This window comes from Peromyscus leucopus, chromosome 5, assembly GCF_004664715.2.
Source record: "Peromyscus leucopus breed LL Stock chromosome 5, UCI_PerLeu_2.1, whole genome shotgun sequence".
Taxonomy (NCBI): Eukaryota; Metazoa; Chordata; class Mammalia; order Rodentia; family Cricetidae; genus Peromyscus; species Peromyscus leucopus.
Genome location: NC_051067.1, coordinates 9,390,713 through 9,507,680, shown reverse-complemented (window position 1 = coordinate 9,507,680; position 116,968 = coordinate 9,390,713). Strand labels below are relative to the sequence as shown.

Sequence of the window (116,968 nt, the reverse complement as noted above, 5' to 3'; positions counted from 1 at the left end):
TTTGACTAGTTTATACCACCAGGTATGAATTCTGATGTGTGGCGCGGGCCTCAAATCCAACCCCAAAGCAACTGATCCTCCCCACAGCCTTCCTGCTACTTTTACACCAGTGGGACCATGCCTGGCTGGGGTCTCTCTCTCTCTCTCTCTCTCTCTCTCTCTCTCTCTCTCTCTCTCTCTCTCTCTCTCTCTCTTCCTCTCTCTCTCTCTCTCTCTTTGAGTCAAGGTCTCATTATGCAGCCCTGGCTTGCCTTGAGCCTGCTCTGTAGACCAGGCTGCCTCAGACTCACAGAGATCTACCTGCTTCTGCCTCCTGAATGGTTTTTTTTAATTATCTTTTTAAAGTTTTGTGTATATGTGTGAAGGTGCCTGCAGAGACCAGAGGTGAAAATCCAGATGCATAGGAACTGGAGTTACAGGAGAATGTGAACTGTCAGATGTGGGTGCTGAGAACTGAACTCAGGTCCCGAAAGAGTAGCATGTGCTCTTAATTACCATCTCTCCAGCCCCAGTGGGAAAAAATGACTATAGGAATCAACTGTTACTGTTGATGTCTTTTCCTCCCCAGAAGCCTGAACAGCACTTACTATCACATGAAAGCTCTATGCCGTGAATGTAACTACTAGCTCAATGAATAAATGAAGCATGCCTTCACCCAAAAGGTTTCTTATGTCCTTTCTCAGTCAGTTTCAACCTACCTCAGCCCATTCCCAGGACACTAGTGATCTCCTTTCTGTTACTAGAGATGCTTTCTCTATCAACTCTGTGGAATATTCCTTTACACTGTGTGAGTATATGTCACTGGGGTTGGTTTAATAAAGTAGCTGACTGGCCTATAGCTAGGCAGGATAAGGTTAGGTGGGAGAGCCAGACTGAGAGAATGCTGGGAAGAAGAAGGGAGAGGAGTCTCAGAGTTGCCAGGTAGATACAGAGGGAAGCAAAATGGACATGGTGCGTTGAAAGAAGGTAGTGCCATGTGGCAGAGGATAAAAAAGAAATATGGGTTAATTTAAAATGTAAGAGTTAGCTAGTAACAATCCTGAGCTATTGGCCTAGCATTTATTATTAATAAATAGTCTCTGAGTGGTTATTTGGAAGCAGCTGTTGGGACACAGAAAAACTCTACCTACAGAACTCATCTGTGCTATTTTTATTTTATTTATTTATTTAGGTTTTTCGAGACAGAGTTTCTCTGTGTAGCTTTGGTGCCTGTCCTGGATCTTGCTCTGTAGACTGGACTGGCCTCAAACTTACAGAGCTCCGCCTTGCTTTGCCTCCCCAGTGCTGGGATTAAAGACTTGTGCCACCACCACCCGGCTGAAAAAAAAATGTTTTTAAAGATTTTTTTTTTAATGTATGTGGATTGGTATTTTGCCTGTATGTGTGTGTGAGGGTGCCAGAACTGGAGTAACAGAAAGTTGTGAACTCCGTGTGGTTGCTGGGAATTGAACTCAGGACCTCTGGAAGAGCAGTCAGTGCTCTTAACTGCTGAGCCATCTCTCCAGCCCCTAAATAATTTTTTTTTAAGATTTATTTATTTATTATGTGTACAGTGTTCTGCCTGCATATATGCCTGCATGCCAGAAGAGGGCATCAGATCTTCATTATAGATGGTTGTGAGCCACCACGTAATTGCTGGGAATTGAACTCAGGACCTCTGGAAAAGCAGCCAGTGCTCTTAACCTCTGAACCATCTCTCCAGCCCCTAAATAAAAAAATTTTAAAAGGCATTATTTAGCTGGGCAGTGGTGGTGCATGCCTTTAATTCCAGCACTCGGGAGGCAGAGACAGGTGGATCTCTGAGTTCGAGGCCAGCCTGGTCTACACATAGAGTTCCAGGACAAGCTCCAAAGCTACACAGAGAAACCCTGTCTTGAAAAACCAGGGGGAAAAAAAGCAAAAAAGCATTATTTATTTATGTGTGTGCATTTGTGTGTGTGTGTGTGTGTGTGTGTGTATGTGTGTGTGTGTATGTTTTCACATGTGTATGAAGAGACCAGAAGAGGCCAGTGTTTTCTATCACCCTCTATCTATTCCTTTGAAACATGCTTACTCACTGAACCTGAGATATGTACAAGTCTTCACCTCTTTCTTGATCACTTTTTGCTACTGTGATAAAATACTCAGAAAACAACTTACAAAGACTGAAGATTGCTTTTGGTCCATGACTCCATTGCTTTGGGGCCTCTGCCCAGTGAGGTCAGCATCATGGCAGAGTGTGTGATGAAGGTCACTTCACGGTGGGCAGGAGGCAGAAGGACAGAGAGGAACAGTCTCCATTACCTACCTTTTCTATCCAAACCAGTGTGCTGCTCACCATGAGATCTTGTTTGACTTGAACACATGGCAGTCCCCTGCTTCGGGATTCTGTGCACCACTCTGCCTGACTTCTTGGTTGATTTCTATGTGCTGGACCATCCTTGAATTCCAGGAATAAATCCCACCTGTTTCTGGTATACAATCCTTTTGTTGTACTGCTAAATTTGGTTAGTTGGTGTTTTTTGTGGAAGATTTTTTTTCATGTTGATTTTATTTATTTATTTTTGTGTTTTGAGGCCCAGATCTCACTTTGTAGCCATGGTTGGCCTGGAACTTGCTAGATAGACCAAGCTGGCCTTGAACTCATAAAGATCTGCTTACCTCCATTTCCTGAGTGCCAGGATTAGAGGCATATACCACTATACCCAGCTCACATTGATTTTAATAAGGGATATTGGTTTAGAGTTTTATTTTCTCTTTTAAAATTACTTTATTTCCTGTTGAATTGATTAGTTGGTTGAAAAAAGGCCTTACTGGGTAGCTCTGACGGGTCTCAAATTCACAGAGATCGGCCTGCCTCTGCCCCCTGAGTGCTGGGATTAAAGGCGTGCGCCACCACTGCCCAGCTCCCCCCTGGTTACCACGTGGAAAGGACACAGTCACGACAGAACCCAGTATTAGTCTTAGAGCTTTATTAGGAGGAGGGGGAGACAAGAGAACCAGGCCTGGGGATGAAAGCCGTGCAGAGGGAGGGGAGATGGGCGGGGAGAGAGCAGAACAGAGAGAGGGGGTGGGGTTTGAGTCACGGCTCTTTAAGGGGCAGACATAAGCCACAGAGCCATGCCACGCATGCGCAGATTGTGCAGCCACACCACCAGCGCACCTGATAACAGGAGACCCTTTGCTTAACTCCTGAACTGCGCATGTGCAGTCATGCAGCTGGAGTGAGGGCAGACTTTTAACACCCCCCCCCCAAAAAAAAGATTTTAATGGCCACTTTTTCTCCCAAAAGATAAATACAAATGAGGTGGGCATAGAAGTATATAGCTATAATTCCAGCAGCAGGAACAAGGGCAGTATGGGAACAAATTGAAGACCAGCCTGGACTACATGGTGTGACCTTGTCTTAAAAACAAAACAAAGAAAATGTACAAATGGCCAGCAGTCACATGAAGAGAAGCCCAGCATCATTAGTCATTACAGAAATGCAAATCAAAACCTCAATTAGATACCACTTCACACACTTTCAATAGCACACACTTTTTTTTTTTTTTAAAGGGAAAAGTGTTAACAAGGACACAGTAAACTTGGATCCACTACAGACTGTAGAATGTAAAAATGCAGCTGGTGTTTCTTCAAAAATGTTAAAAATAGAATTACCAGATGACCTAGCAATTTCAATCCTGAGTATATCAAAACAACTATTCAAAACAAAATTAAATACAAATATCCACAGCAGGGCTGTTAATGATAGTCAACATGAGCAAGGCACAGGGGCATGCACCTCTACAGCCAGCACTGGGAGGTCTGAGGCAACAGGGTCAGGAGTTTAAAGCTGGGCTGGTTAATAACAATAAAGACCCTGTTGTCTCAGAGAAGAAAAAAACAAAACACAACAAAGTAATCCAAATATGAAAATAATCCAAATGTTATTAACTTTTTAATGGGTGAAAACTGATCCCATCATATAGGACAATACTATTCAGTCATAAAAACTATGACATATGCTTTGACATAGTTGAACTTTGAAAACATAATGGTAAGTGTAAGAAGCTGCACAAAGCCAGCACATTGCATTATTCCACTTACATCAGATATCCAGGATAGGCAAATTCGTAGAGACAAAGTGTAGGTTACTGTTTCCTAGTGGCTAAGGAAGCAGGAAATGGTGGATAAAAGGTTTACATCCAGGGTGACCAGACAGTAGGATTCCAATTTGCTTGCTGTTGCTCTGACAAACACCATGGCCAAAAGCAACTTAGAGGAGGAAAAGGTTTGTTTCAGCTCACAGACTACAATCCGTGATTGAGGGAAGTCGAGGCAAGAACTCAAGAGGGATGAGGAGCAGCGTTGCTGGTTGGCTTTCTTACACAGCTCAGGATTACCCACAGTGCACTGTGCCCTCCCACTTCGGTTAACTACAGAGACAGTTTTCTCTGGACATACGTGTTAGGAGCCTCAAGAAGTCACATAAAAGGCCACTAGACCTGGCAATCAGCAGGAGCATTTATTCACTACACCAGCATACGTGCGGTCGTTCATCTGTACAAAACAGTGGCGACCCTGAGAGGAGCGTGCAGGCTCCTTTTAAGCACAGCTCGGGGAGTTTCAGGGACAGTGAGGTCATCTTAAATGTAGTTGGTTAAGCAAGCATCAGTTACATTAGTATATTTCTGATTGGCTGAGGTTTTATCTTTGGGCATGTTTGTACAAGCTTGGGCAAGTCCTGACGTGACCTGGAAGGGGGGCTGTAGGACTTGTCCTTGAGACACTCTGGGGCTGACTGCGGCCTTGTTTGTGTTCTCTCCCTTGGCCCTGAATGTGATTTGTTGATAAATGGCCCTTTGTTGGGAGAAATACCTATTTGCCTCTCTCTGAGAACCAACACCTAAATTCAGTTGTAAAAGTGGGAAGGTTTAACCCCTTCAATACCCACAGGCCAATCTGATCTGGGCTGTCCCTAAGTTGAGACTCTCTTTTCAAGTGACTCTAGGTTGTGTCAAATTGACAATTGAAACTAAGTAGGTCAGTAGAGACGGCTGGATATCAGTTTGCTAAATGTCATGGAAGAGTAGAGGATAAAATGGGCAAAATGGCCTGGAACTTGAGACCATCTTCTCGCCTTGTCTCCATGGAGCACATCAAACAGTACAGACTGCCGGAGGCTATGACAGAACAACAGACACCATCAAAGGGTCAGAAAAGTTGGAGATTATTCTCACAGCCCAAACCTGGAAAATGACTGGATTACAGAGATCTAAATAAGGCAGTGTCCTATGTGTCGGCTCCACTTCCCTGTGTCACCGTGCCCAGCATTGCTCACTTGACACAGACAACTCATGGGGATGAGATATTTCTAAGCCTGATTAGACATTCCTGGTGCATTGTTTTCGTATTCCTTTATATTGTTTTTTTTTTTTTTCTCTGTGTTGCTCTGGCTATCCTGGAACTAGCTCTGTAGACCAGGCTGACCTCAAACTCAGAGATCTGCTTGCCTCTGCCTCCTGAGTGCTGGGATTAAAGATGTGTGCCACTGCTGGGCGGTGGTGGTGCACGCCTGTAGTCCCAGCACTCGGGAGGCGGAGCCAGGAGGATCTCTGTGAGTTCGAGGCCAGCCTGGGCTACCAAGTGAGTCCCAGGAAAGGCGCAAAGCTAAACAGAGAAACCCTGTCTCGAAACCCCCCCCCAAAAAAAAAAAAGATGTGTGCCACCACTGCTGGGCTTTTTTTTTTTTTAATAGATTTTATTATTTTTTTTTATTTTTCAGATATATGAGTATTTGCCTGAAAGTATGTATGAGTCTGGTGCCCACAGAGGCCAGAAGAGGGTACTAGATACCCTGGAAGTGGAATTCCAGATGACTGTGAGCCATCATGCAGGTGCCAGGAACGAAATTCAGGTTCTCTCTAAGAGCAATAAAGTGCTTTTAACTATTGAACCTCTTAATATCTGCTGAGCTCCTGGATCCCAGGACCAGTTTGCATTCACTGGGAACAGTCACCAGTGGACCTAAGTGCTCCTCTAAAATTACCTCCACAGTTTCTCTGTTTGTCACGGATGGTGGCTCAGGACCATGTTTTCTTATCCTGTTCACTTCTATAAAGAGATTTCATTACAGAATTGACAATGTTAACTTCTGTTTCACAGGTTTAGAAAAGCTTCTAAAAGACACTGGTGTGCCTAAAGGAATGTAGGGAAAGGGCAAGCACAGCTGTAAAATTCTTGAGAATATTATGGTCTGGTAAGAAGTGTATGATACCCAACAATTTTGGTATCATAGTTGAAAACATTGTACAAAAGTTTGTGCCTGTAAATCTAAAGGAGCTACTGGTATCCTTGGGGATCCCTTGGATAGAGGATTTTTTTTACCCTGCCTAGTCCAAGTCTCCCTTTCTCCATATAACTTGATAAAGACTATTGTGTGAACTGAGACAAAAAGGCTCGAGGGTTTTTCTTCCTTGTAGAACAGGCTAAATGACTAGTGTCCTATCACCCCAGTGTTGCCTGTATGTTAGAAGTCACCTGAAGCAGACTGGAGAGATGGCTCAGTGGTTAAGGGCACTAGCTGCCCTTCCAGAGGTCCTGAGTTCAATTTCAAGCAACCACATAGTGGCTCACAACCATCTGTAATGGTATCTGGTGCCCTCTTCTGGCGTGCAGGCAGAACACTGTATACATAATAAATAAACCTTTAAGAAAAAAAAAAAAAAAAAAAAAAAAAAAAAAAAAAAAAAAAAAAGAGTCACCTGAGGCTCTGAAGGCCATAGCTGACAGCTATGGCAGAAATAACCTGAGCAAACGATTCCAATAGAATTTTGGTCTCAGGTATGGATCGGGCAAACACCAGAGCAGCAATTTCTGCCTGTAAGTGAAGCATTACTTGCTGTGGGATGTCTTTCTGTATGCTGTGAGTATGTATTGCTCTCATTGGATGATAAATAAAGCTGTTTTGGCCAATGGCAAGGCAGAGTAAGTTTAGGCAGTACATTCAAACTGAAGATGGAGGGGAAGAAGGTTGGAGTCAGGGGAGATGCCAGTGAGCCACCTAAGAAGCAAGATATGAAAGCTACCAGCTACATGGCAATACATAGATTAATAAAAATGGGTTCATTTAAGATATAAGAACTAGTTAATAATAAGTCTGAACCATAGACCAAACAGCTTGTAATTAATTAATTAATGACTAGCTATCTGGGAACAGGAAGGCAGGATAGATTCGTTTACCTACATTTGGCACCCGACAAGGGGCACGTACATCCACATAAAGCCTAAAAATACTTTAAAAGAGAAAAAAAAAAGGTTTCTACACCCACAAAAACTGGATTCAAGTGCAGCTTCTTGGTAGCTGCATTTTTTTTCAACTAGGCTCTATTTGCTGGCAGCACAGAGATGTGAAGGTCCTTTAAAAGACGACTTCCTGGTTCTTAGTGGCGGCACGGATGGCTCTTTTGAGAGGTCCTGCCATGGAGCACTTAGAGGGGTTTCGTGGGCAGCATGCTACAAGCTGCCTGATGGCCGTGGACCGCTGCTTCCCAGAGCTGGGAAGATCAGCATGGCGCCCAGAGTTGGTGATGAACGTACCTCCACCATGTCGAAAAGCCAAACGAGGCAGAACCCGCAGCCGAAGCTGCCACTTTGATCCTAGCCATGCCACTTAGCAATTTATTTTTTATTTTTTTTTTTTTTGCCACTTAGCAGTTTAAAACAATGGTAAAAAAAAAAAAAGGACTACAGACATGTACTCAATAAAGACAAATTCAGACATAATAAAGACAAAAAAATCTCTAAATGGTTCACAATATATTTAAAAAATATACATAGACTTGGAAGAGAGAAGAGAAAGGATATAGATAGTCTAGATAGTCAAAAATAAAATAAAGTCTTAAAAGAAAAAAATAAAATAATATATAAAAAATAAGCCACATAAAGATGAAAAATACACAGAGTCTGGATTATGTATAGTATTATGTTTTCTTTGAGTTTTTTGACTGTTAATATGCTAACTACAGAGAGACATTTGATTATGAGGGCTACTAAGTTAAACCAACATATATATTTTAAAGGTATCTTGACTTAAAAATGTGGGTCTAAGGATATGTTGCTTTGGAAAAGAGGCTCTGCTTTTGTTTCCACAGGAAGCAAAGAGGTTATGGATTCATTCCAGCTTAAGATGGATCAGATTTGATCAAGGGAGACCTCTTTAACCTTGACAGATGGTATCTATCAACAAAGGTTATAGCTGGTCTTCCCAGGACTTGACCATTATTTCATATTTCCTCAGGATCCCCATAGATTACCAGCGCCCCCAATCAGCAGGAAGTAGTATGGAAAACTATGCCGAAATTCCCAAAATATTGTTTATGAATGTTTGTTTTAATTTAAAGGGGGTTGGTTATAAATAATTAATAGTCATAGTCAATCTTTTTCTAAAAAGGAAAGGGGGGTATGATATAGAAATGATGGAAAAAATGTAGATTATTGGGTTTACTTTAATCCAAAAAACAATTGTTGGTCTCAAAATACTTTACATCGGTGTGGATTTTGGCTTATTAATACAAGTCAATTTTTTATTATACTATATGTATGTTTCTGCTCTTGTTTGGGGTTTTATGTTTCTGCAGCTCATTTGAAATTGTAATGTATAATTAAGAAACATAGATTAGGGCTGGAGAGATGGCTCAGAGGTTAAGAGCACTGCTTGTTCTTCTAGAGGTCCTGAGTTCAATTCCCAGCAACCACATGGTGGCTCACAACCATCTGTTATGAGATCTGGTGCCCTCTTCTGGTCTGCGGGTGTACATGCACACAGAACACTATACATAAAATAAATAAATCTTAAAAAAAAAAAGAAACATAGATTAATAATTAGTCATCTGTGATAATCAAACTTATAGTCATGTTAGTTAAGTTTTCTATACATAGATATATTTCAATTAGGTAGGTAATCTTCAAACACTTCAAAGACCTACAGAATATGGATTTTTTTTTTTTTTTTTTTTTTTTGGTTTTTCGAGACAGGGTTTCTCTGCGTAGCTTTGCGCCTTTCCAGGAGCTCACTTGGTAGCCCAGGCTGGCCTCGAACTCACAGCGATCCACCTGGCTCTGCCTCCCGAGTGCTGGGACTAAAGGCGTGCGCCGCCGCCACCACCACCCGGCAGAATATGTAATTTAAATTTTTTTAAGAACTTAGACTTTTCTCAACAGTGAGACATGTCTGCTCCTGATAGCACCAATTACTTCAAAGAGGATGATAGGCATCAAAGAAACTCCATAGGAGATTGCTTTCATTATGGCAAGATTAGCCATTTGGGCAAGAAACGGCTTTTGCCTTGACTGCTTGACTGTATGCTATATAAACTGAACATGCAGGATCCACAGGAAAATGACTGCTGAACTTTGTCAAAACATGGTGCGACGATCCTTCAGGGTTCCTGCTTCACAGAAGAAACTGCCAGATGTTTTGCATGACACAGAGGAAAGTGACTGATGAACTTTGTCAAAATAGGCAGGACAGTTCTTGAAATTTCCTGCTACACTAAAAAGTCTGCCATATGCTCTAGGCCTATAGGCTGAAGATAGATGCCCCAATGTAGCAGAGGAACTTTGAGTGACTGTCCAGGCAGTCAGGTGTCTCTGTCATTTCTGAAATTTTGGAAGTTGCTTGCAATGCACTTCCTGTTTGCTCAGGTAATATATCTTTCTAGGGTCTTTGATGGAGTTGAAGACTAGATAGTTATAGTTTTCCTTAGTCATGATAAAAGGTAAATTAGATATGAAACTTTATACTCACCAAGATAGGATAGATGATAGGATATTTTCTTAAATTTTGCCAAATAGACATTGTAACTGTAATTCTTGCTTGATAACTGTTTTGTTATATGTAATTTTACTGTATTAAAGTTAAACCTTGGCCAGGCAGTGGTGTATGCCTTTAATCCCAGCACTCGAGAGGCAGAGGCAGGCAGATCTCTGTGAGTTCGAGGCCAGCCTGGTCTACAGAGCAAGATCCAGGATAGGCACCAAAACTATACACAGAGAAACCCTGTCTCAAAAAAAACCAAGATAAATAAATAAATAAGTTTAAAACCTTCCTTTCTGATTAGACAGAAAACAGGAAATGCTGTGGGATGTCTTTCTGTATGCTGTGAATATGTGTTGTTCTCATTGGTTGATTAAAAAAAAAAGCTCTTTTGGCCAATGGTAAGGCAGAATAAGTTTAGGCAATACATTCAAACTGAAGACGGAGAGGTAAAAAAGCAGAGTCAGGGGAGATGCCAGTGAGCCACCCAAGAAGCAAGATATGAAAGTACCAGTAAGACACTGGCCATGTGGTAATGCATAGATTAACAAAAAAATGAGTTAATTTAAGATGTAAGAACTAGCTAATAATAAGGCTGAGCTATAGACCAAACAGTTAGTAATTAATATTAAGCCTCTGACTAGTTATTCAGGTCAGGCAGGTGAAGAGATTCTTTTGTCTACAATTCCTAAGATGGACTCCATCATCTGCTCCACTTCAGTAACCATAGCAACAGCTTATGTGATTGAGGGTTGGGATGAAGGCTTATGACAAAGTCTCTTTATGGTGTGGCACAGGATCAGCCCCTACAAAGGTGGCGTGTGTAGTTACAGCAACATGGTACGGTATCTGCCACCCTACTCACCAATGCCATTTCAGATGCCTTCCGATTTAAGCCTGGTCACAGTCCTGAGTGACAGGTATAATATCAGAAAGATAAATGGTGTTCAGAAAAAGCCTGAAGTAGATCTGACCTGTCCAGATGGATTTAAGCTGGTTTCTGGAGCTAGGGAAAAATTTTAAACATGTTAAGAAGCAGCCATAAGCCGGGTGGTGGTGGCGCACGCCTTTAGTCCCAGCACTCGGGAGGCAGAGCCAGGCGGATCTCTGTGAGTTCGAGGCCAGCCTGGGCTACCAAGTGAGTTCCAGGAAAGGCGCAAAGCTACACAGAGAAACCCTGTCTGGAAAAACCAAAAAAAAAAAAAAAAAAAAAAAGAAGAAGAAGAAGCAGCCATAAGAAAACTGGTGACCATTGTAGTGTTTAGTGCTCTGCTTATATTGGTTAGTGTTGATGAGAGAGACAGAGAGATTGCAACATGTTTTTAAGCTTCATCAGAGACAGACTATTTAAGGCACCTGTTTCCTTTACTAGTTTAGCATCCAGGAAACACAGGTGATCAATTGTTGAGAGCATTTAACGGTAATGGATGGTTATATTAAAGTCTGTTTTTGTAGAACCCAGACACTTTTGGGTCTGGGGGTGTAAATACCTTTTAGCTGTTACAGTTTCTTACTTGATGATCCCTGGACTCCAGTTCTGTGGTGATCCAAAGCAGACATTAGCTGAGCAGTTAATTAGAGGAGGGAACTGGGAAGAGAAAAGCTTGTGGTGCATGAGAACTTATTTCTTTGGAATTAGGGACAAGGCAGAGAGCAGGGCCCTCCCTGTCTGTGGGCAGGAGGAGGAGAAGCAGTCCTGACAGGTCTGGAGTGAGGCACATGGAGGGAGCAATGAAATGAAAGCTCCTATCTCAACTGGAAAATCTTTCCCCATTAAGTAACACTGAAAGTACAATTAAATCTGGTGAAGTGGGTAAAGCTGTCCTCCCTACCCCGACAATAGGGAAATGAGGAGAGGTGAGACCCCAAAACTCCCAGGACTGGTTTAGTGGCTCCAGTGTCCAGAAGGAAAGAAATGGATCACTTCCATGCTGCATTCTGGGTTTCCTGCGAATGAGCCTGTAGATGTAACAGTCTTATTAAATAAGAAGCACAGAGCCAAATGCAGAGTTAAAAGCCCAAGAGGTCAGAGCAGTAGCTAAGAGCAGAGAAACCCTTTCTTACCCCTCACTGCCACTGCTGTCCTTCCCCTCCAAAAGAGACCTACTTCCTGTGTATCTGTCTTTTTATTGACTTTCTGTTCTGCCTTCTCATTGGTTGTAAACCGAACCACATGACCTCCTTGTCACTACCTGTCTATACAGACCTCTAGGTCTCTATGGTTGGTATTGAGATTAAAGGCACGTGTCTCCATGCTGGTTGTATCCTTGAACACACAGAGATCTGCCTATCATGTGATCGGGATGAAAGGCGCACGCCACCACTGCCCAGCTTCTGCTATGACTTGCTATTAGCTCTGGCCCCCAGGCAACTTTATTTATTAACATACAAATAAAATCACATTTCAGTACAAATACAATATCATCATATGAGCCTGTGGCCAAGCCTAGTTCTGCTGGTGGTCTTTGTCTGTCCCCCTGTTTCTTGGTGCCTGGGTGCAGTCAGCTGACTGGTTGTCTTTCTAGGTGGCACTTTGAACAAAGCTTAATTGATAGCCTGGCAGGGCACACACTAGCCCACGTAGCCTTTTTTCTTTTCACACTTTAAACAGGGACCCAGGGACTTTTGGGAGCCAGTCGGACAGCGTGTGCCAGCACTTGGCAATTCTGTTCTCAGTCTTTTTCATCTTTCCCCTGGTACTCCTTAAATGCCACAGCTGAAACTTCTGCCTGTGGGGTCAGGAGCTTTGCTCTCCAGATGCTTAAGTTTTAGCCCTATGTCGGGGAGGTCTGGGGGACAAGAGATGGATTTTACTCCGTGTCTTGATTTTTTTTTTTAATGTCTGCTGGCTTGAGGACAGCTTTAGGAAGACCCACCAGGAGGCAGGGTATGAACTGATCATAAACTTATTTGCATGTATCCTAGCCCTCTTTCAGACCGGTCTGTGCCTCTCACGGCAGCTTAAGAATCAGTGGGAGGAGTTAAGGGGAATTAAAGCCCACCCAATGCCAGAGAGCAGAAAGCAGAAGTCAGATAGGCAGAAGTGGTTACACATGGCAGGGAAAGAATCAGAAATGGAGAGGGGGTGGGAGTGAGGTTCAGAGCTTCGGTAGAAAGATTAGGGATAAGGTAACTCTTTTCATTTGCCTGTTCACTGGCAGAAGATAGATAATTCTGGTGAAGCCGTTATGTGGCCAAATTTACTGGTATCTGCCCCTACGTCCCATGGCTGCAGCACTGACAGAGAAAAATAAGAAATTAAAATAACAAATGGGATCCCAGGCTCCTGTCTCAAGTGTCCTTGAGAATAGGCAGTCTGCAAATCGGCATTAACAGCACAGGATACCTGATCCATCCTCACAATAAGGGTAAGGGCTGGGGCATATGTACCCGGAAGACCCCCCCCCCCACCCAGGAGCCGGACAGCACCCTATACTTTGTCAAGATAGATTGTGCTGTGGTACGCAGCTGAGGACCTCCTCAGGGGTCCAGGGCAAGAAATATAGCTCAGGCTTCAGCTGCAGGAAACTGCAGGGGACTCAAGTGTGGTGGTGGGAGATGTGGTGGGAAAAAAACTTAGCGGCCAGGGTAGTCGCAAGTCCTTGGTTAGGTTTCTGACAACCTCAGCCCTGGATGCTGAGTGTGTGGAATTTCCTATCCAAGTCCACGGCACCAATGAAGGATAAATGGCACTGGTTGTGGCGCTGGTTACCACGTGGAAAGGTCATGGTCAGACAGAACCCAGTGGTAGTTTTGAGAGCTTTATTAGGAGGGAAAAGGGGTGGGGGAGAGAGAGGGGAGCCAGGCCTGGGGAGCAGAGCAGAGAGAGGGGGTGGGGTCTACGTCTGGCTGTTTTAAGGTGCAGATTGCATGACTACATAGTCACCAGTGCCCCCTGATAAGACGCAAGACCCCGAGCTGCGCATGTACAGGATCCTAACAATACTTACAGGTAAAGGTGAGCAAACTGAGGTTCAGAGGAATTAACTAACTGGCCATAGTCACAGTCAATTGATGATTACATCAACAGTGCGCTTTCTCTCTCTCTCTCTCTCTCTCTCTCTCTCTCTCTCTCTCTCTCTCTCTGTATGTGTATGTGTGTATGGTTTTTTTAAAAAATTTTTTATTATCAGCTTGATACAGTAGTGAAATATTTCAGTGAAGCTTGCCCACTGATTGAGTAAAAGCAAAACTTATTATAAGCCACAGTCATCCTAGGGTCCCCCCTGCTATGTAGCCTCCCTGGTTCTGTGGGTTGCAGTCTGATTGTCCTTTGCTTTATATCTAGTATCCATTTATGAGTGAGTACATTCCATGTTTGTCCTTCTGGGTTTGGGTTACCTCACTCAGGATGATATTTTCTAGTTCTATCCATTTGCCTGCAAATTTCATGCTTTCATTGTTTTTCTCTGCTGAGTAGTACTCCATTGTGTATATGTACCACATTTTCTTAATCCATTCTTCCGTTGATGGGCATCTAGGTTGTTTCCAGGCTCTGGCTATTACGAATAATGCTGCTATGAACATAGTTGAGCATGTATCTTTGTGGTATGATTGAGCACTCCTTGGGTATATGCCCAAGCGTGGTATGGCTGGGTCTTGAGGTAGATCGATTCCCAATTTTCTGAGAAGCCGCCATACTGATTTCCACAATGGTTGTACATGTTTGCACTCCCACCATCAGTGGAGGAGTGTTCCCTTTGCTCCACATCCTCTACAACATAGACTGTCACTAGTGTTTTTGATCATAGCCATTCTGACAGGTGTAAGGTGGTATCTCAGAGTCGTTTTGATTTGCATTTCTCTGATGATTAAGAATGTTGAGCTGGCAGCTATGTTCATAGCAGCACTATTTGTAATAGCCAGAACCTGGAAACAACCTAGATGCCCATCAACGGAAGAATGGATGAAAAAAATGTGGTACATATACACAATGGAGTACTACTCAGCAGAGAAAAACAATGAAAGCATGAAATTTGCAGGCAAATGGATGGAACTAGAAAAAATCATCCTGAGTGAGGTAACCCAAACCCAGAAAGACAGTCATGGTATGTACTCACTCATAGGTGGATTCTAGATATAAAATAAAGAACAATCAGACCACAATCCATAGAACCATAGAGGCTATATATATAGCATGGAGGTCCCTAGGACGACTGTGGCTTATAATAAATTTCAGTTTTACTCAATTATTGAAAAAAAATTGCCAAGCGAATGGAAACACATGAACTATGAACCAAAGGCTGAGGGGCCCCCAGCTGGATCAGGCCCTCTGAATAGGTGAGACAGTTGATTGGCTTGATCAGTTTGGGAGGCAACTAGGCAGTGGGACCAAGTCCTGTGCTCATTGCATGAGTTGGCTGTTTGAAACCTGGGGCTTATGCAGGGACTCTTGGCTCAGTCTGGGAGGAAGGGACTGGACCTGCCTGGACTGAGTCTACCAGGTTGATCGCAGTCCTCGGGGGAGGACTTGTCCTGGAGGAGGTGGGAATGGAGGGTAGGCTGGGGGTAAGGGAAGGGAGTGGGAGGGGGGAGAATAGGGGAACCCATGGCTGATATGTAGAACTGAATGGTATTGTAAAATTATATATATATATATATATATATATATAAAGAATGTTGAGTCGGGCCGTGGTGGCGCACGCCTTTAGTCCCAGCACTCGGGAGGCAGAGCCAGGTGGATCTCTGTGAGTTCGAGGCCAGCCTGGGCTACCAAGTGAGTTCCAGGAAAGGCGCAAAGCTACACAGAGAAACCCTGTCTCGAAAAAAAAACAAACAAAAAAAAGAATGTTGAGCATTTCCTTAAATGTCTTTCAGACATTTGAGATTCTTCTTTTGAGAATTCTCTGTTTAGCTCTTTAGCCCATTTTTTAATTGGACTGTTCAGTATTTTGATGTCTAGTTTCTTGGGTTCTTTATATACTTTGGAGATCAGTCCTGTCAGATGTGGGGTTTGTGAAGATCTTTTCCCATTCTGTAGGCTGTCTTTTTTGTCTTAGTGACCATGTTTTTTTTACCCTACAAAAGCTTCTCAGTTTCAAGAGGTCCCATTTATTGTTGTTCTCATTGTCTGTGCTACTGGTATTATATTTAGAAGTGATCTCCTGTGCCAATGCGTTCAAGAGTACTTCCTACTTTCTCTTCTATCAAGTTCAATGTAACTGGATTTATGTTGAGGTCTTTGATCCACTTGAACTTGAGTTTTGTGCATGGTGACAGATATGGATCTATCTGTAATCTTTTACATATTGACATCCAGTTTTATGCCAGCACCATTTGTTAAAGTTACTTTCTTTTTTCCATTGTATAGTTTTGGCTTCTTTGTCAAAAATCAGGTGTTCATATGTGTGTGGATTAATGTCAGTGTCTTCATTTCGATTCCATTGGTCTGTATGTAATTTTTTATGCCAGTGCCAAGCTGTTTTTATTACTATAGCTCTATAGTAGAGCTTGAGCTCAGGGACGGTGATGCCTCCAGTGGTTGCTTTATTATACAGGATTCTTTTAGGTATCCTGGGTTTTTTGTTTTTCCATATGAAGTTGAGTATTTTTCTTTCCAAGCCTGTGAAGAATTGTGTTGGGATTTTGATGGGGATTACATTGAATCTATAGATTGCTTTTGGTAAGATTGCCATTTTTTTAATTAATTAATTTATTTATTAGTTTTTTCTTTTTTTAGGTTTTTTTTTTTTTTTTTCAAGACAGGGTTTCTCTGTGTAGCTTTGTGCCTTTCCTGGAACTCGCTTTGGAGACCAGGCTGGCCTCAAACTCACAGAGATCCGCCTGCCTCTGCCTCCCTAGTGCTGGGATTAAAGGCGTGCACCGCCGTGCCCGGCAAGATTGCCATTTTTACTATGTTAATCCTACCTGTCCATGAACATGGGAGATCCTTCCATTTTCTGATATCTTCTTTAATTTCTTTCTTTAGAGATTTAAAGTTCTTATCAAACAGGTCCTTCACTTGTTTAGTTAGTATTATCCCAAGGTATTTTATATTATTTGTGCCTATTGTGAAGGGTAATGTTTCTCTGATTTCTTTCTTATCCCTTTTATCATTTATGTATAGGAGGGCTACTGATTTTTTTTAGTTGATCTTGTATCCTGCCAGTTTAATGAAGGAGTTTATCAGCTGTAGGAGTTCCCTGGTAGAATTTCCAATTTTGTGGAGTACAGGTTTTTGAAGTATGACCTGATGATTCTCTGGATTTCCTCGTTGTCTGTTGTTATGTCTCCCTTTTCATTTCTGATTTTGTTAATTTGGATTCTCTCTCTTTGCCTTTTGGTTAATTTGGATAGGGGTTTGTCTATCTTGTTGATTTTTTTTAAAGAACCAATACTTGGTTTCATTGATTCTTTGTATTTTTGTTTGTTTGTTTGTTTCTATTTCATTGACTTCAGCCTTCAATTTCATTATTTCCTGGCATCTATTCCTCCTGGGTGAGTTTGTTTCTTTTTGTTCTAGAGCTTTCAGGTGTGCTGTTAAGTCATTGGTATGAGATTTCTCCAACTTCTTTATGTGTAGTGCTATGAATTTTCCTCTTAGCACTGCTTTCATAGTGTCCCATAAGTTTGAGTATGTTGTACTTTCATTTTCATTGAATTCTAGGAAATCTTTAATTTCTTTATTTCTTCCTTGACCCATTAGTGATTCAGTTGGGCATTATTCAGTTTCCATGAGATTGTAGCCTTTCTATAGTTTTTGTTGTTGTTGAAATCTACCTTTAAGGCATGTGGTCTGATAAGATACAAGAGGTTATTCCAATGTTTTTGTATCTGTTGAGATTTCCTTTGTGACCGAGCATATGGTCAATTTTTGAGAAGGCTCTATAGGGTGCTGAGAAGAAGGTATATTCTTTTGTGTTAGGGTGGAATGTTGTGTAGATATCTTTTTTTTTTTTTTTTGGTTTTTCGAGACAAGATTTCTCTATGTAGCTTTGTGCCTTTCCTGGAGCTCACTTGGTAGCCCAGGCTGGCCTCGAACTCACAGAGATCCGCCTGGCTCTGCCTCCCAAGTGCTGGGACTAAAGGCGTGCGCCACCACCACCGCCCGGCCTTTAATTTTTTTAATTTTTTTTTTAAATCTTTATTTATTATGTATACAGTGTTCTGTCTGCATGTGTCCCTGCAGGCCAGAAGAGGGCACCAGATGTTGATGTAACCAACCGTCTTATTAAATAAGAAACACAGAAACAATGTAAAAGAGAAAGCCAAGAGGTCAGAGCTCAGAGCTAAAATCTCACCCTTCCTCCTGCTGTGTCCCAGCTTCCCGAAAGAGAGCTATTTCCTTGTGTGTCACTCGTTTCAAAGTCATTCTGCCTTCTCATTGGTTGTAAACCCAAACACGTGACTGCCTCAACACTGTCTGTATGTACAGCCCTCTAGGTCTTAAAGGCGTATGTCTCCAATGCTGGCTGTATCCCTGAACACACAGAGATCTATGGGATTAAAGGCGTGTGCCACCACCGCCATGCTCTTTCTATGGCTATAAGAGCTCTGACTCCCGGGCAACTTTATTTATTAACATACAATCAAAATCACATTTCAGTACAATTAGAATACTACCACAACCAGACATCATTACAGATGGTTGTGAGCCACCATGTGGTTGCTGGGAATTGAACTCAGGACCTTTGGAAGAACAGTCTGTGCTCTTAACCACTGAGCCATCTCTCCAGCCCCCCGTGTAGATATCTTTTAAGTCCATTTGAGTTATAACATCTGTTAGGTCCTTTATTTCTGTGTTAAGTTTCAGTCTGGTAGATCTGTCTTTTGGTGAGAGTGGTGTGTTAAAATCTCCCGCTACTAGTGTGTGGGGTTTGATGTGTGATTTAAGCTTTCTTTGACTGACGAATTTATTTTCTCTATTGTGTCTTCAGTGTCAGAGATTCTCTGTTCCATCTCTTGCATTTGGTTGGTTATGCTTGCATCTGTAGTTCCTGTACGTTTAGTGAAAATTTCTGTTTCCAGCATTCCCTCAGTTTGTGTTTTCTTTATTGTCTCAATTTCAATTTTCAAATCTTGAACTGTTTCCTTCATCTGTTTAGTTATATTTCCTCTTTAAGGGAGTTTTTCATTTCCTCTTTAAGGGCCTCTATCATCTTCTTAAAGTCATTTTATGATTGATTTCTTCTGTTTCTTCTGTCTTGGTATGTTCAGGTCTTGCAGGTGTAGAATCACTAGGTTCTGATGTTGTCATCTAGGTTTTTATGTTGTTGCCTGTATTTTTGCACTGGCGTCTACTCATCTCTTCCTCCACTCAGTGTAGGCGGTGTTCGTGTCTGAGAGTGCCTCTCTTGTTCTAATTGATAGTCTTGGTTCACTAGGAGTTCTTGGTCGAATTTGTGCTGTTGGGCTCTGCTTCTCCGGGAGCAGCTTAGTCCAATCAGTGTTAGTGGGTTATGTCTCAGGGGCAGTTGTTCCCAGTTGGTGTAGGGTGGGCTTATGGCTCCAGCGGTTGTTGGGTTTTTTTGTTGTTGTTTTGTTTTTTGGTGGGGAAGCAGAGAAAGTTAGCCATCTGGTCCCTGGGACTCCGATGGCTACTGCCTAGGGGCTAGAGACCTGGTCTGCCGGTCTGGAGATGGGGGCTTACCTGTTTCCTGTCAGTGTAGAGTGGGCTTATGATTCTGGTGATCTGGTTAGGTGGCTGGGTGGCGCCTTCTTTTGTGTTCTCAGGTCGTGTTTTGCTCACTTGCCAACTCCTCAGCTGATCTTGTTTCCTCAGACTGCAGACTGTAGGCTTCTGAAACCTCTCCCAAATGGATCTCAGCTGAGCACGTTGTTCAGTAGGGCAATCTCGCGAACACCTCTAAGTTGTTTGGTTTCGCAGGTTTGGCAGCTGGGCCCTGGGTTGGCCTCATGCAGAATATTCGGGTCCGTTGTGGTCGCATCCCATTGAAACGGCTCCTTCCCCGAGTGCTGTGTGTATGGTTTTTTGAGACAGAGTATCTCTACATAGCCCTGGCTCTTCTGGAACTCACTGTATAGATCAGGCTGGCTTCAAACTTACACAGATCCTCCTGCCTCTGCCTCTGGAGTCCTGGGATTAAAGGCATTCACCACCACACCTACTGACATCAGTATTTTTACTCAAATCTTCTTGAAGAGCAGGAGATAGATTTTGTGATTTACACAAAGTAGAACTCAGCCTTCAAACCTAGTTGTTCTATCAGTCCTGATAGCCTTCTCAGAAGCCTAAGGATCTTCAACATATAGCGGATAAAAACTATTGCCAACATGGTGTCTTAGTTAGGGTTTTTATTGCTCTGAAGACACACCATGACCACAGCAACTCTTATAAAGGAAAACATTTAATTAGGGCTGTCTTACAGTTCAGAGGTTTAGTCCATTATCAGCATAGCGAGAAGCATGACATCATGCAGGCAGACAGGTACTGGAGAAGGAGCTGAGAGTTCTACATCTTGATCTACAGGTAGCAGGGAAAAGACTGACTTGTGTGGTGGGTAGCCATTCCAGCTTTGATCTGGAAGTTCCAATCCCATTGAGGCTTTGGTAACTGTCACCCCTTCAAGGCGGGGCCAAGGGAGGACCCTGAAGACCCGAGATCCGGATGTGCTAGCTCTCTTGGTTCCTGGACCCTGGATGCTGGAGGTAGACCGAGCAGAGTTCTCCAGAGAACACCATTGGACTGCACCATACCTTTTCCAGAACCTGTAAACTATCCCTTCATTTGTAAGTTACCCCACAAAATAAACCTCCCTTTTAACTACGTGGAGTGCCCTTAATAATTTCACCAATAGAATTTAGCTTCTGAGACCTCAAAGCCTGTCCTCACAGTGACACACTTCCTCCAGCCACACCTACAACAAGGCCACATCTCCTAATAGTGCCATTCTCTATGAGCCTATGGGGACCATTGTTATTCAAACTATCACATATTTCACCATGTACTGTATGCGGTAATCAAATTGCTGTGTTCTCAACTGATAAAAAATATCATATGTTCTAGCTATTCAAAAAATGAGAATTTATCTTGGATTTCCATGTCTTTATGGGACAGAATTTGTTCTTCATCAGGAACCAAATAAAAGAGGTTGAAGAGGTGGCTCAGCAGTTAAGAATGTGTATTGCACCAGGCAGTGGTGGTACATGTCTTTAATCCCAGCATTTGGGAGGCAGAGGCAGGCAGTTCTCAGTAAGTTTGAGGCCAGCCTGGAAAGCAAGTTCCAGGACTGTCTCACAGAGAAACCTTGACTCGGAAAAAAAAAAAGAAGGAATGAGAGAGAGAGAGAGAGAAAGAGAGAGAGAGAGAGAGAGAGAGAGAGAGAGAGAGAAAATCTGTATTGCAGAGCATCTAGCTTTAATTCTCAGCACCAATATGGTGGTTTACAACCATCCATTACTCCATTTCCAGAGAATCCAATGCCTTCTTCTGACTTCCAAGAACACCAGGTATGACTATAGTATACATACATTTACACAGGCAAAACACCCATACAGATAAAATAAATAAGTAAAAAACTGATAGGACAAATTTAAGAAATAAAAATAAAAAAGGAGGGCTGGAGAGATGGCTCAGCAGTTAAGAGTACTGTCTGGTCTTCCAGAGGACCTAGGTTTGATTCCCAGCATTCAAGTATGGGCATGCAATCTCTGTGCCTCAATTCCAGGGCATCTGATACCCTCTTCTGGCCTCTGAGGGCACCAGACATGAAAGTGATGCACCCACATACATGCAGGCAAAACACCCACACACATAAAACAAAATAAATTTTAAAAAATTACAAGACATTGGCAAACCTTATTACTAGAGAAATAAATACAAATTAAATTCCCTGAGATAATTGTTAGTCACACGTCTTGGCATGGTATAGGCATAAGACTAGGACCCAGGCCAGGCAGTGGTGGTGCATGCCTTTAATTCTAGCACCTGGGAGGCAAGGGCAGGCAGATTTCAGTGAATCTGAGACCAGCCTGGTCTACAGAGTAAGCTCCAGGACAGCCAGGACTATACAGAGAAACCCTGTCTTGAAAAAAAATTTAAAAAAAGACTGGGATCCAGGACATAACACTACACACACACACACACACACACACACACACACGCACGCACGCACGCACGCACGCACGCACTCGAGCACACACAAATACTTCCAGAGAGTTGATGAAATCCATTTAATTTTCTATTTATCTGTGTGTTTTTTGAGGACAATAGCTATGTGCCATTTATCTTTGATGACATCTGTCCTCAAAGCAAACATTGAGTAAGTATTTATTGGATGAATTCCTAATATCTATAGAAGAATATAATTAACAAATGTATATTGGTTACTTTCTTGTTGCTGTGGTAAAATACCATGCCCAAGGCAACTTACAGAAGGAAGAGTGTGAATTGACTTATGGTTCCAGAGGGATAGGAGTCCATCGTGGCAGGGAGATGTAGCCCCAAGCAGCAGGCCAGAGGGCATCAGATCCCCTGAAATTGGACTTTTGGAGTTTATGAGTTGTCTGGTGTAGACTCTGGGGACCAAACGCAGGTCCTCTGCAAGGCAGCACATGCTCTCAACTACTGAGCCGTCTCTGCGACCCTTCTCCCTCACTTTTTTGGAGCAGGCTGGCCGGGCTATGTCCCAAATTTGAGATAATTTGCTTAGGCTATTTGGACAATGAGTTCCAGGGACCTGTTTGTCTTCTGCCCTTCAGAACTGTATTAGAGATCAACACTGCAGGGCCTGACTTTTTTCTTTCTTTTCTTCCTCCCCTCCTTCTGCTTCTTCTTGAGACAGGGTTTCTCTGTGCAGCCCTGTCTGTCCTGGAACTTACTCTGTAGACCATACTGGCTTCGAAGTCATACAGACTGTTGCCTCTGTCTCCCAAGTGCTGGGAATAAGGGCATAAGCCACTACCACTGGCTGGCAGGGCTTGACTTTATGTGAGTGTTAGGGATCTGTACTCAGGCCCTGGTGCTAGCCTGGCAGACAATTAACCAACTGAGCCGTATTCCCACATATATATGTAAATGTACTTTGATTATCTCATTATCCTTTCTTAACCCCTTCCTCACCCCATTTTGCCCATCATCCTTGCTAATCCTTTTTCTTTCAGCTTCAGATTCTACATATGACCGAAATCACGGGATACTTTGTGAACATGGCTTACTTCACTTAACATGATGGTCTCTAGTCACATCCATCTCCTTGCAAACAACATAAGTGCATTCTTCTTTATAGCTGAATAAAATTCCATTGTACATATATAGAATTTTGCTTTGTTTTCTTCATACAGGGTTTCTCTGTGCATCTCTGAAACTTGCTCTGTAGACCAGGTAGGCCTGGAACTCAGGGTTCTACCTGCCTCTGCCAATCGAATACTAGGATTAAAGGTGTTAGCCACCATGCTCAGCTATATATAGAATTTTTGTTATCCATTCATCTATTAGTTCACACTTAGGCTGATTCCATAATTTATTGTGCATCAGTAAATATATGAATATGGGATTTTTTTGGGTTTTTTTTGTTTTTTGTTTTTTGAGACAGGGTTTCCCTGTGTTACAGTCTTAGCTGTCCTGGAAGTCTCTCTGTAGACCAGGATGCCCTCTAACTTACTGAGATCCACTTGCCTCTGTCTCCCAGGTGATGGAATTAAAGGCATGTGCCACCGCTGCCCAGCCAGAATATGGGTATTTCTATAGTAAACTAACTTTGATTCCTGAAGGTTTATATCAGAACTGGTGTGGCTAGATTACGTAGTTTTTTTTTCCTTTTTTAAAAAATTTATTTATTAAATTTAATTTTACATATCAGCCACGGATTCCCTTGTTCTCCCCCCTCCCACCTCACCCCCCACCCCACCTTCCCCCCAGCCCACTCCCCATTCCCATCTCCTCCAGGGCAAAGACTCCCCCGAGGATTGAGTTCAACCTGGTAGATTCAGTCCAGGCAGGTCCAGTCCCCTCCTCCCAGGCAGAGCCAAGTGTCCCTGTATAAGCCCCAGGTTCCAAACTGCCAGTTCATGCACTGAGGACAGGACCCGGTCCCACTGTCTGGATGCCTCCCAAGCAGATCAAGCTAATCAACTGTCTTATTTATCCAGAGGGCCTGATCCAGATGGGGGCTCCTCAGCTATTGGTTCATAGTTGATGTGTTTCCTTTCGTTTGTATATTTGTCCCTGTGCTTTTTCCAACCTTGGTCTCAACAATACTCGCTCATACAAACCCTCCTCTTTCTCACCAATTGGACTCCTGGAGCTCCACCTGGGGCCTGACCGTGGATCTCTGCATCCGGTTCCCTCAGTCATTGGATGGGGTTTCTAGCATGACAATTAGGATGTTTGGCCAGGTGGCCTTCGAATACTTCAGAGATCTATTCAGAGGGCCTGATCCAGTTGGGGGCCCCTCAGCCTTTGGTTCATAGTTCATGTGTTTCCATTCATTTGGCTATTTGTCCCTGTGCTTTTTTGTTTTTTTGTTTTTTTTTTTAAAGATTTATTTATTTATTACACATATAGTGTTCTGTCTACATGCCAGAAGAGGGCACCAGATCTCACTAGAGATGGTTGTGAGCCACCATGTGGTTGCTGGGGATTGAACTCGGCACCTCTGGAAGAACAGCCAGTGCCCAGCCCCCCCCCCCTTTTAAGATTTATTTATTTATTTATTACGTGTAGTATTCTGTTTGTATGTATACATGTAGGCCAGAAGAGGGCACCAGATTTCATTACAGATGGTTGTGAGCCACCATGTGGTTGCTGGGAATTGAACTCAGGACCTCTGGAAGAACAGCCAGTGCTCTTAACTGCTGAGCCATCTCTCCAGCCCCCTGGGTAGTAGTTCTAATTTTAATTTTGAGGGGAATCTTTATACTGATCCCCCCCCCTTTTTTTTTTCCGAGACAGGGTTTCTCTGTGTAGTTTTGGTGCCTGTCCTGGATCTTGCTCTGTAGACCAGGCGGGCCTGGAACTCACAGAGATCCCGGTGGCTCTGCCTCCCAAGTGCTGGGATTAAAGGCGTTTGCCGCCGCCGCCGCCGCCGCGCCACCACCACCACCACCACCACCACCACCACCACCACCTGGCTATACTGATTTCTGGCTATACTGATTTCCATAGCGAATGGGTTATAATAATTTACATTCCCATCAGCAGAATTTCATTCCTCCCTAGTGTGACTACTATTTTAAATTCCACAGGTGGCCCACATATTTTTATTGGACAGTATTAATCTAGAAGGCTCTAAAGATTAGAAAAAATGGGAATAGAGGGGGGGTGTTGTTTGTTTGGTTTTGTTGTTTTGATACAGGGTCTCATTATGTAGCCCAGGCTAGCCTTGAATTCAAGATCCTTCTGCCTTAGCCTCTCAAATGCTGGAGTTATGAGAGCGTGCCTCTTTGGCCCAGGGAAAGGCAGGGGAGGCCTAAGGGGGCTGTAAATTAATTGCATTTAAGAAAAAGTAACACAGAGTCCAGGTGGTTGCTCCAGGATGTCTGTCATTTGCAGTGTCAAATACACTTAAAGTCGAGTCTCCTGGACCCAGACCAAGAATCTACCTTTGGTCCGTCAAAGGGATGAAGGGCGAGTGGTCTGATCCTGGGCTTGAGGCTGCCACCCGGGTGCAGAGCTCTGAGGGCCCGGGAGCACCATTAACCCGATTACAAGCACTCCTACCAAGTGGAAGCAAAGCCTCCCCAGTTCCCCTTCCAAGGTAGCCTGCTTTAGAAAAAGGATTAAGCGTCAAACTGGTGCTATCTCGTCAAAACAATAGTTTCCTGAGAAATCTTCAAGAATATCGGAAATGGTTGGAAAATGTTTAAGTAGCAGCCAGATTGCGGGACTTTTCGCCGCTACTGGAATTCTATTGAGACCCTTTGGGCTCTGACATCTTTCCAGCCATCTTCTATCTTTGACAGATTCACTACCTCGGCAGTTTCCGGAATTGCTCGGCATAGACTCGAGAATGTCGCTCTCTGGCGGCGAGGTTCGGAAGGGGGTAGGGGAGGTAGCGCGCGCAGACGCAGTTGAGTGCCCGCGGCGGTTCGGACCGGATGTGGTTGCACCTGAGATCACTTCCGGCGGGTGACGGTGCGGACGGGTCAGGAGCGTAGAGGCGGCGGCAAAATGGCGGCGCCTGAGGAGCAGGATCTAACTCAGGAGCAGACCGAGAAGCTGCTGCAGTTTCAGGTAGCAGCGAGTTCTCGGTGCAGCAAAGGCCGCCGCGGGATGGGGAGTGGGGCCCTAGAGGAGCGCAGGATCATCCTCAGGTTGGGGTTGGGCCCATTTTCAGACCGGCAGGCGGCCCCCTCCCCCCCGACGCCAACTGCCCGGATTTCCCCGGCCCCCAACCTCTGTCGGTACCCAGCCTTCCAGCCACTGCTGCCAGCCGGGCTCGACCACAGTGGGTCAGCTGCCTTAGTTTCCCTTGGCGGCGCGGGTCCGCAATCCTTGCCAACCTGGTTAACCCGCCAGACCCTCTCCGCCCATCGACTGTTGATGTGCTAGAGATCCTAAGTCCCCATCGCAGAGTTGGCGTCAGCTCGCGGGTCTGGACCGCCGACCACCGTCCAGTGCTATTCACAGACGTTTGCTGAGGGGCTCTCGTTACTAGGGCTTGTGTTGAGGGCTGTAGTAGGGAAGGACGCACCTACACACAGACCTGGCACTGCCCTAGAAATGTGGGCGGACGCCACATGCGGAAAATAATGCAACATTAAGTACCATCGATGGCGTCTGACTGGATTTGTTACCTTCGGCTTTCTCCTGAACTGCTGATTATGCTTGAGGAGGGTGGCAACTTGCAGGACTCGGCCTCCTATTAGTGGATGTTAAACAAAATAAAGGGGGCGGGGGGGGGGGGGCTGTAAACACTTAACCGAGGTGGAGGAGACCACTGTGGTGGTAACCATGGCATTATTAGCCAACTGCCTTAGTTCTTAAATGCATGACTTCAAAAAATGTCTGTTCCCTTGAGGATGTTTTGGAGGTAAACTACAGTTTGTGGATGTTACAAGGTATTAAAAAGACTTTGTAAACAGTAAAATGTGCCTGAACAGTTGCTGCTGTCAATGAACATTTAACTTCAGGTAGAACTAAAGTTAATAGAACTCGTTTCCTTATAGGAAATGTGCTAACTATTCATTTTGAGCAGTTTTTTTTTTAATGAAAAATCTTAGTGACAGACACTGCTAGACTACCGCCCGCTAAATATTTGTGATGTTGTGAGGCCATCACTAATGTTTAGCATGGTACCTTGTTTAACACACAGCCCTATGGCATTCGTACTGTGACAATCCATGTCTCATACATGGAAATGGATTATTAAGAAGTAGCACCAGTGGGTGTGGCCCGAGACTGTAATCTCTGGGTACAGGAGGTGGAGGCAGGGGGATTCCGAGTTTGAGGCCAGCCTTTTCCAAACAAGGAACAAACAGCTTGCTTAGGGCACACAGCTAATAAATGGTGGTGTCACATAAGCACAGTCTTCTCTGGGCCTTTGGTGGGCTTTGGTATCTCCGCTATACGGTCTGTGTTAGAGTATATAGTAAAGAGTGGGCTGTAACTGCTGTGTGTGTGTGTGTGTGTGTGTGTTTAAGCAGTGTGCTGGGCGTGTATAAATGGTAAAATACTATCATAGACTTAGTTGCTATTTGAGTGGAGTTTATAATAGAGAAATTAATGACACCAGATTAGAAATAGAGAAAGAAGAGACAGCCTTCAGTTCTTTGTAGACCACTACTTTCAGGGTTTTATTTAACTTGCACAGACTACACTTGACAACTCTTAGGGTAAGCCTCTTGTGAAATGAGGTATGAGTTGTAAATTGTGGTGACTTAGAAGTACATGTGTGAATATATGGCAATGTTTGTGAGACAAAGTGCTTAAGGAATTCCTGGTCTTCAGTGGACATCGTCAGAAGAGAGGTGGCTAGCAGCTTAATAATAGCGTAGTAAGATGAATTAAGGTCATGTCAGGATTTATGAAGTTGAATTTATTAAGAAAATGCATTTTGTAGTTTTGTGTTCTGTAAGCAAGTGTGGATCAGATTTACCATCTCAGACTGTTGCTAAATATTGCTTGACATTATAACCTTAAACTAATGTCAAGCATTATAACCTTAAACTAATTTAGAAGACTGTAAAGGGTTAACTGCCATTCTATTACTGAAGAAAACAGGTATGAGAGGTCAGATAATGCAAAACAGTGCCTTGCATATATCTAGAAATCCACATTCACAAGTATCATGTTCATATCCTAATGTTGAATCCAGGGTACATAACATGAATACTAGGAGTGCCTAGAAAGCTCTCTGGGGCGTGTGTCTGTATGTGTCTGTATGTCTTTGTCTTTGCTGTTGGAGTTTAGGGAAGGAGTAAACTTACTGATGTTGAAGGGGAAGGAAGAATGGCTTAGAAGTTAATATTTGTTACCTACTATGCCTTATGGTGATGTATAACCGTTATGCTTAATCCACACAGTTACCTCATAACACAAATGGTGTTCTGCCTTCTATCGTTATCTGGTAAAGAAACAGGTTTGTTGATTTATTTGCTCAGGTAGTGGAATTCCAGAGGCTCTAGCTCTGGACTGAACAGCCGAGCTCTTAGTGCAGTGCTTTTCAGTTTTGAAGGAGGAATCGAATTTCAGCAGGTGGTGGGCAGGAGGATGTTTGAAGCTGAGAAAATGGGCTTCTCACATGGAGATGGGCAAGTGTGGCTGTGTCGGGAGGGAAAAGGTGACTGACGGAGAGCCAGACTTTGAAGACCTAGCAGTGCAGTGCTCTCAAGTCTGTGGTGGAGGCAGTCATGAGAGTGTTTTAACCAGGGAGCAACAACACTAGGTTTGGGGTTTGCTTCTCTAGCAACAGGGGTCATGTGCTTAGAATCTCCACAGGTATCAGACTAGACCAGGGTGGAACTGCTGACGGCTAGTTCTCGTGTGTCCACATTTCACAGATCACCATTGAGCAGGTGTGGTGGTTCATACCTGTAGTCCCAGTGCTAGCACTTGAGAGGCTAAGAGGATTTCTACAGGCTGGGCAGTGGTGGCACACACCTTCAGTCCCAGCACTGGGGAGGCAGAGGCAAGGGAATCTCTGAGGCCAGCCTGGTCTACAGAGCTAGTTCCAGGACAGTCAGGGATACACAGAAAAACCCTGTCTTGAAAAGCCAAAAGGAAAAAAAAAAAAAGAGAGAGAGCATTACTGTAGGCCAGCCTATGAGTGAATTTCAGGTTACCATTCAAGGTGAGGTCTCAAAGAGCTTAAATAAATGAATTAGTAAAAATTAAAGCATTTCAGGAAATCTGAGATTTCTTATGTTTCTTTTTGTGACATATGACTGGGTTAGATCTTTCTCTCTCTCTCTCTCTCTCTCTCTCTCTCTCTCTCTCTCACTCTCTCTCTCTCTCTCTCTCTCTCACTCTCTCTCTCTCTCTTTCTTTTGTTTTGAGACAGGTTCTCTGTGTAGCTCTGGCTGTCCTGGTACTATGTAGACCAGGCTGGCCTCAAACTCGGAGATCCTGGTGCCTCTGCCTCCTGAGTGCTGGCGTTAAAGGTGTGGGCCACCTTGCCTAGTCAATGTATCTTGATTATATTCATCCCCACTTCTTTCCTCAACCAGATATCTCCCAACACATTCCCTTCCCACCTTGATGTCTTTTTGGTAATGGACTAAGTTCATTATTGCTGCCTGCTGTCCTGTTGACCTGTCCAAGCTTGATTTTGTGTAGGTGGGTTGAAGTGAGTTCATGAGTGCAAGGGCCGTGTCCTGTCTAGACAACAGCACTCTTCAGCTCTTCACAGTCTTTCTGTTCCTTCTGCAGTGTTCCCTGAGCCTGGTGGGAGGAAGGGAGTTGATAGGAATGTCCTATTTAGAGTTGAGCACTCAATAGTCAACTATTCTCACCCCTTTGACAGTTATGGGTCTCTGTATTAACTGCTGCCCATTTCAGAAAGAAGCTTCCCTGGCCAAGGCTGAGAGTAGCACTAATCTATGGATATAAACGTAAACATTTAGAAGGCAGTTGGACAGCATGCCATTCAGCAGAACAACAGTACTAAATTCCCTGCTAGAGCCAATGATCTGAACCGGGCTTTGACCAATCTTATAGTTCCAGGCATGACTTTACTCGTGTGGAGTAGGTCTCAAATCTAGTTAGGAAGTAGTTGGTTACCTTTAAACAGTCAAGCCTCTATTGCATCAGTGGTCATACCTGGCCTGGCAAATTGGTATTGTAGCACATAAAGTTCAGCACTGAGTTAAGACCACCCCCAGTGACCTGCATAGCATCTTCTGACACCGTGGAAGCCAGTAAGCCATTGGCTAGCCAGTAAGGAGGGTGTTTTCTAACCAAGTTCCAGTTTTATTTCTCTGTGTCCTTTACTCAAAGTGTGCTGTGGATTCAGCAATAGGATCTTACTGTTGCTGGAGAGCTTCTCTCCAGCTTCCACCAAGCCCCGCAGTCCCACAATCCACGTATAAAATAATCACACAGACGCTTATAATACTTATAAACTGTATGGCCGTGGCAGGCTTCTTGCTAACTGTTCTTATATCTTAAATTAACCCATTTTTATAAATCTATACCTTGCCACGTGGCTGGTGGCTTACTGGCGTCTTTACATGCTGCTTGTCCTGGCGGTGGCTGCAGTGTCTCTCCTCCTTCTTCCTGTTTCCCCAATTCTCCTCTCTCCTTGTCCCGCCTATACTTCCTGCCTGGTCACTGGCCATCAGTGTTTTATTTATATAGAGTGATATCCACAGCATCTTACCATCTAGTTATAATGGGCAACAAAAAACTACCTGCAACTCCAGTTCCAGGGGTCTGGCGCCTCTGCTGTGCGCTGCCTGATGTGGTTGCTGGGAACTGAATTTTGGGTCTCTGCAAGAGAGGAACCATCTCTTCTGTTCCCCTCCCCCTTTAATTTTATTTTTTTAGTTTGCTTACAAACTAGTGAGTTTCTATAAGGGTTTTTCATGCATCCTTAGTTTTGTTTAACCCACCTTCACCCTGTTTTCTTCCTTTTGGGGCAGGTCTCACAATATAGTCCAGATGATCTTTGAACTCAAAATTCTCCTGCCTCTGCCTGCAATGAGCTGATATTCTAGGCATGCACCACCACATTTGACTTGTTTGGTTGGTTGGTTTTTTGTTTTCTTTTATTTTGGTTTTCGTTTTTTCAAGACAGGGTTTCTCTGTGTTGCCCTGGCTGTCCTGGAACTCACTCTGTAGACCAGTCTGGCCTCGAACTCGGAAAGATCCACCTGCCTCTGTCTCCCTGCGTGCTGGGATTAAAGGCATGAACCTTTTGTTTTTGAGACTGGGTCTCACTATATAGCCCTGTCTGGCACCCAAGCTGACCTTGAACTTGGAGCCATCTGTCTGCCTCTGCCTCCCAAACTTGACTTACTGTTACTTAAACAAACAAACAACAACAACAAAAAAAAAACCCCTACCAAACAATGTATAGAATATCCCAGACAATATGTCATCAAATAAACATTGGGATTGTTGTGTATCTTTATGTACTTTTTCCTTCTATATGTACAAATGCTTAATTTAGAAGACCTCTTACCTTAATCTTCATGTCACTGAGTATAAGAGATAGCCTCTATTTTCTAAGATCTAGTTTTTATCTATTTTTTAAGAATTTTTTTTAGATCTTTTTAAATTTTTCTTTATGTGTTTGAGTGTTTTGCTCACATGTATGTCTGAATCGTGTGTTTTGGAACTGGAGTGATAGATAATTGTGGATGCTTCGAATCAAGTCCGGGTCTTCTGCAAGAACAAGTGCTCCTAACAGCTAAGCCACTGGTGGACTTTATTTATTTATTTATTTATTTTCTTCTATTTGTGTGCCTGTATGTGTCTGGGCACTTTTACTTTTGCATATGTGTGTGGGTGTGCGTGTGGAGGTCTGAGACTGATACTGGGAATCATGGTCAGTTGCTCTACCTTACCATTGTTGCAGGTCTCAGTGAAACCCAGAGCTCGATCATGAGGCTGGTCTTGCTAGCTTGCTTGCTCTGGGAGTCCTCGTCCCTGCTTTCCGGGGCTAGGATTACACGTGGCCTCTGTCCACCTGGCGTTTACATGGGTTTCTGAGGGCCCAGACCTCACTTGTGCTGCAGTACTTCAACTGTGACACTGTCTCCCAAGCTCAAGTGTGGGTTTTTTTTTAAAGATTTATTTATTATGCATACAATGTTCTGCCTGCATATGTCCCTGCAGGCCAGAAGAGGGTACCAGATCTCATTACAGATGGCTGTGAGCCACCATGTGGTTGCTGGGAATTGAACTCAGGACCTCTAGAAGAGCAACCAGTGCTCTTAACCTCTGAGCCATCTCTCCAGCCCATCAAGTGTGGGTTTTAAAATGTGCTCCCTTACTTCTCTTTTGTAGCCTTAATGTTATTTATGCCGTGATACGTAATAGAGATCACAGGATAACTTTTTCTCCTACCCTTACATGGGTTTCAGGGGTTAAACATCAGGCTTATGTGGCAGGAACCTTAGCCACTGAACTACATGTAGCCCACTCCTTGAATTGTGCTGTTGACAAGAGTCAACATTTATATTTGCTCTGAACCACTGTGTACTGATGTTTGTCATAGAAATTTAATTAAATATTATATGAATGAGTAAAATACTTACAAAAACTGTTTTGCTTCTATGAAATTAGCTTAAATACTTTGGAAAGGTTCTAAGGGGATAAGTTATTGGGGAAAATTGGTATTCAGTTAGTCTTAGATAAGCTAACTAAATGACTTGAAGAAAGTACCTGAGATAAGGGATTATACACTTCTTGATTGGCAGATGTTTAAGGTTGCATTCTCCTTAAAATAAATACAATATGCTTTTGCTACAAAAATCCAAGTATTCCAGTGGGCTTGTTCCTGTGCATCAGAAGATTGCTGCCTGGATGTGTGTGCTTGTTAAGGTGAAGTACAACAATGTATGGGATGTTTGATTCTGTCAGTAGGCTTTCAGTTAATTGACTGGTTATAGTTCCCATTCTCATTGGGCAAAAGAATCTCTTTCTCTTACAGGGACATGTGTGTGCTGTGAAAGGCAGCAGTGTGTAAATGCTTGCTTGTGAAGACTGATTCTGGAATAAGGCTGCCTGGATTCGATTCTGCCTTCTCCAGTTACTAACTTTCAGCTCTGGGCAAGTTATCATTTAATTTGTCTCTGTGGCATAGTTTCTTTGTGGACTAATAATATTATCCATCTCACAAGGTTGCTTTGATGTTTAAATGTTAATATAGCTGAAGTATTGGCAAATATTAAATATCCAAATGTTAAGCATTATTTTTAATTAATCAATTTGAGACAATGTCTCCCCATGTTACAGAGTAAATGACTAACCTGGAACTTGCTATGTATACCAGGCTGGCCTGGACTTACGAGGAGCCACCTGCTACTACCTACCAGTGCAGTGTGTACCACCATGACGTTTATGGACAAATATGTTTTCTTTATTTTTTCTTTGTTTGGTCACCACAAATAATGCTGCAGTGTATATCCTTATACATAGAGACTTATCCCATTTTCAGTAAACTCAGCTATGGTTGTAGGCACTGGATACAGTAGTCTACTCAGCACAGGTCTTACACTGGTGAAACTCCCTTTCTAGTAGGGAGAGACAGGCTGAAGTCAGCAGATGAAACATGATGGTCATTGGGTGTTTAGCACGTTGAGAAGGTCGGGAATTTAGAGGAAGGGCTTTCATTTAAGGGAATTCCTCACTTGGATAAAAGTTTCTAGATAGTGAAGGGCTTTGTAGTTATTATGTGATGAGAACTGTGATTTGACCCCAGAAATGAATAGCTTTATCTCTGTCCAGAGGTGAGTGGAGGAGTTATAGGCAAGTGACCATTAGTATCTGATGTGAATTGGTTTCAAGAGTTCCCGCTGATACCAAATTCTAAAGATGCTCAGATTCCTTATATAAAATGTTTGTGTTTGTATATAATCTAAATATATCTTCCTGTATGCTTTATAATATAATAATAAATGTTACAGAAATAGTTGTATTGTTAAAGAAATAATGAGCCAAAAATGTTTACATGTACATGTTTGGTATATTTTTTCTTTTTTTGTGGGGGGGGGGGGCGCAGGGTTAGGGGTTAGCCAGTGCCTCACATCTGATTACACCTTGAGATTTAAAAGTGGCCAGGTGGTGGTGGTGCACGCCTTTAATTCCAGCACTCAGGAGACCGAGCCAGACGGATCTCTGTGAATTCGAGGCCAGCCTGGTCTATAGCGTGAGATCCAGGACAGGCACCAAAACGACATAGAGAAACTCTGTCTCGAAAAAACAAAACAAAACTGTAATCTGATATTGCTTGAACATTATTGAATTTATTTTGACCAAGGTTCCAAATAAACAAATAAGTTCTGTTGTTGGTTAATTGAGGTTTGACCTGGAAGTCTAGCTCTGTTCCCGAACTCTCCTGTCACCGGCACCACCTTTTTGGCTCCTATTAATTTGTTTTAAACTGCTGACAAGTAGGGTCGTTAGAAATAACTATGTGGCAGGTTTGGGTTTTGGTGCTTTGGGTGGGTTTTTTTCCTCCCACCAGGGAGCCAGGGGCTTCCACTCTGTCGGGCAAGTGCTCCTACTAGTAAAGTTCCTTATCACCTCTTCCTGAAGGTAGACTCATAAGGAGAGAAGAGAATAACAAAGATGACAGTTGTCTCCTTTCCTCATCCACAGGGCAGAGAAAATGTGGGAGGAAGGCTCCAAGGAGCGGGTGTCCTCAGGGAAAAGGAAAGTTTCAGGTAGACCAGGAAAGTGAAGGATGTTGCCACTCTAGAGGCTGAGAATCCACCTCGTATTGGTACATTTTGTTCTCCTAGGACAGAAGACCCAAGATGGGTAATTTATAAGGAACAAAGATTTGTTTCTTCCAGTCCTAGGGGCTGAGAAGTCCAAGTTTGAAAGATCTGTACTGTCAAGAGCCTGTGCATTTCGACACTCTATGGCATACCGTGGAAGGATAAGAGAACATGAAAGAAACACACACACACACCCATAATCTCAGTTCTTGGGAGGTGAAGGTAAGAAGATGAGTTCAAGGCCAGCCTCTTGTGCTAAGCAAGTTCAAGGGCTGGGCTCCTTAAGACCTAGTCAGCTTTGAAGATGTTGGAGATGGCAGTACTGTGGGACATCTGCCAAGGTAGCTGCAGGAAGAGGGGGGCTGGCCCGAGAGAGGCCAGGCCCAAATGAGGAGCCATGTGTGTTGCAGCTGCAGAACTAGAGAGGTGGGTATGTCCAGGCCTGTTGGAGCCCAGACCAAGAGACCTAGATCCTAGACATAGAGATGTAGGATTTGTTTGGATCTTGCTTTGGCTTAATAATTCTTTCTTGTGGCTCCATTTTTCCCTTTTTGAATGAACTTTTTTTTTCTGTGCCATTGTATATTGGAAATACAACTTTTTGGTTTTTCGAGACAGGGTTTCTCTGTAGCTTTGCGCCTTTCCTGGAACTCACTTGGTAGACCAGGCTGGCCTCGAACTCACAGAGATCCGCCTGGCAATGCCTCCCGAGTGCTGGGACTAAAGGCGTGCGCCACCACCGCCCGGCCCAACTTTTCTTTTTTTATTGTAGGGTGACTCACAGTTAAGAGATTGTCTGGGGACTGGAGAGATGGCTCAGTGACGTAAGAGCACTGCCTGCTCTTCCAGAAGACCCAGGTTCAGTTCCCAGCACCCACAGGACAGCTCACAGCTGTCTGTAACTCCAGTTCCAGGGGACCTGACACCCTCAAACAGACATATGTGTAGGCAAAACACCAATGCACACAATATAAAAATAAATAAATTTAAAAAAAGAGAGAGATTGCCTGGTGTCTCACAATAGAATTTGGATTCTTGTTTTTTGAACAGTGTTAAAACTGTTAAGATTTGGAGGAGATTTTTTTGTTTGTGGGTTTTTTGTTGTTGTTGTTGTTGTTGTTTTGGTTTGCTTTGCTTTGCTTTTTTTGTTTTTGTTTTTGTTTTGTTTTTCAAGACAGGTTTTCTCTGTGTAAAAGCCCTGGCTTTCCTGAAATTCACTTTGTAGATCAGGCTAACCTTAAGACTCACAGAGGTCCACCTGTGTCTGCCCCCTGACTGCTGGGATTAAAGGTGTACACCACCACTCCCAGCTGAGATGGAAGGCTTTTACAGCTGAGTTAAATTCATTATGTAATTAAAAAAATATTTTAGTTATATGGGTATTTTGCTTGCATGTATGTCTGTATACCATGTGTGTACCTGGTGCCCTTGGAGGACTGAAGAGGGCATTAGCTTCTCTGGAAACTGGAATTACAGATGATTGAGAGCTGCCATGTGGGTGCTGGGAATGGGGCTCAGGTCCTCTGCAAGAGCAGTCAGTGCTTTTAACTACTGAGCTGTCTCTCCAGCCTCCTGAGTATATTTTGCATTAGAGGTGAACATGAAACTTAAGTGGAATGTTATTATTTAAAGTGATGTGTTTGCATGGATTTGTGGGTCTCACTGTTTATTAGCAGTTTAACTAGATTTGGGATCACCTAGGAAACAACCTCCAAAGTGTGTCTGAGGCTGTTTCTAACTGAGAAGGAAAGGCTCATAGGATGGGTCCCAGGCTGAATGAAAAGAGAGAGGAAGCCAGCTGTGCATCAGTTGGTCTTTCTTTTGACTGCAGATGCAGTGTGACTTCTTTGCCATGATGGACTGTGTCCCCTCAAACCGTTAGCAACATTCACCTCCTCCCTAGTTTTTGTCTGGTGTTGGTCACAGCAACAAGAAGGCAAATAACACAAATGTGTACCTGATGTTTTTCACATGCATAGAATTAAAGCCAGTTTTAGGATTGAAAGTATTCATTTTTAAATGTTAATGTTTTGGATCTGGAGAGATAGCTTAGTGGTTAAGAACACTGGTGCCTTCCAGAGGATCTGGATTTAATTTCCAGCTCCCATAAGGTACCTTACAACCATCTGTAACCCTAGTCCCTAGGGACTTGAAACCCTCTTATTGCCTTTGTGGGCACTGCATAGACATGGTGCACAGGCAGGCATGCAGGCAAAACACCGTATACTTAAAAAATAAAGATTAAATTTTTCCCCACATTGTTTTTTTTTTCCCTCCCGCTTAAAATTCAAAAGCTTATTTTGAAACATATAGAAGCATATTTTTACAGAAGGGGAGGTTGAAAGTAGGGAAAGCTGGCTCTGGGAATACTTTTGATTCTGAGCAGAAGACTCATTTTAAGGCTGGGTGGTGGCGGGTGCATACCTTTAATCCCAGCGCTCCAGAGGCAGAGGCAGGTGGATCTCTGTGAGTTAGAGGCCAGCCTGGTCTACAGAGTGAGGTCCAGGACAGGCACCAAAAGTACACAGAGAAACCCTGTCACGGAAAACCAAAAAAAAGACACACCTTTAGAGGACTGTGGCCAAGGTCACAGTGCTTCTGCTCTTCATTTTGGTGAACTACCTCCAATGAAAGGACACCAGAGTAGGAATTAAGGGAAACACGATTTCACTTGACTTTTCCCAAAGTTTACTGTAGTGCTTGACATTTTAAGCAAGTTCAGGTTCATCTCCCAACACTTTACAAATGCCTTTATGATACACCTTGTCATCATTGTTGAACTGCTGAGATGATCCAAAACTCTGAGCCTAAAAAGGATGCCTACCATTACCAGTCTAGTGAGTGGTGAAGTGATGGGAAGAGTTGAGGACTCCAGCGTCCCCAACTTTCTCAACGAGCTCAACTTATTCCAACTAGTTTTAAGAGTGGTGTAGATTTATTTCTGGAAACATGCGTGCATGCATGTGTGTGAGCGTGTGAGCGAGGTATACATGCTAAGCAAACACTGATGAGCAATATTCCTAGTATTCATTTAGTATTTTTTTTATTGTTTTTATTTTATGCTTATTGATGTTTTGCCTGCATGTATGTCTGTGTGAGGGTGTCAGAAGCCCTGGAACCAGAGTTACAGACAGGTGTGAGCTGCCATGTAGGTGCTGGGAATTGAACCTGGGTCCTCTGGAAGAGCAGACAGTGCTCTCAGCTGCTGAGCCATCTCTTCAACCCCCTCATGTAACATTTTTAAGGAGATTCAAATATTTGTCTGTGAAACTTTTAGATACAATGAAATACAAAATATTTAAGAAGCCACTACGAATACATATACTTGTCTCTTGATTGACATTTGACATTTGACTTAACATCTAAAGGGCTAACCGGGGATTTCCAATCTGATTCTTAGAAAAAGAAACAAACAAACAAACAAACAAACAAACAAAAAGAACTTCAAGGACTGTTAATGGTGGTTTTTTTTTTTTTTGGCTTTTTTTTATTTTATTTTTTATTTTGAGATACAGTCTCACTGTATTACCATAGCTGGTCTATAATTCAAAAAATCTGCCTGCCTGTCTCCTGAGCTCTGAGATTAAAGGTGTGTGCCATCATGACTGGCTAATAGTGTTCTTCTTAAAAAAAGATTTTTCAGCTGGACTGTAGTGGCAAAAGCCTTTAGTCCCAGCACTGAGGAGACAGAGGTAGGCAGATCTCTGAGTTTAAGGCCAGCCTGGTCTATAGAGCAAGTTCCAGGACAGCCAGAGTTACACAGAGAAACCCTGTCTCTGAAAAAAAAAAAAAAACTAAAACAAAACCAAAGAAGTGTGGTGGTGGTGGTGGATTTTCCCTATGTAAAGCTGTAGGTTAAATTTTCTTTCTTTTTAAAAACAGGACCTTTCAAATTTCAAAGCGTTTTAAAATACTTTATTTCTGAAGCCAAGATGGGCTAGTCTCTGTGAGTTTGAGGCCAGTCTGGTCTACAAAGGGAGCTCTAAGCCAGCCAAAGTCACCTGGAGAGAGAAGCTGTAAGCCTGCAGCATTTTTTCCTTAATATTTTAAACCTATTTTATGTGTGTGAATGTTTTGACTGAATGTTTGTGTGAGCCATATGTGTGCCTTGTGCCTGCATAGATCAGAAGAAAGCATTGAATTCTCTGGAACGGAAGTTCTGATTGTTGCCATCTACCATGTAGCTTTGCACCTGTCCTGGAACTCACTCTGTAGCCCAGGCTGTTCTTGAACTCATGGAGATCCACCTGCCTCTGCTTCCCGAGTGCTAGGATTAAAGGCGTGCGCCGCCGCCGCCGCCGCCGCCGCCGCCGCCGCCACCGCCACCACCACCCGGCTAAGAACAGGTGTTCTTAACCGCTGAGCCAACTGTCCAGCCCCACATTTTCTAGTCTTAGTTGATTGCAAACCATTTGGTAATTGAGTAAAATTATATGAACATATTTGTTGATTCTGAGCATAAAAGAAGAAAAATTTCTTTCTTTTGTTTCTCTCTCTCTCTCTCTCCTCTTTCTTTATCTCTTTTTCTTTCTTTTTCTTCAAGGTTTCTTTTGTAGCCCTGGCTGTCCTAGAACTTGTTCTATAGAACAAGCTGGCCTTGAACTCAGGGATCCACCTCCCTCTACCTGTGCTGAGATTAAAGGCATGCACCACCGCTGTCCAGCTAAATTATCGTATTTTCAATAAACATTCAGATTTTATGAATTAAGAATTGGGAGCTTGTTTTCAAACATGAGTATCAAATAATGGGAGGCGTTGTTGCTTAAGAGAACCTGGACTTTGGAAGTTTTTCTGCTTTCACTGTTAGCGAGGATTACTGGCCAGGCAGTGTAACCTTTGGATACTTGGCTTTCCTTTTTGGTTGTTTGGTTGGTTTTTGTTTTTGAGACAGGGTTTCTCTGTGAAACGGTCCTGGCTATCCTAAAACTCACTCTGTAGACCAGCCTGGCCTCGAACTCACAGAGTTCAGCCTGTCTCTGCCTCCTGAGTGCTGGGATTAAAGGTGTGTGCCACTACCGCCCAGCGGCTTTCTTGTTGTTAAAAATGAGGGTTTTTACACACATAGTTGCTTATTACCCAGTGTAGGTGTTTAGTAGGTGGGAACTGATGAGAACTAAATGTAAATAGTGAAGGTCTCTAAGAGCTTTAGTTGGAGCTCAAAGCCTAGTAGTCATCACTTTCTGAATGGACTTTAAATTCCAATTTTCTCCTGAGTAAGCAAACCTGCCCTCCCTGTCTGGTGGGAAGGAGAAAACAAAGGTTACCATTTGTTTTGTTTTGTTTTGTTTTAATTGTTATTGTTTGTTTTGTTTGCCAAGTTTTACTCTGGGAATAACTTAAAATATAAACCTCAGCAAGCTAATTGGAGCATAGAGCACTTGGGTGTCTACTGAGTGTGTTATTACAAACACTTGAGATGTGGAAAGTGAGACACTTCGGAAAGGCAGGTGAGTATGCCCTGGTTTCCCAATCCATATCCAAATAGTTCATTATGACACCTGGTTAGATTGTTACACACCCAGCCTATTGTGATTTCCTCCTTGAGTTATTCTCTCCTAAGAGCTAGATCAGCAATCATAATAATTCAGTATTTGTTTTTCAAGTGATCAGCATCCCTTTAACTTCTGAGTAGATGGAAGTTAGAACAGGGTTAGATGGAAGAAAGTACTTCACACACTCTCCTAATGTCCCTCCCTCTACATAGTACTTGCGATCAATTGGAACTCCAGGATATTTTGGTTCCCAACAATAAATATTGCCCACCTTTCTCTGATGGTGTCATCACTTATACTTTTGTGTAAATTACTGTATCTGAAGCATCTCCTAAATCATGGGGAGGTCAATTCATGGCAGGGAATTCTGTCTGAGAAGTGGAGGAGTAAGACAGACTGAGATGGGCCTGCCTGAGGGTGTGTGGCAGCAGTTTCCAACATTTGCCTTGTGGCAGGAGGCTAGAGGGAAAAGGAGCCTTAGGTGAATTTACCCTTTGTTCCGATTGCTCCTGTTCTTCCCATGTTGTCTCAAGTCCCATCTGATGTCAGTGGGTCTGCATGTAAGCCAACCAGTTCACTGACTTCATACGCAGATCTTAACTCACGGTGGGTGTGGCCTGATGGTAATATTCTTCTCACGGAATCACTCAACATATTGAAGATAGCCAAAATAGTTTCTGACACAGTCGAAACAAAACTAATAAAAATGATGCGTAAGGAACGAGGAAGCAGTCTGGCAGTGGTGGTGCATGCCTTTAATCCTAGCACCCCGTTTCAAAACATCAAAACCAGACTAACAAAGAAATTGAGTGGCCCCCACAGGCATGCGCACGCACGTGTGTGTACACAAACACACGCGCGCGCCTGCCTACATGTAAGCAGAGAGAATGAGAATAGGGGAATAGGGGGAAAAGCTGTCAGTAGAATAAGAGTCATTAATTTTCTTTCTGTTATTTTTTGGTTTTGTTTGGTTTTGGTGTTTGTTTGTTTGTTTGTTTGTGGCAGGATTTCTCTGTCTCTAGTCCTGGCTGTCCTGGAATTCAGATCTGCTTGCCTCTGCCCTCTGCCTCCACTGCCGCTGCCACCAGACAAAGTCACTCATTCCCTAGTGTATGATAAGGCATGACACTGGCCAGCAGGGCTAAGGATATGCTGAGCCTATGTGAGACCCTGGATTCAACCCCTTAACACTCTAAAAAAATTGATTTAAAAAACAAAAAGGATAGGCTGGGCTGGAGCAATGGTTCGGTGGTTAAGGCACTGGCTTCTCTTCCAGAGAATCTGAGTTTGGTTCCTCGCACCCATGTTGGGAAATTCACAGCCATTTGTAACCTCCTTCCAGGGAATTGGACACCCTCTTCTGTCCATCACACAAATAGCATATATATATACAGATAAACATGCACAGAAGCAAAAATCTTTTTTTAAAAGACAAAATTATGATCTGTTGACTTCAAATAAATTTACTGTGAAAAGAACTGAATCTCAGGTTATTGAGTCTAACGTTACTTATTTCTGTTTTACTTCTGTGGTGGTTCATTTTGACTGTCAACTTGATGAGATTTAGAATCACCGTGGAAACAAATTTCTGGGCTTGTCTGTGAGGGTTTATCTAGATTAGGTAAATTGAGGTGGGAAAGCCTGCCCTGAAAGTGAGCAGCACCATTTCATGAGCTGGGGTCCTGGGCTGGATACAGAGGAGCATAAGTGAGCATAAGTGCTCACCCTCTTTGCTTCCTGGTAGTGCGTGCCATGTGGCCAGCTGCTTGACAGTCCTGCTCCGTGCACTTCCCCTGCCATGATGGACTGCACCATGGAGTCGTGCGACACGTGTATCTCTCCTTCCTTAGGTTGCATGATAGCTAAACATGTTTCTGCTGAGACAGCACATGTGGCATCGAAGCCAGTGGGGTCTGTTCTAGGAAACTCCCCTCCCCCGTGGCACTGGAAAAGACATGTTGACACTAGATGGGAATAAGGTCGCTTTTGACTTTCACTGGCAACCAGCTGGACAGTGTAACTGAGGTTGTTTTTATGACAGCTTTATACTGGCTTTGGCAGTGTCTTTCAAGGTATTAAAATGTGCATATTCCTAAGGGGAAACAAGTGAAAAAGCTCATCAAGGTCTGGTTCTCAACCTTCCTAATGCTGCAGCCCTTTAATACGGTTCTTTGTGTTGTGGGGACCCCCAACCATCAAGTTATTTTTGTTGCTACTTCATAACTGTGATTTTGCTACTGTTAGGAATTGCAATGTAAATATTGTGTTTTCTGATGGTCTTAAGCAACTCTTTGTGAAAGGATCATTCGACCCCCCAAAGGGGTCCTTGACCCATAGGTTAAGAGCTGATGTTGAAGATGTTTGTGACCAGGTCTCACAGTGTAGCTAAAGTTGTCCTGGAATTCTCCCAGTAGCCTAGACTGGCCCTGAATTTGCCCAGAGAGAATACTGAATACTGTTTTGTTGTTGTTGTTTGGTTTGGTTTGTTTGTTTGGTTTTTTTTTTCCTCCCTGAAACAGGTCTCAGTGTCCTGGAACTTGCTCTGTAGACCAGCCTGGCATTGAATTCACAGAAATCCACCTGCCTTTGCCTCTCAAGTGCTGAGATCAAAGGTGTGCACCACTATACTACCTTCAGAGAATCTGACTAAACTGCTTAGAGTGGGAGGTCTGGGCATATGTAGATTATTTTAAGTCTTCTTAAGTGTTGGGAGTGAGGTTCAGTGGTATGGCCTTGTTTCTTGAGTTCATTCCCCATCATAATACAAAAAGTGCTTTTTTTTTTTTTTTTTTTAAACGTGTGTTGGTGTTTTGCCTGCATGCATGTCTGTGTGAGGGTGTCAGATCCCCTGGAACTGGAGTTACAGACAGTTGTGAGCTGCCATGTGGGTGCTGGGAATTGAACCCGGGTCTTCTGGAAAACCAGCCAATGCTCTTAACCTCTGAACCATCTCTTCAGCCCCTCAAAAAGTGATTCTTAGAGGTAGGTAATACTGAGAAACACTGTCCTTCGATGACCCTGCTCTGCCTGCTTCTGTTTGCCAGCTTGAAAGCTCATCTTAGGATGGTTCAGGGTCTTGTGCATGCTAAGGTAGTACTCTACCACTGACCTACATTGCCTACCTTTTACTTTTAAAATAACTTTTCATTTTAGAATACATTTAGATTTACACGAAATTACACTGATAATACATAAAATTCCCATGTTCCCTACGCTCAGTGTTTCCTGTTTAACAGTCTTAATGTATTCATCACAGTTAACTATAATGACATATTTTTTGAAATACCTCATTTGAGCCTGTCATGGTTGCATGCCTTTAATCCCAGCACTTGGGAGGCAGAGACAGGCGCATCTCTGAGTTCCAGGACAGCCAGGACTACACAGAGAAACCCTGTCTCAAAAAGAAAAAAAAATTTTTCATTAAAGATTATTTTTATTTTAATTATAGATGCACATGAGCGTAGGTGTCCACAGAGGGCAGAGGCATTGAATCTCCCTAAAGCTGTAGTTACATGGGGATTGCCACCTTTTCGGGTGCTGGGACTGAACTGAGATCCTCAGCAAGAGCAGTACATACTTCTTTTTGTTTGTTTTCTTTTTGTTTTTGTTTCCCAAGACAGGGTTTCTCCGTGTAGCTTTGGAGCCTGTCCTGGATCTCGCTCTGTAGACCAGGCTGGCCTCAAACTCACAGAGATCCTCCTACCTCTGCCTCCCGAGTGCTGGGATTAAAGGCGTGCAGCCGCCACCGCCACCGCCACCGCCACCGCCACCACCCGGCAAAAAGAAAACATACTTCTTAACCATTGAACCATTGCTTCTGCCCAAGGAAAAAATATGTGTTTTAAGATTTTGTGTGTGTGTGTGTGTGTGTGTGTGGCGGGGGTGGGGGAAGGAGAGAGGCTCTTGTTCGATATCCCAGGCTGTCCTCAGATATAACTTCCTAGGCCAGTAACACTGGTTTGCAGTATTTCAGATTGGGATGGAGAGACGACTCAGTTGGTTATAGCGCCTGCTGCATAAGCAGGAGGGTCTGAGTTCAGACTCGACTCCATGTTAAAAGCCAGAGGGTGATGGCAGACTCCTGTAACCGCAGCACTAGAGCCTTGCAGTCTGTGCGTGTCAGGTCCATTGAGATTTGTCTTACAAAGTGAAGGTTAAAAAGGGAAGAAATGAAAATTTGGAGTTTTGTTTATTACGTTTGGAAAGGGGACTGGAGAGGTGACTCAGAGGTTCAAAGCACTGTCTGCTTTCCCAGAGGACCCAAGTTAGATTCCCAGCACTCACGTGATGGCTCCAGTTCTAGGGGGATCCTTCACCCTTTGCTGGCCTCCAAGGGCACAGCTGCACATGGATTGCACAAAATACAGGCAAAACACTCATACACACAAAAATAATTGTTAGAAAAAAATCTGGAGAGATTATCTAATCCAGATTAAACATTGTACATAAAGGAAACTAAATTACAGAAGTAAAATCTTGTCCTTGAGTACAGAGTACACAATCAAGACAAGAAACTTTGTTTTGACTTAACAGTCTGGTTGAGATAAATCACTGTCTCTGTGGTTGCCAGCATTAGGAATTCTGGACAGTAGAGAGTACCTTAACTCATCTTCGTATAATACCCTGAAGTAAGCATTTGTTGAGTGAAAGGTCTCTGAATGGAGGGAGGGATGTGGCTTTTGTACTGTGTTGAATGGCCCAGCACTGTCTGATTTTCAAGCATGGATATGCATATGAACTGTTAGGTTTGATGCGATTGGACACCCGAGGGAGGTAGTGAGAAAGGAACCTAGAAAGCCAGTTATACTACTGTAGAGAGGCTCTGTGTGCTCCGCGGTCCAGGTTTGCATAGGCTCTAGGGGTTAGCCTCAGCTCCTTGTATGTGCAAGGCAAGCACATGACTAAATGAGCTACCTCAGCTGCGTCTCCTGTGGCCAACAGTGACCCTTCTTCCTGCACCCCCAGTTGCTAATCCCTGCATGTGTTGCCATACCTGGTTTATGCAGTGCAGGAAATGGAACCCAGGGCTCTGTGCATGCTAAACTAGACAAGCACTCTGCCAACTCAGTCCCAGTCCCATAGTGACCTTGTGCTTCCCCTTCCTTTCAGGATCTGACTGGCATAGAATCCATGGAGCAGTGTCGCCTTGCTTTGGAGCAGCATAACTGGAATATGGAGGTATGGGCACCCACCTACCACACTCACAGCGAAGTCCCGCTGCACAGCGCCTCTCCCATTATGTTATATCAGAATTATGGCTTCTTTGTGTTTAAAATACACGCGTAGAGGTATAGAAACTATGAAAATAAAGAATCCCATTCATGTAGTGCCTCTGTCCTTACCCTTCCTAGGAACAGGTGTTCTCACCACCATGCCTGTGGTGTTCATTACACTGCAGTGTTAGCCGCTTTGAGGTAGAATTCGACTAGCAGGGAAACCCCAGGACAACAGAATTCTCATTTTGGGTTTGTTAATTGCTCTGAGCATAAAACTTACATAGATTTTTTTTTTTTTTTTTTTTTTGAGATAGGGTTTTGTTTTGTTTTTGTAGCCCTGGCTGTCCTAGAACTCGCCCTGTAGACTAGGCTGACCTAGAATTCAGAGATCTGCCTGCCTCTGCTTCCTGAGTGCTGGGAGTAAAGGCATGCACCACCCCACCCCCAACTTTATGTTTAGATTCTTGATGCTAGACTGTGATAGTGCACACCTTTAATCCCAGCACTTAGGAGGCAGAGGCAGACAGATCTCTGTGAGTTCTAGGCCAGCCTGGTCTCCCTGAACAAGTTTCAGGATGGCCAGGGCTACACAGAGAAACCTTGGCAAAAAAAAGAGTAGATTCTCAATGGATATCTGCTGACCACTTCTAGCATATTAGCAGCTTATATATGCTGGCTGAAAGAGATCCTCTCTCAAAGAGGGTGGAAGGCATCTGTGGAAATACACAGAGGTCATCACCTGACCTCTGGCATGAGTATGTGTGTACACAAAATTAAAAGTTTTATTTTTTTCTATGGCATAATTCAGTTTATCCTTTCCATATTAGTCTTTCATTTTACTTCATTTTAGGTGTCTGGGTCTCTAATAATTTTCTGTTGACATCATAAATCTATGAGTATATTTTAAATTAAATATTTCAAATAAAAATAAATATACTTGGGGGAAGGGTAATAAACTAGGCATGGTAACACCTACATGTCAACCCTTGGGAAGCTAAGGAAGAAGATCAGGAGGGGAAGCCCTGTGTGAAGTACATAGCAAAGCCTGTCTCAGAAGGAGGAAGAAGAAAGTAGGGCAGTCCTGTGCCTCCCTTTCAGCTCCTAACTCTGATGTGTTTTATGTAATACAGTTTCAAATTTCTGCTCATCAGATGTGGGTAAAACAGCTTGTCTGTGAGTTGCTTGCATGTCCTCTCTTGCTCCCCATTTCCTTCTTTCTTGGGGTAAATTGCTGTTGACAGGTATGTGTTTACCAAAGATTGAATATTTTGTGAGCTAAAGATTTATATTTTTTTGTTTTGTTTTTGGTTTTTCGAGACAGGGTTTCTCTATGTAGCTTTGGAGCCTGTCCTGGAACTCACTCTGTAGACCAGGCTGGCCTCAAACTCACAGAGATTCACCTGCCTCTGCCTCCCGGGTGCTGGGATGAAAGGCGTGTGCTCTCACTGCCTGGCTATATCCATGTTTTTTATTCCTTCATATTTGATGAGATTACTTTGCATAGCTTAAATGTGACTGGAAAGGTTTATTTCCCAATGGTATTGTCTTGTCTTTTTCCAATTACAGAAACAAAATATGCCTATAAAAGTTTAAACACAAAATTCTTACACTTTGTAGAGAAACCTGGGGACCAACCTCAGAAGGTGCAGCTTGGCAGCGAGCTCTTCTACCTGTTGGCTTAGTTAGTTTCTACTGCTGTGATAAAAAGACCATGAGCCGCCTTTAATCCCAGCACTCGGGAGGCAGAGCCAGGCGGATCTCTGTGAGTTCGAGGCCAGCCTGGGCTACCAAGTGAGTTCCAGGAAAAGGCGCAAAGCTACACAGAGAAACCCTGTCTCGAAAAACCAAAAAAAAAAAAAAAAAAAAAGACCATGAGCAAAGTTTATTTCACTTACAGTCAGTGCCACATCACAGTCCATCACTGAGGGACGTCAGACCAAGAACTCAAGGCAGAAGCTGAAGTAGAGTCTGAAGGAGTGCTGCTTACTGGCTTGTTCCTCATACTTGCTCAGCCTGCTGTCCTGTATTATCCAGGACCACCTGCCCTGGGGTGGCATCACCCATAGTGAGTTGGGCCCACTCATATCAATCATTAGTCAAGAAAATGCACCACAGACTTGCCTACCAGTCTCATGGAGGCATCTTCTCTGTAGAGGTTCCCTCTTCCCAGATGAACCTAGCTTGTGCCAAGTTGACAAAAAGCTAATTAAGATACCCACTGAGCCAGCTTGCCAGACCTGAAAGATTATTCTTTGCCCACTGAGTATGATTTGACTGCCTGGAATTAATCAAACCATAAAGGTTAAGTCCACCTCTCAAGTTTAGAAGACACATAGCCCTCCCAAAGACCACTCTTTCTTCTGATACCAACTGTGAGTTCAATGGATTCCAAAATGATCCTCAGGCTTAATTCACTAGAAACACACTGAATTCACTTAGTTCAATAGAAACACACCGAAAACTGTTCTATAGTCCTAATAGTTTTTGATAGGATACTAATGTAGGTTAAAAACCAGCTAAGAGACTTCAAACAGGATTTCAAAGGCTTCCCACATAGGAAATTTGTATATCCATCTTCTGTGGAGTCAGGATGCATTACCTTCCTTATACAGATAGGTGACAGTATGCATAAGCTACTGACAGCCAGAGACATATACTTTTTTTTTTTTTTTTTTTTTTTTTTCTGGAGCTGGTGACCGAACCCAGGGCCTTGCGCTTGCTAGGCAAGCGCTCTACCACTGAGCTAAATCCCCAACCCCCAGAGATATACACCTTAATGAAATGTCCAGAGTGGGTTTTGGTTTTTCAGGTTGTTGTTGTTGGTCTTCATTATCTAGGCATAATTGATTTGATTGGCTGCCCATATGGTTGAATGCAATCTCCAAGTTGACAGACACCCAGTTATCCAAAGTCCCCACCCTAAATCATATGGCTGGTCTTTCTGACACTACCACATTTTCTCCTCAGACTATTTATTAGGTGGTGGAGCAATCCCAGTAATAATAACAAAAGAGGTACTCCCATCAGGTAGAATAGGTAATTGAGGAGAAGCCAGACATCTCTTTGGGTATGGCCAATTTTGTCACAAAACAGGGACAGAAAACTATTTTCAGAGACAGAATTTAGAGAATGAAGGGGTTTTTTTGTTGTTGTTGTTGTTTTTGTTTTTTTAAACCTGAATATTCAGATTTTTTTTTTCTTGGTGAATTTGTTTTGTTTTGTTCTGTTTTTGAGACAGAATCTCTAGCCAAGGCTTGACTCAGACTTCCTATATAGCTCAAAATGACCACCAACTTTTGATCCTCCCTTCCCCACCTCCTGAATTCTGGGACTAAAGCAATGGTTTATGCCTCATACATGCTAACGCTCATCAACTGAGCCACATCCCAAGCCCTGAATATTCAGATTAAGTTGACCTTCCCTTCAAATTCCTCCCACTTTGAAGAATTTCTCACTTTTTTTTTTTTTTAAACAAATCTGTTTCTTTGCTAAAAAAAAAAAAAAAAAGAAAAGAAAGAAAAAGAAAATTCAGGGCAGGAGAGATGGCTCAGCTGTTAACAGCACACTGGCTGTTCTTCCAGAGGACCCAGGTTCAGTTCCCAGCACCCACGTGAAAGCTTACAACTGTCTGTAACTCCAGTTCCAGTGGAATTACACCAATGTACAAAAAATAAAGTTAAAAAAAATTTTCAGAGTAATTCTAAGCATTAAGTTTCCTTCAATTTTGCACATAAAGAATCTAAGGCTTGTGTTTTGTTGATACTCATGGAAGAGCCACCCTTTCCTGGATGGAGACTGAAGCAGAGGGGCTGGGGGATACACACTGGGAGGGGAGAATGGGAGGAGGCAGGCTGTGGCCGGGATGTAAAATAAATAGTTGAATTTTAAAGAACAAAGAGAAAGAATCTACGACTCGTAAGTTAGTCTCCTTCCGGGCTGTGGGGCTCTATTCAGACTCTACTGTCTTTGCCAGAACTGCCTGTCAGATCCTGATGGCCAGTCCTGCCCACTGCACAGCCCTGGAGGTGCTGTCCTGCTGCATTCTGGGGACTGCCTTTCCTGGGTTGTGTGGTAAAGCACGTTGTACTTCAGCCATTCTGAATAACACATATTAGTAATAGTGTGCTTACTGTGTAAATGTGGCTTCAAGACAAGTTGCCGATTCCACCGTGTGAGATTTCCCATTGCCCCATAGCATAGCAGGAGAAAGGTCCCTTGACATGTACTCATCAAGTGGCCTTCGTGTAGTGTTGACCTTGTTTTGAGACACCAAACAGTAGTTTCCCCTTGGGTGGATTTGAGTGTCACTGAAGTTCTGCGTTCTGTTTTCCTTCTCAGGCTGCAGTCCAGGACAGACTGAATGAGCAAGAGGGTGTACCGAGTGTTTTCAATCCACCTCCGTCCCGACCCCTACAGGTTAATACAGCTGATCACAGGATCTACAGCTATGTTGTCTCAAGACCACAACCAAGGGCAAGTTTTGTAGCTAGAATATCCCCCTTTTTAATGATTATACCCATTTGGTTTTGTTATCTTCGTGTGATAGAGCAAAAGAAATGTTGGCAGTATAAACTTGTTAGGTATGGGCCCTTGGAAGACTTAATGGGTTTATCAGTTTCCCTGGATCTTTTAATGAATTGCTATAGGAACTATTTTTCTGTTCTTTACTGAGAAAGTATTTTCTGTACCTTGTTTTGAGCAACTTGCTTTTGAAATGTCTGCTGCAGGCTGAATAGAGCTGCTTCGAGCATATGTCTGTGCCCACATGCTTGCAGGAGCCCATGGAAGCCTGAAGAGGCACCGCATCCTTGGGGACTGGAAATGGGCTGTTGTGAGCCACCATGTGGGTGCTGGGAACCAAACCTGGGTCCTTTGTAAGAGCAGTAAGTGCTCTTACCACTGAGCCATCTCTTCAGCCCCCCCTGTGTGTGTGGGGGGGGGCGGTTTGTTTGGAGACATGATTTTACTCTGTAGCCCAGACTGGCTGTCAACTCAGTCTAGCCCAGGCTGGACCGGAAATCACCATATAGCCTGGGCTGGACAGGAGCTCACTAAATAACGCAGACTAGTTGGCAACTCACTACAGCCTAGGCTGAATTGGAACTCACTGTGTAGGACAGGCTGCCTCAAACCTTGGACATTCTTCCTGCCTCAGCCTTTGAGTTCTGGAATGGTTGCATGGACAACCTACTGTACCTGGCAGCTTTCTACCATTAAATTGCAATCTGATAAGTTTTTTGTGACTTGAGTTTTCTTGACTTCAGCTACTTTTATGGAAGGGCTTAGAGTCTTTGGGAATTCCGTGCCGCTGTTTTGAAACTGGTCCTGAGGGACTGGTGGCAGAGAGGTAGTGGGCTGCAGAAGGCACCAGTTGACTGCTCCTAGGGTGTGGAGAGGTCCAGAAAGAACTAGTTTACTGCTCCCTTCTCCTCCTCTCCTCCTCCCCCCCATTCCTTCCCTTCCTTCCTTTCCTTCACTGCCTCCCCCTCCCCTTTCTGTCCTTTATAAACATTGTTGTGTCACATTTTATTAATTTGTATATGTGTGCATGGAGGTCAGAGGACAGCCTGCAGAGTCAGTTCTCTCCTTCCGCCATGTGGGTCACAGGGACAGCAGACCCTCTGCCTGTTGATCCACTTCCTCTTTTTGAGGCAGGATCTCACTATGTAGTCCAGGTTATCATTGAACTCTGGACCCTTTTGTCTTAGCTTTCCTATTTACAGTCTGATTTCTCATGATCTGTTTAAGGAAATCAGATATATAACTGATCATGAACTCCAAAGAACTTTCTGGAGCTTATCTTATCCTTGAGTGAGGACACTCATCCCTTGAACATCTATTTAGAATTAAAAAAAAAAACAAAAAACAAAAAAACTTTTTAAGTACTTCAGTAAATCCTAGAACAATTAAAATTACTCCATTATCATACCTTTTTTTGTTTATGTGTCTGGAGTACTTTAATGTTTCAAAAGGCTTTAGAGGTTGTGATCCTGGCCCTGGGGAGGCTGAGGTGGGGGAGCTCCAGTTCAGGGACCGCCCAGCTCTGTTTATGAGACACTGCCGTAGAGAGAAAAGGACTCAGCAGTCAGGAGTGCTTGGCTGCTCTTCCAGAGGACCTAGGTTGGATTCCAAGCACCCACATGGTAGCTCACACCTATCTGTAGCTCCAGTCACAAGGGGATCCGTGCCCTCTTCCAGCCTCCACAACTCCCAGGCACACACATAATACACAGATATCATGTTGGCAAAACACCCATACACATAAAATTAAAATTAGAATTAAAAAAAGCAGGCAAACAAAAAAAGAGTTCTGAGGCAGGAGGATCACAAGTTTTGAGGCTAGCCTGGGCAACGTAGTGCAGCCATGTCCCCAGATAAATGTGGAGCTTAACTACCCTTTTCTGTAGAGGATATACTTCCAGGGTAGAAACCCGAGACTCTCAGGACTGCTAAGCCTTATTATTTAATGCTTGTTCCATCTTCACCAAGCATTTACCATCACTTTTGCTGTTGAAGGGATAGCAGTAAAGCCAGCACAGATTTCTCTTCCTTCACAATTTTATGAACAAAAGATTGGTTGTTATTGTAGATATTAGCAACCTCACCATATGGTTTCCTGGCTTAAGTCTTACCTGTTCACTTAAATGGGTCATTTTGTGATTTCCCTTTGCCATATCAGTTCCAGCTAATTATTTAGTTTTGTTGTTGTTGTTTTGAGACCAGGTCTCCTATGTAGCCTTACCTATCCTTGAACTTGCTGTGTACAGCAGGTTGCCTCAAACTCACAAAGATCCACCTGCCTCTGCCTCTCCAGAGCAGGCATTAAAACCGTGCACCACCATGTCTAGCAGGGGCTTTTTTTTCCCCCAAGACAGGGTTTCTCTGTACAGCTTTACGCCTTTCCTGGATCTCACTCTGTAGCTCAGGCTGGCCTCGAACTCACAGAGATCCGCCTGGCTCTGCCTCCAGAGTGCTGGGATTAAAGGTGTGTGCCACCACCGCCCAGTGCAGGGGCCTTTTTTTAATTTTTTTTTTTTTTTTTTAAGTAAAATAAGGATTACTTGAACACAAGCAACACCCTGACACATCTGCTAACCAGGATGGCTGCTAAGATTCTAATAGGCAGGTATTATGTATGGAATGCTGGATGAAGAGATTCTTCCTGAGTGGGAAGTGAACAGCATGGCACACTATTTTACCACACTATTCAATTTGCAGTTTAACACTTACAAATTATTTAGTTTTTTAATTTTCCAACTCAGTTGTCTGAGGATAACTGAACTGTAGAAAAAAAAAGCCATAGATAAAGGGAAGAAAGACTAAGTAGATGAGTACAGACTTGCCAAGTAAAGGCACCTGCTTGAAATACTAGCATTCAGTTGCCTGAAGCAGGCCAGCCTGGGCTACATACTGAGTTCTGGGACAACCAGGACTATAGAGACAGCCTGTCTCAAACAAACAAACAAGAAACTCCAAATTCCTGGAGCAATATATAACTCAAGGAGTAGTTCTCTATATACCTGTTCCCTCAGCTTGAACTGACTCACTTTGTGATTGAGACCCCAGTCCCCATTCAGCTTTAGCGCCCCCCTGATGATGACACAGGACACGTTGACACGGTGTGACAATAAGCCCTGTTTGTATATATGACAGCAATAAGATAAGGCTCATTAATGTTACTACAAAGATTAGTAGCTATAAGGATTTATCCTTATGATAATAGACTTGTACAAGTGTCCAAAGTAATAATAATCATCTCTCTTGATATTTCTGTGTGCCATATGTTGATGTTTAAATATAAGATGGAAAGAATGAATATTTATTACGTGGGGAGAAACTTGAAGTTGATGATGAATATAAGTAGTTGCTGGAGAATGTTATGGAGATTAAAGATAAAAATCCTGTGGAAAAAAATAATAGTCTTAGATGAAATAATACCAAAAGCAGTAGCATCGAAGGCTGAGATTGCCAGGAAGAGGACACTGTATATTATAGAGAGAAGAGTCGCCATAGTGGGGGCAGGAGCATGGAAATACGAACTAGCCATTTTCTGAAGTGTTGGACATTAAGAGAATGAGGTCTCTAACTTTGTTTTTGGAATTTCAGGGGCTGCTTGGATGGGGTTATTACTTGATAATGCTTCCATTCCGGTTTACCTATTACACGATACTTGATATATTTAGGTATGTACCTCTGTGTTTATATACTACCAGCAGCAGGGTAGGCTCTGAAGCTGAAACTCAGACTAGAGTAAGCGCTGATGCTCAATCATTTTTTACTAGCCAGTTTGTTACCAGATTAAATATTCTTCCTGCACTCACTTTTTGTATAGTAAAAAAATGTTTTAAATTGCTACACAGTGGAAGGTGTTATAAATGGCTGTAAATTGGACCTGGCTGTTGTTTGTAGGAATCAAATTAATCTGCCTGTTTTCGGTCTTTCCCCTCCCCCACCACGTTTGTCACCACTACATTCCCAAGTTAATCACCATGCCCTTTCCTTTCTAACCCCGTTATCTACCTCCCAACTTCATACTCCAGGAACTTGTACCCTAAACCACTTCTTCTCTGCCTGACTACAGTCCCAGAAGATTTTCTTGTTCTGAAACAACCCACTTTGCCATAGGTTGTTGGCATCTCTCTAAGCAGTGTTTTGTACATTTCCCTCTGCCCTGGCAATGCTTAGGTTGCCAACACTGGAACCCTTTCGTGTATATATACCCACTCGTTTCATACCTTCACTGTCAAGCTTTCTTTGTGTACCATTCAAAGAACTTACCATGGGAAGCTATAGTGTGTGTCCAGAGCTAGGAAATGTTGAGTGTGACCTGACTTCTGGCAGATCAGGCTTAGCACAGAATATGGTCTGGAGCTACACCCAGGCCTTGTTGGAGACTGAAATGTTCATTGGAGGCTAGGTGTGGTAGCACGCACCTGTAATGCTATTGAGAATGAGGCAAGAGGACTTTGAGTTTGGAAAGGGGTGGGGAGAGTATAAATGAATGAGCATGACGTGCAGGCCAGCAGATGGAGCTGGAAGTACAGTGTGTGCGCCTTCCAAATTCAGGGTAGCTTTTGCTCTGCTCCGAATAGCAGAGGCTGGAAGTAAGGACCCAGCCACTGCAGAAGTTCAGGGATTGGATAATTGTTTCCCCTTGGTCTCTTGTTGAATGGCATCCTTGCTGTAGCAAAGAACACCCCACCCACCCACCCAACTGTAGCCCTGGCCATCCTAGAACTCTCTATGTAGACCAGGCTGGCCTCGAGCTCAGAGGTCTGCCTGCCTCTGCCTCCCGAGTGCTGTGATTAAAGGCGTGCGCCACCACCACCACCACCTGGCCAGTGTAGACTTCTTAGTGCCTACTTGCTTTGTAGCTTTCCCATCTCTTTTATTCAGGAATGGGCATGTGGAACCATAAAATCTTTCAAAATCACAATGAAACCTGAGTCGACACATAGTTCTTAAATTACGTTGGCTGTGGAAATACATTGTAATGAGAAACAGTAGACTTAAAGCCTTTACCCCTTCCTAGAATTTGGACACTTAAAAAGAGATAACCCTAAATAATCTTTTCAGAAAAATAGTCAAAGTACTGGCCTTCTGAAACACTCACAACTGCTTCCCTATATATATATAAGTCATGACATTTTATGTCTTTAATTTTCTTGGAATGTTTGTATTGATGAATTTGGTTTAATGACAGGAAAAACTGAATATCATTGCATACATGTGGAGAATTTGTTCAAGTATTAATAGACTCAAGAATTGGTAAAGAAAGTATCAGAGTGTAGTTATCTTTTCCTATGCTAAAAAATTCAAGTAAATATTGTTTGCTTTCCTTTGGAAAATATGCATGGCATGTTTTACTAATTTTAATGCAGTGGTGTCATCCAGGCAACTTAATGTGAAATGTCCCACTTCATCCCCTACCCCACTGCCTTCTATGGAAACCCAAAGCATAAAGAAGGGGTAAGGTGCAGTATGATAGGATAGGCTCTTTAGGAATAGATGTATGGGCTCATTAGGCAATGCATCCTTGAATCTAAAGTCGCTAACAGTACCCCACATCTGGGTCAGTTTTATGGATGCCATCAGTGCAAACACAGTGAAGCAAAGTTACCTGCCCCTCTGAAGAACAAGTAAGTTGTGACTAAGTTCAGGTTTGAAGTCCCTATTGATAACCTGAGTAACTTGAGAGTATGAGTTAAAAAAAATCGGAATCCCAGAAGGACATAAAGGAGAGGAAGCTGCAGAAGGAGGTGTCTGCTCTAGGGCAGTGTTTGTCCTGTGCACGCTTTGATTAAGAAACATTCTTTGTCTCTGTTGTTCAGTGTGGAGATCACTAACCACGTATGTCTGTTGAGCACTTGAAACATGGCAGGTGTGACTGAGGCACTGAATTTTAACTGTATTTAATTTAATGTGTTTAAATTTATAGCCATAAATAGTTAGTGGCTGCTATGGTAGACAGTGTCTAGGATTGTGATCTTCCTTACCCAGTCCTTCTAGCCCTGTTTTTCTGCAGAAAGCACTCCAGAAGGGTTAGGCCAGCATTGGAATGTTGTAGTCCTAGTGGTGTGCATTCTTCTTGAGCAGACAGTGTAACACTCGACAGCCTTGTGGCTTTTGAGCCAGGCTCTACACTCAGATTTGATGGCCCACTTACTGACCATTCACTTCCTTTGCTACCATGCCTCTGGCTCTGTTGTAAAAGTCTGTACAAACTGGCCCACTCCATATGCACTACAGGAAGCCAATTCATGTGATATTTATTCCTTCCTCCCCAGGTTTGCTCTTCGTTTTATACGGCCTGACCCTCGCAGCCGGGTCACTGACCCTGTTGGGGACATTGTTTCATTTATGCACTCTTTTGAAGAGAAATATGGGAGGGCACACCCTGTCTTCTACCAGGGAACGTACAGCCAGGTCAGTGCCACAAACCAAATAGATGCCAACTTAACAATATGATTCTGTCCTCAAAGGGAAGTGTAGTTTAGCTCTGATCATATTGCTCTTATACTCAAAAGACTTAAATAGCTCTTCATTGGTTATAGGAGAATTTTTTTTTTTTTTAAAGACAGGACCAAACCTTTTATCTAGGCCCTCCTTGATCTAATCCCAATCTTCTCTGATGTCTTTTTTGCATAACTTGTTTCCTCACGCCCTGGGTTCCAATCACACCCTTCCCTGAACACTTCCCTACCTCAGTGCCTCGCTTACTGCTGTTCCTTTCACCTGGAATGTCCTTCTAACACTGTGACTGACGGGCATCTTGCCCATCCTTCAGACCAGCTCATGCCATCCTCCCTAACCAGTCCACTTGTTCCCTGTCTTGCCCTACCTTGCTTTCTAAAGTCCTGACCTTCCCTTTTATTTTCCATTCCTCTATTTTTAAATTTATAGCAATTTTACATTCCTCCTTATAGTGATTTGTGTTCATGTCTTTGCTCTGTTATCAGACTGTACCTTAAAGGCAAAAACCTGAATTTGTTTTGATCCTTTATAGAACTGAATAGAATTTAGAATTTAGGTGGCTCATTTCACTCAAACTAAGCCACAAAAACCTTTCAGTTGTCACCTTTCAGGGGAAAAACAGGGTGACAGGCATATATAGCTTGTCAGAGAAAAATAATCAACACCATGGACATAGTTAAAAGATGATTCTATTTAGGAGTGTCCAGGATTTCTGATTCTTGCTGGGAGAAGGTAGGGGTTCACCTTGCTTCTGCTTTTCCCCCCACATCTGCTTTTTCTCACAGTTGGTTTTCTTGGTGGCTGCTGCTATCCCACTCAGTAAACATTACATGCCTGCTGTACAGAATTCAGACACCCTGCTCAGGGCTGCAGATAACAGGGATGAGGGAGAGAAGCACTTCTCTGTATGATCTTGAGGGTAGACTACCATTAGAGTGGAAGTTACTCAGGAATATACTATGTGTGATACAAGATTCGTGGACACTTGCTTTGTCTTAGGAGATCTTCTAAACCCTGTGCTCTTTAGAATGCCTTTGGGTGCCCTGGTCCTTCATTCTTGGTTCCTGCTGGATCCAACTGATTTTTGCAGCTCTTTTTTTTTTTTTTTTTTTTTTTTAAATTAACAAGAACTCCAGAGTTGCAAAGTAGCTTTCACACAGTCACAGTCTCCTGTTTTATCTTTAAACCATGGACAGCTGACTCTCTCTGACTTGTTTGTGTTACCTTGTCTACTCTTATGTGCCTGATGCAGTGTCAATTCTAACAACACTAAAACCTTTTTCATCAAAGCTTGTCGGCTTGAACTTGTTATAGGGAGAAAAGTGCCAGGGTGGGTGTAAAGGTAGAAGCTTCAGAAGTGCTTGACTTCCTGCTTTCCTTCCCCCCTCCCTCCCCCTTCTTCCTGGTTGCTGTTATTGATAATACATAGTTATATCCTTTGGACCGTTAGCCTAAATAGAAGTTCAGGATCTTAATAGTGAGCAGTGACTTTCTGTCTCTCTCAGGCACTTAATGATGCCAAGCGGGAACTTCGATTTCTTTTGGTTTATCTTCATGGAGATGACCACCAGGACTCCGATGAGTTCTGTCGGTAAGTAAATGAGTCATTTTCTTTCTTTTCTGACACTTTATAGTTGGCAAGCTGGTCTTATGTTGTTTTCATCCTGTTCCATAGCAACACTCTCTGTGCACCTGAAGTTGTCACACTGATCAATAGCAGGATGCTCTTTTGGGCTTGTTCCACAAACAAACCTGAGGGGTACAGGGGTAAGTAGTGTTTCTCTTGCCTCATTGAGCATATCAGAATATCTTTGGGGAAGTCTGGAAAAATATGCCATGCCATTTCTTGGGTGATTGTTTTGTGGTAAACATAATACTAGTTGTAGTTTTTATTTATATCACTTAATTTGGTCAGGAGTCCTGCGAGATGAAGGTTGTATTGTTCCTTTGATTTTATGAAACAGTTTCAGAGGCTAACATGAGACAGATCCAAGAGCATACAGTTGAAGCATGATCGGGATTGACAGACTTTAAGGCCCATTTTTTTTGTTTTGTTTTTTGTTTTTGTGTTTGTTTTTGAGTCAGGGTTTCTCTGTATAGTTTTGGTGCCTGTCCTAGAACTCACAGAGATCTGCCTGGCTCTGCCTCCCAAGTGCTGGGATGAAAGGCATGCACCACCACCACAACCTGGTCTTGCATCTTAGTTCTTAATCTTTACTCCTAAGTGTTTTGTGACCATTTGGCATGTCCTGCAGTCTGTGTTTTGCCATTCAATTATGGCTCTGTAGAGCTGGCAGATAAATGCCACAAAGGATACTTTTTGTAGAAAGTTATAAAATTTCTTCTTTCATAACATAAGGACAAAGATGCAATTGTATTATAGTAAAATTTTGGTTATTTACAAACCAACTTTCTTACTTTATTTGGAGCAGAAAAAATTAGCCTTGTTAAGGGAAGAAAAAAAGATTAGGAAAATGAGGTACGAAAGAAATTAGATGAGGAAGAAAAGACAGAGCATATGTAGTGTGTAGAAATCATGACCAATAGCCGGGTGATGGTGGCGCACGCCTTTAATCCCAGCACTTGGGAGACAGAGGCAGGGGGATCTCCGACTCGAGGCCAGCCTGGTCCACAGAATGAGTTCCAAGGCTGTTACACAGAGAAACCCTGTCTCAAAAAACCAAAAAAATGTAAAAAAAAGAAATCGTGACCAACAGCATGCAGCTGAGAACTGCAGCCTTGTCTGCTTTTGGCTTTGACCCTTCATTGATATTTGGAGAAATTATAACTTAAGCAGTAACTGGTTCCTTGTAGAGCCTTCTTCCATTCAATAGACATTGTCCTAGAGGCTTGCAGCCTTTCCCAGCATGATAAGGACAGCTCATCAGAAAGGGTTGTCCTGTCCTGGTCACTGACCTCAGTTTAGGATACAAACATGTGACAGAAAAGGTGAAGAAGCCAGGCAGGGCTAGTTAGATGACTCAGTTGGGAAAGGCACTTGCCACCAAGCTTGACAAGCTGAGTTTGTTCAGCCTACCTGGTGAAAGGAGAGAACCAACTCCAGAAAGCTATCCTCTGATCTCTGCACATACCTGTAGAGAAAACAAACAAACAAACAGTAGAGGAGCTGGAGAGATGGCTCAGTGGTTAAGAGCGCTGGCTGCTCTTCCAGAGGACCTGGTTCAATTCCCAGCACCCACATGGCAGTTCATAACCATCTGTAACTCCAGTTCCAGGGGATCTGACACCTTCTTTCAGCCTTCACAAGTACCATTTGTTTGTGCATGTGGTGCACATAAATACATGGAGACAAAACACTGATATACATAAAAAAGAAATAACTCTGTAAGTGTATTTTCAGCAGTTATTATAAAAAAGAAAAAGAAAGAAGCCAGTAGAAAAAAAAATTGGCAGAGAAGAAATGACACCTTTCTTTTTTCCCCAGCCAAGATTAAAGCATTCTGTCACTCAGTATGCAAAGTCAGAAGGTTGATCTGTTTCTTCCCCAAGTCTTACCCTTGATCTCTTGGGTCTGTCAGTCTCACAGGCTTTACGAGAGAATACCTATCCATTCCTGGCTATGATTATGTTGAAAGATCGCCGAATGACTGTGGTGGGACGGCTAGAAGGCCTCATTCAGCCTGATGACCTCATCAACCAGCTGACATTTATTATGGACGCAAACCAGACTTACCTGGTATCAGAACGCCTGGAAAGGTACCAGGGAGTTCCCTTCTAAAAAGAGACAGATGTGTCTGAATGGCTGACCTTGGGCTCCACAAACTTCTTTCCCTTGTCCTAGGCACTTTAAAAGCCTTTGCTTCATGTTGAAGAATATCTTAGAATGCTGAACATTATAGAAAGAACTTAATGTGAAAAAGGTGGACTGGTTATAAGTCCTCCCCCATTACGTGAATTATATACAATAATTATAGAAAATTTGAAATGGGAAAGTCAAAGAAATTGGAAATCAGTCATAATTCTAGGGTACTTTTAATTTTGTAGACACTTGGGCACACCTCTGTCTGCTTACTCTGAAGATAATAATAGAAAACAAACAAAAGGTCTGCTTACCTTGCCATACTCAGAACATCACTTCTGGTACCAGGTGTGTAAGTGGTTCTGCAGCAGTGGACTACAGCTAGGTGTCTGCTTAATCAGTTCACTTCCGACCCTCTTGTCGAGAGCTCAAGGCTGTCACCTTTCTCCTTTTTCACTGTAGATGCCAGTTGCAACTCCTGCATTGTTTTGCATGTAGTTTTAGAACCATATATCAAGACTCCCACAGCTTGCACTTTGACTAATTTACTCAAGCAGTTCAGCAAACTCTGGAAGCACTTAGCTTCACTTGTTTCAGCTCTCAGGCAGTGTTTAAATTATGTCCTTCCAGGATCTAGTGCAGACTTCATTGCATGAGCATGATAAAGGCATAAACAACCATCAGAAGGTACTGAGGAGTTGACTCTCCATAAAGTGCTGTCTTTGCAAGTACTGGAACTTAAGTTCAGATTCTCAGCACTCACACGAAAAGCTAGGTACAGCTGCAGTCCCAATGCTGAGCAGACTGGAAATAGGAGGATCCTTGTGGTCTAGCCAATGAGCAAGCTTCAGATTCATTGAGCGACCTTGTCTTAAGAAATAAGGTAAGCTGGGTGGTGGTGGCGGCGGCAGTGCACGTCTTTAATCCCAGCACTCGGGAGGCAGAGGCAGGCGGATCTCTATGAGTTCAGGGCTAGCCTGGTCTACAGATTGAGTTCTGGGACACCCAAAGATACACAGGAAACCCTGTCTTCAAACACACACACACACACACACACACACACACACACACACACACACACACACAAAAGAGGGCCTGGGAGATGGCTCAGCAGTTAAGACCATGCACTTCTCTTATAGAGGACCCTATTTCAAGTCCCAGCACTTAAGACAGTCAGCTCATAACTACAGCTTTACTCCTTAAAGGGCACCTTTGTACACGTTCACACACACACAATTTTGTTTTGTTTTTCTTCTAGACAGGGTTTCTTTGTGTAGGCCTGGCTGTCCTGGAATTAGCTCTGTAGACCACACTAGCCTTGAACTCACAGAGATCTGCCTGCCTCTGCTTCCCAAGTGCTGTAATTAAAGATGTGCACCACCACTGCCCGGCCAACACACACAATTTAAAAAATAAGAATAATTTTTTTTTTTTAAAGATTGAGGGCCAGTCAGGTGGCACTTGTTTTTAAGTCTGAGTCCTCAGGACCCACATGGTGGAAGGAAAGTGCTGACCCCAGGTGTCCTCTGACCTCCACATTGTGCTGTTGGGTGCTCACTCCATCCCTGTACCATGTGCAAATAAATACATGTAGGAGAAAACATGCAGAAGCCTATAACTGGCCAAAGTGTGGAGAATAGTGATGATGACGTGCTTGGCTCTCAAGTGGAAGAGCTGTAACCGTGCCCTTCAGGGCTCAGGGAATATTCGGGAAGTAGGAGCAGAAAGGAAGTCAAAGCCGGGGATGAAGAGATGTCGTCTGGACACAGCACAGCCGTTGCAATCCTCAGCTCACTGCAGCTGTGTTACCGGCCCATCAGCACTTCATCCTGGTGGGGCCTCAGAGGTCGCAGCCCTCCCTGAGGGTCTGCAGTCAGTGGTTGTTGGGGGTAGCACTGATAAGTCACCCATGCTTCCATAAATAGCCTCCCAACTACCCTCTGGCAAGAAACGGAACTCATTGGCCACATACAGACAGACAGTCGGAGAGGACTTGTTGAGAAGGTCAGGGGAAAGGGAGGGGAATGGAAGTTGGAAGATGAATAAAGGTCATTGTGTAAATCATGAAATTGTCGAACAAGTAAGAGGAGAGCCAGTGAGGTATCAGCAGGTGAAGGTACTGGTTACTGTCTGACTCTCAGATTCTGATCCTGACCGAATCCCACATGAGGCTGGCCACTGAGGAAAGATGTGGCTCTTTCAGACTCTGCTCTGCTTCAGAAATGCCTTTTCGGAGCAGCATGTTTACCTTGCCACCAAATCTTCAGTGTAAGAGAAGATAGAGTCGGACGGTGGTGGCGCACGCCTTTAATCCCAGCACTCGGGAGATAGAGCCAGGCGGATCTCTGTGGGTTCGAGGCCAGCCTGGGCTACCAAGTGAGCTCCAGGAAAGGCACAAAGCTACACAGAGAAACCCTGTCTTATCAGTGCTACCCCCAACAACCACTGACTGCAGACCCTCAGGGAGGGCTGCGACCTCTGAGGCCCCACCAGGATGAAGTGCTGATGGGCCGGTAACACAGCTGCAGTGAGCTGAGGATTGCAACTCTCTGAGTTCGAGGCCAGCCTGGACTACAGAGTGAGTTCCAGAAAAGGCACACAGCTACACAGAGAAACCGTCTGGAAAAAACAAAACAAAAGAGAGAGAGAAGATAGACTGGGAATGTAGCTGAGCTAGTAGAGTGTCTCCCTGGCATGCACAACCCCGAGTTCGATTCTGCCTGGAATCCTAACCCTTGGGAAAGGCGTCAGAAGTTTAAGGTCATCCTTGAATACATAGTGAGTTTTGAGACCACCCTGAGGTGTGTAAGATCCTGTGTCTTAGCCGGGGTTCCATCATTGTGATGAAACAGCATGACTAAAAGCAAGATGGGGAGGAAAGGATTTATTTTGCTCTAGTTCCACATCACAGTTCATCATCCAAGGAAGTCAGGACAGGAACTCAAGCAGGGCAGGATCCTGGAGGCAGGAGCTGATGCAGAGGCCATGGAGGGTGCTGCTACCTGCTTGCTCAGCCTGCTTTCTTATGGAACCCAGGACCGCTAGCCCAGAGATGGCCCCGCCCACAGTTCATTGGACCCTCTCCCTCAATCACTAATTAAGAAATGCCTTTAAGCCAGGCGTTCTCCCAGGTGTGTTTCACTCTCCTCAGGTAACCAGCTTGAGTCAAGTTGACAAGTGAATAAGTAGCAGCAACCAGGACACTGCCTCAGAAAAAAATCATTTTTTAATAAGATAAAAACCAGGAGCAGGGCATGGTGGGCATGTCTCTAATCTCAGTACTTGAAAGGCTGAAGCAGGAAGACCTCAAGCTAGGGGCCAACCTTCAAGACAAGGGAAGTGGGAGGAACACAGTCAAGAAATGTACTTGGCTAACACACCGATGGCCCTGGGTTCTATCCCTAGAGTGCAGAGTGGGAGGAGGAGGAGGAGGACGGTTAGAAGACAGCTTTGTGAAGCTGGAGTTCGTTTGTATGGTTTTGATCTGTCCACAGGGAAGAAAGGAACCAGACCCAAGTGCTGAGACAACAGCAGGACGAAGCCTACCTGGCTTCCCTCAGGGCGGACCAGGAGAAAGAAAGGAAGAAGAGAGAGGAGCGGGAGAGGAAGCGCCGGAAGGAGGAGGAGGTGCAGCAGCAGAAGCTGGCGGAGGAGAGAAGGCGGCAGGTGAGCTCTGTCTCTGTCCTTGTCATTCCCAGCATGCCGAGACCTTGTCACTCAGGACGTGTGTGTGTGTGTGTGTGTGTGTGTGTGTGTGTGTGTGTGTGTGTGTGTGTGTGTGAGAGAGAGAGAGAGAGAGAGAGAGAGAGAGAGAGAGAGAGAGAGAGTGAGTGAGAAGCCGGAGTTGTGTTGGGATTGTGGGTGACTTGTTTCTCACCTCATTTGTTCTCGGTATCAGTGTCAGCAAACTGGCATTTCGCTCACGGTGTTATTTCACTGTGTATTGCCACTTGCTTACAGCCAGGATCCCTTTTCCTCTAAATAATCAAATGCCTAAACATAGTCAGCAATACAGGTGGTACAGTGAAGTTGTTCCTCATTTCTTGCCAAGTAGGTTTTTCAGGGGTGGTTGTTTTATAATTTTATCCAGCCAGGTGTAGTGGCGCACACCTTCAATCCCATCGCTCGGAAAGCAGAGGCAGATGGATCTCTGTCAATTTGAGGCCAACCTGATCTACATATCAAGTTCTAGGCCAGCCAGGGTTACCTAATGAGACCCTGCCTCATTCAAACAGTCAGTGAGACTTTGTCGGTGTGTATGTGTGATGTGTGAGTGCTGGCATACAATGCCACAGGGCTTCTGTGAAGGTCAGAAGACAGTTCGGGGACTCTCTCTCCTTCCACCCTCAACACAGTTTCTGAGGATGGAACTCGGGTCTTCTTTAGGCTTGTACCTTCAGAGCCCAAGCACTTTTACCTGATGAGCTATCCTGCCAGCCCCCAGGAGAGTTTCCTTATAGTAATTGTTCATTAATTTTTCTTCCTGGTGCACAATAAACCTACATGGCCATTGTATTCCTGGTTTCTTGTTTCCCTGTTTGAGCCAAATCCTTACCTTTGTTTTGTGTCTTTCTAGAATTTACAGGAGGAAAAAGAAAGAAAGTTGGAATGCCTGCCTCCTGAGCCATCCCCAGATGACCCTGAAAGTGTCAAGATCATTTTCAAGTTACCCAATGATTCCAGAGTAGAGAGACGATTCCATTTTTCACAGTCTCTAACAGTAAGGATCACTGATAAGGAGCCAGATGATCTATGTAGATTTAGGCTATAGATGTGTGTTTGTGTGTGTGCACCATGGTGTGCATATGGAGGTCCAGAGGAAAGTCATGGGAGCCTAGTGTCCTGGGTGTGGGTCCTTGGGATGGAGTCTTGTGGCTTGGCAGAAAGGACCCTTACCTGCTGAGCCCTTTGATGTGGCTCCTCCCCACCCCCAACTTTAAACTGAAAATACACTGTGTTCTGAACTAGACACACTTGCGGTCTCAAAGGACTAAACAGAATGAAAACGAGGCAGTGACTTGGAAGAGAAGCAGATAGCTCCACTTATGTGTTTACTTACATTGAGAGTAGAGCATTCACACCTCTGATTCTTTGGGTTTTATTTTTAGTGCTGGGGATGGAATTAAGGGTCTCCCAGATGCTAGGCAAGCATTCCAACATTGAGCTACATCTCCAGCCCTGGATTTTTTTTTTTAATAAGATTTATGTATTTTATGTATATGTGTGTTTGTTTGTTTTTCCGAGGCAGGATTTCATTTGTAGCTTTGGCTGTCCTGGAACTCACTCTGTAGACCAGGCTGGCCTTGAACTCAGAGAGATCTGCTTGCCTTTGCCTCCCCAGTGCTGGGATTAATGTTTTATGTGTACACCAGAAGAGAGCATCAGATTCCATGAGAATTACATGAGACTACAGTCAGATGGTTGTGAGCCACCATGTGGGTGCTGGGAATTGAACTAAAGATCTCAGAAGAGCAGGCAGTTCTTTTAATTCCTCTAAGCCCTGGAATTTTTAATTAGGCACATAAATGTGCCTCCACAGAGGCAGGCCAATCTCTATGAGTTTGAGTTCAACCTGGTCTGTTTACTGAATTTTCAGCCAGTCACAGCCAACACAATGAGACCCAGTCTTGAAGGAAGGATAAAAAAAAAAAAAAGACTAAACCACAGGGGAAAACCATCCTTAGATCCTATGGGTGGTCCAGAAAGCAGCAGCTGGAACTGCTCAGTTATTAAAAGCACTTCCTGCTCATCCGGAGAACCTGAATTTGCTTCTCAGCACCCACTTGAGGTGGTTCACAACCACCTGTAACTCAAGCTCCCATGGCCTCCATGGGCCTTGCTCTCGTGTGTACATACCCACCCAGTACCACCCCCATCCTCTGACAACCATATACACATAATTTTTAAGACATTTTTTTAAGCAGTTGACTTCCTTTCAAATGTAAAGGAGATCCAGCTGCTGCTCAGCTCATTGTCATCACAGAAAGAAAAGAATGCTGGAAGTGGCGGCACATAGCTGTAATTGCTACTTTGGGAAGTGGAAACAGAAGGATCAGGAGTTCAAGGCCAGCCTTGTCTGTATACCAAGTTCACAACCAGCCTGGGCTACCTAAAACTCAAAAGTAAGGGCCAGTGAGGTAGCTTAGTGCTTAAAAGGTGCTTGCCACCAAGACTGATAACCTTAGTTCAATCAATCAAACAAACAAAATCCCCAAAACAGTAACTTGTATAATATTATCAGTTAAGTAGGTATAAGTACTTTAAACAATTTAAAGGATACAGAAGAATGCTTGAGATATATCTTGAGTGTCTGATGATTTTAGTTTAGGGGAGCGATCCTAAAACTATTATCCTCCATGGTATTGAAGGATGAGTGTATAAATTTTTATAATATGTCAATTAAATTTTCTGATTTTGAAGTCATTTAAAGTGTAACAAAATAATGTCTTCTGGGGTAAAGGGACACCAGGTTGACAGACCTCTTAAGACTACCTCAAAGAGAAATATATTTTGTGTACTACACTTGTAGCTTTTCTGTAACTGTGGTTATTTCTGAGTACCTATTGTTTACTCTGCTGGGTGCAATGGCCCCATGCTGGTACATGCCTGTGATCTCAGCACTGGAAGAAGCAGAAGAGGCAGATCAGTCTCTGAATTTAAGGCCAACCTGGTCTACATTGTGAGATTCTCAAATAAACAAATTAATAAACTTTAAAACGGTTTAGCTTTACTTAAAGACAGATTCTCAAAGATAAAACATAATTCAGAGGGCTAGTGATAGGCTTGTGTGAATTTTTTTGAGCCAGGGTCTTTACATAGCCCTGGCTGTCCTGGAAATCACTCTGTAGACCAGGCTGGCTTGAAACTCAGAGATCTGCCTGGCTCTGCCTCCCAAGTGCTGGGATTAAAGTCGTGCGCCACCACTGCCTGGCTCCTTGTGAATTCTTAAAAAGAGCAAACACAGTTTTTTTTCCAGTGAACTAAACATACGTTCAATTCCATTGTAATATGACTACTGTATACCTGGGTCATCCTGGGGAAAGTTGGGAACATCTGACTTCACAGTGTGTCTCCTCACTGTATTGTTTTCTGTGTGGCATTTACAGGTCATCCATGACTTCTTATTCTCCTTGAAGGAAAGCCCTGAGAAGTTCCAGATTGAAGCCAATTTCCCAAGACGGGTCCTGCCCTGTGTCCCTTCAGAGGAATGGCCCAACCCCCCCACGCTGCAGGAGGCGGGACTCAGCCACACAGAGGTTCTCTTTGTTCAGGACCTGACAGACGAGTGACAGTTTTATGCCTCCTCCCTCCCACCCCAATCCCTAAAAGAAATGGAAAAACAAAAAGAGAGAACAAGAGATAAATTCATATTATTATTATTATAATACAATATTTTTTTGAAGAAAACTGCTGCATCCTAAGGAAGGATCAGAAACCATGCTGCCTGCAAGAGTCACAGCCTGTGTGCGTGTGCTAGGCCAGCAATGAACACACCTGCTCGGCAGACTTACCTTCCCACAGCCTCTACCACACACCTTCCAGTGAAGAGACTTCTCCTCCAACCCATCCATTGTCCAAGTGGGGAAGGAGACATTCCCACTGTCTCTCATTCATTCTTGCTTTTCTAGAAAATACAAATGGAAACCTCCATCAACCAGCTACAGCAGCATCTCCTGAGGAAGAGGGGAAGCCAGTATGGAAAGGACAGCAGGCTGCCTGCAGTTTACGAATAACTTTGTTTCTGTTTGTTTTGTAACGATAATGACCAAAGGATTGAGGCTGACCTAGGTGTATTTTTTTCCTTAAATTTATTTGATAAAGAGCCAATGCCGTGGGTTCCTTAGCCCAAGGTAGTGTAATAAAGGTGCCCTGGGCTAATTTGTGCTTATGTCTGCCATTGCCCCTCTCTTATTCCCAGAGAGGTCATTTGTTTGGGTACAGTTCTGCCACTTGTGTATACCATTTGGAGCAGTGAGAGGAATTCTGGGTTCGTGACCCACAAAGGCTGTGTGTGTACAGTTTATACCTGTGTGTGGGGTGTGTGCTCACCTTCACACATAACTGCAGCTTTTCCTTGGCATTTGTACCAGGTGGTGGTGGAGAGCTCTGGTTCTTCTCTGCACATGCTGCTCTTCCCAGCTTTCCTAACTTGTCAAGCTTGGTGCCTTCCCAAAGGACTAGTGGGACCCACCCTTGGGCCCACCGTTCCACCTGCGGGTGCCCGTCCTGTTGGAGTGCAAGTGTGATAATGATGTTTTAAACATAGAACCATAGCCGGCATGGTGGTCACACTTGGAGTCCCAGCAGTGGGAGAGAGAGGAAGTCAGAGCTCTGATTTTCAGGCCATCCAGAGCTACATAGTGAGACCCTGTCTGGAAACAAGGGGAAATGAGATTCCCGGCCTGTGTAAGTTGTTGGAAGGCACACTTCGCTCTCTGATGAGGCCACTTAGCAGAGGCAGCTCTTAGCCTTTCTCCTTTGCCATGGTGAAGCAGTGGGAGCTTTCTCCTCTAAATGTCTCGTCTGTGGTTGAGTTCATGGTAGTGGGTACATGGTTAGGCCATGCATTAACACACACCAGTGTGCACTGACAAGTTTTCCAAAGTGTGGACTAGCTAGACTGATACAGGCTTCATACTGCCACCCTTTGAATTGACTGTAGTCATTAGTGTACCATGAAGCAAGGCATTCCATTCAAGAGAAAGCATAGCTTGTGTTGGTCACCTCCAGAAGCCCCTCTTAACTAAAGCCACTGCTCTCTGTAACAGTGTGCTCCTGTTCTCTGTAGCTTTCCACTGTTAGAATAAGCATAGTGAGGCTGCCTCATGGAGTCCTTTGGAAAACCTGAGAATGTCTGTCCTGTGGCCTTAGTGCAGGGCTCGAAATTCTACCTTAGGAAACGTTAGCTCTGCTGACTGGCTGCCAGGGCGGGTGAGAAACCACACCTGATGCCCAACAGCAGAGATGGGCCTAGATGGCCCTGAGGTGAAGTCTTGTCAGTGACAGCCCCGCAGAGGGACTTTGTCACCTGAAGCCTCTCTCCCAGTGTGTAGGCTGTCTGCCTGGCACACAGGCAGGTGTACTATGGAAGTCTTGCTCACACCTGCTTGAGGAAGTTCTGATTCCCCCCCTTAATCTCATTCTGTAACGTGTGCATTTTATGCTTCTCACCTTTTGATAGCTACAAAAAGATACTAGAGGGCGGAGGAAAACCAGGGGACCTCTGAGGACAGCCTGTTCGTGGACTGGAGGCTTTGTGTGAAGTACCTGCCCAACTCTTGTCATCTCCCCCCTCCCCTTAGCTTTTTTCTCAGCTTTGGTGGCCCAGGCTGGCCTTGCTCGTCCCCTCCCGCTTCCCACTCTCATGTGCGGGGCCATGGGTGTGCACCACCACACCAGGCTCGACAGTGGCTGTGGAACAGTGACATTTTCCTGCTGCCCTAGTTCTGCTGTCTGGGTGGCAGTTCCCCCTTCCTGGGTGGAATAGGGATTTGACATAGTGCCCTTCATGCCACACAGTCTGTGACTCCCTAAGACCTGTGAGCCTGAAGAGATCTAGCTTTTGCTGGTGTCTAAATTGCTTCTGGGCAAGTCATGGATGATAGAAGCATTTATTTCCAGTTCTGTCCCTTGCTCCCCATGGAAGTAGTCTCAGCTGAATGGCCATGGGGATGACCAGGCAGTGGTGCCTGAGTGAGTTGAAGTTTTGCAGCCTCAGTGGGTCCTGTCTGGTCTTCCTCTGCTGAGTTGTCTGCAGCAGATAGGTTTTTTTTTTTCCTCCTGGCTTGCTTCCACATGAGATAATAGAGAAGAGATGGCAAGAGAGTCCTGTCTCTTTAAAACTAGAGTCTCCAACTGATCAGCTATTACGAAAATTGCTAATGGTGCCAAGGCCAACGAAAGAGTTTCAGAAATGGACTGAGAAGGAGCAGTATCCCCCAGAACACAAAGTCAGGTGTCACCCGGTGCTGAACAGGGACCACCACCTTCCAGCTGGTTGGCTTTTCTGTTTGTCTGGGGGAGGTTCTGACTTGAGAAGAACACAGCAACAGAATATCCATCCACAAAAGATGCAGTGCCCCATCCTGTGCTGCAGCTGAGTAGTTAACAATTTCCTGAAGAAATCTAGTGTACTTCAAATTTTTTCATAAAGGTTTACATTGTATTGTAGGTTAACATTAAACGTTTTATAACAAAAAATTATACAACCAGCTGTGGGTCTTTCTGTCTAGAAACTTTCCCATGAGAAGGGAAGGGGAAAGGCAATGTGGAGAAGAATCTCGAGAATCCTGGAGTTAAAATAGACCTCACACAGATACACTGTATCCCTGTGAGAAACAGCTAACTAGTATAGGAAGAGGGGACGGACATGGGGTCAGATTCAGCTGTCATTGATGAGCTTTGTGACTTCAGGCAGCTGTGGTTTCCCCAATTGTAAACAAAGCTAACGACTGGCTTGCCTTGGGAGAAGTTTGAAAGAGTAAATGAAAAGTCAGTGTTGGCTCCCTGTCCCACAGGAATGTATTTTGGAGGAGCATTGTCACGCAAGAGTAGCTGTCTGTCCCTGTAAGCAGAGCTGTTCTCGAAGTATCTAGCAAAGAACTTGGGGGAGTCCCATCCAGGGGTGACCTTTGCTCTTGCTTCATCCAAGCCCCAGCCTTTCTCTTCCCTGCCCTTTCCTGGTACAGGGAACTCATCGGAGAATTCCATGGATCCTTGTCACTCTCAGCCCACTCTTGGGTCTCAACAATGGGGGAGGAGAGCTTCGTTTTTTAACCTTTATTTTTATGTGTATGGGTGTTTTGCCTGCATTTGTATCTGCATCACATGTGTATAGAGCTCCATCTTTTTTTTTTTTCCCCTCAGTTTTTTGAGACAGGGTTTCTCTGTGCCTGTCCTAGATCTTACTCTGTAGACCAGGCTGGCCTCGAACTCACAGAGATCCACCTGCCTCTGCCTCCTGAGTGCTGGGATAAAAGGCGTGCACCACCACCACCAGGCCAGCTCCGTCTTTTTAAAGTACATGGTAAGTATAAAGTTAACCTCTGCCCAGACAGTCTGCAAGGGTTTATTCACCTAAAGTCAGAAGATATAACAATTTAAACTCTGGTGCCAGACCCAAGTGGTTTAAAGTCCTGGCAGTGATTCTGGTCATATGACTTCTGTTCTTTAGGCCAAGGTTTCAGCTATAAAGTGGACTGGCTGTAGCATTTAATTCTTGAGACAGGGTCTCCCTGTGTAGCCCTGGCTGACCTGGAACTCACTATGTAGCCCTGGCCTTGAACTCAGATGAACAAGTGCTTGTATTAAAGGCATGCACCACCATTCCTGGCCTGGCTGTAGTATTTTAGCAGGACTGAGTGAATTGCTAAGTGTTGTACAGCAGGTGTTTGCTAAATACCCGGATCATGTTTTCAGCAATGTGTAGTTGGCTCAGTGAAGGTTTGCCTGGGTGGGCTGGAGTACAGCTCAATAGCAGACTACTGGCCCAGTGTGCGTGGAGATCTGAGGTCTCTTCCTAGACTTGTAAAAGCAACAAAAACTCACCCAAGTATGAACAAGGGGTTGGGGTGAAGTGGGACTTTGCTCATTGGCAGGTAGCGCCTGGCTCTGACATACCTCCTTTGCAGCACCTTTGGAACGGTGTGCTTAAGAACAACAAAAACATAGATTTTCATTTATTTTGAGAATCAAGGGCAAACATGAAGGAGTCAGTTCTCTCCTTCCACCATAGATCCTAGGGATCGAACTCTAATCGTCAAGGTTGGCAGCAAGCACCTCTCTACCTGCAGAGCCATGCCCCTGGTCCTGTGCTCTTCACCCCTGTTAGAAGCCCTTCCACACACCTTTGAGCTCAGCTACCATGCTTGATGAGCCTCCACAATCCTTTTGCTAACTCTCAGGATGACATCCCAAAATCCCAGGTTTCTTTTCTTTAAATTGAGGCTTGCAGCCGGGAGGTGGTGGCGCAGGCCTTTAATTCAGAACTCGGGAGGCAGAGGCAGGTGGATCTATTGAGTTCAAGGTCAGCCTGGTCTACAAAGAGTTGCAGGACAGCTGAGGCTACACAGAGAAACCCTGTCTCGAAACTCACCCCGCCACCACCACCAAAATTGAGGCTTTCCTTGTAAGGTAAAGCCTGTGAGTGGAAAGCTGGGCATGGCCACCTCTCCAGTACCAGCACTTTGAAGGCTGAGGCAGGAAGGTTTAGTTAAACCCACCCCGGGCTACATAAACTCAAACAGCCTGTTAGTAGAAGCCACTTGGTTTCCTATGACTTGTCAACAGGAAGCAGGGTCTGTTCTGTCACTCCCGTGGGTGGCCCTGAAGTACATTGCTGAGGCACGTGCCACCGCTTGGACCACTTTGTCCCCATGTGACTGCTACCAGGCAGTCTCCAGATATTGACAACCCAGGATTCCCACATAATACAATGAGGATTCCCTAAAATTTTGCTCTTGCTCCTTTTTTCCCCCTAAGACTTTTAAGAGTTTGTTTGCCTGCATGTCGTCGTGTATACAACTTCTGTGCCTGATAGTGTCGAGGCAGGAGGGAGTTGGATGTCCCGGAACTGAAGTTATGAACAGTTAAGAGCCACCACGTGGCGGGTTCTAGGAGCCAAACCTGGGTCCTCTCCTAGAGCAGCCAGGACTAACCACTGAGCCGTCCCTTCCGCTCCATAACGTTTTCTTTTTTCTTGTGGTGCTGGGAATTAAACCTAAGCAAGCATCCTAGACCTTGTCGGTATGGGATTTTTGTTGTTTGGTTTTAATTGTTTTGTTTTGTTTGAGACAAGGTCTTTGTATTGTGTAGCTCAGGCTGTCCTGGAACTCATTCTGTAGATCAGGCTGAACTCACACTCGCAGAGATCTGCCTGCCTCAGTCTCCTAAGTTCTGGGATTGAAGGCGTGTGCCACCATGCCTAGCTGCTGTTATTTTTAATAATTTTATTTTTTTTATGTATTATGTGTGTGTGTGAGTGTATGTGTGTGTACCAGTTTATGCAGGAGCCTATGGACATCAGAAGAGGGAATCAGATCATCTGGAACTGGAATTACAGGCATTATAGGCAGTTGCGAGCCACTATGTGGGTGCTGGGATTCAAACTCACGTCCTACACAAGAGCAATAAACACTCCTTAACTGTCGAGCAATATATAGCCCTTGGTAATTTTTTTTAATGAGATACACTTTACATAAGTACCCAGATTTTTAAGTCTTTACAAAAGTTGATACATTCACCAAAAATGGAGATTTTAGAGGATTTCAGTTACCTCAGAAAGTTAGTTCCCTTGAATGCAGCTCCTTACTAGCCTCTTAGGAGAGGACCACCCTCTGCTTTTCACCATAGGAGGGAGGACCACCCTTTGCCTTTCACCATAGGAAGGATGACCACCCTGTCTTTCACCATAGGAGGGATGACCACCCTGTCTTTCACCATAGGAGGGATGACCACCCTGTCTTTCACCATAGGAGGGATGACCACCCTGTCTTTCACCATAGGAGGGAGGACCACCCTGTCTTTCACCAAGGGAGGATCACCCTCTGCCTTTCACTGCAGGCAGTGGTGTGGGGTTTTGTTTGCTTTTGACTGTTGTATATGTGTTGTTGTTGTTGAGGTTTTATTAGAGCCTTGTGATATGATGGTAGGTAAATAAATGTTCTACCATCGAGCTACATCCTCAGCCTTCACCACAAACATCAGTTATCATCTGCCTCTGCTGGGGAGGTGGAGAAGGGAGGGATGATTGTTTTGTTAACTATGGTTTAGTTTTTTGTTTTTGTTTGTTTGGTTGGTTTGGTTTTTCAAGACAGGGTTTCTCTGTGTAGTTTTGGTGCCTGTCCTGGATCTCACTCTGTAGACCAGGCTGGCCTCGAACTCACACAGATCCGCCTGGCTCTGCCTCCCGAGTGCTGGGATTAAAGTCGTGCACCGCCACCACCCGGCAGTTTAGTTCTTTTTTTAATGGTAAGAAAATTCAGGAAATACACAAAAACAAGAGAGTCATGCATAATGGTACACATGTGTAACCATACCACTAGGAAGACTGAGGCAGGAGGAACTCAAGTTTGAAACCAGTCTGGGCTACATAGAACCTTTCTCAATAATAATAATAATAATAATAATAATAATAATAATAATAATAAAGCCCAGAGGTGGTAGTGCACGCCTTTAGTCCCAGCATTCAGGAGGCAGAGGCAGGCAGATCTGAGTTTGAAGGCAGCCTGGGCTACAGAGTGAGTTCCAGAACAGCCAAGGCTACACAGAGAAACTCTGTCTCAAAAAAATGAAAAAAAAAAAAAAAAAAAAAACCCACACTCTACATGCAGGCAAAACACTAATGCATGTAAAATAAAAATAAATAATACCACACTGACCAGAGATGCCTGTTAATATTCTAGTCAATTTTATTACATATTATTTATTAATTAGTGTATGGAGGGGAATGTGCTACATTATGTGGGTGAAGGTCAGAAGATAATTTGTGGGAATTCTTTATTGCTCATAAAATCTTTTTTCAGTCTGAGGTAAGAGCTGAGTGGTAGAGTGCTTGGATGGTGGTATGTACAAGGTCTTGGGTTCCATCCCAAGTACCAAAAACATACATATAAAACCATAACTTAAAAAAATATTCCTGGCCAGGCATGCTGGCACACGCCTTTAATCCCAGCACTCGGGAGGCAGAGGCAGATGAATCTCTGTGAGTTTGAGGCTAGACTGGTCTACAAAGTGAGTACTAGGACAGCCAGGGCTACACAGAGAAACCCTGTCTCAAATATAAATATAAATATATATACCTAGTTCCAGGACAGCCAGTACTATACAATGAAACAAAACTTTCTTACATTAATTTTTTACGTTTTTAAAGATTTATTATTTTAAGTGTATGAGTGTTTTGTCTACATGTGTGTCTGTGCACCACATTCATGTCTGGTGCCTGTGGAGGTCAGAAGAAGGAGTCAGATCCCCTGGAACTGGAGCTACAGGTGGTTATGAGCCACCATGGTGCTGGAAATTGAACCTGGATCCTCCGTAAGATGAGTAAATGTTTTTCACCACCGAGACCCAGTCCCAGCCTTTATTTATTTGTATTGTGGTGTGTGTGTGTGTGTGTGTGTGTGTGTGTGTGTGTGTGTGTGTGTACATGCTTGTGCCAAAGTGCACACACAAAAGGCAGAGAAGAACTTTCAGGACTCGGTTTTCTGTGTGCTCTTGCTCCAGAACTTTTCTATGGAAATGACATAACATGGTAACTATATTATTTAAATTTTGTGGGGAATGGTGTTTTGAGGCAGGGTTTCTCTGTGTAGCCCTGGCTGCCCTGTAACTCACTCTATAGACCAGGCTGGCCTGGAACTCAGAGAGCTGCCTGCCTCTGCCTTCCAAGTGCTGGGATTAATGGTATGCTTCCATTTCACACATTCTTTTCTTTTTTCTTTTTCTTTCTTGAAATAGGGTCTCACTATGTAGTCCTGGATGTTCTTAAACTCACAGAGCCTGCCTCTGTCTCCCTAGTGCTAGGATTAAAGATAGGTGCCACCATACCTGGGCCCCCACCCCTTTAAAAGCCTTTAAAAACTTTATGAGTACACATATGTGTACTGAGTGCAGGTGCCATCCTAAGAGACCAGAAGGCATTGGATCTCTCCTGAGGTGGGTGCTGGGAGCTGGGAACTGAACCCGGGTCCTTTCTGGAAGAGCAGCCAGTGCTCTTAACTGCTGAGCCATCTCCCCAGCCCTCTTTGGTACCTTTTTAAATGACTAAACTCTTTACTAGATACATTATAAATTGATTTAAAAAAACATTTTTTTATATTGTTAAGCCTTTATTTCTTTTTAAAGTAGCAGATTGATAAATATCCGTGTAACTAAATGTATGTATCCATGCTAGTTTCCTTAGGAGAAGAAAAAAGGAAATTTGCTGCGGGCCGCAGGAATATATCATAAGAACTCAGCTGGTTATGGCAAAGTCACTACCTGGAGGAATCAGGTAATTCCTCCAGAGGAAGCCAAATCCCAAGGAGTTTTTGGTGTTACTTGGCTTGTTATATATCAGCTGTATTCTGTTATGAAAATCATGTGTGCCTTCATAGTTTTCCCAATTGATTTTTCCCTGAGAAGGGCTAACAGTGTGGACTGATCACTCTCTGGACATACACATTCCAGGTATTTGGAGAACAGCCTCAGGAAAGGCTTTCCCTGGAATCAGATATCTCCCTTGGCCACTTTCAAGGACTAGCAGTAATAACAGTCCACATGCAAGTCTCCTGATTTAAGATAAATTCCACAAGGAGACACCACCTAGGTCAGGTGGACGTTAAGTAATAGCTTTACACAATTGAGCTTGAGCCCTCCTTTCTTACAGCCTTACCAACTTTATAGACCGCTAACTACTTACCTAACCACTTCTAGGAATATTTAGGTAACCTTCTGTGCTAACAGCTATGCTCAGCCAGAACCCCAGTTCAAGCCTCCCTGTAATTATCATTATTGGTAGCATCCGGCCAGGTCCATCACCAGATGGAGGAAAGTACCTTATCAGAGATACCTCTGTACTCTCTAAGAACAGACTTAAGCATCCAGGCTACCTGTTTGAGAAGGCCTGGCGGATGTGTCAATTAAGCCTATTCTTATCACCCCTCCATTTGACCCTGGAAGCCTGGCTTTGCACTGCTAAGGAAATACTGCTTGTAAGTGTATATATACCAGAACTCCCAGGGCAGGAGAGGACAGAGAAGAGAGAAGAGAATGGAAGAACTAGATGGGTAAGAGCTTGAGAGGAACGAACTGAGATGGGGAAGAACTAGATTGAAGAGCTAAAAGAGAGGACTAGAGGAACGAGATAGAAGATGAGGAAGAGCCAGATGGGGAAGAACAAGATGAGGAAGAGCCAGATGAGAGAGAAGGAGACGGGAGAGGAGCTGATAGAGGAAAGAACTAGATAGATGAGAACCTAGAGGGGACAGTAGATAAATATAGAGAGAAATCAGGCAAGAAAGGAGCTAGACATAAGAACAGAACTGAAGCTGTGTATAAAGGATGTTATGCCAGAGGAATTAAAGCAAGTGGACTATAGAACTCGGTGTGCTGAGATTATATTTCCTGATAATAGTCCTCGCCGTTAGTAGTTCTCTCTCCTGAGCCCCTGGGATGTATAATATTAAGGCTGGTCCCTCTAATATTATACAAGAGAAATTCAGGGATTGAGGGTGTAGCTAAGTGAGAGAGTGTGTGCCCCGCATGCACGTGGTCCTGGGCTCCATACCTAGCACCGAGAAACAAGCAAACAAGCAATAACAACAACAGCAGCAAAACCCAAAAGACCCCACAAAAGTGTCTGGGTTGTAAAAGGACAGAAAGTTTTACTTTAAAAAAGAGTTTGTGTTAGGGGCTGGCAAGGTCAAGGCACTTTCTGTGAAAGTGTGATCTGTAACCTGGGTAAAGATGGGAGAGTGCCAACTCCACAAAGCTGTCTTCTGACCCATGTGTCCACACCCAGAACCACACAGCAAACAAAAAGGAAATGCTTGTGTTGTCTTCGAACTACAGCCCAGAAAGTTGTGTTCTTAGCAGCAGTGTATGAGTGTGTGCTCAATCTCCCATCTGTCATCACCATCTCTAGAACCTTACTCCATTATTCCCTTTGTTCTAGTTTGATTTCTTTTTTTTTGCTTCCGAGACAGGGTTTCTCTGTGAAACTCTCTCTGTAGCCCAGGCTGGCCTCAAACTCACAGAGATCTGCCTGCCTCTGCCTCCTGAGTGCTGAGTGCTGAGATTAAAGGCGTGCGCCACCACCGCCCGGCTAGTTTGATTTCTGTTGCTGTGATAACACTGTGGTCAAAAGCCTTTTAGGGATGCCAGGCATGGTGGTGCTATACACCTTTAACTCAGTTCTCAGGGTTAGGGAGGTTAGGATGGATCTCTGTTGTTTGAGGCTACCCTGGTCTACAGAGCAAGTTCCAGGACAGCCAAAGCTACATAGGGAAACCCTGTCTCAAACATCCAAAAAACAAAAGCAACTTGAGTTAAAGGCTTATTTCAGCTTAGGATTCCAGGTCACCTTATTGAGAGAAGTCAGGGCAGGAACTCAAGCAGAGACCTTGGAGGAATGCTGCTTACTGGCTTGCTTTCAGCTTATGTTCAGCTATTTTTCTTTTTTTGTTGTTTCTTTTTTGATACAGCGTTTCTCTGTGTATCCCTAGATGTCCTGGTCACATGGCACACACACAAACAAACAACTAAAAATAAAAACAAAAACTAGAAAAAAATCCACTGTCAATACATGGTGGTAGTGATTTGCCTCTTGTTTTATGAGATTGTGTGTGTGTGTGTGTGTGTGTGTGTGTGTGTGTGTGTGTGTGTGGTGTTTTTTGCAGTACTTGAGGATTGAACTCAAGGCCTCATGCATGCTAGGTAAGTACTCCACCACTGAGACAACCCCCCACCCCTCAGCTTGTTTTACTTAGCAGGTTTCAAGGTCCATCCATACTGTAACAGAAGTCAGAATTCATCTTCTTCTTCTTCCTGCTGTGCAGCACAGTCTGGCCTTGAATTTGGGGTCTTCCTGTTTCTACTTCCCAGGTGCTGGGATCTTAGGTGCACACCCCTGTGCCTGGCTTTGGGGTGCTTTCTCAATCCCCTGTGATCTGCTCTTTGCCATGTTAATTGTCTAGGAATACACTGTTGCCGGTATGGTGGTGCACATCTGTGATTCCAGCACTTGGGAAGCAAGGTGCAAAGGCCAGGGGTATGAGGAAAAGCCTCTGCTGCAAAGGGAATTCAAGGCTAGCAGAAATTCCCATCTCAAAATGCAAAGAAAAAAGAAAAAATGTCTTAATATTTCTACATCTTAGTGAATTTTCCATTTATTCAATTTTTTTTTTATTTCAAGTTTCATTCCATTGTCATCGGGGAAATTTTATGCCTTATTTCACTATTTGAAAATTTATCAAGACCTGGGCTGGAGATATGGTTCAGTGGCTAAGAGCATTTGCATTTCCCTTTGTAGACGAGGTTGGCCTCAAACTCAGAGATCTGCCTCCGAGTGCTGGATTAAAAGCATTCACCACCACCGCCTGGCCAGCTATTTTTCTTATACTGTTCTAGTTCACCTGCCTAGGGATAGCGCTGTCCACAGTAGGCTGGATCCTCCTACATCAATCGTCAAAACAATCTCTCACAGATATGGTCATAGGCCAACCGGACAGAGGGAATTCTCCAGTGGAGGTTCCCTCTTTCCACCCAGCTCTAGGATATGTGAAGTTGACATGAAAACTAACCAGGACATCTTTTGAACCAACTGACTCTCTTTCTTCTCTCTAGAAATGTTTGGTGTTTTCTTCCTCACAAAGCTTCAACCTTGCCTTCTCAAAAGTTCCCACAGAGACTCCGTCCTTAACATATAGTTTCCACAACCAGGTACGAGCTTCTCTCAGGCTGCAGGCTGGTCGCACTAGGACTAGGTGTGTGCTATCCTGTCTTTTTTTTTTTTTTTTTTTTTTAAACATCCTATGTGAGGGGCTGGAGAGATGGCTCAGTGGTTAAGAGCACTGGCTGCTCTTCCAGGGGACCCAGGTTCAATTCTGAGCAACAACATGGCAGCTCACAGCTGTCTGTAATTCCTGTTGCAGGGAATCTGACACCCTCACACAGACATACATGAGGGCAAAACACCAATGTCCATAAAATACAAATAAATAAAATTAAAAGGGTGGGGGGAGAGATGGCTCAGAGGTTAAGAGCACTGGCTGCTCTTCCAGAGGACCTGAGTTCAATTCCCAGCAACCACATGGTGGCTCACAACCATCTGTAATGAGATCTGGTGCCCTCCTCTGGCAAGTAGAAACACATGCAGACAGAACACTGTATACGTAATAAAAAATTCAAAAAACAAAACAAAACAAAGCATCATATGTGAATTGAACTCAAGACTCTCTACATATCAGGAAGCTTTCTGAGTTACATCCCTAGTTAACTTTCAACTTTTTTCCTGTGGATATGCTGCGGTTAAATATCACAGAAAGCATTTATCCCTGTGCAAAAGTAAATGTGTGTTTTTTCAGCAGATGCAGCTAACATGCAGGCAAGCTACATGTGGGTGCTGTCACTGAAAGCTGTCCAGGAACGAGCTGTCTTGTTTTGAGGGGCTTTCCCAAAATGCACTTCTCTATCAGAGCCCTTACCTAGGACAGAAACAGCAGAGACTTGAGATTTATCTCAGCTTGCCACATTATCGTACCCCAAATAAAACAATAGTGATAATTGGCAGTGGGTAAATAACTGCTCATTTCACCTGGGCCACTGAGGAGGCCAGAACCTGTGTTAAGGGGATTAGGGGCCCGGAATTGGGTCAGCTTCCCAAGTGCTTTCTCTCTGAGCAGCTCACTCATTTAAAAATGCTTGCTTATTCAATACATGTATTCTGAAAATGTCTGCATTGTCCTTTTTTACTAGGGGTCTGGGATTATGGTGTATGTGATGGCTCTAGGTCTAACGCAGGTACTTTTCAGCAGGAGCCATAGTGACAGGAGCGCCCTCTGCAGGTGTGTTGTGGGAGCCCGTAGACTTGGTTGGAGGGAGAAGCCATTGGAAGCAGGCTTGGGAGAGGCACATGCGCACTAGTAGGAAGGCGTCAAAATGTTAATCTGTGTAGGAGAGCTGCGAGAAAGACCTGGGGCGGAATCCCTCCTACGCCTCTGCTTGGTTGTGATCTTAGACAAATTGAGCTCCTTTTCCTGTGTGGGAATTAAGGAAGGCTGGTTTACAGTCAAGAAGAGAAAGGATGGATTTGGTGGCACATGTCTGTAATTCCAGCGCTCTGGAGGCCGAAGCAGGATTGCTGAGAATTGGAGAACAGCTTGGGCAACAAAGCCAGCATCAAGCCAGCCAGGAGTACACAGCAAGACCTTGTTTCAGAGAACAAATCCTAAACAGAAGGTCCTATGATGGGTCCCCTGGCAGTGCCACAGACGCTCACAGGTGTGCGGCGTCCTCGGCAGAGCACAGGGGAAATCAAAGGGATTTGGGGTGGGGTGGGGTAGGAAGAGAGGAGAGGCAGGGACTGAGAAAAGGAAGAGGGGGTCAGGGTGCTCTCCCCATATTGCCTGCACCCAGGAGGAGCTGCAGGAAGGTTCCAGGGCACCATCACACTGGTCCCCTCTGCCTTCCTCTGAAATAAGTGGAAACCGTTGTCTCCCCATTCAAGAAAAAGAAAAGACTGACCTACCCCAGGCTCCTCAAAGGGCCGAGGCTTTCTGCTTCCTGTGTGGAGGAGCCTGGGGACAGCGAGAGTAGGCTGACCAAATCAGGGCCTCGATTCACTCTTAGGATGAGCCTGGGGCATAGGGCTGTCCTCATTCTTGGTCCGTCACAGAACCAGGCTGCCTGGTCCCCAGTTTCAGACATTTCTTAGGCTGTGGAGGAACAGAGCAACAGGGAGACTGGTCACGCCGGTCCGCAGCTATGGTGGTATTTCATTTGTACTGAAATGTGATTTTATTTGTATGTTAATAAATAAAGTTGCTTGGGGGTCAGAGCTAATAGCAAGCCATAGCAGAGCTGGGCGTTTGTGGCGTACGCTTATAATCCCAGCACTTGGTAGGCAGAGCTAGGTAGATCTCTGTGTGTTCAGGGATACAGCCAGCATTGGAGACACACGTCTTTAATCTCAATACCAACCATAGAAGACCTGGAGGGCTGTACAAACAGGCAGCGACGAGGCAGTCATGTGATATAGATATATAGGAGGATATAGAGATAAGATAAAAAGGTAGATTAATGAACCTACTTTTAAAGAACAACTTGTTTAAAATGTTTTACATTGGTATAAATTTTAGTTTATTGATACAAACTTGAAGTTAATTTTGTTATACTGTATATATATATTTCTATTCTTGTTTGAGGTATTATGTTTATGTAACTCATTTAAAATTGTAATGGATAATTAAAAAATAGATTAATACTTAGTCATCTATGATAATCATATTTGTAGCCATGTTAGTTAAACCTTCTAGAGATACATAGATATATTTCAGATAGATAGGTAATCTTCAAACACTTCATAGACCTAGAGAATATGACATTTAAATAACTTAGCATTCTGTTGACGTGAGACACAATTGCTCCTGGATGCACCAAATTGATCCCGAGAGAATGTTGGGCTTCTAAGACATTTCCATTTGGAAGTTTGTCTTTTTGGCACAAAATGGCCTACTGGGCAAAGAACTGCCCTTGCCTTGACAGCTGACAGTACGAATGCAATGCTGTCCTTCCTGGACAAGCAGGACACAAGGAAAGTGACCACTGTACTCTGCCAAGACAGGATAAGATGGTCTTTCAGAATTCCTGCTTCTGAAAATGGTCTGTCAGATACTCTAGGCCTGTAGCCAATTTGAATGCACCAACAATGCTGAGAAACATTAGGTGACTGTCCAGGCTGCCAGCTGTCTTGGTCTACTCTTACAAGATTCCCGAAAGTTGCTTGCATCCATCTACCATTTCTCAGGTACCATTATGTTCCTTCTCAGGTCTTTGATGTGGTTGAAAACTAGATAGTTATAATTTCCTCAGTTATGATAAAAGATAAGTTAGATATAAAACCTTAAACTCACAAATATAAGATGGATAGGACATCTTTAATATTGTAACTGTAATTCTTGCTTGATAATTGTTTTGTTATATGTAATTTTACTATGTTAAAATTAAGACCTTCCTTTTAAAAAAAAAAAAAGAAAAGGGGAAGTGCTGTGGATATCACTCTATATAAATAAAACACTGATGGCCAGTGACCAGGCAGAAAGTATAGGCGGGACAAAGAGAGAGGAGAATTGGGGAAACAGGAAGAAGGAGGAGAGACACTGCAGCCACCGCCAGGAGAAGCAGCATGTAAAGACTCTGGTAAGCCACCACCCACGTGGCAAGGTATAGATTTATAAAAATGGGTTAATTTAAGATAAAAGAACAGTTAGAAAGAAGCCTGCCACGGCCATACAGTTTATAAGTGATATAAGCGTCTGAGTGATTATTTTATAAGTGGATTGTGGGACTGCGGGGCTTGGGGAACCTGGAGAGGAGCCCTCCAACAACAGTCATGTGTTTGGGTTTACAACCAATGAGACGGCAGAACAGAAAGACTATATAAAGACAAACACACAGGAAGTAGGTCTCTTTTCGGAGAGCTAGGACCACCGCAGGAGGAAGGGTAAGGTTTTAGCTCTGAGCTCTGACCTCTTGGCTTTCTTCTTTACATTGGTTCTGTGTTTCTTATTTAATAAGATGGTTGGTTACATCTACGTTTTACATCTACACGCAGCACTTCCCTCCTCATACAGGTGCCCATCCTGCATTCGAAACAGCTGCTGCCTGTGTATTTTAACCTCTGCTTCAGGACCTGGCTTCTGGAGGCAAGAATTTTGTGTCTGTGTTGGCTTGAAGCAGAAGTCAGCTAGTTCTGTTGAATAAATTTATTTGACACAAATGATATGCCAAGCACTCAGTAGACTGCCCCAGGAGTTAGGGTAATCAAATTTCCCCTATAGAATGCCTAGGCTTTTATATGATCCTTGTGGCCTACGAACTTCAAATGTTTTTCCTGCTAAGGTACAGGTTGAACTCACAGGACAGTGGATGCTCTCACCACGGACCAGATACAACTGGAGTTGCTAGCAAGCAGGCAGAGCTTCTGAGAGAAAGTAACCAAAAGCCCATGTCATAGCGTAAAGTGGTAGTTCCAGTTTGCCCTGTTGCCGAAGGTCTTTACAGTTTCCCACAGGCTATTTGCTTTTGAGACCCAGATCATTATGCCACCCAGCCTGGCCTCAAAGCCGCTTCAGTCCTCCCTCGATACCTTTCCAAATGGGTGACTGCAAGGGTGGCCACCATGCCAGATCTCAACTTTTTTTTTTTTTTGGTTTTTCAAGACAGGGATTCTCTGTGTGGTTTTGGTGCCTGTCCTGGATCTTGCTCTGTAGACCAGGCTGACCTAAAATTCACAGAGATCCACCCAGCTCTGCCTCCTAAGTGCTGGGATTAAAGGCATGGGCCACCACCACCCGGCCTCCTCAACTTTTTATGTTAAAATAACCTTAGGATTATAGGGATTGCAAAAATAGTTCAAAAGGATCTGGTGCGTACCTAGTTCCTTTCTGATGGAACCTGGTAGGCTGGGAGGTTAGGGATGCTCTGCAGCTTGCTGGGAGAGCATCAAAATGCAAGAAGCCCTATGTTTGCACCCCAGCACTAAAACCAAAACCAAACCACCCAGAAAATCAACATTGGTACAATCTATAACTTTCAAAGATTTTGTTTCTTTGTTTGTTTTTTCAAGACAGGATTTGTCTGTGCCACAACTGCTGGGCTGAAACCCTGACTTGAAACACCAAAAAAAAAAAAAAAGCCAGGCAGTGGTGGCGCACGCCTTTAATCCCAGCACTCAGGAGGCAGAGCCAGGCAGATCTCTTCGAGTTCGAGGCCAGCCTGGTCTACAGAGCAAGATCCAGGACAGGCACCAAAACTACACAGAAAATACCTGTTTTGAAAAAACAAAACAAAACAAAACAACAACAACAAAAAAAAGACAAGGTTTCTCTGTGTAGCTCTGACTGTCCTAGAACTCACTCTGTAGCCCAGGCTGGCTGAACTCAGAGATCCGCCTACCTCTGCCTCCTGAGTGCTGGGATTAAGCCACCACCACCTGGCAAACTTCTGCTTTTATATGAGAAATGAACCCTTTGTCAGATATGTGCTTTGCAGGTTGTTGCTTTTTTTTTTTTTTTTCATTTTGACAATATCCAATTACTGGCTGATATTATGAAATGATTTTTATGTAACAGTCAAAACTACTTTGCCTAGCCCTAGATCTGGCAGTTTCTACAAATTTTTCTAGTTTTCAAGTTTTATCTTTACCCTTAAATCCACTCTGTGTTCACTGTTGTTGTATGAACTGTGAAATGTAGTTCTTCGTAAAGCCGACTGTAATTGTATAGACTGACTTCTGGGTGGCTTTGTTCTTGTTTTCATGCCTCCTTTAATCCCAGTGCTCCAGAGGCAGAGACAAGTGGATCTCTGTGAGCTTGAGGCCAGCCTGATTAAACAGTAACAGGCCACCAGGGCGACACAGTGACACTGTCTAAAAACACACACAACCTTTTGGTTTTGACTGTGGGTATGTTTGTGTGCCGTGCATGTGGACACCAGGCACCTGCAGAGGCCAGAAGAGGGCATTCTATCCTCCTGGGACTGGAGTGAGACATTTCATTGAGTCCCCATGTGGGTGTTGGGAATCAAATTTGGGTCCTTTGTAAGAGCAGCCTATACTCTAAAAGACAGCCCTCTCTCCAGCTACAACTTCCAGATTCTTTTGTTCCACAATCTGTAATCATCTGTCATGTTGCCTTTGTGTGTGTTTTCTTTTTCTTTTCTTCATTTTTCTTTATTAAGAAATTTTCTACTCACTTCACATACCAACCACGGATTCCCCCTCCTCCCCCTCCCCAGCCCTCTTTCCCAAGCCCCAGCGCATCCCCACATCCCCCAAATCAAGGTCTCCATGGGGAGTCAGCAGAGCCCAGCACACTGAGCCTAGGCACATCCAAGCCCCTTCCCATTGCACCAAGGCTGTGCAAGGTGTCACACCACAGGCACCAGGTTCCCAGAAGCCCGCCCATGCACCAGGGACAGATCCCAATCCCCCTGCCTTGGTGCCCCCCAAACAGTTCGAGCCAAACAACTGTCTTCTGTATCCAGAGGGCCTAGTCCAGTCCCATGGGGGCTCCACAGCCACCAGACCACAGTTCATGGGCTTCCACTAGTGTGGCCGGTCATCTCTGCATGTCCTCCCATCATGATCTCGATGTCCCTCACATGCAGAATCCCTCCTCTCTCTCATCAATTGGATTCCCGGAGCTCAGCTGGTGCCTGGCCGTGGATCTCTGCATCTGCCTCCATCAGTCACTAGACAAAGGCTCTGACAGCTAGGTTATTAGCTAGACCAGTCACCATAGTAGACCAGTCCAGGCACCCTCTGTCCTGGAGCTCGCTCTGTAGACCAGGCTGGCCTCGAACTCACAGAGATCCGCCTGGCTCTGCCTCCTGAGTGCTGGGATTAAAGACGTGCACCACCACCACCCAGCCCATGTTGCCTTTTTACATTCGTGTGCATGTGTGTGTGTGCGCGTGTGTGTGTATGTGTGTGTGTGTGAGAGAGAGAGAGAGGAGAGAAGAGAGACAGAGACAGAGACAGAGAACCATGGCACAATGTGGAGGTCAGAGGGAACTTGAAGAGTTCTTTCCACTGTGTGAGTCCTGAGGATCAAGCACAGGTCATCAGGTTTCACCTGTGGAACCATCTTGTTGGACCAATCACATGGTCCTGTGGATGCAGCTACGGTCTGGAACATCACCATCGGGCAGACTCTTCCTACTTTATTCTTGTTTTAAAAAGCTGTTTCAGCTGCTCTCTAGGTCTTTGTTTGGGATTAAAGTTGTGTGCCACCACTGCCTGGCATCTGTTTAATCTAGTGGATTGTTCCTTTTGTTTCTCTGATCTTCAAGCAAATTTTATTAGGGTACACAATATATCACCACACTACAGACAGATTTGAGGAACAGCGGCACTTTCTGAAACTGTTATTGATCCCAAGAACACTTTCCATTTATTTGGATGTGATTTATGTGATTTGTGTGTGTGTGTGTGTGTGTGTAGCTACCTTCTCTATATATCAGTTTTTCCAGTTTCCAGCATGTAAGTCTTAGATTTTCCTTTAAGATTAAAAATTTGTGTGTATGTCTCTGTGAGTACATGCCACAGGCAGGGGGTCCTTTGGGGCTAGTTACAGGCAGTTTTGAACCACTGGACTTGGTGCTGGGAATCGAACTCTAGTCCTCTGGAAGAAAAACTCTCAACTGCCCAAATGTTTATTTTGACTGGTTAGAAATAGTATTGGTTTTAAATTATATTTTCATGTGTCCAGGTTGGGAGTCGGCTCAGCTGAACGCCCCGCGTAACCGAAGCACTGCACAGACCACGTGTGGTGGCACAGACCACGTGTGGTGGCACAGACCACGTGTGGTGGCACAGACCACGTGTGGTGGCACACGCACATAGTCCTAGCACTTGGGAGGCAGGATTAGAAGCTCCAGGTCAACCTCTGCTAGCTATTGAGCTGGAGGCTGACCTAGGACATGTGCAATAAATACTAGCTTCTAGAAATGCAGTTTTCTTTTTTTTTTTTTTTTTTTGGTTTTGTATCCCAATCTTGCCCCGTTTGCCCCAACTGCTGGCCTCAAGGAATCATTCTCTTTCAAGAGTGGCTGGATCTACGGGCACAAACCACCACTCAGCTTACACAATTGTGCTGACCTTGTACCCCATGGGCTGTTGAACTGTCAGAAGTCTTTCAGATGCGTTTTCTTCACTGGTTTTCATTAGCTTGGCTACAGATCCAGGATGTTCCCCTTTCTTGTCCATTTCCCTGGGACTTCCTGCTGCTGCTCAGTAGTGTGACAGGTTCTTGAAGCATCCAGGCTTTTGTTAGGGATTTAGCTGTCTGAGCCTTTTGCTGGCATCTCTTCCCAGCTCATTGAGCTTTAGTTTTTGTGAATGAGAGGTGAATTGTTTTGATATAATTTATGATTTTTCTTTGGGCTTTCTGCAGTCCTGAAGAGCTTACAAACTTCCACTTTCAATTTTCATGGCTCTAGGGCCATGGGAATGCAGCTGCTGCCAACATAGAAGCTACCATGTCCCAGTGTGCCGTACGGTGTGCAGTCCAAGACAAAGCAAACACAGGACATGTAGCCCTAAGAAACAACGCCTAGAGATTTACAGCATGTCAGCATACGGCCCAGTTAAGCCATGCAGTCCAGATTGCTTGTGCCCTTGAATGGGAGCTGATTGAACTTACATTATCAGAGCCCTTATCCTTTATCAACTGTAATGCTTCCAATGGACTTCTGAAATAAGATTACAGAACACCTCAGCTGATCCTGTCCCCCAACTTGGAAATGACCCCAAGATCACATGAGAAGGACCTGATCAGAGCTCTCTGGTCAGTGGCACCACCACCCTACCACCCCACAGAGCATGTTTTCTGACATGCTCACCCGTACATCCAATGTCAGCATGGAAACGAAGCCCCTCTGGGGCAGGGGGCAAAGGGCAAAGGCAAGGGGTACACAGGTCTCTCTGGGGGGTGTGGCTTGGCCAATCATGCTGCTGAAGAACTGTACTGCTCAGGTCTGATCTCCAACCAGAGCCGTCCAATGACTAACAGGAGTGCCTGAGCAATAGCGGTTTTCCTCTGGAAAACGCCAGAATCGGAAGGCAGGGCTGAGTCCCCGTCTAGCCGTAACTTACCTCAGGATTTAGTTTTTCCACTGTGCTGGGGATGAGGCCTAGAGCTTGGCACATGCTAGGTAGGATGCCACTAAGCTACATGCCACTACCTCAGAATCTCAACGTCAGGGCCTGTGTGACGACACACCTATAATCCCAGCATCTGGGGCGGCTGAGGCAGAACTGTCACAAACCTGAGCCCGCCCTGGGTCAGACCGCAAGACTGTCTCAAAAACACCAAGCACTTGGGAGATGGGAGCAGGGAGTTCAAGTTCATTCTACACAGCCATCTAGGGCTAGCATGGGCTACACGAGTCACTTAGAAGTCAGGACCACTCAAGATATCTCTCCTCACACTAGTTACATGGACTCTTGTAAATTGCTGATAGAATCTAATTTCCCGTGAGACAGTTGTTTCTGGTCAGTGTTGACTGCCTTCGTGGTTCCAGAGCAGGGAACCATGTCTTCTGTGACTGGCCGCAGCAGCCGCCCCCCAGGCACTGCCCAGTTTTCACTTCTCATGGGAAGAACGCACGAGCAGCCAGAGGTGGCTTGGGCAGCACTTGTATACATCATACATTTATTAGTGAATATCCCTCTGAAATCAGCAACAATATTAAAAAAAATAATGATTGCACTACTTGGTCAAGCAGAACTAGCAACTTTCATTTTAAAAAAAGTACAAATCTGTTAAAAATTTCAATCCGTATACACATATATAATACAACATACTAGTTATGTTAAATGCTACAAACCAATGTGAGTCCAATGGGATGGAGAAAACCACACATTTAAGCTTTAAGAACCATTTTCTCTATATATTAGCATTTTTTTCAAATACATACATGGGAAAAATGAGGTAACTGTAAGATGTGCAAGGAACAGGGCCCCCAAATCACATGTGTTTATATATATGTGTGTAATTATATATATATAGGTATATATATATATAAAAACCTTTCTAACAGAACACAGGCGCTGGGCCCAGCAATGCTGGGGGAAGGTGCCCACTGTCATGCCTAGGCCAGAAGTTGGTAAATAAAGAGTAAACAATGCCAAGCCCCCACCACAGGAAATCATTGGTAACATGGCATCTACAGCAAGGTCGGCAAATCACAAACATCCGAAGTAATTGTTTGATAAATCTTTCTTAAATGATTAAAAAAAAAAAGGTGTATTCCCCCCAGTAGCTGCTTGTTGGAATCATCACTGCAGCCGACACAACCCATGAGTCAATTCTGTTGCCCCAGGAACCACAAGGGTTTGGAAACCTTTTGTTGGGGTGAGGAAGGGACGGGGTTGGATAAGGTGGTTCTCTGTGTAAAACGTGGATTTTCAACACTGCTATAAATATAGAAACATCACCTGGAGTTATATACAGTAAGACTTTGGGTTCTTGTGGGTGGGACCAGGCCAATGGGCCCCTGGCAGGCTGGGGTGGGAGGCAGGGAGCCAGGGCTGCCGCACGGGAACGAGGGTGGTTGGAGCATCCCTGAGGCAGCAGGCGCCAGTGGCGGCCTGCTAGGATGTGCCGGCCCCACACGCGGTTCGTTCACTCAGGGCAGCAACCCCAGGTGGGGGAGGGAAGGAGAGTGGGGAGCTGGCCTCCTCTAGACCCTGGAGGCAGGGATCAGGCTGGGAAGGGCCCCCAGGTGGAGGTTCACACCCTCCCCGATCTCGATCTCTGTCCTCAAGGGATTCCTAGGAGGAGACTCAACCAGGCAGGTGGGCGACAGCCCCTGGCTGGAGGAATGCCCTGAAAAGCAAATGGTCCCGGTAGGCTCTAGGGACATGTGCAGTACAGTGCGTGGCAGTTATCAGCTGAGCACAGACCCCCTGCCCTGGGACTTGTAGCCGCACAGTCATTTGGAGGCCTGGTGCGGCACAACCTGACCTTACTCTGCCCCCTGGGCGGTTGGTCCCGGTTGGTCCCTATGCCCTCACCCTACTCCTTTAAACCAAAGAAGAAAAATTAAAACAAAAAAAAAAAACAAAACAAAACCCCCAAAATCAACCAACCAACCAAAAAACAAAACAAAAAAGACCCCCCCAAAAAAACAAAAAACGAAACAAAACAAAAAAAAAACCCAAACAAAACAAAAAAAACCTCCAAACACCTCTAAATATCCACACCCCCTCCACGCAATTTTTGGGCCAAATGAATAAACAAAAACTGCTGTTCCTCACATTCATGCAAAACGACAGAGGGGAGAAGATCGAGCACTGGTCTGACATTGTCACTGGTGGAGGGGCAGCCACCACAAACACAAGGTCATGCCCAGATCGTGGCTTGGCTCCTGCAGAACCGAATGTGTCCAGCTTGGAGCCCCCATCCCACTGCTCCAAGAGCCTGGCTGGGCTACACCTTCCAGCCTGGGGGTGGGCTGGAATGCTGTGCCTGGGGTGAGGGTCCTGAGGAGTCAGAGCCACACTGCACAGCAGTGGAGGAAGAGCCGACTGCCTAAGTCCGTCTGGAATCAAACAGGACTCAGATCTGGGACTCAGGAAATGGTCTCTGGCTGCTCTCTGCCCACAGACGTGGTAGTGTACCACCTGTGCAGGGAATACTTCACTTCGGTACAAGAGACCAGGTGACCCCGGGTGGCTACTCCTTTGCCCATTTTGGGGGGTGGGGAATCACACCAGCCACCACACTTGGGGAATGGACTCCTGCCTCCCAGAGCCAGCAGGAAGAAGGACCCAAGGGCAAATAAGAGGCAGACTGAGCTGGGGACACTCAGGCAGCTCCATGGCGGACGGACGGACGGACGGACGGACGGACGGAAGGGCGGGCGGGCGGGCGGGCGGGCAGGCAGGCAGGCAGTTTGGGGAAGGAGTCTTTGGAGCTTGGCAAATGCAGGGGCTTATTGCAGGGGCTTCTCCAGGGCTGACCCTGGCACCAGCTCTGGAGTTGCAGGTGAGAATTGCTGAGACAGGCCTGGGCCCCTCCCGTACAGTTCTCCCCGGGCCACTCCCTGCCTCCCCCACCCATCTCCGGAGCTTTGGGCAGGGTTCTTGTGGGTGGCTGAAGGAGCCTCACTCAGCCTCCCTGGGCACCTCGGAGGCATCGGCCCGGCAAATGGGACAGGTCCGGTTAGCCTGGGCGGAAGAGCCATGCATCAGCCCTCACTCTTACCTGACCTCCCGTCCCACCCATCTGACTGGGGTCAACTCCCCACCTGCGGCTGGGACGGCCTGGAGGTGGGCCACCTTACCTTCAGCCACTTGTCCACACACTTGGCATGGAACTCGTGGTTGCAGGGAAGGACTCGGAGCAGCTGCCGCACCTCAAAGTCACTGAAGCAGACCACACACCTGAAGAGGAGCACAGTGTCACCCCCACCCTGACAGCAGAGGCCCCTCCCGGGGTCTGGGGAGGACACTCACAGGGTCTGCTCCGACTGATGGCTGTCAGGGTTAAAGCGGTAGGACGGCAGCTGCTCTATGTCTGCTTTGGTGAGGCCTCGGGGCTTGGCATCTCCCAGCCGCTCAGCCAGGTTCAGGAGGGCCTAGAGCCAGGCAAGGGAGGTCAGCAGCACCTCGAGCTGGAGGTCTCCCAAACGCCACCTCCCAGCACAGGCACCACAGACCTCATAGTTCTCCATCTCCACGTCATCCACATCCAGATCCAGGCTGATGGTGGGGCCCATGGTGGTCGGTGACATTGGCAGCATTGAACTGGAGAGGAGCCCCAGAGTGCAGGTCAGCAGAGGGAGATGGTACAAAGCAACCCCCCCTCCACACCCCCTGTCTGCAAACAAAGCTCAGAGCTCTGCACGACTCACATGGGGATCCCAGTGTTTGTTCAAGCCCACCGAAGAAAGGCAAGGACAACTGCTAGGTGTGGTGTGGGCGGGCTACCAGAGCTGGGGAGGGCCCTAGAAAACAAGGCCTAATGGCTCTATGCTGGCATGGCACTTACAGGAAGTAGGGTAGGAAGCTTGGGTAATAAGATGGTGGCGGCGGCGGCGGTGGTGGTGGCGGTGGCGGCAGCGGCTGCTGTAGACGGTATCTCTGTGTGCTCAGTCTTCGTGGCATCATGTGGGGATACGGCTGCGGGCAGAGACACAGATGCGGTAGGTGAGCTGGCAGGCCCGTCTGCTCACCGCCCTACGCCTGGCTAGAGGGACAGGGTTGGCACTTACCACCCCGAAGGACAGCTCCTGGTGCAGTGGGTCATGGGGCAGGTAGTGAAGGGGCACCGAGGGTGACAAGGCCGGGCCAGTGGCAGAGGTGGAGTAAGTGAAGCTACCTATGGGGTGCTGGTCCCCTCGAAGGTCCATTTCGTTATCCAGTCGCTGCAGGGGCTGGAAGAGGAAGGGGCGGGTCAGCCAGCCGCTTACCACCACATCCTTGCCTGTCCCGCTCCGCACCCCCCTCAATTCCCCAAACTCACCATCCGTGGGTGCTGGGTCTGCAGGGATACAAACTGACCAAGAGGTGCCATGTGGGCAGGCTGGGGCGGCGGGGCCGGTGGCGGGGGGTGAAGAATGTAGTGGTCACTGGAGATGAGGTGGGGGTAGGTGTGATAGGGCACAGGGAGCTGTTGCATGGTGCACGCCTGGATCAGCTGCTGAGAGAGGGCAAAGAGGCTGAGCCTATGTGCCCGAGGCCAGGGAACAGCACCCAGCTAAAGGTTCTCACCATACACACAACCCAGGAGCTGGAGCAGCTCTGCAAGCCCCATTCTCGTCCTAGGCTGCCAAGGTAGGGTGCCACCCCACAGCCTCCACCACCCACAGCCTCCACCACCCCACAGCCTCCACCACCCACAGCCTCCACCACCCACAGCCTCCACCACCCCACAGCCTCCACCACCCCACAGCCTCCGCTGCAGGGCCTCTGCCCATGTCTGCATGCGGCAGGAGCTTTGCTACGGAGAGGTCCCTGACCCCTAAACTGCCTCACACCTCTGTGGGAACACAAACATGCTGCTCTGGCCAAGAGGGCCCAGTTAGTGCCCTGGCAGCCTGCACAGGCATTTAGCTCAGTTCCCGAGGGTGCCTGTGCTCAGAGCTGCTGGGATGGGGCGGGAGAAGAAAGCGCTCACTCACCGGGGGTGGGAGGCAGCACAGTGGGTAGTGCTGCCCACTGAACATCACGGAGCATGCTGGGAGCTGCTGGGCACTGCAGCCAGGGATGTGTTGGCTTGTAGGCAAGGGGAAGCCTTGGGTGGTCACTGTGGTGACTGTGTAGGACAGAGGGACAGGTCCCTGGTGCGCCTGTGGAGAGAGCACCAGGGAACTCTAGAGAGGAAGCCTGGCTATAAGAGCAATCTTCAGAGAAAGAGTCCTGTGGGAGGCCAGGAAGGCCTCTGGGACATGAAGCCAGCCTGGTCTACACAGGAAGTTCCAGGTCAGCCAGGGTTACATCGTGAGACCCTGTCTCAAAATACAAAAAAAGTCCTGCTGGGCAGAACCGGCGTCCTAGTGAATCCTTGAAAGCAGGCACCCCAGAGAAGACCCTCCCCTTTACCCGTATCATGGGATGAACATGCTAAGTACAGCAAGAGAGAACCAGCTTTGCTGCCTCTGCTTCTTAGACCCATTTGACAGAGGCTGGGTGGCAGGGTGGGCTAAGAACTGTCCTACCTACCTGTTCGTGGAGATCAACCATGAACGGGCTCTGCTGGGTGGCTGGGTGCAGCATTCGTGGGCTCCTGCCGGCAGGAGCTGAGGCCTGGTGCTCCTCTACAGAGAGGTGGGATGGCGGGGGCAGCAGCTGCTGGGAGGGTAAGTGCTCATCCTGGGCAGGTGGGCTGGCCAGGGGCCCCTCGTGGCCAAGGCTGTACCACACGGAGGAGCCCCAATAGGATAGAGGAGCACCACTCATTTATAATGCAGGGAGGGAAGCCAGGGTCATAACCCACACCAGGAAGCCAAGATCGATAGCTCAGGGCCCTGGGACCCACTCCTCTGTCCCTGAACCCAGCCAAGATGGCTACCCTTGAATTAGGGATAGAGACTTCTTCCTACCTTCCCCAGAGCTGGCCTGGACTGCTGCTAGGTCTTGTAGAGAATTGCCAGTGACGCACAGGGGCAGAGGGTGGCCACTTAGTCACTGTCAGAGTCCATGGTCTCATCAGGGGAGCACAGAGGTGGAGGGGCTGGGCCGGGGCTCACAACCCTAGGAGGCAAGTAGAGAAAGATATAGAGGGATAGAAAAACCCAGAGAGGTCCTCCTCTGGAGCTGGGGTCCAGTGTTAACAGACTAGACTGAGCCTTCTGCTCTGTGAAGTGGGATCAAATGTTAGGACACCGTAAACTCAGAGATCAGAGCAGTGTGCTTAAGGGCCAGCTGGCTCCAGTGAGGCTCCGGCGGAGGAAGCTTCCTTTCCTCACCCCTGGCAACAGCTTGGCCTCTAGGCAGATGGGGCTCTTGGGAGCTCCAGGTTCCCCTTTTATGTAGTTGGAAAGAGGAACTTCAAAAAGGCCTGGGGCTCACTCTCAAGGCCTAGGTGAGATGGTCTGACCCCTTTCCACCCTTGGAAACTTTTGGTCTAAGGTCAGACACCCTTCTCTCGCGCTAGCCCTTCACCTTGGTGCACACTCAGCTGTGACGCCACCCATTAATTAAGGGAAGGTGTTAGTAGGCTGGGCAGAAGAGAATCGATGCTCTAGGTCCCACATATGTGTTGCAGCCAGGAAATAGGGGAACTTCAAGCCCATCTACACATCCTGCTGCTGCAGTGAAGGCCACCTCAAGGCTTCAAAGGGCCTAGGAAAGAAACTTGCCACTGGTAGCATGCTGGGCCTGGCATGCATCAGTGTCTTTGCTCTGGGACCCCATCCCATGTAGACCCCAATGTGGGAAGCAGAGCTCTTTGAAAAAGGATGAATCTGAGAGGAAGATGGGCAGGAATGGATCAGGGCAGGTCTCCTCTTTAGGGTTAAAGTGAGGAGGGTGCTTTCATCTACCAGCCCAGAGTCAGGATGAAGTCCTGGAAAGGCCACTCTGAAACGCCATCAGGCCCTGAGACACTGAAGTCTCTGCCATCACTGCCGTAAGGAGGCCTCAGTACTCTTTCTCAACCAACAAACCTATGTGTGCCTCATGTCCAGCTCCGAATGTTGCTACTGCTAACACAGCAAGGGGGGAAGGCCAGTGAAGCACCTCAGTCATCCCAGCTAACATCAGAACCATTTCCTTTACCCAAGACGCTCCAAGGCTGCACAGAATGCCCTCTCCACATTACCCAAGGGGTGCCTGGCCAAGGCCACAAGCCTGGTACTCAACAAGGGTGGGATTCACTGAAGAAAGCTCATCACAGAGGTGTGTGTAAAGCACACTGTGTGGCAGTGATGACAGGCTGTTGCCAGTGAGGAAAGACGGGGAGACTATACATTACTCCCCACAAATCCTAGTCTCCAAGGAAGGCTAGAAGGGGAGGGAGCACTTGCCCTCCTTTCCCCAGACCCTGTCCACTCTCTGCACCTGGCTATCATCGGTGACTGGCTTTGTGAGCCCTGGCTGGGCCAACTATAGATACCCTGACACACAGCTCCTCACTTCCGGATTCCACGCTAGCTACAAACAAACAAGGGCCTGAAACAAGATGCTTGGTCCACCCCAAACCAGCAGACAGAGGACATTTAGTGGGTGATGGTGCCAAAGGGAACAGCATCACCCCTAACAAACAACACCCCCAAATTCTTGCCAGGGTCTTAGGTCCGTGGCTTCCGGTCCCTGAACCTCAGACCCCTCCTCTGTAAAAAATGGGAACAACCTAAGAATGATCTCCCAGGGAACCATCAATGGCCGGCCACTCTAAAGCTAACAGAAGAACCAGTCCTTAGAGTGAATGCCAGAGGTAGTGTGAATGACCATTACTAGAAAATAAAGACACGCTATCCTGCACTCCAACTCTAGGCAGACACGAGGTACAGTAAGTGTTGAAGGTCGGAGAAGCATGCTGCTCTAGCTGTGTACCCCAGAAGGGAAAGGTGACTCTGTAACTCCTACTAGGAACAAAAGTGGTAAAGGGGGACACACCCATTTCAGTCACTGAAGCCCCAAGAGGAGTTGCTCTAGACCATGGAGAACAGAATGGGTCCTGGCTGGTTCCCTAGACCCAGACTCCCCAAGTCCTAGTCCTCTCAATGATAACAGTGGTCAGAGGAAAAAAACCACAGACTCCTAGAGTCACACAGGACACGGTGAGTCTCTCGGTATCTGTGAGTAGCTGTCCTGGAGACGTGCAAGTGACTGAGCTGGACCTAGCGACACACTCAAGGTCAACCTGCAACACCGCTTTGCACACCTCTTTCACTGTACTCTCTAAGAAGTTTGTGTAAGCTCCCCTAAGTCCGATCTTGCCCCCGTGAGTCCACAACCGTGTCAGCACAGTGTTGCAAGCACGGATCTGACCCTGGCATAGAGTCTGTTTGCAAAAAAAGATGCTCCCTTGTAGCAGACCAGCAAAGTGAGACTCCAAGACCAAGAGCAGACTTAGGCGGGAAGAAAACCTACCCCCCTCCCTACTTGCTCACCCAGCTCCCACTCTAAAGAGGAGCTTTCCAACTTGTATTAAGACGGCGGGGGAGCCGAGGGTGGGACCACCACACCTTGGCCAGCTCAGACTCCCTGGGTGACCTTGGTTAAAGAGCTCCTTTAGTTTCCGCTAAGCCTCAGTTCTAACAAATTAAAACGGGGGTGAGATCTCCCCAGGGCACCCCTAAAAAGCCAGAGACAAGAAACCGGGTGTTCACATTAGTGGGGGAGGAAAACAAAGTCCCCGAGGATCAGGCTCCTCCCTAAAGCAGGCCAGACGCAGGCAGTGGGGTTCCAGCAATCTTCCAAAGCCACCCCTCCCTGGGGACGGGGCCGAAGCTCGCACACCTGTCCCAGGAGAGACTCCGTTGACCCCCTCTTACTCCTCAGTGCGGCACTCGGAGGAACACTGAGGGACGGGGCCAGGCAGCAGCGCAAGGACTAGAGCGCTGTGACTTTAAGAACTGAGGATCCCGGACCATGTGCTCGGCGTGAGACAAAAGCAACAACAAAGGAAGTGGCGGCGGCAGGGGGAGGGGGTGGCTCCTTCCCCTCCACCGCAGCGCTCAGCTCCGCAGAGGGGTGGCCTGGCCGAGCCTAGGTAGCCACAGGCAGCACCTGGCCCAGGGGCCTCACCGCCGTCGCCCCCACCCCGGCAGCCCAGGATCTATGCCTACGAAGCCGGCAAACCACAGCGAGTCCCCGAGGGAACCACAGTTCCGGGGTGCGGGTCCGAAGTTAGGGGCCTGGCCCGACTCACCGGCAGCCGTCCGACAACACGCGGGCTCCTTTGTTCGCGATACGGGGTGCGGATGGTGGAGCGCCGGCTCCTTCCCGAGCCTGCTCTGTCTTCCGCCTCCCCGGCACGGACACGAGAGAAGGGCGGCGCAGGACGCAGCTGTGCGATCCGGCGGGCTGGCCCTTTAAGAACTGTCCGCGGCGGCCGGATGGAACCAGCCCCACGTTTGATTCACAACATTCGGAGCGGCGGGAACGCGCAGCGCGGGAGGCGGCTCGCGGGGGCGCGCCAGGTCGCTCAAAGCAAACAGCAGCCCAAGAGCCGGCGCCCGCCCCGCCCCCTGGCCCCGCCCCCCGGCGCCGCGCCGGCCAATCGCGCTCTGCGGGCGGCACGTGACTAGCGGGCCGCCATCTTGAAAGCCAGGTTAAAAAAGCCGCCTCGCCCCCACCTCGCACTTCAAGGCCCCCACGGCCGGGTGGCCGGTGAAGGACGGGGCACCCCCGAGTGTGGGACCACGGCGCGCATTAAGATGTCACGGTTACCTTCTTAGGGCCGCGGGGACCGCAGCCTCTCACGCAGCCGAGGTGAGAGGACCGCCCTCAGCCCTGGCCCGCACGCTTCCCGGAGGTGACGTCACTCCCAAGCCCTGCAGGCCGGCGATGACCTCATAGCCCACCGCGCCTCCCGGCTCTCCTGTTTTCTGTTCCGTTACGCGGCGCCTTTAAAAAGCGGCGACAGCCCAGGTGGCCCGAGAGACCAATGACCGGCGACCCATGCAAACGACTTAACGTCTCCTGGGCAGGGGGATTGGTCCTGCGCACGTTGACGTCACAGAAACATTTCGCCACCCCGCCCCCAGCGAGGCAGGGGGGCGGGGTGGGGTGGAAGGGGAGGCCCTAGTTCAGCTGCTGTCGGAAGAACTGGCTGTACCAAGCCCAGCGAAGTTTCTGCACTTTAGTTTTCTACGCCTTCCAACCCCTGTGAGTCTAGGAGTATGACAAGCAGTACCGGAGAGGAGAACCACACACACAGGACTGGAGGATCTCTGTGAGTTCGAGGCCAGCCTGTTCTACATACCGAGTTCCAGGACAGCCAAGGCCATTTAACACCCTGTCTTCAAAAGACAACAAAAGTGTCACACACCCAATTAACAGCTGAAGCGAGAGAGGGAACAGTGATGTAAACCCAAGCTGAAGCAGAGCCTCGGTCTCCTTAGGATGTCTCCCAGGCCAACAAAGTGGGGGGCATCGACTACATGAACAGATCATCAGAATTATCTAAAGCACTATGTCTACGAGGATGGTCTGTAGTAACTGGACTCCTCCAACACCCACCAACCCAGAACAAGATGTCAGAACAAAACGGCAACATTTGTTAAACCTATGTGGCAGGCTACAGGATCCGGTACACTGTGTACTTAATGGATATATCCCATACTCTTAAATATTAAAAAAAAGAAAGAAAAAAGAAACCAATTTGCTGAACAAAAAGTAACATTATTATCAATTTCAACTGAATATTGTATCTGCACATAGTATTTCTGAAAGGATAAAGAAATTATCAAGGTGCACCTGCTCAGGAAGGCAGATTTTAATTTTCTATTATTTGTTTTTAGACACAGTCTTACATACTTCAGCCTACCCTCAAACTCCTGATCCTCTTGCCTCTACCTCCCAAGTGCCGGAAATACAAGCATACACCTCTTCTCCTGGTTTAGATTTTTAAATTTTGATAACTGTATATGTGTTTTAAAGGATTCTAGACAGAGTTGGGGTGGTGGTGGTGGTGGCGGCGGCGGCAGACGCCTTTAATCCCAGCACTTGGGAGGCAGAGGCAAGTGGATCTCTGAGTTCAAGGCCAGCCTGGTCGATGAATTGGATTCCAGGATAGCCAGGACTACATAGAGAAATCCTGTCTCAAAATACAAACAAATTCTAGACAGTACAACCTGCTGAAAACCATAAAAGAATATATCTTAGGTTTATTTTTTTTTTAACTTTTTTGATTTTTCAAGACAAGGTTTTGATGCCTGTCTTGGATCTCACTCTGTAGACCAAGCTGACCTCGAACTCGCAGAGATCTGCCTGGCTCTGCCTCCCCAGTGCTGGGATTAAAGGTGTGCGCCACCACTGCCTGGCTCTTAGGTCTATTTTTAAAAGATTTCATGTGTATGTGTGAGTGTATGTCTGAGTTTGTGCATCCTGTGCACTCACTGCCTGTAGAGTCCAGAAGAGATGTTGGGCCCCTTGGAACTGTAGTTACAGGTAGTTGTGAGTCAACTGATGTAGATGATGGGAATTGAACCCTGGTCCTCTGGGAGGGCAGCAAGTGCTCTTAACTGCTGAGCTACCGCTCCAGTACTTTATACACCCGATCTTTTTTTTTTTTTTTTTTTTTTTTTTTTGTTTTTCGAGACAGGGTTTCTCAGTGTAGCTTTGCGCCTTTCCTGGAACTCACTTGGTAGCCCAGGCTGGCCTCGAACTCGCAGAGATCCTCCTGGCTCTGCCTCCCCAAGTGCTGGGATTAAAGGCATGTGCCACCACTGCCCGGCTATAAGCCTGATCTTAAGGCATTAAAACTTTCATTCTCTTAGAATGAAAATGTGTCCTCAGGAAAGGTAGCCAATGGAAAGAATCCAGAAGGAAACTGGGGGAACAATTTTTGGCTCAGAATGTCCTTTAGACCAACTAATTGCACTATGGATGTATAGCCAGTAACAAGATGACAAGATGGTACCTGGGGGCAATTTGCAGATCTCTAAGCAACAAGAGATCAAGTTAATGATGCAGTGGTATAGATGTAACTTGGAATTCCACTCTACAAATGTGTGTGAACTTAGATGTGGACATGCCCAATGATCTTTGTTTGCTCCTTATCAATTCTTCCTTGTCTCTATTAATCACAAGCAACTAGAAAATCCTGCCCATGTTCAAGATACCTACATCCGAACCCTTGCCCACTTCTACAGGAGGAGCCTGCGGTGGCTCCCTACTGCCACCGAGCGTGCACTGGCCTTGGAGGTGCACTCAGTAAGCTCACCATGTCAATCTTCGGGCTCACATCTTCTAAGCCCTTCCTGCACCACAATGGTGTCTTCTGGCCGCAGCTGCGCCTGGCCCTCCTCGTTGGAGGCGCCTTCTCTTTTAATTCCTCCTTCCTGCTCTTCAAGGCTCCATTCCCACTCCTCTCTTACAGGGGAATGAGCTGACCCTGACCTTCACTTTGTGTCACTAATCCATAAAACTCTGTCACAGTCACTGTCTCACTCAAAATTCCTTCCTGGCTGAAGGGGTTCATCGTTTTGAGTGCACCGAAATCCAGCCTTTACTACAAATGTGGCCTCAATGTATGTGTGAGGATGTGAGGGCCACAGCACTGAAGTGACTTGCCCAAGCACAGATTTCCTCTTTCTTCCCCCAGAAAACCACCCCCCAGAGACTTACAGAGAAAGCTGTCACTAAAGTGCCTGCCAGGCAAGTTTGAGGACCTGAGTTCAATCCCCACAACACATAAAAAGAGACACGGAAGACAGGTGGATCCCGGGGCTTGCTGGCCAGCCAGCCAAGACTAGTTGGTTAGCTCCAAACTCTGACTTTCAAAAGGACGGACAGTGCCTACAGAATGACAACCTGGGTTGAACTCATGCCTCCACACATCAGCACACATGTGCACTCACAAAACAGACAGCTCGGGGTCATACACACACACAGAGAAACAAGAACCCACCTTCCATTCTCAATCCAGATAGAGGCTTTTAAACCCAAGTCTGGCCCATGTATCATTTTATCTGCCTAATGTCTTCAACATCACCTTCCCACATTCAGCAGATTTTTTGTCAAGCTCTAGACATAGCCAGACAGTGTCTTTGTGCCTTTCCTAGCCTGTCAGGTTTGTTCTGGCTTCCCGGACCCAACAGAACCATGGCCATGCTGCAGGTGGGACTATCTCCATGTGGCCATCTTGCAGTTCCTGGCAGGGACCAGACTCATCTGGGACCTGGCTCCCACTGGGCCAAATGCCCAGAGATACTCTGGGTTGTCCCTACTTGGCCAGGAAATCCCTTTCCCACCCTTTCCCATACAGGACCCTCTCGATGATCTACTCAGTCTGGGGCCTGGCCCTGGAATCCCACAGCCAGTTTCTCCCCAGGAACAGATGCCCCAAATACCTCCAAACCTGAAGATCTTTCCTGGCCACATGCAAAACTGCATGAGCAGAAGAGAGAATTCTACCAAGTTTCCTAAGTTTTCAACAGAAGCCAGCAATCTGGACTATTCTTCAAAACCTTTGGGATCCCTCTGTGCCTCTTCCTCATCACAGCTCATCCCCTGTGGGGTGTGGCCCTCATACCTATTGTGTGCCTTTTATGACAGCCTATCCCCCAGCAGTCAGGTACTGTTTACTCAGAGAGAGGAAGTAACTGCCCTCACCACAGAACCCAGAAGGGTGGCCCAGTGGGTTGCAGAAAGCTGCCCCGGTTCCAATGAGCGCTGAAAGGCTCTGAATCCAGTCCTCAGGTGGCTCACCCTGACTGTCTCACAGTGAGCTAAGAGCTAGATGCCAGTGTTCACTCCACTTCACAGAAGAGGCAATTGAGGTGAAAGATGGCCCTTACACATCCCCGAGACTTCGAAATGATCCAAAGCATAGATGTTCCTGGGGCAAAAGAAGACCACAGAGAGGCTCAGGACCTAGCAGGTGGCTTGAGGTGGCAGATGAGAGCTGGAGAGCACCTTCTGCTGTGTTCCAGCTTCCTCCTCTGGCCTCTTCTGCACATGAGCAGAGCTCTGGCCAGCAGCAGCAGGAAGAAAGTGCCAGCACTCTTTCCTAAGTCAGGGTTCCCACCTATTATCAGAGCCTGAAGATGGGCTGCCTCCCTTCTCCTGAGTGAGGAAGTATTCCATTCCTTTCTTCCTCGGCCCCTCAAATCTTCCTCCATCGAGGCAGGACACAACAACCTTCCCAGAACTAAGGAAACATGCAATTAGGACCTTGGGACACAGTACACCTTGGTCAGCTTGGGACTCCGACTTCTCAAAATACCACCAAGCATCAGACGAGCCCAGAGCCTAGTACACCAGGCAGAGAGTGGACAGGCACTGTTCTACATCTGCTTTGGGCAAGGATGAATCCCAGCTTTGCCTCTCCAAATAACTGATCATTTGTGCAGATGGGGAAGGAGCAGAGTGTGGGTCCGTGTAGATTGTTCTGGGTCTTGTGCTCCTGAGAGCATCACTCTGGGTCCAGCTCTGACACTGGGTGAGCTGTCTTCATCTTAGGCTCTCATCTGTAAAATGGGGTCAATGACAACACTAATAACTGAGGCACTGTTCACCTGCTGACTGTAACTAAGACAGGACTACACTAAGGCAGGCTGCTTTGGCTCCCAGGGGCTCTGTGACCTTGAGGGCTTCCCTAACCTCCCTGAGGCTATTTGTCCAGAGGTTAACATTGCAGGAGAGTACCAGTACTTACCTCCCTAGGTGGCTCTCAATGGATATGCAACTGGCGGTGTGACTCCCTGGTTATGTCTGCAGTGGGATGTGTGAGCCTTGGGTGTATGCCGGGGGGCTTTTTTCTCATTCACCCCTCCCTACACAGCATGCACCTCACCACTGCAATCGCTCAGTCTGCAGTAGGATAGGAGAGCATTACACCACTGAGAAGAAAACTCGGGGCTACAGGAGTGCAGTTTCGTCCACCCACACACCAATTGGTTTCCTCCCTGGCCCCCAGCACCAACTCCACTCAAGCCTAGTGGGGCGCCGACAGGAAACGCTTTTCTACTGGGCAAGATGCAAACCGACTATCGATCCCTCGGGGTTCGAACATCACGAATGCAGTGATGGCCCCGGGCTAGTGCTGTTACCAGGACCTCCAGCCACTCTTGCTGCCGAAGGGTGAAATGTTAGGGACCCACAAGGGGCCACAGGATCCTCGCTGGAGCTCCACCAGCCGAGCGCAGAGCTCGCAGAAACTCGTCCAGCCGGACGCCCCAGCACTTGGACCGAGCGGACCGGCCGCAGCGACGACTGGGGCCGGCGAGGCCTCACCGAAGCGCCCGCACCTCCCGCCGCGTCCACAGCAGCCCGCGCTCGGTAGTTACCTGGGGCCACCGCTGGGCTCCACCCCCACTAGGCGGCGGCGCTGCTCCCAGAGAAGCCCGGTCCCGCTCCGGCTGCGGCTCGAAAGCCGCCGGCCGCGGCCCTCCCCCTGCTCCCGCAGTGGACCCTGCTCCGTGCCTCCCCCTCCCTAGAGCTCGCGATGGGCTTGTCGGGCCGCACCATCGCGGACAGGGGGGAGAGGGGCGGGGCGTCTGCGCGCTTCTTTCCTGGGATCGCAGGTGCAAAGCTCCCGAGCTGTCTGCCACGCCCCGCCTCACTTGCACGCAATGGGCCCGTCGGGCCACACCATCGCGGTTAGGGAGAGGAACTGGGCGGGGCGTCCGGACACGCCCCCTCGGTGACCTCCCTGCGTGGTGTGCGCAATGGGCTGGTCGGGCCTCACCAACGCGGAGCGGGGGAGGACGAATCTGGACACGCCCCCTCGGCGCCGGCGAAACGCCCAAGCTGAACGCCCGGCCCCCCTGCGGCGCACAATGGGCCTATCCGGCCGCACCATCGCGGGCCGGGGGTGGGGGTGAGGAGGCGGGGCGTGCGGCCGGAGAGGCGCGGACGAAGCTCTTGGGAGCCCTCGCGCTCAGTGCCCCTGTGACCCGGCATGAGGGCGGCCTCTATTTCCTCTTTTGTAAAATACGTTAAATACGACTCTATGGTCTTTCAAGGACACCTCAGAGGACACAGACACCAGACACGACAGGACGGGGTAGATCCTGCCCGGCCGTTTCAAAGCAGCACGGGAAGCGCGTTGGTGAGGACTACAACTCCCAGCGTGCCGTGCGGCCGAGCATGTTGGAAGTTGTAGTTCTTGCAGACCACGCCCTGGGGATTGCGGGGACAAGCGCCAGGATCTCAGCTTAAGTCTTGGTTGACTCCTCTGAGCAGTTCGTTGTCCTCGGGGTTAACTGGCCTCCTTTTTTGGCTTCCTCCCGACAAGAGCTCTTTAAAGAGAATGTGTTTCCTGGAAGGGGCCCAGGGTCTGAGGCCAGGAGTGGATTGGAAAGTTGTTGATTCTTGGGCTGACCTGTTCCTGGGCTGGTACCCTCACTATACAGGCACTGAAGGGACTTTGTACCTGCAAAGTGCAACGATCTGGGAGGATTGGGCTTGGAGGCGTGAGCACATTCCACCAAGGGGCCTCTGTAGGCTGTGGATCTGTGGGTCACCCCTAAGGCAGTACTGAGAGGAAGAATGGCTGTACCCAGTGCCATATAGCCGGTTGGTCAGGGACAAGCTGCCGCTAGATTTCACTTTGACCAGTTTCTGGGCACAGAGGGTGCAACAGAACAGAAACCATAGGAAGCTTTTCTCATTTTGTTTTGTTTGTTTTGATACAGGGTCTCTATATAGCCTTATCTGTCCTGGAACTCCTAGTGTAGACCAGGTTGGCCCAGTACTGACAGATATCTGTCTGCCTTTGTCTCCCTAGGGCTGGGATTAAAAGCATGCTCCATGATGCCCAGTGATTTATGGTTTTTTTTTAAGCGAACACTGACACAGTGGCTCCGGAGGACCTTGGTTTATACTCATTACCCATGCAAACATTGCTCTGTGGATTGCTGTGTGGTGCTCTTAAACATTACAAGATTAGTCCCTACATTTCCACGAACTGGAGCCCGTCCTTGTGTGCAGTTTACATGCGAGGGCTTGAGGGAGGACCTGAGAACCTAAGGTGGTAAGTTTCAGGAAGGCCTTAGCTTCATCATTGGCTTTTAGCCCCACTTTCTGCTTCCCTTTCCCTGAAACTGACATTGGACATGGATCTGTTATTTAGACCTAGGTTATCACAGCCCGGAGCCCAGGGAAATTCTCAGGCTGCTTTGGTGGCATAAGGGAAGCATGTCATTGGCATATCAGGCTTATGTAGATGTTATGCAAAGGTCTAGCCTTTGTCCACCTTCTGGCAGTCAAAGCAGTGACTCAGAGCTGCTGGCCCTGCCATAGAGTCCTGAGTCCATCCAGTTGGGTTGGGCACAGAGACCAGTCTGGTGTACTTGGACCCAAGGTCTAAGGCACAGCTGGATCCTCTGGTGAGGCCACCTGCCTTTCCTCCCACCACCCAACCCACCAGCCCATGATTAGTCCCTTTCATTCCCAGAGCAGAATTCACCAGCTGTGGTCAGAAAATCAGGCAAGATTAGTTACCCAGATAGTGTTACTGATAATCTGGCCTTGGATCTGTTTTTCCATCTATAATAAAAGAAAGGGCTATCCTAGAGTTGTGGAGAAGAGGTTACACTTGTAACGTCAACAAAACCATCAGCTGCACACCACAACAAAAGCCAATGTTCATTGAGACCTTGACACTGATGTACAGTGCTCCAGACTAAATGTGTGGCTTTCCCGTCGTTCTTGCCTCCTGCCTAGGCAGGGGTCATACATCACCACAGTTCAGACCAGGTTAGTTAGCTTCCCCACCCAAATGGACCCTATAGCCTGGTGTCTGATGTCTAGACTGTCACATGGAGTGATCCTGTCAGGGGAGTGCAGCCATGCATAGGTTCCCCAGGAACACTTGAGAGAGAAAACTCCTAGTCACAGCATAGTTCCAGAGCTGGTCTGTAGATTCGCATTGTATAGACCAGACTGTAGTTAGGGATAACTTTGGATAACCTCCAGCTCCTCCTGTCTGTCTGTTTGAATTCTAGGATTGCATCACTACTGACTTAGACAAGTTTCTGTTTGGTAGTTTGAGATGGTCTCACTATGTAGCCTTGGCTGGCTTAGAACTCTGTATGTAGACCAGGCTGACCCAGGACTCGTAGAGATCGACCTGCCTCTGCTCTCTTCCCCTAATGCTGGGATTAAAAGTGTGTGACATCACTCCTGGCCTTAGATACGTTTTTAAATAGATAGATCCTGTTTTTCTTTTTGTCTTGCCTACCAAGACTCTCAGAAACCTCTTTCATGGACTACTTCTTTTACCCAAAACCTCAAGATACATGTTGTAGACAAGGCTTAACTATAGGTTCTCCTTCCCTCATCCAGATATATAATATATGCATCTTTTTGTTTGTTTTTTGAGATAGGGTTTCCCTGTGTCAACGTGGCTGTCCTGGAACTCACTATGTAGACCAGGCTAGCCTTGAACTCAGAGATCTGCTTGCTTCTTCCTTCTAAATTCTGAGATTAAAGGTTGTGTGCTAACACAACCAGCTACATATATCTTAATAATTCGTTTTACATTTGGGAGGGTTTGGGGAATCAAACTATTCTGTCAAAACTTCCACTGACATTGAGTACATGACACACATCCATTGACTGTGAACCAGACATGGCTTTGCCTAGGAGTAGCAGGCTACCGAATAGTAGGAACAAGACAGGAATGCTCTGGCTCAGTCTCCGGAGCCCAAGTGGGTGGCGGCAGTGGGGAGTCTGTAAAGTCCCCAGACCCCACACCACTTGTACTGTCTTAGTTCTTTGTTTTTTTTTTAAACACTTTTATTTGCATCTGTGCGGGGCACACATGTGCCACAGCTCATATATGGAGGTCGAGGACACCCAGCAGGAATGGGCTCTGTTCCTTCGTGTGACTCTCGGGATCGGTTTCAGGTTGTCAGGCTTGGTGGCAGCCACCTCCCTGGCTCCACTTCTTTGGTGCGTCCTCCTATGGCACCAAAGGATCCTGTAAAAAAGTGCCGGGCGGCGGTGGCGCACACCTTTAACCCCAGCACTCGGGAGGCAGAGGCAGGAGAATCTCTGTGAGTTCGAGGCCAGCCTGGTCTACAGATGAGTTTCAGGACAGCCAGGACTACATAGAAAACACCTGTCTCAAAAAACAACAAAACATCCTATAAAGTAGGCAGTGTGATTTTTCTCCCACTTTCATGTAGGCCTCAGGAGGAATTTTCCCAGAGGATTAGCCATTGGGAGATGGCCAAGCCACAGTCAAGTTCAGGCCTCTTACCCCTTCCTTTGCATCTGGTGGAGAGTTGGAAGGACAGAGGACTTCTAACGTCTAAGAGGAATGTAGTCAGAGCAGAATGAAATCATCAAAATCAAAGAAAAAAGGCAATCTATTGGTTTAGGTGAAGGACTCTGTAGTGGAGGATGTCAGGAGCTAACACAAAGTCACAAGAAATACATTGTTTCTGTTTCTTTTTTGTTTGTTTGTTTTTAAGAAAGAGCCTGTCTCTGGGGCAATGGGATTAAAGGCTTGTAACACCATGCCTGTGTTTTTGTTTCTTACCTCTGCTTTCCTTAGTCTTGGGCTCTCTTGGTTACTTGCTCTCATGGCATTAAAACATCTGTGTGGTGCCCCAGTCATTTTCTTACAGTTTAGTGTACCTAGAGTTTTTCTCTCAGGGTCCCGCCAAGCCTCGGCAGTCCGACAGCCCACTTATAAAATAAACATACAGACGCTTATATTATTTAAACTGTTTGGCCTACTGGCTCAGGCTTCTTGCTAACTGTTCTTATATCTTAAATTAACCCATTTCCATAAATCTATACTTTGCCACGTGGCTCGTGGCTTACGGGCATCTTTACATGTTGCTTGTTATGGCGGCGGCTGGCAGTGCCTCCCTGACTCAGCCTTCCACTTCCCAGAATTCTCTTCTCTGCTGTCCTGCCTATACTTCCTGCCTGGCTACTGGCCAATCAGCATTTTATTTATACAAAGCAATAACCACAGTAGTCTAGACTCCAAATATGGAGGGAGAAATCTATCCTTTCAACCATTCCAATTGAAGCCTTTTATTTAAGACCAATCATTAGGTTTGTTTGTTTTTATTTTTTATTTATTTTTAATTTTTTTTAAGACACTATGTAACCCAGGCTGACCTTGAACTCATCATCCTCTGGCCTGTCCCCCCTCTGTGCTGGGATTATAAGCACAGGCCTCCATGCTGGGTTTCGCATTGATTCTTATAACCAAACCTGTCTATTTGCTGTGGTCCTAAGCCTGGCTGCCTAGGCCTCAGCCACATGCCCATCATGGAGTGGAGGAGCCATATGTGGGGTTTTCTAAAGGAAACTAGAGGACCAATACCTGGGCAAGGGTTCTTGGGCTATTTGAAGACTGGTACTCATGACTGGGAGATGAGGAATGCTTTGTGGGTAGGGAGAAGCATAGAGAAGGACACACACACACACCCACCCCCCAACCCCCACCCCCCCACCCCCCGCCAAGGGGAGTAATGGGGAGGGTCAGGACAGCACTTCCTGTCCTGTGAATCAGGTGGCTCCTGTCAGCCAATAGCAGTCAAGGCTCTGAGGCATGGCTTCAGGTTCCCTTCTGGGGGATGGGCACCACAAACATGCTCCTTAATTCTTGTGGCACCCAGCATTTGTGAGACACAATGTAAAGCACACAGTAGGTGCTCAATAAATGCAGATTCTAGCTCCTCCCCAGAGACATGTGGACAGCCTTCACCAGGACTCTGAAGAACCATGAGCCTTTTGGTGGATCTGGTGCTCTCTGAGGGTTTACACTGAAGACTGGAACCTCAAAGGGACACAGCAGGATCCAGAGGGAACAGCGACTTCTCCAGGTAGGAAGAGGCACTGTGACTGAACAGGCTGGTGATCTGGGGACCTGTTCCTGGCTGGGAGGCCACCATCGTGAGTGGGTGGTGCCCCTGGAAAAGTTTCCCTGTCCTTTGATTTTCTTTTCTTTGTTTTTGTTTCTTTGAGAGAACATCTTATTACATCTGATCTAGAACTTGTTATATAGACCAGCCTGGCCCGGAACTCACAGGGATCCACCTGCCTCTGTCTTCTGAGTCCTAGGATTAAGAGCATAAGGCATGGAAAGAGGGATTATAAGAGCAAGGTGAGGGTGGGGGTGGGGTGGGGTCAAGATCATGATGGGAAAATCTTCAGCGACAACAGAACCAAGCTTGGTAGGAACTCACGAACTTTAGACCAACAGCTGTGGAACCTGCATGGGACCAGACTAGGCCCTCTGCCTATGGGAGACAGTTGTGTAGCTGGTCTGTTTGAGGGCCCCTGGCAGTGGGATCAGGATTTATCCCTGGTGCATGGACTGGCTTTCTGGAGCCCATTACCTATAGTCAGACACCTTGCTGAGTCTTGATGCAGGGAGGAGAGCCTTGGTCCTGCCTCAGCTGAATATACCAGATTTGCTGACTCCCCATGGAGGAGGGAGTGGGGAGAAGGCTGGTGGGAGTGGGAGGAGGGATGAGAGGGGGATCTGTGGTTGGTATGTAAAATGAATAAAAAAAATTCTTAAATTAAAAAAGAAGGGAAAAAGCCGGGCAGTGGTGGCACACACCTTTACTCCCAGCACTTGGGAGGCAGAGCCAGGTGGATCTCTGTAAGTTCGAGGCCAGCCTGGTCTACAGAGTGAGATCCAGGATAGGCACCAAAATTACTCAGAGAAACCCTGTCTCAAAACAACAACAACAACAACAACAAAAAGAAAGAAAGAAAGAAAGAAAGAAAGAAAGAAAGAAAGAAAGAAAGAAAGAAAGAAAGGAAAAGAAAGACCATGAACCAACAACCCCTTATTAGCTCTGCCCTCTGAGGGCCTGCCTGCTTAGCGGGGACAGATATTGACTGGGAGGGCCTTGTTCCAGCCGCAGGGTGTCCCCTTCATGCCAGCCTCAGGGGTTGGGCTGGAGGCTCAGTGCTTGACAGTTGACAAGTTCCTTCATCTCACCTGTTCTCCCTACCCCGCTTCTCCACAGGTCCCCGCCACCGAAGAGCAGCCAGGAGAGGACAGGAGGCCCTGATGTGCCCTCTGACTGGCACCATCTCCGGCCTGCAGCGGGTCCCTGGGCTGGGCGTCTGCCTGTCCCTGCAGTACTGCAGCCCTGGGGCCTTGCCTGCTCCAGCTGCAGCCGGTGCCTTCGGAGGGAGGAGGTGTGGTCTCTGCAGGGTTAATGATTGCTCAGGGGAGGTGGAGATGGTGCCAAAGTCTGCGCGCTGCTGGCTCCAGACGGTGCCCACCTGTGCCTGGTGCACATCACTGCCTCCTTGCCCCTTCCGGGGCACATCCAGCTCAGCTGCCTCGGGGCTCTTAGCCGGGGGTAAGCTGGGGTCCTTGGGATTGAGGCAAACTTTGGGTCTTTCAGACTCATTCGCTGACACCTTGCGGGGCGCGGGGAGTGGGGGGAAGGACGGACCAGGGGCCAGAAGCTAGCTGTGGCACTAGCCACTTTACTGGGTTGGGCAGAACTAGGCTTGAATTGGTGAAGCCACCTGTGAAGCCTGTTTCTTCTAGAGTGTAGGGCTAAGACCTCCTCTCCAGGCTGAGGCAGCCCCGGTTCTGCCTTCCCAAGACCCTGGGGGTATTTAGAGCAGCCGAAGGGATCCTTCAAGACTGAGGGGGAGGACCCTCTAGGAAGTGAATTAACCACCTCATTTGCTATCCAGAAAGAGGTGAGGAAGATTGCTGAGTCTGGCCCTGGGCCTGAGGGGGAAAGGCTGGCTCCACTCTGCTGGCCTCAGATCTTCTTTCAGTTCCATTCATACTTTGAGTGGGCTGCTGACTGCCTTTGGGCCTCAGTTTCTGGATCTGTAGAGTGGGCGTGGTGTTACCAGTAGCCCCTGGAGGGCTCATAAAGCAGATAGGGCAGGGGTATGGAGGCTGTCTGTCACAGACTCAGACATCAAGTGCTGGGTCACCTCAGGGAGTACTAACCATGCTAACCCCAACCCTAGCTCAGTCCTTGTCCTGGTCACAGGGTGAAGGCTCTGGCAGGCCAGCCCTTGTTCAGACAGGACTCACTTGCCTGTTGGCTTGATTTTAGAGAACACTGATGTTCTCCTGGTCAGCACAGGCCATAGCCTGACCCCCACCTTGTTCCTCAGCAGGGGAACGAAGCTGAGGGAGAGCGAGGCTTGCCTGGTGCTGGACAGCCAGTATGTGAAATGCTGGAATCCAGACCCGGGGCCTGATCCATACCTGTCTCCCAGAAGCAGTTGGCTGGGGTGGTGGGGAGGCATTGCCTCTGGTTACAGGAAGCCAGGCATCCCTGGGGAAGGAAGCTAAAATGTCCCTGGGTCCCTGTCTTTGTATCTGGACCACTTAGCTGGGCTGGTGGGATCAGGAGCAGCCCTGGTGGGCTCAGCAGAGGGGCACCTGGGTCCAGTCTTGTTTGTAGCTGGTATTTCACCCTCTCCCCCTTGTTCTTGGCCGTCCCTCTGCACTGCCGTTTTTTTAGGGTGATGAAAAATAACTGTACAACAGCCACTTCCTGGGGAGCAGCTGTGGGAAGGAGTAAAAGAAAGCAGAAGTGAAAGAAAGGACTTAGGGAGCTGCGGTGGGGATGAGGATGAGTGGGTGGCTGTGGGGTGGGGGGCCATGGCCGGGCCTTTAGCAGAGGAAGAGGTCCCTTCCCCTGGGGTCCTCCCAGAAGTCCTGGGTAGGTATGGGGTCCTCACTCCTAGTGGATCAAATTCTAGAGGTGTTCAGTTTCCTGGAGTCTTGTGAGGTGTGGCCAAAGCATCCTCTGAGCTGAGGGGAAAGAGACCTTGCTGGGTCAGGCCCAGCAGAGGATGGCCTGGGTATGGGGGTTCGTAGAATGACTGGGAGTCCCTGATGCTCCTGACCTTTCCTCAGACACTTTACAGCATGAGTAGATGTATATTTTTATTTTTAACGGACACAAAGTAATTGAACATATTGGTAAAGAACAGCATAGCATCTCTGCATTCATATTCATTTATGATTAGATCAGAGTATTGGCCTCTGTCTCACCCAGACAGGTCTCACGTCTTTGTGTCGGGAGTGAGCAAACTCTTCTCCACTAAATACTCTGAAATCGCTTTCAGTTAACTTGTCCCTCACAGCTCCCCTGCTGTGGTAGAGAACTTCCTGTTCAGCCCCAAATGAATGGGATGGGAGCTTGGGAGCGAGGACCTGGGATTTCCGGGGTCTAGATTTCTCTTTCTTCCCCTCCCCACCTCTGCTCTCTTTCTTCCCCTCCCCACCTCTGCTCTCTTTCTTCCCCTCCCCACCTCTGTTCTCTTTCTTCCTCTCCCCACCTCTGTTCTTTCTTCCCCTCCCCACCTCTGCTCTCTTTCTTCCCCTCCCCACCTCCGTCATCCCCATCGTCTTCTCCCTCCCTCCCTGCTTCTCTGTTTTCCAGGCTCTTTCTTTATAGCTCAGGCTAGCATAGAACTGGAGACCCCCTGCCTCCTGACTAATGGGATACTGGCTGTGCTCCAGGCCCAGCCTCCCATCTCCTAGAGAAGCAAACTGAATCAGGTGCACAGTGGTCGGTGGCTGACATCAGTGGGGTCTCACTTCACACCCAACTTTGACTTGAGGTTCTCCATAGGAGAAAAGGGGTGAGTTTCCCTAGCCCGTGTCCTTGGGCACCTCCCCTCACTTTCTTCTCCCTTATGTCCTGGAACAAATGTCCCCTGGCTAGGGCTCAGAGGCTCCATTTGTGTCCTGAGCCTGTAGCGTAGACAGGATTTGCTCAATGGCAAGGGACACAGAGGGCCTTTGGGGCCGAGGAGACCCATGCAAATGCAGGGCGAGACTTCAGGGTGTGGGCCGCGGACAGGACGCCACAGGGAGCAAAGCGCCACTTGTGGAAGAGACCCAGGTCCCCTAAGGACTTGGCTTGCCAAGGGTGGGAAGTGTGTCCTACAGCCCGTGATGAGCTTTGGACAGGCATGGTGTTGGGAGTGGCTGTGCCCATCCAGGTGACAAGGTCCCCTGATGCTTTCCTGTCGCACAACCCATTTTTCTTAAGTGACAGAATCCAGGAGATGGCAGTGCGGACTGCAGAACTTTGGCCTCATTATGATCAATGAGTATGTTTGTGAAAAGTCACAGTGATAAAGGCCCCAAGAGAGTGAGACCCGGGGTCAGCTCATGCAGTCTGGGAAGAGGACCAAAAGGAGCCCTGGGCACGGCCCCTGCCACTGCTGTGGGGTGCTGGGCAGGAGAGCCGGTTCCCCAGAGGGTTAAGGTTCCCAAGAGGCAAAGAGGATCAGCTAAGCCATCTCTCCCTCCCAGGAGATAGTGACGAGTCAGGGGAGATGGCCCGTGAGCGGGCAGATGTGGATCACCATCATCTGAGTTTCACTATGCGAACAGGAGGGAAAGTGGGCAGAGCTTGCCTGGATGGTGAGCAGGAAGGGGGCTGTGATGGAGGTCTTGGTGGCCTTGGAGGATGAAGGTCCCAGTTCGGTTCCTTTTTCCTCAGCCTCACCTCTCTGGTGGTGCTGTGGAGCCTGGGGGAAACATGGCACATCAGAAAGAGAGAGAGGGAGAGGGAGGAGCAGGAAGGAGAAAAGAGAAGGAAGAGGAGGAGGAAGAGAGGAGAAGCGAAGCCCTGAAAAGGGAGAACAAAGGTGGGTTCCATGCTCAGCAGGGCCCTGAGCATGGCAGCCCAATGCTTTTAAATTTTATTTTGAGGTACAGCCTTCCCAGGTTTCTAGGCTAGCTTTGGACTTAACCCTCCTGCTTCACCCTCCAACTAGCTGGGGTTACAGGCACCACTATACCCCACTAGATTAGGGTCCTGTCAATGACTGTGGTGGGTTCCTTCTAAGCCAAGGGGCCAGCCCAGCACTGCCCTTCATTGCCTGCTCCCTTTCCCATGATGAGCTGGGCGGAGAAACTTCCTCCTTGGGAGACTGGCCCGGATGAACTTTGTGACAGGGATAAGTTGTACACACATCAGTGACTGATCAGCCTGTGCTTGTTTCTTTACTTCCAATAGAAGGAAAAGGATTGAAGAGAGGACAAAGGAGTTAGGCTCAAGGCTATAACCCTGTGGAGATGTCAGGTCTCCATGTGCCCAGCCAGCAAGACAGCCCAGGACCTTCTTCACATGGCACATCAGCACTCTGCTGCCCCCAACTTCTCATCCACCTGCCACCGTCCCCACCCCCACGATCACCCCATCACCTCCATCATCACCTCCATCAGTTCCACCTACACCCCACTCTCATCCGCTCACAGCCATCTCCACCCTGCACCATTGCCCCAAACACAGACCCTGCCTCCATTTGTAACAAGCCTTGCCCCTGCCTGCCCTGGCTGCTGTGTCCTGCCCTCTGCATTTCAATCTCAGAACACGGGGGTGGGGGGGGGTGGATGGGGGGGTGGGGGGGTGGGGGGTGGGGGGCTCCATAGTGACTTCAGTGAGAGTGCAAAGGCAAGGTGAAGGTGCAAGCTCCTGCACAAAAGGAAGAGACTCAAATCTGTGGAGCACCTGAGAGCTACAGAACGTGGGCTGGCACCGCACTATCCCCAGGGCAGAGCGGAGCAGAACACAGGCTCATGAAGAGCAGCGAGTCACCCACCAGGACTGACCCCCACTCCCACCTTCACTGGCCTTGTCTGAGTCGCCCACCAGGACTGACCCCCCCTCCCGCCTTCACTGGCCTTGTTTGCTTGGTTTTCTGCATAGTTCACAAGTCCATCCCCTCACTCTGCCAGAGACGCAAACCTCCTGCAGGATGTGGGAGCCCCTAGTCTTCAGGGTCTACTGGTGATCAGCTACCTCCCCACTTCGGGGCTGGCACCCTGTTTCCTGACTCTGGCTGACTCCTACACTTGATTCCTGAGAGGTAAAAATCTGGGCCGAGTCTAAGACTGTGTGACCAATGATTTTAGTGGGTATAGATAGAATTCTAGGTTGGAAATAATTTTTTTTCAGCGTTTTGCAGAAATAATGTTCTGGCCACTCACTGCTGTATAATAAAATATTCCAGAGCACAGTGGCTTAAACAAACAGTCTATTATTATTAATATTTATGATTCTGTAGGAATTTAGATTAGGTGTAGCAAGAATTGCTAAACTCTGCTCATGGTATTTGGGTCTTCAGCTAGGATTTTGTGCAAGGCTGTAGTAGTGGGACGGAGTGGACATCTTTCTCACAGCTTGGCAGCCTCAGGGGCTCATGGTCCCAGCACTATTGAATGGGGACTGGGTAATTCTCGGTGGAAGCAGGCCTTTATGGTAGAGTCTCTACATACTAAATGCCAGTAGCAAGCCCCACATTTTGAGACATTTCTGTTCTTGGATGTTGGTCTTCATAGAGCCTCTTGTATCACTCTGGGGTTACCAATTATTACAATTTTTCCTGGGTCTCTTGCATTTTATGGGTCTTCAGAGTTGGTCTTTCCACACTCTTGTTGGCTTGAATGTGCAGTTCTGGGTGTGGCTGTGGAGTCTGTGGGGGACAGGAACTCAGTTTTATTGTGCTTGCTCACTTCCCTGCCTCTGTGACCACGGCTGAATCTAGGTAACCCTAGTTGGTGGCCTTGGGTTGTGAGTGACACTTGTTTCCTGGAGGCCACACTACAAAGTGATCCTGGTCTACATAGAGAGTTCCAGTAGAGTCAGAGCTGCATAGAGATCCTGTCTCAAAAACAACAACAAAACCCAAAACAAACACAAAAAAGCCCCATACCACAAAAAAACAAAAACAAAAACAAACCAAAAAAAACAACCTTCAATCCCAGCACTTTGGAGGCAAAGGCAGGTAGGTCTGAGTTCAAGGCTAGTCTGGTCTACAAAGCGAGTTCCAAGCTAGTCAGAGCTGCAGAAACAGAGCCTATCAAAACAAACAAACAAATAACAACAAAACCCCGACCCCCACCATCCTGCTTAGAAAGCTTGTGACTGGGCAGGGCTCTGCGTGGGTATGTATCCCAGGCACAGGCTTTGTGTCGGTGTGGTTTCCTCTGTCCACTGAGTACTGACTGTCAAACAGGAGCTCTGAGTGGCCAGTCCCTCTCTGTGCCCACAGGATGCCACTGGCGGCTTGCTCCCCTCTGTGACAGTCCATTCAAAGGTGGCTCAGGCTGCCTTCCAGCACAGCTGTTCATTCCTGGCTCAAAAGGCAAGAAGGGGAGTCTGCCAGTCTTGCAGCCTTGGCAGAAGGCATCTCTGGTGCCATGTTCTGATGATGATGGCTCTTTCTGATGTCCTCATTGTTCTCATGGGGTGTGTCCTAGTCAGGGTTACTGTTGCTGTGATGAGACGCCATGACCAAAATTAAGTTTTGGAGGAGGAAAGATTTCATCTGGCTTATGCTTCCAAATCATTGTTCATCACTGAAGGAAGTCAGGACAGGAACTCAATGGCAGGAGGCCCTGGAAGAGTGCAGCTTACTGACTTGCTTATCATGGCTTGCTCAGCCCGTTTTCCTATAGAAACAGGACCACCAGCTCAGGGATGGCACCACCCGCCATGGGCTGGGCCCTCCCCTATCAATCACTAATTAAGAAAATGCCCTACAGTCCAATCTTAGGAAGCATTTTCTCACTTGAGGTTCTCTCCTCAGATGACTTCAGCCTGTGTCAAGTTGACATAAAAGTATGCAGCATAGGATGTTGATGGCTCA

At 46.3% G+C, this 116,968-nt stretch overlaps 3 protein-coding genes across 12 annotated transcripts in view; 2 read left to right on the top strand and 1 right to left on the bottom strand.

Moving 5' to 3' along the window:
• The first annotated feature begins 25,795 nt into the window (after positions 1-25,795).
• Faf2 (Fas associated factor family member 2) lies at positions 25,796-70,209 on the top strand. Of its 3 annotated transcripts, XM_028863754.2 has the most exons (12): positions 25,824-25,910; positions 32,773-32,891; positions 45,166-45,234; positions 49,611-49,745; positions 53,379-53,455; positions 56,060-56,198; positions 57,752-57,837; positions 57,922-58,013; positions 59,786-59,963; positions 63,501-63,672; positions 64,583-64,726; positions 67,113-70,209. In XM_028863754.2, exons 3-12 carry the CDS (start codon positions 45,187-45,189, stop codon positions 67,293-67,295), a joined length of 1,254 nt encoding a protein of 417 aa, XP_028719587.1. In that variant the 5' UTR covers positions 25,824-25,910; positions 32,773-32,891; positions 45,166-45,186; the 3' UTR covers positions 67,296-70,209. The 3 variants fall into 3 exon arrangements, with proteins under 3 accessions (XP_028719586.1, XP_028719585.1, XP_028719587.1); XM_028863753.2 differs by lacking the exon at positions 32,773-32,891 and having other exon boundaries at positions 25,796-25,910; positions 49,611-49,688; XM_028863752.2 differs by lacking the exon at positions 32,773-32,891 and having other exon boundaries at positions 25,796-25,910.
• Positions 70,210-88,887: 18,678 nt separating this feature from the next.
• Positions 88,888-103,803, bottom strand: Rnf44 (ring finger protein 44). 8 transcript variants are annotated; one of them, XM_028863749.2, is made up of 11 exons: positions 97,590-97,866; positions 94,315-94,465; positions 93,935-94,124; positions 93,394-93,561; positions 92,736-92,909; positions 92,485-92,646; positions 92,262-92,392; positions 91,930-92,017; positions 91,727-91,848; positions 91,555-91,654; positions 88,888-91,438 (listed from the first exon to the last, which is right to left on the bottom strand). In XM_028863749.2, exons 2-11 carry the CDS (start codon positions 94,419-94,421, stop codon positions 91,376-91,378), a joined length of 1,305 nt encoding a protein of 434 aa, XP_028719582.1. In that variant the 5' UTR covers positions 94,422-94,465; positions 97,590-97,866; the 3' UTR covers positions 88,888-91,375. The 8 variants fall into 8 exon arrangements, with proteins under 8 accessions (XP_028719582.1, XP_028719576.1, XP_028719579.1 ...); XM_028863746.2 differs by lacking the exon at positions 97,590-97,866 and adding an exon at positions 103,675-103,803 and having other exon boundaries at positions 91,376-91,438; positions 92,736-92,912; XM_037205716.1 differs by lacking the exon at positions 97,590-97,866 and adding an exon at positions 101,737-101,986 and having other exon boundaries at positions 91,376-91,438; positions 92,736-92,912.
• A 6,771-nt stretch (positions 103,804-110,574) lies between these two features.
• Positions 110,575-116,968, top strand: part of Cdhr2 (cadherin related family member 2) — a 34,712-nt gene continuing 28,318 nt past the window's right edge. Inside the window, exon 1 of the mRNA XM_037205714.1 lies at positions 110,575-110,679. The gene's annotated coding sequence lies outside the window, so the exon portion shown is untranslated. The remainder of the gene's footprint in view (positions 110,680-116,968) is intronic.

Excerpts from the sequence above, each read along its gene's own strand:
- Faf2 (XM_028863752.2), top strand. The coding sequence starts at position 25,848 with ATGGCGGCGCCTGAGGAGCAGGATCTAACTCAGGAGCAGACCGAGAAG. Across the intron at positions 45,235-49,610 it reads AGCATAACTGGAATATGGAG|GCTGCAGTCCAGGACAGACT; the intron begins GTATGGGCACCC and ends TTTCCTTCTCAG. Across the intron at positions 59,964-63,500 it reads GTATCAGAACGCCTGGAAAG|GGAAGAAAGGAACCAGACCC; the intron begins GTACCAGGGAGT and ends ATCTGTCCACAG.
- Rnf44 (XM_028863746.2), bottom strand. The coding sequence starts at position 94,421 with ATGAGACCATGGACTCTGACAGTGACTAAGTGGCCACCCTCTGCCCCT. Across the intron at positions 93,562-93,934 it reads TGGTTGATCTCCACGAACAG|GCGCACCAGGGACCTGTCCC; the intron begins GTAGGTAGGACA and ends CTCTCTCCACAG. Across the intron at positions 91,439-91,554 it reads GTGTGGACAAGTGGCTGAAG|GCTAACCGGACCTGTCCCAT; the intron begins GTAAGGTGGCCC and ends TCTTCCGCCCAG.